This window comes from Dasypus novemcinctus, chromosome 14, assembly GCF_030445035.2.
Source record: "Dasypus novemcinctus isolate mDasNov1 chromosome 14, mDasNov1.1.hap2, whole genome shotgun sequence".
NCBI lineage: Eukaryota > Metazoa > Chordata > Mammalia > Cingulata > Dasypodidae > Dasypus > Dasypus novemcinctus.
Genome location: NC_080686.1, coordinates 84,896,897 through 85,041,075, shown reverse-complemented (window position 1 = coordinate 85,041,075; position 144,179 = coordinate 84,896,897). Strand labels below are relative to the sequence as shown.

General features: G+C 38.4%; 1 long non-coding RNA gene, 1 other non-coding gene and 1 pseudogene across 2 annotated transcripts; 2 read left to right on the top strand and 1 right to left on the bottom strand.

Moving 5' to 3' along the window:
• The first annotated feature begins 24,882 nt into the window (after window positions 1-24,882).
• On the top strand, window positions 24,883-24,983 carry LOC111761203 (small nucleolar RNA U13). The gene has a single exon (XR_002794629.1). It is a non-coding gene; the product is annotated as a small nucleolar RNA U13 (small nucleolar RNA).
• Window positions 24,984-34,388: 9,405 nt separating this feature from the next.
• On the top strand, window positions 34,389-36,399 carry LOC101443101 (DNA polymerase lambda pseudogene; annotated as a pseudogene).
• Window positions 36,400-41,689: 5,290 nt separating this feature from the next.
• On the bottom strand, window positions 41,690-139,601 carry LOC101439048 (uncharacterized). The gene is made up of 6 exons (XR_011645593.1): window positions 139,384-139,601; window positions 138,261-138,311; window positions 136,891-137,010; window positions 132,362-132,434; window positions 43,994-44,044; window positions 41,690-43,444 (listed from the first exon to the last, which is right to left on the bottom strand). It is a non-coding gene; the product is annotated as an uncharacterized lncRNA (long non-coding RNA).
• Between the last annotated feature and the right edge of the window lie 4,578 nt (window positions 139,602-144,179).

Below are 144,179 nucleotides of genomic sequence, written 5' to 3'. Positions count from 1 at the left end.
CTAAAGTTAGTTTTGAAAAAAAAAACAAATTTAAAACCAGATCTTTGAATTTCTGTACCATAATTTGTAAAACGAATATTTCATAAAATGTTTAGCTTATGAAATTACTAAATTAATCAAAATACATTAATAATAATACATATTATTATGGAAAAAAACAGTGCTAAGTTTTCATATCATAGCCTTTTCCTGGACCATAGAAAGACTCCATTTCCCAGCCTAACTTGCATTAAGAACAGGGTCATTTGACCAATGAAATATAGTTAAGAGTTGTGCACTGCTTCTGAGCCTGGCCCTTAAAACTTCCTGTGCAATCTTTCAGATTTCATTTCCCTTTTTTCATATGACCATAGAGGCCATATGTTGCAGCATCACAAGATGGACTCAGCCTGAAGTTATATGAGAGAAAATTACCAATGAAAGCACAACCCATAATGGACTTGATTTAAGAAATAAACATTTATTGAGATAAGCCAATGAGAATTCAGTGTTGTTATTGTAGGGCCACCAATCCTACATAAACTAATTCAATTATTAATAATGTTTTAATGAGAGTAAATTGTTTTTATACCATTATTAGAAATAATAAAAGTATTTACATAGTGTTGTTTATATTTTTTTTCACACTTTTGAAATTTCTATTCTTGTGTATGTCTTCTAATATACATAATACATTTCCATAGTAGTACAAATATACATATGTTTGGTAGCATCTTAAAGATACATTTTGTTAGGAAATTTGTTGCTCAACAATTTAGGATTAAAAGAGGTTGGAAGAGTGGATTTTGTAATATTTTTAAACTTTTGTAATATTTTTAAACTTTTAAGCTCTCAGGGACCTCATGGCCCAATAAATCTCCTCAGCATGCTCTTGCCTACATCTCACTGGAAGCTTGTACCCTATCATCCAATCAGAAGTTTGGCCTTTTAAGTCACTTTGTGAGAATTCTGAATATTAGTTTTAAAAAGGCGGGACAAAATTTCAATATAACTAAAGTTTTAAGAATGTGAATAAGTGATGCCTCCCTTTCAGCTTCAAGGGATCCCCTACTCCCAAGTGGTGCCTTCAGTTCATTATTTCTCAGAACAATGGTGATTAAACAACCAACCAGTCTTAATATTGTGAGCTACTTTGATATGAATTGATGTCATACAAACAACCCAATTAAAAAATGAGCAAAAGACTTGAATAGACATTTGTCCAAAGGGAAAATTTGAATGGATAAAAACACATGAAATGCTCAATATAATTAGCTACTAGGGAAATGCTCAATATCATTAGCTATTAGGGAAATGCAAGACAAAACCACATTGAGATATCATTTCACACCTTCTAAATGACCACTACTGAAAAAAGCAGAAAACTATAAGTGTTAGAGAGATTGTGGAGAAATAGGCATAATCATTCTTTGCTGGTAGGAATGTAAAATGGTGAAGCCACTGTAGAAGACAGTTTGACAGTTCCTTAGGAAGCTAAGTAAAGAATTACCAATGATCCGCTACTAGATACCAATTTTGTTACTAGATATATACCCAAAAGAACTGAAAGTAGGGACTTAAACATGTATTTGCATGCCAGTGTTCATAGCAGCATTATTCACAATGCCAAAAGATGGAAGCAACCCAAGTGTTCATCAATTGGTGGATCATCAAAATGTGGTATATACAGATGTGGAATAAGCACTAAATAAGTGTTTGTTTTTACCGCTATAAGCAGTAAAAAGGAATGAAGTTCTGATGCATGTGACAACATAGAAGAACCTTGATGATATCATGTTAAGTGAAATAAACCAGACACAAAAGGACAAGTACTGTATGATTTCACTGCTATGATCTAATTATAATAAGCCTTAGAGTTAGAATCTAGAATATAGGTTAACAGGAGATAGCTTGGGGTTAGAGAATGGGGTCTTGATGCTCGACATCCACAGAATTTCTATTTAAGCTGATGGTAAAAGTTTGGGAATGGATGGTGGTGATGGTAGCACATTATTGTGAGTGTAATCAACAGCACTGAAATATGTAGGTGAATGTGGTTAGAAGAAAAATACTTTAGGATATATATATTACTAGAATAAAAATTAAAAGTTAAAACATAGGAATATACAACACAGTGAACCCTATTGTAGATGATGGACTCCAGTTAATAATACAATGAGAAGAATGTTCTTTCATGAATTATAGCAAATGAATGATACTAATACTAGTGGTAATAATAGGGAAATTATTCCCTATATAATAGGGAAAAAATATGCTTAATGTAAATAATGGATGACAGAGCTTCTTTAATAATCTTTCAGGGAAACGGACTTTGGCCCAGTGGTTAGGGCGTCCATCTACCATATGGGAGGTCCACGGTTCAAACCCCGGGCCTCCTTGACCCGTGTGGAGCTGGCCTTGCGCAGCGCTGATGCGCGCAAGGAGTGCCGTGCCACGCAAGGGTGTCCCCCGCGTGGGGAAGCCCCACGCGCAAGGAGTGCGCCCATGAGGAAAGCCGCCCAGCGTGAAAAGAAAGAGCAACCTGCCCAGGAATGGTGCCGCCCACACTTCCCATGCCGCTGACAACAACAGAAGCGGACAAAGAAACAAGACGCAGCAAATAGACACCAAGAACAGACAACCAGGGGAGGGGGGGGGGAAATTAAATAAATAAATCTTTAAAAAAAAAATAATAATAATAATCTTTCATCATTTGTAACAAAAATAACCACTGTTAAAAAACAATAGTACGATTATGTTAAAAGTGCTATCCTCAATTGTAACAAATGTTCCACACCAATGCAATATGTTGGTAGTTGGTGGTATATGCAAATCCTGTATTTTAGGCATGATTGTTTTGTAAATTCGTAACTTCTCTAATAAAAAAAATTGATGTCATAAATTTCCTAACTTGATAGCACAGTGTTAGTAAATCAATTTTGCAGCTCTCTGCCATTTTTACTTCTTATAACTAACTCAGTCTATATCAATAGTTGTGGTGAGGTGAACCACAAACCTCTTATCTCTCTTGGCCTGTGGAATTGCTATTGATTAGAGAGATGACATTTTGTAGGGAAGGGAGGATGTCAGGCATTATTAATCATTGTGGAAATCTTTGTAATGTGTAATATAACTCAGGGCAGGGTAGCAACAAATGCTCTCTTAGCATAATAAGGTCATGGTTATTCATTTATAAAAATTAGCACCAAAATTTTCACAGTAGAGTACATCTGAATTTTACATGTCCCTGAGTTATCTGGGAGGATGTATGCTGCTTCAGAAGGAAATTAACCTTCGAAGAGGCACAATGTGTTTGATTTTAGGTACTCTCTAAAATATCAGTTATTGCCCCAGGTGCATGTTCCCTTTCTCGTACCCATAGAAGGGAAGCAAGAGCCAGAAGCCACCGCGACTCAAGTTCATCCCTTGCCCTCGTGAACAGCTGTAATAAGACCAGGGAAGGAGAGCCAAGAAAGCCACTGACAGTTAAGCCTGCAGCATTCTCAAGTTACCAAAATGAGCTAGCATTGACTGAGATTTGATTATTTGTATTAAAAAAGAACGGAGCCTGAAGGTTTGTCTACCCATCCACAATGTTACAATGAAGGTGGAGTTAAAGGGAGCGAGCACTTCTAAGCATTAGATAGACTGGGGCAGGCATGTGCCCAAGAAGTATGCCTGCCCCAACCCCCAGATTCTCTAGAGGAGAGCTGGAGACTGTTATCAGAGGCACAGGAAGAGAAGGGACACCCACAGGTATACTTAGTTGCAATTTCTCTTCCTATATTATGAATCTGATTGCATAAAAACGACTGATAGGAGATTTTATATTTTACAAACCAAGACTCTATGGAATAAAAAAGTAGGGCAGCAAATGAAACTAGGGCTTAAGTTATTGCAAATAAATGTATCCCTTTAGGTTTAGACTTAATTCTGAATTTCCCAACAGCAAAGGCAAAGAGGTGGAAACCATCAGTTATAGAACCCACAGTATCAATAAATTAAAATCTTGTTCGCTACTCAGGGAAAACAAAGCTTTTCTTTGTTTCAGCTACAGCCAGCAAGATATTTCCCTCATTTCTTTTCATGTAAAGTTCTCCTTTAAACAATGCATTCCATTATTTCTTTAGAGTTAAAACAGAAGCCAGTTTAATAAAATTGTCTTACTGTATCCCCAGTGCAAGCTAGAGAATAAAAGCAAAACAAACAGTAAAAGCCAGTCTATGAAAGGTACAAGCATTGCAGGCCCAGTGCATGGCTATTTGGTGACATTTTTCATCAGCTCAGTAATGTTCAGTAATTGTTATTTATATACCTAAAATAAGCAAGAAAATGCAGTGTAAAATTACTTTCCATTTTCTGACTTTTGCTTACCTGAAAGGTACACCACTGTGCCCATTTTAACAAAAAGAAAAATAAAAATTCCCAATTAAATGAAAAGGCATTTTCCTGTGTCTGGTGTCCATCCCAGTGCTCAATGTTATTTTTATTTTCCAAGTTTAGGAGGGTACCTGGAGGACTTCAGAGCAACTTGCAACTTTCATCAATTGTATCTGGAATTCTTACAGTTGTGTAAAAGAGTGAAGCAGTAGATATATGGATAAAATAATTTATCACAAAAGAACTTCAGCATGAGAGGGACGATCACATGGCCTAAGCAGCCCTGTTCATAAATTAGAAGTTGCTGAACTTTAGGACAGTTTCTAAAAAGGAAATGGCCATTTCTCTTGTTTATTTAATAAACCCCAGATTAAAACATAATGTAAATTATCATGTGCACTTGGAACTTCAGCACCCAAGGGCTACTGTTCTAAATAATGATATTAGACACAAAACAGGTTTCTGGATATAACCCAAGGGATGTCTGGAGGCGCTCTCCCGGGGAAACATTACCCACCTGTCTTTCAAATGGGCTAGGCTTTTCTACCTCCTCATCAACAGGGGAAAATAAGAGTTGGGGGCACTGGCCCCAAGAAGCAAAATTAAAATATATGTTATTTTTATCAGCGAGTAAGTGCTTCCTGGCTTTTTTATTCTGTCTGTATTTATCCACTTATTTTTAAAAACCACCTTAAATTGCAGAGCAAACCTGGACCGTAAGATAGGCAATGGAAAATGTTCAGAGTACACGTTTCTTTGGGTAGCAAGAGGCTCTGATCAGAAAATAGTCGTGAGGGGATATTCCAGGCCCTCCTGTGTCCAGTCCCAACTGACTCTTCCATGTTCTCTCCTAAGTGAAATAAAGGTAAGGAGTTAGACTGTTCAACTTATCACCTTCAGAGCGTTTCTACAGTAAGAATTTTTCTGTGAATTTTTTTTTTACTGTTTTCTTTTTTTTCTTCTTTTTTTTAGGAGGTACCAGGTATGGAACCCAGGACCTTGTACATGTGAAGCAGGTGCTCAGCCACCGAACTACACCGGTTCTGCTTTCTGTGAAATATTGATGCTGAAGATACTTTTGCTGCCTTGTCACATTTTGAGGTGTTTCAGTATTTTATTGTTACTTAATCAATGTGTTTACATCTTGTCTCCTGCTCAAGAATAGAACTACTTCAGAGCTGTCAACTATCTCCTACTTTAAACTTGTTGTAAAGACCAGAAACAATGTCCTGCACCTAGAAAAGCAGCTCAGCAGAGAGGAAAAGGCTGTGGCGTAGGGTAGATTCTCATCCTCAGTCTGCTGGTCCATTCACTAGCTATGTGATTTCTGGCCACTTCCTTAACCCCTCCAAGGTAGAGTTATTATTCTAAGTACTTGCTGGCATGTGTGGGAGAGTGGAGCCAGCTGACCAGGTACCAGCGCACAACAGGTTCAAGAGCAAACTGCTGATGCCATTTATGATGGTTTGAGGTTTCAGTGTTCTCGGCCTTGTTTGCAGAAATCTTTGTTCGGATATGTTCAGCTTTAAATACCTTTAAGAAAAGGCATTGAAAAGATCAAGGAAAGGATTACTCTTAAGCTGAGTACAAAACCCAAAGCTCACTTAGCTATCCCTGGCTTATTCCACTACTAGATGGACTTACGTTCTTGGGCAAAGACAACTGTTTTTCCTGGCTCTTCCCCTTCAACTATGCAGACAAATCCTCCATGGCAGCAGCAGTTAGAGAAGATTTTATAGCCTACTCTGTTAAAAAGGAAGTCAGTAATTTGAATCCTATTTACTGATGCCAAATTGCACAGTTGGTCCAATATTAGGAAAAAAAGTCAAGCATTCACAGGTTGCTATTGATCACTGTGACTGGCTTTACTTTTTTTTGAATTGAAGTTGTTTGTTATAAATATTAGGTTAAGATTCTTGTACAATAATTTTAAGAAAAAAGAGAATTTCTTTTTCTGTGAAAAGAGGTACTGAAGGGGCTGCTGGAAATGGTGCAAGATATTAAAAAGAAAAAAAAAGGAGTAAAATGGCATATTTTATAACTGAACCGGTACAACTAACTGATTATTCATGACTACTCTGTGAAAAAAAATCTTGATTTGTATCTTTTGGGGCCAGCCTTGTTCTTCTAGCCTTTGCCTTGTAAATCCTCCCCTCCTGCATCATCCTTTTGGCTATTGTCACCCATTTTTTCTGTGAGGGCTCTGCAATACTAGGTTAATTATTTTATGGTAACTTAAGATTGGATTTCTTTCTGTAACTATTAGGTTGTCATGGCAAAAGTCTTGTGTAAGATGAGAACCATAATTCCCATTTCACAAAGAGAATAATGGTTCTTCAGGCTGACTTGAACTCAACAGATTAAATGAATAGGAAAGAAGCTGTACTTGTGTATCCTTCATATAAACTTGATTTGTATACTTTTAAAGAGGTATGAGTAAGTGGTCATTAATCAATGTCCTATGTTATAGCAGGCTCCCATCTATCCCAGCCTTTGTAATGGAAGCATTTGTTCATTATTTCATACCACGTTTTGTTTTGTTTTGTTTTTTAAAACATGGAGATAGCATCATTAAATAGTTCAGAAGTTTTACTATGATTCCTAGAAAAACATATTCCTTTATGCCCTGGCTTTGAAATGTCTTACTGAATCTGAATCTTTGGAGTTTCCAAAGCCTAGGCAATTGTTGTAAAAGAAATTTACTACATTCCTTAATACCCAACCTGCTTTGCTAGCTAACTGGAAGAAGGAAAATTAATATCTTTCATGACAAATTATTCTTTGAAATTTATGTATATTTTCACCAAAATACTGACTACAAGTGTAAAACAAAATAAAGAAAAAATGCTCTTGTTAAGCACAAGATGACATGGTTGAAATGAATTTTTGTCTCTCCTTTGGGGTGCACAGACTGAGAACTATATATATATATGTATGTGTATACACATACACACATATACACATACATATATATATATATACACATACACACAAACACACATACATACATATATATATATATATAACGAGAATTTATTATTCCCACAATTCTGTCAGTTACTGGTCTTACTGGGATCACTCGGTCAGCTGGATGGGCTGAGTCAGAAGGTCCAAGACGGCTTCCTGACATGTCTGGTAGTTGGTGATGTTGGCTGTCAGGTGGGGTACCTCGGTTTTCTTCATTTGGACCCAATCAGAAGGACCTCACAGGCCAGGTTTCCCTCTGATTGCCCATGCTTCCCACTTCTTTGGTTCCTATGTTATTTTGGGTTCCCATATTATTCAGGGTTCCTGAAATTTTAAAAAATTTCTCTAGCCCATTTTTCATCTGAAGGATTGGATACCTATTGTCAAGTCACTCCTTTCTTCTCACACTAGGCTAAATCCATGCTGGTTTCTTAGCTTCCTCCCCACCCCTAATTTTACAACTTCTGTCACCTTTGTGACCAGTTGGTATTTTTGGTCTGTGTCTTTGATAGGGCATATTCTCCATAACAAAGTATTTAATTTGCATAGTCCTGAATTGCCCTCTGAGATTATTTGCAAAGGATTCTCCCACTGCTGTTCCCTTTAAAGAATTCTCATTTCTTTTCGTGTTGGGGTTTTTTTTTTTTCAATATCAAATATATCTCTATTTTATTTTCAATTATGCACTTTTTTAAAAAAAACATCTGACAGTTTTGCTTTCTTATTTTTTCTACCTCGATAGAAAAATAAGGTCTCAAAGAGCCAGACTGGACACAAGTAAACCCTGCCTCATTAAAGCTGTTGTCATTGAGTCACACCCTTTTGCCTCTGGTCAAATAAGTACTTTAGCCCAGATCTCAGAATTTTGTCACAAGTACCTGCTCTGTGATCCACTCTACTTCTGGGAGTCTACAAATGGTATCCAGGATTGAATGTAATGGCTATATCTACCATTATGACAACCAAGTTACTACTGACGTTAGCTTAGGAAGAGCAAGAGGTGCAAAAGCTTTTTAAAACAGATATTTCTGAACAGCAAATATCACGGACACCCCAGATCATCAAATAATAAATAGGATAGTAAATAAAGAGGACACTGAACAAAAGTTCTCTTATTTTAAGTGATATTATCTTTAATCACAACTGAAGACCATAGATGAATGATTACCTCTTTGAGTTAGCTGTCCTGGGATGGGACTTAGATAATTTTAACTTGAACGTTGTTGTTGCTGTTTATTTCTTAATTCTCACTGAACGAAATCTGTCCATTATATCTTGAATAAAATTTATTTCTCAATTCTCCTCAATGCAAAATTAGGATTGCCTTAATTTATGATTAAAAAGTCATGGGGAATTAATTATATTTCCTTCCCTCCAAGATCAGAATAAACTGAAGAGGAGTAAAAAAGACAAATTGAGAAACTTCACTTCATTCTGAGCCAGTACCTGGAAACAGCAAAAGGTTTGGGGAACTTATTATATACTTATTAATATTTATGTGTGAATTTTTCCAAGAAGTGCTCAAGGATCTTATAATAATTTTCATATTTTCTAAGCATCCCAAATTCAATATTTTAGAAAAATGAAATAGAGATTAAGAGTAAAGGAGAAAAAATGAATCCAAACACAAAGAACACAAATAAGAGAGTTGGGAACTCGTTGAATAGTCATTTAAGTTGGACATTGCCCTGTGGGGATGGCCGAGGTGCTAAGAGGGAACTGCCCCTCCAGATGTCAGTCTCCAGTGGGATAGAGACACTGGGCCACACGGAGGCCTGGAATTTACATGACACTTCCATCCTAAGCGCTGGCACACTTCTGAAGTCCAGGGCTTTCTCTGGGACCCTGAGATTGGTGGGTGGTTGGTATTCTTTTCCAGGGCGAGGAGCAGAAGCTCTAAAGGAGTTATGCAACTTGCAAAAGGTCAAGCAATACTTCACAGGGTTGATCCCATATCGTGGGGCAATTCTCCTTACCCAGATATTCTTGAGAAAAAGTGATGTTTTTTCAAGAAGCTAATTTTCTGTGGAAATAGGAATCAAAGAGCTACTCTCTACCTTCATGAGGGGTTACTACACAGAGCAATGATAACTTGCAAATAATTTCCCTAATTTAAAACATGTTGGAATTTCACATTTTAAACAATTAATGTTGGGTTTTTTTTCCCCCTAATTTTTTAAAGTTCTTGAGAAATGATACTGTTATGTAAGGATTTACCTTTGACAAATGTCATTTCTGTGACATTGCCTCTGGCTTAGGGAGTGGAGTGTTAAGGAGAAAACACACTACTTATCCTGCAAGAAAATGCAAAGTTGTTAGCTTTGAGCTGTAATATTTCCAGATGGGTGAAATCGAAAGCAGACTTCCTCTCTGCCTGTTCAGCCAAAGTTTTACGCAGCAGTAAATAAACACTTATTTGCTTGTGTTGCATTTTATTGCAGAGTACACAAGGACTGAGGCAAACAATTTCTCAGGGAAGGATTCTCTTTATTAGTGCACTTCGAAGGCTGGGTATTCCTTCCTTCTTAAAATAAGAACCCATAGCTTACAATTTTAACTTCAAAAATACTATATAATTCTGTCTGTCTCTGGTTTATTGCCTTCTCAATGAGACATTTCTAAAACTTGCAGAAAAAGTTCTCAATTTCTGTGTTCACAGATTGTGGTGGAAAAGCACAAAGATGTTGTTTCTCCTTAAGCTTTCAATATTAATCGGCATTCGTGTAAGTAAAAACTTACATTAATTTTTATTGCATATACAACAACTAATCTCTGGGTAATTTTAGGAACTGTAACATCCTTGGAAGCCCAGATTAGGCTTTAGTATGCTGATTTTTTTTTTCCATGGGAATGTGACCTTAAAGGAAACAAAACTGACAAATGGGTTTGGAAATTGGTTTTAGTTTCCAAAAACCTAACTTCAGCTTATTTTCTTACCATATTTCCTATTTTCCCATTTGTTGGTAGAAGCTATATTTCAGTCATGATTTTTACTGGATATTGTTTCTGGGCCTTTACTAATATATTCAGCAGGGAATATACCCTCTTGAACAGGAGTTTAAGAGACTCACCTTGTTAGATATCTGTTAATACACTATTTGAATTCTGGTTCTAAAATGTCACAAAACATAATAAAATTGTTGTGTTATATTCTTCTACCCCCACCTCCAGCTTATTATCTAGGAAAGAAGATAGAATGTAATCTGATGGCAGAATCATCTTAATGCTTTCTTTTACTCCTATGCCTGCTAAAGGTAAATAATTATTTCCCTAATTGCCAAGTGTATGAATCACAGGTATAATTAGGGCCATAAGTTTCTTCCAAACTGCAAGTAGGAAGTGCATGATCTAGGGTGAAACAAGAACTCGGCAAGTGAACGGTAAGAGTCATTGGATGAAATATTGGTTATACATACTAAGATGTAACTATAAACTTCCTCCTCTGGCAGGCAGGTGGGAGGGAAATGACGGAGGGACCACAAGCTTGGGCAGAGAGGATGAAATGTGCTAAATTCCCCGCTGCATCTGTTTTTGCACACATTTGCTCAGTGTCAGTGATATACTAGGCACTGCCTTTGGCATGTCTATTCAATGATGAAAAGGACAGAATACTTGATCAAGGATTGAATGCCAATGTGGTATGCTTTTTTTTTTTAAGATTTATTTATTTATTTTCCCCCCTTCCCCTCCTTCTGCCCTGTTGTTTTTGCTGCCTGTGTTGTCTTCTCTTCTCATTTTCTCTCTCTAGGATTCACCGGGATTCGATCCTGGAGACTTCTGATGGGGAGAGAGGCTCCTGTCAATTGTGCCACCTCAGTCCCTGGTTTCTACTGCTTCACTTTAACTCTACCCTTGTGTCTCTTTTGATGCATCACCATCTTGCTGCGTGACTCATTTATGCAGGGCACTGGCTCACCACGTGGGCACTTGTGTGGGCACTCGTGCAGGCACTGGCTCACCACGTGGGCACTTGTGTGGGCACTCGTGCAGGCACTGGTTCACCACGTGGGCACTTGTGCAGCTCTGGCAGGCATGCTTTCTCCTTTTTCACCAGGAGGCCCCAGGGATCGAACCCAGCTCCTCCCATATGGTAGGTGGAAGCTCTATCACTTGAGCCACATCTACTTCCCATGGTATGCTTTTAATTCATCTGAAGTGGTGGAAGAGCACCGTTCTAGAGGAAATGATTCTTTAAAGGTGCATAGGAGCCAGGGCATAAAGGGTTGAAAGGAGGTCAGGCAAAGGGGACAATCCGAATTATGGCCCAGAACCATGACATCATGGTGTGGGCAGAAGAGACTATGGGCAATTTTGAATACTGAAACATAAAAACTGAAGGCAAAGAATATGAAGAAAAGTATCTGGAGAGGGAGGTAGGGGCCAGGTCCCTAAGAGGCTTAGATATAACCCTGTAGTTGATGAGGGGACATGGAAGAATTATAAGTAAGAGAATTAAGTGAGCAAATGTGCTTTTGGATAGATCAAGCTTGTGTTTAGTGAAGGGTGGATTAGAATGGAGCAATACTCGAGGCAGGTAGACAAGTTGGGAGGCTGTTATAGAAGTCTAGGCAAGAGATGATAATGGCATTTGCCTTCATAACACTGGTCACAGTCATAAATAATTATACTCTTTGTTCTGTGTTCAGTGTTCTCTTCTTGTGAGAAAAGCAGTACCATTTTGGCAGGGAATATGTTTTGTTCACTGTGCTACACCAAAGTTTAACAAATGCCTGCTAATTAGTTATTAATGAATAATTATTTAGCGATGAATGAGTGAATTATATGAATTAAAGCAGTGGGGATAAGTATAAATCAAGGGATAGATTTGAAAAATATTCTGGAGGAAAAAAATGCTAGTACTTGCCAACCAAAGTTAATTAGGATGTCAGGGTGCTGAGATAAATTAGAACAGAGGAAGTACCAGGACTAGGCATAGCTTAGTAAGAATGGTTTACCTATGAGCTCAAGCACAAAATGGGAATGAATCTTGTACCTGTCTCATCACATGGTTTTGAGAATGATAGAGTTAATTTTTGCAGAGCACGGAGAACAAAGCTTGGTCGGCAGCAAATACTCAATGCAAATTTCAGATTAAATACTCATTAAATCATTCGTCACTTGTGACTGTTTCATTATAGGGAGGTGACTTTGCTTTTAAATCTCAGCCATACTTGTTCATTTGATCTTCCTCCCTCCCTGAAAGGTGTTACTGTCTTTATTCAACAAATGGTGAGTGAGGAGCCCCAGATTAAGTGATGTGCTAAAGTTCACGCAGATAGTCCGGGTCAGAAGTATTCTCAGAGCAAGGGTGCTTTGATCCTCCAATAGCACTTCCTACAGCTCCTCTCCAAGGGGAAACTTACTGCTGGTTGCGAGGAGCTTATAAGTCAACTTTTAACTATTTATATAAGATTTATCTTATGTATATAAGATATATATAAGATCTGGCAAATAATGTCAGACCCAAGACCTTCCCTGCGAGTGCAGCCATTCCTCTTCCTACCTGATGCTCCCACTCAAAGCTTTAGGGAAGTTATTTGAACATGTGGGGTTTTTTTTGGTTAAAGAGCACTAAAAAATCTATCTTCCATAAATTTAGCTAAAACATTCTCATGCCTAAAATGAATTTTCTTTAGTCATGAGTTTCTTTACTTACATTCTAATGAAAAGTAGTTTGCATCTGTTTAAATTTTCCTCCACTGGGAGATTTTGGTGTTCATCTTGTACTCATTTTTAAGTTAATTCTCTTGAGCAGCATCAGCAAAAATGAAAATAAAGCACTGGTAAGGGGAAAAAATGGAGGTAAAGAGAGTGGGAGAGGAGGAGCAGGATTTTTGCAAGTCAGCTTTAGGAGAAATAAAAGAAATTACATTAAAATAACCCCGAGCCTTAGAAATGCTCTTCAGGGATGGGCCTAGGTGATGAGAACAGTCAAAATTGGTAAAAGGCATTTCCCAGCTCAGCTATGCTCTTAGATTAAATCACCCAAATTTTTTTCCATCACAATTTACTTTGCATTTTTAAGGCCAGTAAAAGAAGGATTTCAATAGGATCCCAAAGATCAGGGTCAAAATGTCATAAAAATATCTGAAAGGAATTGAATATATGGATAAGGAAACAAGCCATAGAAAACAAATATAATTCCTGGGAGAGCACTTTTCTATTGTGGTCAGTGGATGAGGACTGATCCATGAAGGTTTGTATCCATCTGCTGGAAATAAGAATAGACATTGAGTGTAAGGTTTCAGAAACTCACACAGCAGCTTGAAAGCATTTTATGTCTGTTTCATCTAATCATTACAAATATGGGCATAATTTGTTTTTGTTTTTTCCTATTAATTCTTTTTCTTTTCTTTTTTTTAAGATTTATTTTATTTCTTTCCCCTTCCTCCCCCCTCTCCACTCTGTTTTTCTGTGTCCACTTATATTCTTGGTGGCACTGGGAATCTGTGTCTCTTTTTGTTGCATCATCTTGCTGCATCAGCTCTCCATGTGTGTGGCAACACTCCTGGGTGGGCTGCGCTTTTTTGGCATGGGGCAGCTCTACCTGCGGGGCGCACTCCTTGCTCATGGGGCTCCCCTATGCAGGGGACACCCCTGCGTGGCACAGCACTCTTGCAAACATCAGCACTGTGTGTGAGCCTGCTCACCACATGGGTCAAGAGGCCCAAGCTGTGAAGTGCAGTCAGGGTGTATTGTAGGCTCAGGACCTGCCCAAGAGATCTCCAAAGGTGAGGACTAATCCAGGGGGTGGGAAAAAGATCCCTGACACGAGAGTAGGCAAAGAGCTACTTGGACAACTGGCAAAGATCAAAAAGTTTCATATACCAGGATTGGGAGGATGGGTGAAGTCACGCCTTCTCAAGCATTGCTGGTGGACTACACATGGCTGCGACCTCTCTTAAGGGACACTGGCAATACCAGTCAAGATTTTAAATTTACATCTACATTGAAGACTTTATCCCACAGGTATATGCTCAACAATGTACAAAAAAAATGTCTCTTTCTTCATTGATTTATTTATTCCAAAATTATTGAGTAGTTACTATGTTCCACACACAGTTTTAGGTGCCAGGAATATATCAGTGAACAGAAAAATAAAGTACTTAAGAAGATTGCAGTTTAGTAGGGAAAACAGAGTACATATAAATAAATTTAAAAATAAAGATTATAATTACATAATTGATAATAATTTAAAAGGAAAAAAGCAGTTTGAGGGGCTAAAGAAAGTTTAGAAAAGACTTTAAACAGAGACATTATATTTATATATACACATGAATACACACAAACATATATATTCATGAAAACATTGCTAGCAATAGCAAAAACAAACCAAGAAACAACTAAAATTCTCAGTAATATGGATTGGTTGAATGAAGTAGGTAACAGCTAGGTAAATAAGGGTTTATCATCTGCTGTTAAAAAAGAATGAGTAGGGAAGTGGATTTGGCTCAACTGATAGAGTATCCATCTACCATATGGGAGATCCAGCGTTCAAACCCAGCACCTCCTGACCCATGCGGTGGGCTGGTCCAGGCACAGTGCTGATGTGTGCAAGGAGTGCCGTGCTACACAGGGGTGCCCCCTCCATAGGGGAGCCCCAGGTGCAAGGAGTGCGCCCCGTAAGGAGAGCCGCCCCACATGAAAAAAGCACAGCCTGCCCAGGAGTGGCACTGCACACACAGAGAGCTGATGCAGCAAGATGATGCAACAAAAAGAGACACAGATTCCTGGTGCCACTGACACGAATGCAAGCGAACACAGAAGAACACACAGTGAATGGACACAGAGAGCAGACAATTGGGAGGGGGAAGGGTAGAAAAATAAATAAAAAATAAATCTTAAAAAAAAAAAGAATGAGTCGAGTTTTCTGCATACGCTGATAAGATTATATCTCCAATACAAAGTACAAACTATATAAAATATTATGCATTGTGCATAATAGTATTCATTTATTTACAATAATATACAAGATTATATAGTTTAGTTTCCTAGGCTACCTAAGCAAATATGATGAAATGGGCTGACTTAAACAATGAGAATTTACCAGCTTACAGTTTTGAGCCTAAAAGAAAGTCCAAGTCAAGGCAGGATCAAGGCGGTGCTTTCTCCCAGAAGACTGTCCTGTTCTGGAACTGACTGCTAGCAATGCTTGGCTCCTCAGTCACAAGGCAAGGTGCGTGAAGGAATCTCCTGGTCTCTCCCTTCTCTTCCAGGTTTCATTGAATTCAGCTTCTTACTTCCTCTGGCTTTCTCTCCTCTTACTTCCTGTGGCTTTCTCTGTGTGTGTGTCTGACGTGCATTCTCTTACAAAGGACTCCAGTAATAGAATTAAGATCCATCCTGATTGAGGTGGGCCACACCTTAGCAGAAGTCACCTCACCAAAAGGTCCCACTTACAATGGGTTCACACCCACTGGAATGGATTAAATTTAGGAACATGTTTTTCCAGGATACATTCAGCTTCAAACCATCACTATATATATATATTTTTCACACATGTGTACACCCACAAATACTTATGCTTGCAACTCTGCACAGAAAATTTCTAGACAGCCAGGACAGGAAGAGTTAATAGGGTTAAGTTGGCCAAACAGAGTATCAAGTATGCTATTCATTAAAACCCTTTTGTCCTGCTTGAACTTTTTACCATAAGCATTAATTTCTTTTTTTTTTAAATTTTAATCAAATGGTTGTTTTAAAGTCCCAGATTGGGTTAAAAAGGAAGTGGTGAAGCATGGATCCAGGGCAGTGGAACTCCAACTGGGGCATGAGGTACAGCTGCAAAAAAATAATAAAATGGTCACTACAGATGAGGAAGTGTGAGTGAGGGAGAGAAATCCCAGGTGGTTGACATAGATGAAACTCAGTGGAAACATTTCCAGAGATACAGCTGAAGTGGAGAGAGGGAGCTGAAGTGGGAAGAAGCAGCTGAGCTAGTTTTAAAATAGGGCTATTTGTCCTAGGATTTAATGTTTTTGTTTTTTTTTTAATCATCCAAGATTTCAGGTTGGGAAGGCAGGACAACCACAGTGAGAGACTATGGCCCAGTGATGAGAAGGTCTAGCAGGTTCAAAAGCCATTCCTGTTGCCTACTCAACAAGCTCTGAGAACACAAGAATTGAACCTAAGTCCTGCTTCTCAGGTCTTGGGCTCGGCTGGGTGAGGCAGCAGGGAGGGCAGTGGTCCATGGGAGAGGGAGAAGAGTGCCCAGAGTCCTCCTGCAGCCATAGACAGAGGCCACCATGTAGAGGAAGCCTCTGGGAAGAGATCTGCGAAAAGGAAAGGTGCAGGTACCTCCAGAAGGAACGCAGGATGTCTGGGCAGAGACCCAAGTTCAGAGTGGAGTATTGACGGCAGACCTGGGGTGCTGGGAATTAGACCTTTGCTCTTCAAAACAGAATGAGATGCTGGGAATTAGACCTTTGCTCCCTGGAACAGAATGAGCTATACAAGCCCTTTGCAGATACAGACAAGGGCACGGGTGAGGATGCCATGATTCAGGACCAGCAAAGGAGCCTAAGGTACTTTTCCCTTCTTGAGACTCTTGATTCTTCCCCTCTATCTGGGCCTCAGCTGGATCTTAGGATCAGGTGAAAAGCTGAACAGGTCCTGGACCCTTACAGAGGATTCAGGGCAACTGCCCAAGGAGAAAATAGAGCATTTGATGAAGAATATGGACTCTGAAATCAGACTTCTAGGGGACAAATATGACTTTCTAGTTTGAGACCATGGACAAGCTATTTAATTTTTCTGATCCTCAGTTTTCTCATCTGTAAAATGGGGATGATAATACAACCTAGTTCATAGGATGGTGTTGTGAGCAAAGAGTAACATAACCTACACAAAGTACCTGGCATATGGTTAATGTTCAATAAATGTGACGGTGATGATGATGATACAGAAGCATCGCACAGGCCAGACAATGTACATATGATATTACTGAATTTGACTTCAGCATCAAGATGAAGTCAATCAGCCTCTATCCATCAGTGATCCTGCAGGAACAGATAGTGCTAGAAGTGTGGGTGATGGGCGAGAGAATGAAGCCAGCTGGAGTTCTTGCAATCTAGCCATCTAGCCAGTGGAAATGAGCCATAGAATTATTATTCTTAACTCTTCCTACACCATCCCACCCTCCATGCTTCTTTGCCTCCAGGCAGGGAGCCACCTGTTACAAAATAATTCTCATGAATGTGGGGAATTATCTGTAGTTTTATGCATGTTATCCTTATTATCCACAGCTATACAGAGCAGAAAACTAGCTATGGGTTTTATCATGATTATTTTTACTAATTAAGTTTTCTACCTCCTCTTGTTTCCTGCTTTCCATCCTTTCAGACCTGACATTGGGAATTTTATACCAGGAAGTTGCAGCTGTATTCACATGCCATAAAGTTTCAGTTACAGAGGAGACTCCCATAGCCCCATGATTTTGGTAATCTAACTTCCAGTGTACATTAATCCTTACTTTGTCCTGGAGTTAACTCAAATTTTCTGCCAATCCAGATGTTCAGTAAGTGTTCTCTTTCCTATGGTGGTGAAGGTTCTGGGGTTGGGTGTTTGCTCATGGTACCATAGTCAGAACAAATTTCCTAGGGAGTGTCAATTAAATTGTGTATTAGCTGTCTATTGCTGCTGTAACAAATCACCACACAATGTCAGTCTGAGATCAACATAAATTTATTAACTCTACATTTCTGCTGGCCCAAAGTCTAGGTACAGCATGGGTCAAGGTGGTTCTCTGCTTAGGGCCTCAAAAAGCTGGTGTCAAGGTATCAGCAGACTAGTTCCTTTCTGGAGACTCTGGGGATGCATCCAAGTTCATTCAGGCTGTTGGCCAAATTTGGATTTTGTAGGACTGAGGCCCCCATTTCCTTGGTGACTGCAGCCAGGGGTCATTCTTGGCTCTGGAAGGCTGCCCACATTCCTTCTTTCATGGCCCTCTACTTCAATCTTCAAAGCCAGTAACGGTGATTCAAGTCAACCTCCAAATCTCCCTGACCACCTCCTCTACCTTCTCTCCAGCCTTCTTCTTCTACCATTTCTCTCTGCCTGGGCCTTAGTTTTACAGCTCCAAAATCTCAATATTGGCAGTTCTCAGTATAATCAAGGCTCAGCAAATTAACAAGATTAAAACAGGTATACACCAAGGTTTCAACTCCAACTAAATGCCAGTGGCTGCCTGACATTCTATGTACAGAAGAATAATGAGGCTATAAAGAAGTATAGCAAGACCAAATCCATAGGGAATACTTAGTGATGCCTTCTAGGGGTGCCTGGGTAGAGCTAGCGGTGTTGAGTGGAAAAAGAGGTTTCAGAAACTGTGTCATACAATTGCATCATAGCACTTAATATGCAATTCAAAATATGCACAAATTTCTCTGTAAACTGACCTGAACGTTTGTGCCCATAGATCTCTGAGTTATCTTCTAGAGGGAAGTTCTTAGAAAATTAATAATATTAAGAAGGTTGCTCTGGTGATGCTGAGCAACTACAGCTGTTCTCTTGTGTGTGTGGTTAGATCAGCTGTCTAGGTTGACCCTTTCTTCCTTTATCATCATTTATGCTATGACTCTGGAATGCTACCACAACCAACTGGCCAAAGCCACATTCTGACATCTTGATTGGAACTTCCACATTCCCAGCCTCTATTCTCAGAGAACTGTTAGTCACACCTGCATTTCATCTTCTCCTGTTTTTCCCACCTACTCAACGAAAAGACCACTCCCAGTTTTCACACTAGGAGTTTTCTGGCTTTCTAGTTATGTTGTTCAGTGGGGTATAAGGCCCTTCACATGCCTCCACAGGTTAAAAGGCAATCTACATTCCTTCAAGAACCCATCTTAAATATCACCTCTCCCAGAAAGCTTACTGCAAATTCAAATAGTAATATATCTTAGATGAAAACTAGGCCAGGTGTTATTACCTTTCCATGCGCCATAGAGTTTAATTCTTCTGACAAGTCTACGAGATATTTTCTACCAATTTTAAAGGTGAAGAAATAGACTTGAAGCAGTTAATTAATTTCCTTAACTAAATCCAATCACTAAAAGCAAAGCCAGGATGCAAACCCACATGGGTTCAATCTCAAGTTTCTGGTTGTTAATGTTGTGATGCTGAAATTCTCTCTGCTGTGTTGGCTTATGTTTAAGTGCGGTCATTCCTTCAGGACCTATCTCAATACTACTTCCTCGCACAAACCGGTCCTAGTTACCCTGAGTACATTGCACCTATCTCTGAAACCTCCTTGTCTCTTATTTTCACCACTCCTGAGAGCCTTGTCATTCCTCTCCTATTTTTCCCCCTTACTCTCTCCCTTACCTGGTGAGTTGTTTGTGCCTTCCCTAAGGACTGGGACCCCACCTCGCTCATTCTGTCTTGTTAAAAAGAACCAGAATTCTAATTGCCTGATTTTAAAAAAATGATCTTCACTTCTCTGTGTGGATTTTTAAGGAGGCTGATATATGAATGGCTCATTTATTTCAAGGGAGTGTAAGGAAAGATGATTTAAGTCATGCTTAAGTTGTCTTTAATGCCCCTAATTGAGGCCTTAGCTTTGAAGCTCAATTCCAGAATGACTGCACATGCCTCACTGACTTCACACGCTATCCCACATTTCCCCAGTGCTCCCCCACGGGGAGTATTAACCCCCTGATGGTTAATGTTGAGATTTGAGGAGGGAGTACCACCAGCAATTAGTGGTACCAGAGATCCAGGCCTTGGGGAACTGCACAAAACAACCCGCCCTCTTTTTCACACAATGATGTCACCACTTGTTAATCAGTCAACAACTGGCCTCTGCAGCAGAACTTCTCTTCTGGAGTTAGAGAGCTCATGAAGGCAGAAAAGAACCATCAGTGGACTTTTTCTTTACTAAGCACCACCGATTTCCATGTAAGTGTTTAGCTTTAGGGATTATTGCAGCCTAAAGATGGGGAGGTGGGATTATGACACAATTTCCTTTCAATTATTTGAGACAAGATTGAGAAACAATAGGCTTCCATATGTTATTTCAAAAATCTTCTGTGAACTAGGCATAATTATAAACATATATACATCACTTATTCAATGTTATGGAAAACATTTGTAATAATCCTTTTTATATATGCATAGTAATTTGTGAAATATTCCCAAACTTTCTCCAAAAAAAAGAAGACCCAGTTAAAAGTGACTCAAACAGTAAAAAAAAAAAAAAAAAGTTTATCTCGTGTAACAAGGTGGTCAATATGCAGGGCCAGTTAATTCAATGGTGCAATGTCTTCATCAAGAACCCCGGTTCTTTCCATCTCTTTGTTCTCCATTCTTAGCATGAGGGACTTTGTCCTCAGGCTTGTCCACCCATGATCACAAAGTAGATTCCGCAACTCCTGGATTCATGTCATCACATAATCATGTCAGAATGGAGAAGAGGGCATGGCCTATTTACATACTCCTTTATAAGGGCAATTAATATTTTCTACAAATATGCAGAAGTCCCTCACTACTTGTTACCATGATTGGAAGATTAATTAAGATTCACTTTCAGAAGCAAAAGAGGCTTCCAGTCTCCCCTGAAGCAGATGCCTGCTGAACACCTGAATAAATCCTGCTTATGTTAACAAGGAAAAGGGGTGGGCTGCTATGTGTGCCACATATGTTATTTACCTTGCACCCCCACAGTGGTTCAGGAAGGAGGGCTAGTGTAGTAGACATTGGTGATCCTCATCAGTGTGTATGGTTCTCTCCTCTCCACAGAAAGGGATTGCAATTCCATGTCCCTTGAGGTTAGCACATGTGACATCTTTTGATCAACAAAATTGAAGTATGCATGACATGTTTACTTGTGAGCAGAGGACATTCAATTGCTAATTCCTTTCTTCCCCTTCCTTGGAAATTGTGGTAGCTGGTATTGAAATTGAGGTGCAAACCTGAGCCATGTTATGGAAGATGGTTTCCTTGGAGAGTCTTCCTGATAGACAGCGGAATATGAGTGAGTAGGAAATCAAATTTTACTGTTTTAAGCCACTGAGATTGAGTTTTTGACAGCATATTAGCTAATTATGATGGCTACAGTTAGCCAAGTGGTATTATCCCCATTTTTTCTCTGCTGCAGATGACTACAGAGATTACATAATTTATTTAATTCTCCATCCCCATTCCAACCTTTGCCTTATTAGCTTTCTTTTCAGAATATTAGAAGTTATCTTAACTATTTAAAGGGAGTAATCAGCTAAATGGCATGCTCTGAAGACATGAGATTCAACAAATATTTATTAAACACTTATTATATGCCATAGATATTATCTTTCAATATGTTGTTACACTCTCATCTCACAAAAAATCTTTAGATGGGAGAGTGTCAGGTATGTGGTTAAAACTATAATGTTGAGAAAACCCTTAGAAAATATAGTAAGGAAGGGTCACTTGGTTGTGTTTGATGGGGGGCATCTGGCACAGGGTGCACCTAGGGCAGGCTTCTAGGGAGTGTGTGAGTGCTCATCATGTCATACTGTGTTGTATCAGTGGGTGAAGACACATACAATGAATGGAGTGGGAAAGTGTTGTACCCCCACCCTGGGGCAGACTGATGTTCTCAAACAGAGGAGCGGGTGTCTATTGAGAGCATGGGTGGGTCCCAGTGGAGGAGGACAGATTAGAGTGTCAAGCCCTCAGCATTGTTTTAAGTATCTATGAATCTTGTCCTTTAAGCAGTAAAGTTTGGTTGTCACTGTTGACCCTCAGAGGAGGGGGAGAGAAGAATAGAATGGATGGAAGTGGGGGCAACTGGGGGGCAATGGAAGTGTTCTACAAGTGCATGCAATGATGGATATAAGCCATGTTAAATTTGTCACCAATAATTTATAAAAAAAAGTGTATAATCTAAAATGTAAACCATAATGTAACCATGGTTGGTAGCTATGTTTCAATATCTGTACATCAGCTGTAGTGAATATAACATCCACATGTAAAAAGATCATTGCTAGGGAAGTGGGAGAAGGGTTTGATGTTGGTTATATGGGAGTTCCCTATATTGTATATCTGACTTTACTGTGATCTAAAACTTTTTGGAAGACAAAATTAAAAATTAAAAAAAAAAAGGATGTAGATACTGAGGAAGGAATGGAGGAGACTGCCTTGCCATTGTACATGCAGGGCAACACCTATTACTGTGATGAAAGGCAAAACATCAAAAACAAAGTTTTATGATATTTTTTAATACTCCAATTTATTTTTTACTTTTTTTAGTTTTTCTAAATTATTATGTATTCTATTTCTAATCTTTAAACCTGTCAATACTATTTCATTGTCATACTAATAAAATTTGGCAATATATTAGGTTTCATTTTTGAAGAAGTTTTGGATCACAGAGGGGCTCAACTCTGTCAGGGGAGGAGCACTGGTATGGGGTGTCATTGATGGGGGATGCATGGGTGGGAGGGAGTTCTCCAGGGCATGCATATAGGGTATATAGATATGTTCAGATGTTCATTGGGTATTGTCATAGTGGATAGAGTCACACATGACAACTGAGGGAGTGCTGAGTTCCCATCCTGGGGAACTCTGTTGCATTCACCAACGGAACAGTAACAATCCCCCAAGTGCAAGGACAAAGACCAGTGAAGAAGGATGGTCCAATGATGGGCCCTTGATACTGATGACTATGCTTATGATCCTGTGTGCTTGAAATTTCAACTAGGCCTAGAACTGCAGAGTGCCTAAGAGTTACCCCCTGAGACCCTCCATGTTACTCAAGTGAGACCTTGAATAAAAGGGGGAGATGGTAAAGACAAATGAGTTTATATGGCTAAGAGACTTTAAAATGAGTCAGGAGGTCATCAGAGGGGTTGTGCTTATGCATGCCTCAACAGGATCCCAGAGATAGCCAAAGTAGACCGAAAACCAGGTACTGGTACTGCTGAGGGCTACAGAGACACACAGGTTCTATGGTCATGACAGATGGCTCTGGAGTTCATTGCCTTGCCCGTGGGCCGTACTATGGAATTTATGCTCCTGAGTGTGATGGAGTTGGACTCAGATGTGATCTCTCTACACTTGCCTCTTTTGTCACTTATACTGAACCTGTGATTGGTGCTGGGGTTTGTGTATGCTCAGGAGACTTGAATCTCTGGACTGTCCATGTGCCAGTTGGGCCCTGAGCCTCAGCAGAGTTGCAGAGTTGCAACACCTACTTTCCAGTTCATTGGATGTACCAAAGTCAGCTGTCGGGGAGGTGAAAATGGTCAAATACCACACCAGGGAACCAAGAGTGACTACAACTGCAAGCAGGAGAATTGCATCCATCAGCCATGTTGGATCTAAGCCCCCTCTCAATTTAGAGGTGGAGTGGACATCGCCATCCCAGGGTCCACGAGATGGAGGAATATAATATGGATTGGAGTGGACTTGCTGGTATTCTACTATGGAACTGTTGTGACTCCAGGAATGGAAGAAATTGTATCATTAGTATGGAGACAGTGGCCACAGGAATTGCTGAAGGCAGAGAGAGGGAGGAAAAGGTGTGGTATGGGGCAGTTTTGGGACTTGGAGTTGTCCTGAATGATATTGCAGTGACAGAAGCAGGACATTGTGTACCTGCCATAACCCACTGGATGGACTGGAGGAGAATGTGAACTACAATGTAAACTATGGTCCATGTGGTGTGTCAGTGCTCCAGGGTGTATTCACCAAGTGCAACGATGTGCCTCACTGATGAAAGAAGATACTGATGTGGGAGGAGCAGGGGGTGTGGACGGGTATATGGGACTTCTTATGTTTTTTAATGCAACATTTTGTGTGATCTATTTATCTTTTTTTAAAAGACAATTAAAAAATACATGAAATTAAAAAAAGATACTGGAGCACAAGCCTCTTATAAGGAGTATTAAAACATCTGAATAATAAAAATCACTTAAAGGAAAAAAAAATCTTTAGGGAGGGTATTTTGCTTTGCTACAGGTTGCCAACCAGAAATGGGTTGGCTTTTATAATGGAAATTTGCTAGGGTAATTTCTTACAGTTGCGAGGTTGTGAAAATATCCAAATTAAGGCATCATCAGGGGTGCTGTCTCACCAAAGATCAGCTGCTGGTGATCCTGGACTCTTGCTTCAGGACAAAGGCAAAATGGCACTGCTCTGCACCTTGACCTCCAGGCTGACTTCCTTCCCGAGCTCAGCTGTGGGTGATCAGGCACATGGATCTTCTCTCTCCAAGCCTCGTCTCTTCAGCTTCGTGCTACTCCACTGATTCCAGCCTCCAGCCTCTCTCTCAGCCTCTCGGGGTTTCTCTGACTTTCTGTGGCTGTGGGCAGTCCTTGAGTCCTCTCTCACATGGGATGGTAAAAACTTACAGTTCTCTTTGTCTTTCTGCTTTCAGGTCAAAGTTTATATAAGATTCCAGTGAAAGGATTTAGACTTATCTTGGGTCCTGCAATCTAATCAAAGGCCTTGACTAAAGTGATCTAATCAAAAGTGATCTAATTTTAAAAAGTTCCTTAATTGAATCTAACCCAAAAATCCCACATACAACAGGTTTATGTGCACAGGAATGGGCTAGTTTAAGAACATAATTTTCCAATCCTTTCATGGTTCATAAATATGATGAATGAGTATTCACACATTTGTGTGAGATGTGTCTCCCTCAAACCTTGTTATGTCAGCACATTACCCATGTGACATGAAAAAAAAAAAAAAGGACATAATTTTCCAGTGTCCACAAAAGATTCAAACGAGGACAGAGGGGAGATATTGATATACCATTTTACAGATGGAAAAACTAAACTATGCTGAGTGCATCATAATTAAACTTCTGAAAACTAGACAAATTCTGGAAAGCAGCCTTCCAAAATGGGAAAAATAATTCAAAGGATAGTTCATTTCTCATCAGAAAACATGAGGGTTAGAAGTAAGAGGCACAATATTTTTCAACTGATATACCCAGTGATATACCCTTCAGGAATGAAGAGGAAAGCAAAACATTCTTCGATGAAGGAAAACTAAGAGAACTTGTCACCAGCAGACCTACTCTAAAAGAACAGTTAAAGGAAATTTTCTGAACAGAAAGGAAATGATAAAGAAGAAACCATGGAGTATCAGAAAGGAAGACCAAAGTAAGAAAAAGCATGCAAATACAAAGGCTTTCATTTCCTTTTGAGTTTTTAATATTGTTTTGTAAATTATGCTAATTAAAGCCAATATTATAACACTGCCTGACATGGTCCCAAATGTACATAGAGGAAATATTATAGAAAATTGTATGATAGATAGGGAAAAGTAAAAGAATGTAAAGTGTGGTAAGGATTCTCTATTAGACATAAACTGGATAAAAGATATCAGCTGTCTACTGGGATAACTGATATATATATAATATAATACCTAGATGCAACTACTAAGAAAGCCACACATTTCTGAGTACAAAAGATATATTCAGACACAGTATACATAAATCAAAATGGAATTCTAAAATACGTTTTTTTTTCTAGAAACAGCACATTTTTCTGGAAACAACACATTTCATCTAAAGAGATGAATAATCATTTATTCACTAAGAAAAAAAAGCACTTCAAGTGTGCATGTGTGTGAATAGCAAAGTTGAATTTATGGTTTAGATTGGATTGCAGGCCTTTTTACATAAGCTAATTGCTACTACTCTCAGACACATATAGTAACAGATTAACCACTAAATCTGCCAGATGTGGTCAAGCCAGATTTACACTGTAGATAGATGGGATTGTGGTTACTGTATTATCTTGTGTATAGCTTGCTATTAAGGATGTGAAATATGTGCTTTTTCAAAACTTTGTGCTTGAAATTATCTTGATGTTATTCCATGTTTAGAAAATTCTTTTCACAGATAAATATAAAGGTAAATTTTTACTTGCTTTTATTCAAATGATCACAGATGTGGAATGTATGATCTGGCTTACTGATATTTATTGTATTTTTCTAAGAACTTCGTGATGTCTTAGGGAAACAAAATCAATGTATTACTTTTTATATTTTTGAAACATAAAGTAAGATATTAACACACTGAAAATTTTAGTTATCTGAACTTGTAAAGAACAACTTTGATAATTTTTAACAAGAGGGGTGTTATAATTCGGGAATAAAAATGTCACACAATACCATATTCTGACAATTTCATATCCCCTTACTTCTGGGAACAATGGTCTATTTCATATTTCATTCTAATGCCAATTTCAGAAGAATGAAAGGCCATATCCGTGGGAAATGACATTTCAAAACTCGAAAAAGGGAGAGCATATTTATGAGGAAGAATGATTCCTTTTAGAGGCATAGTTCTCCCTAATTTACAATTAATCAGAGTTAAGCATGTAGTTCATTTCAATAAATATTTATTGAGAACCTACTATGTGCCAAGCTCTGTTTATAATAAAAGGTATTTTGGTGAACAGCTGAGAAAAAGCTCCTCCTGTCACAGGGTTTGCACTTTGTTGGAAATTTTTAAATAAAATTAACGGTTAAAAGAAATAATACACAGTGATTACACTGAGAACTGTGTTATAAAAGTGTTTAGGGGTAAATGATCAACAATGTAAAGGCAAAACAAATGCAATCCTGCTTGGTATCTGAATATATCTCTGAACCTAAAAAGGATTCACTTAATTGTTCCATTTGATACCCATCATAATTTTGTGAGATTATTTTTTCTATTTTACAGACACAACTATTGAAATGATAGAGACATAGAGATGTAAGACAGGAGAAGTAGAATCAAAAAGACCTTCTCTAGAATCCTGGCTCAGAATATCCTATTATATTCTACTTATGTGCCTTTGAGCAAGGTATTAAAACAAACAAAAAACCTTCAGCCTAGTATGTTTGACTTTGTGTACTGTTCTTTCTACTACACCACATCCATCATTCCAACACAGGGTTGACTACCTGATCTCTTTTTCAGTTCTAAATGTCAATGGTTTGTGTGCTTCATCCTTTGATCCAAATGGTAACAACAAAAATCCTATCTATAGAAATTGCAGAAGTTGGCTTCTTTCTTTACCTATACTGAGTAAGATTCTGCATTTATCTTGACGTTAGCAGCCTAAGCCTTCCATTACTCATTTCTTCACTTTATCTGCAAACCAGATTATAGGCTTCAATCAATAGTCTTTAAAAATGTGTGTGCATACACATGTGGGTTTTATTTTGGTCTTTAAAAAAGTAGGGTCTTTAAGGATTGACTCAAGTGGTACTAGCTTTGTTTCCTGACATTGCATCACTATCTTCAAATGAGCCTCAACAGATATAAGAAAAGGTATCTACATTCCTTTTCTAAGAAAAGGTATCCACATTCCTTTACATTTTATGATGACCTTATTTAAATGAATCTCCAGTTCCTCGCTCTAGGAATGATGGTGGTGTTTTGCCTTTTACCAGTGACTCTTAACCATGTTTGTTGATTATAGATCTTTCTGAGAATTAAAGGTCATGCACCCTCTATTACTTTCAGCATACTGTTTTTTTTTTTTTAACAGACCAAGTAATAGTACATTATAAAATCAGATTACCTTGGAACCTGTAGAAAAAGCAATTTACCATGTATGTTTGAGTCTATTTCTGTTCCTTTCTATTTTGTTCCATTAAGTTCAAACTCCACACTGTCTTGATTTTTATAGCTTTATATTAAGTCTTGGAATCAGGTAGTGTAAATCCTCCAACTTTGTTCTTTTACAAAAATTTTTTTTTTGTTATTATTCTATAGCTGTTCTTTTCTATTTAAACTCTAAAATCAGCTTGTCAATTTCTAAGAACCTATCTTGGGATTTTCATTGGTACTGAATTGAATCTGAGGAGCTCTATCTGAAAAGAAATGGCATCTCCCTAAGAGTTGATCAGTCAATAAACATTTATTTCAGTGTTTTAAAATTTTTCTCACCATTCTGAAATTATTTTCAGGGTACTGGCATTACATGTATTTTTAAAATTTTATATCTAGGAATTTTTTACTTTTTGATACAGTTGTGAAGGGCATTTACAATCTCAACATTTCAACCTTATGGGGAAAACATTTGGTATTTTCCCATTAAGTATGATGTTAATGTAAGATTTATTTTGTACATTCCCTTTAGGAGACTGATAAAACTTTACTTTATTGCTCTTTGCTGACACATTTTATCATGGGCAGGGGTTGATGTTTTTGAAATGCTTTTTCTTTATCCATTGAGATCAATCATCTGATCTTCATTTTTTCAAGTTATTTGGAGATTGACATTAATTGAATTTTTTTAAAAAAGATTTATTTATTTCTCCCTCCCTGCCCCTTGTTCACTCCTCTCTATGTCCATTCGCTGTGTGTTCTTCTGCATCCGTTTGCTTTATCTGGCAGCACTAGGAAACTGTGTCTCTTTTTTTGTTGCATCATCTTGCTGTGTGAGCTCTCCATGTGTATGGCGCCACTCCTGAGCAGGCTGTACTTTTTTTCACGTGGTGTGGCTCTCCTTGCAGGGTGTACTCCTTGTGTGTGTGGCACCCCTACATGGGGTGCCCCTGCATGGCACAGCACTTCTTGCACAGGCAGTACTGTGTGTGGGCCAGCTTACCACATGGGTCAGGAGGCCCTGAGGATTGAACCCTGGACCCTCCATATGGTAAACGGAGGCTCCATCAGTTAAGCCATGTACACTTTCCTACAGTAATTGATTTTTATCTTTTCACCCAACCTTGAATCCCTGGGCAATCTCAACTTATTTGTGATATATTATCCTTTAAAATTGTTGCTGGATTTTATATGTTAATTAGTTTGCATTTATGTTCATGTGAAACATTATTCTGTAGTTGCCTTGATTTGCAATATCCTTTTCAGATCTGTGTATTGGGATTTTGCTGGACTCAAAATGAGTTGAAAAATTTTTTCTACTGCTCTGTGTTTTGAAAGAACTTATCTAGAATTGGTATTAAATGTTTAATAGGAAAAATAGTGAAACTATCTGGGACAGGAGGTTTGTTTTGGGGAAAAGGTTTTACTTGAAAATTCAATAAATGTTATCATATATACTACTATCCTGTTTCATCTTTCTTTTGGCGTCAGTTTCAGTAACTTGTATTTTTCAAAGAATTTATTGTATGTAAGTTGTTAAATTTATTGGCACAAAGTTGTTTATAACAGTCTCTTATCTTTTTTAATGTCTTTAGAATCTATAATTGTTAACTGTTAACATTGGAAATTTGTATCTCCTATTTATCCTGATTAGTCTTATACAGTAAATGTTTATTTTTAATTTTATTAATCTTTTTAAAAGTTAACTTTGACTTCTAAATTTTCCCCTATTTTTTAAAACTTTTTTTGGTCAATTTCTGCTTTTTAAAAAATAGCCTTATTTCTCTCTTTTATTAAATTTTATATGTTTGTCACTGTGCCTTTAAGTCAAATAGTCTTTTCATTCAGTATCAATCTGCTATAAACTCATTCAGTGAATTTTTCAGTTTTGATATTTTGCATTTTATTTTTAGAGTTTCCACTTGATTCTTGTTTATAGTTTCTATTTCTTTGCTAAGATTTTCCATCTGTTTTCCCATTATATACATTGTTTCCTTCAGGTCTTGGAACACATATATAAAAGATGTTTTAGAGTCATTTTCTGTGAATTCTGCTAATTCATTTTCCTTCTTTATATATTTAGGACATTTTTATTATTGGCTTGCCTTTGAACACATTGTAGGGAGTCTGAATTTTTCTGCCTTTCAATGGTGTTAAATTTTATTCTGGCGATCCTTCCATCCCAAGAGAGCTGGTGTATACAGGTGGCTCACCATCAGTTATTTCCCTACATTCAAGGATTTCAGTCCTGTGCCGCTCTTTATATAATCCTTGAAAGCCATTGCCTTTTATTTTGTCCGTGTTTGTAGTTGCTTTTGTGGGAAGGAAAGTCTGAATAGAAATAGAAGTCCAGGAGTAACATTGCACATTGTATTTCCCAAAGTTCTTTCAGATACATTCTCTCATTCAATTACCTTTGCAAACCTGCTTCCACAGTTTCCTGCTTCTAAAGTTGACTTTTTTTCCTTCTTACAATATCACAGCTAGTAATAAGCATGATGGGCTGGAATCTAAATCTCCTTATCTCTTCTCTCTCCTCTTTTTCCAGCTACAACACAGCTAAGGACAGAATAAAATGCATATGTTGTCCAAGAGAGCTAGAAGATAGATCATGTTTATTTAAGCCAGAGTTTGAAATTCTGCCTGCTCTCATCCACATATATTAGACATAAAACAAAACAAACTTCTTTATTAGTATCAGAGATCCACTTTTATACAAGATTCAGGAAAGAGGGGGAGAAATAGCATTTTACCATACTCAAACACTTTAAGGGTTGCATATACGTCAAAATATACTAAAAGGTGGGAAACTGAATAATTGTTAAAAAGACCAAATGAAACAAAAGGATCACACAGGTTGTTTAGAAAGTCCTGAGGCAGTGGATTTTTACAAACATCTGTTTCCAATATGAGACAGCTTAAGAAATCACACACATCAGCACCAAGATATTCTTTAACTTCATAAAAAAAAATCATATATTACCCTACACATATAATAAACAGTACAAGTCAACAAGACCTCAACATAGAGGCTATTTATTAAATAGATGATTGTTCTTAGTACAGGTTACAAATGAATAATGAAAACGAAATTTATTTACTTTATACTTAGTGGAACTCACACTTGATTCCATGTAAGAATCATCTGAAGGTTCCTTGCCCCCACCACCATAGAGTGTGGTTCAGTGGTTTTAGGAGGAGGACAGAAGTACTTACTTTTAATTTAGCCCTTCAGGTTATTGTGAATTAGGGGTCCGAAAACCCACATTGGGCCAAGAGTAATCAATACCAGCTCTCACTATATAATCCAAAAATCCTATTAGATCAGCAATAACATCTTGAATTTAACAAGTCAAATGAGGCTAAAGCTATTAAATTTTTAAAAAATGATGTGAGTCCAATCCTGTTTTTTCTTCAGTGCCTGTGCTCTTAAAATGAACCCTACACCTTGTAGTTTGGCCTGCATATATCGTAGCTATATCCTCTTGATTTACCTTGAAGTCTTAACCCCCAAACCAACTTAGACCTCTTTACATACTCCCATTCCCAAAAATACAATACTTGAAGATTCATTTAAACCACAGGTTCTTAACAAGGGGTCCGTGAGCTTTAATTTAATGTCAAAAAAACATTATTCTTGTGGGGATGAGTTGATCCGAGCATGATATATTTATTAAGTAATACACAGTGTAGTATGGGCTTAGTAAGGGATCCATGGGAACCAAAAAAGTTAAGAACCCCTGATTTTAAACCATCCTTGACAACTCGTTTCTCCCATTCCCCCACATTCAATTCCATTATCATGTGGAAATTTTGATTTTACATCCTAAATATATCTTTTATTTCTTTTAAGATTTGTTTCTCTCCTCTTCCTCGCCACCCACCCCACCCAGTTGTGTGCTTTCTGTGTCCATTCGCTATATGATCTTCTGTGTCCGCTTGTATTCTTGTCAGTGGCACCCGGAATCTGCATCTCTTTTTTCTTGCGTCATCTTGCTGTGTTAGCTCTCCATGTGTGTGGTGCCACTCCTGGGCAGGCTGCACTTTATTTGTGTGGGGTGGCTCTCCTTATGGGGTGCACTCCTTGTACTTGGGGCTCCCCTACACAGGGGACAACCCTGCATGGCAGGGCACTCCTTGCGCGCATCAGCACTGCACGTGGGCCAGCTCATCACGTGGGTCAGGAGGACCTGGGTTTGAACCTTGGACCTCCCATGTGGTAGGCGGACACCCTATCCATTGGGCCAAGTGTGCTTCCCCCTAAATGTATCTTGAGTTTCTATACTTCTCTCCACCTGCAACACCATCACCTGGAGGCAAGCCACCATTATCTCTCTTTACTACTGGCCACTGACATCCACTTTTGTGCCATTCCAGTTTACTATTCACATTGCAGTTAGAGTGATCCCTTCAAGGTGCAAATCTGACCACACATGAAACAATTCAGTGTTTTCCCCTTGCTTGGGGTAATAAAGAACAAAATTCTTACCATGACCAAGATAACCTGCATAATTCGGTCTCTACCTATTTCTCTAAGTCTCATTTGTACCAAGATTCCTCTCTCTCTAGATATGCTGGTACTTACAGCAATCTGAGCTATGCCTTTGTACATGGTGTCCCCAAACACTGAAATATTCTTCACTCGATCATCATCTCATCATCTTCTCATTTTGGGAGTCTCAACTCAGTCATTGCCTCCTTCTGGGAAATTACCCTATTGTAAGTTTACATAGCAGCCTATACCTATTTTTCTTAAAGTTGTCATTTTCTATTTATATCTGCTCTTTGGAGTAATGGATGTCTCCCTAATTAGACTGTAAACTAGGTAAGGACAGAAAATGAAATGCTTGGGATAGCTCTCCATCTTTAGCACCTAGTCCAGTGTTTTAGAACACAGGAGATATTCAATAAATATTTCATGAATAACTACACAAGTTACTTAAGTAATTGAATAGGAGTTTCTTGGCAAGAAGAGTAAGGTTGTTAAAGGGATATAGGCCTTGAAAATATCTGTTTCGAAAAGAAATTTTAAATAGTGCTTAGAAAAGCAATATTATAAAACTTTTTGATCTCAAGCTTAATTTTTTTCTATGGGAAATCACAGCTAAGTTAGAACAATAGAATGGTGATTAGGAAGTAGAAAATATTTGTGTTAATAATAGTTAGTCTTAAAATGCAACATACAGGTGCAACTCATCCTGCAGTAAGCCCATTGTCCATGCCTCAGACCGCGTACTTTCCTTGTTTCTTACTCCCTTGCCTGTGTTTTTTTTTTAAAAGTAATGTATATATTTTACAAAAGGTTTACATGGTATAAAACCATCTCCAACAGAATTCTTATTATTTCCTAGAAAATATTATGGTCAGTCAAGGGGCTTAGATGGAAACCAAACAAAATCATCTTTCTGTGATTCAGTATTGGATGGGTTATTGGAATCTGTGACTAAAACACATCTGTGGACACAAAGACAAGCTTAGCCTTATTTTCTTTGAGCCAGCTGAGCATTGCATATAAATCACCCAGAAGCAGCAATAATGGGGTATGTCTTTTCTGAGGACCCACTGTTCATCATGAATTTTCTTAGTTAGTCCTTAAAACATCTAGAGGCAGATTCCTGTCTTTTTCTATTTTAAGAATGAGGGAACTCCCATTTTATTTATGCTGAAATAGGTACACAGCCCAAATGAGCTACATAAACTACCATTTCCCAAAATGTCTTCTGCTAAACACAAGTAACAAGGTGAGAGTTAACTGGGATATTTCCAAAACAAAAACCAAAAAGAAAAGGAAAGTTGTAATCCTTGGTCAAATAAGGAAAAAAAATGTTGGGTTAAAAAGGATAAAGCAGTTTTTTCAGTTGTTATTTTTTTTAATTTGTGGGACTTCTCAGAGATGAATTTAAAGTCTTAATATGCACTGTGATGATCCAAAAGAAGTTAATAGGGCATAGAATTTTCTATATTTTTTTGGCTTCTTGAAATACTAATATTTTAAGAAACTCTCATGGTTTGTGGAATACAGTTTTGGGGAAAGGTGATTTCATGATGTATGTAGCTTTAAATCATATACACCAAGTATTAGCATTTTGTTTACCTTAAGTGTTACCCCCTTCAAGCATGTTTGGAAAAAGTGTTGGGAGAGAAGAGATTGTTTAAATTCTGAGTTTTCAAATTGCCTGTGGACATGTTGAATTCTACACTTTTCTCAACTGTTGTCAAAATAATTTTCCCTATTTAAAGCGTAAGAAGTTAGAAAACTGTGAGCTCAAGGTACACACAATTTGGAACCAAAAAGGTTTGTCTGACTCCAAATAAGGTGTTCTTTCCACTAATGCTTAGTTCTGCTCATGTCACTGTCTTTTTCACTCGGAGGCAATTCCACATAATGGTTGAGGATATGGGTCTTGGGGTGAATGCTCCAGAATAGAGCTCCAATCAGATGTTGGCTCTATTTGTAAGCTTGTGGTTTGCATAACCTTAGTTATATTGTCTTCATCTGCACAAAGAGAAAAATAGTAAGATCGCCATGACAATTAAACAAGATGATGAGCATAAAGAGATAGTACCCCCAAATTGTCACCATGATTATTATGCATATTGGCTGTAGTTGGAGAAATTGTCTTATAAAGACAACTTTTTATAAATAAAATATGGCGCTTTTAGAATAATATAAATCTTTATTCCAAAAATTCAGGCAACATTGAAATAATTAGAAAAATCATGTGACACACACTTTGACAAATTCACTGATGAAAAAATTCACTATATTTGAGGTATTGATCATTAGGGGCATAAAAAAGCTTTCTTGAGCTAGGTGATGGTTACATGAGTGTATTCATTTGAAAAAGCCAAGCATTAAAAAATTGCAATAGAGTATGTTAAGGGCTAAGAATTGTGCAATAAATAATAGCTTTTTTAAACTCTAGGAACATAAGGATTAGACAGGAAGTCCTCTATCACCCAAGAGCACTTGGGTTAAACCCTTATTTGTAGTCAGTCCTCAACAAATAATGACAAAATGGCTGGTGCACTGCTTTCTGGTGTTATAAGTGAGGTTAAAATAATAAGAAATAACTGATTTAATTTAGTTGGTGAAAGAAAGCATATTAGGGTTGGAAGATGAGTAAATTGCTTTCCTTGATTGTTTTTACAATAAAAGTGCAATAGATTATTTTTACAGCATGCACTATTTAATTTTAAGTCAAAGTACTCACAACATTTGAAATAAAAGCTCTAAAGTTGTAAAAGAAAAATTGATATGAATTACATGAATGAAGGTAAAAAGGAAAATCTGTGTGAAAACATAGACTATAGACTGGGAGAAAAGCCATCTATATAGCATTATCACTTTGGGGATACTATGATCCAATTAACAATGTCACTCCTGGGTGGGAGGACAGATACCATAGGAGCTGGAATTTCATTCCAGGTTGGGAACTGATTAAATAGAGCAAGACAAAGTTCAGTGGAGAAACAGATAAAGGAAGCCTCAACTGTTGGATATTTACATCTAACACCTTTGCTTTAAATGAGTGTGAATAGCAGGTGACCTTTACCCAAGAATAATATAGTAAAAACCTTGATAATGACACTGTTTATAAATACTTAAGTATTTATACTTCACAGAGAAGCTGGAAGTGCCGGTCAAAGCCTACAGTGTTAAGGAGACGAATGGAATGTCCTCAAGAGCTTCCACAAGCCTGTCACCTCCTACCAGGAGGCCTGCAGTATCCCTGGGATTGGGAAGTGGATGGCTGAGAAGATTGTAGAGATCCTGGAGAGCAGGCACCTGCAGAAGCTGGACCACATCAGTGAGAGTGGTCCTGTTTTGAAGGTCTTCTCCAACATCTGGGGAGCTGGACTCAAGACTGCCCAAATGTACCAGCAGGGCTTCCGGAGCCTGGAAGACATCCACAGCCAGCCCTTCCTGACCCCTCCGCAGGCCTTCAGCCTGAAGCATCATGATGACTTCCCGGAACGCGTGCCCAGGGAGGAGGTGATGGAGATTGAGCCAGGAATTGGCCCAGGTCCTCAACCCCAGGCTTCTGTGTGTGGCATGTGGGTCGAACTGATGGGGAAAAGCAACCTGTGGGTATGTGGATATGCTGGTCACTTACTCAGATGGCTGGTCCCACCAGGGCATGTTAAATCACCTCCTCGACAGCCTTTGGCAATGAGGGTCCTGACAGACAATTTGGTGAGCCAGGACGAGAATGGCCAGCAGCAGAAGTACCTGGGAGCGTGCCAGCTTCCAGGGCCAGGGCGGTGGCACCGGCAGCCTGACATCATCCTTGTGCCCTGCTGCGAATTTGCCTGTGCCCTGCTCTACTTCACCGGCTCTGCCCACTTCAAACGTTCCATGTGGGCTCTGGCCAAGACCAAGGGCATGAGCTTGTCGGAGCACGCCCTCAGGACGGCTGTGGTCTGGAGCACCCAGGGCCAAGGCAGGGCCTGGCCAGGTTCTGCCCACTCCCACTGGGAAGGATGTCTTCAGGCTCTTAGGCCTACCCTACCGAGAACCAGCTGGATGGGAGTGATGACCCATGGCTGGGGTCCCCGAGGCCTGGACCAGCTGGCTACCTGGCTGTCTAACACTCCCCTCTGGCCTCAGTTGGCTGAACCTCACTACTTCAACCACGAGCAGCCCTCGGCGAGCCTGGGCCCTGGGCTTGCAGGAAGCAAGCAGGCTGCTGTCCCCTCTTCCTCACCACTGCCCTGATAGATTTTGCACTTAGGGAGATATACAAATAAAATTTTTATAAAAAACAGGATACATGCACATGCACACATATATAACTGAAAAAAATAGGGACAAAGAAGAAAAGGGAAAATGCACCTATAATCTCACTGATAACCATTGTTGATCTATTTCCTTCTGATTTTTTAAAACATATTTTGTATTACTGTGAGCTATCGTAAATGAATAAACAAAGGAAATGGACTCAGGTTGTGACTTATTCCTTTTGCCCCAAAGTTTGCAAAGTGAAGAAAGAGGTTCTAATTAGTGAAAGTTAAAAAAATTCTACAGAACCAGACAGCAAATTTTCTTAAATATAGTAAAGGGAAGTAAATCTGTTGAAATGTGTATTAGTGAGCCAAAGGGGTGCTGATGCAAAATACCAGAAGCCTTTTATAAAGGGTATTTATTTGGGGTAGGAGCTGACAGATACCAGGCAATAAAGCATAGGGTACTTCCCTCACCAATGTCTATTTCCACGTGTTGGAGCAAGATGGCTGCCAATATCCACCAGGGTTCAGGCTTCCTGGGTTCCTCTCTTTCTGGGCTCAGGGTTCCTGTCTTCCTGGGGCTTGCTTCTCTTTCCTCTGGGTGCTTCTTTCCCTGGACTCCAGCTTTGGAATCAAACTCCAAATCAAAACTCCAACATCAAAATCTCCAACTCTGTCCTTGGCCATGTCTTTTATCTGACCCTAGTGACATGGCCCAATCAAAGCCTAACCATAATTTAATCATGCCCAGGTACAGATTAGTTTACAAACATAATCCAATATCTATTTTTGGAATTCATAACTATATCAAACTGATACAAATGGATATCACTATTATTTCCTGGAAGAATTAATTTACTTGTTATTATGGCATTTTCAATGTTTCAATATTCAGTTCATTTATAACCCCCTCTAGAAAGCTCCATATCCCCTCTTTTCTACCAGGTAGAATTTACTCACCTTTCTTTGCACCTCTGTGGTATCTTAAGAATGCTATAATAAATTCTGTGATCCTCTATTGTCCTTTTTCATTCTTCATGTCATTCCTCCAGGAAAACTTCCTAGACCCCTATGATGAGTTTGGGTCTCTAGTGTATGTTCCTGTAACTCCAGAGACTTTTCTTTCATAATGGTTATCACTGATGTATTTATGTATATAATTGTTTATTAAAATATTCTTTTCGAGACAATCCATAAGCTATCAAGCTTACTGTTTATAGCTTTGTTCCCTTGAACTGAGCCCAGTGCCTGTCACATAAAGCATATTCAAAAAATGCTTAAAGAGGGAAAAATGGGAGGAAGAAAGGGAGGGAGGGTGGCAAGTAGGGGAGGGGACGGCAGAGGATGGCAGGAAACCAGAGGGGAGGAATGGAGGGAGAAAGGACCTGAATGGAGTTTTCTACCAAAGAAATTAGGTTGAGTGCTCTGGGGAAAAACAAAGCAAAAGGGACCAAGGTCTTGCATATTATCTCCAGATAGAAAGAACAAACAGCAGAAACAAGTAGTGAGATTATCAAAGGTAGAAATAATCTCCTCGTCTCTCCCATTCAAAAAATATTAATAAAAGCATGTGGCTGCTTCTTAAAGTCATGTATAGCACTTACATCCATCTCCTGCTGACTTTGGCCGTTTTTTTCCCCACGCATCTCAATCCGTCTTTGTGCAAAATGTTCGTTCTTTTTTTTTTCAGAATAGGTCATTCATGTTTACAAAAATTGGCCACGCTTTTTTTTTAATTTTTAAAAAAAATTTAATGTCTGGGATCCAATCTGCTTACTTGCACATCTCTGAGGGCCTGGGCTGTGGGCAGACCCAGCTAAACAATATGTGTTAGGATTTTTAAGCCCACAGGCAAGGAAGTGAGGCAGCTGGGGAAGGCGACATAGATTGCCATTTACTTAAGGAAACAACTGCAATATTAGTGTTTCTTTTTCCTGGTAAAATGGAGAATAAAAAGTTGGTGAAAAATAGTTTTACCAGTCTATCTTCCAATGGGTAGTTAGGAGGCTGGTAGGAATTTTCAAACATAATATAACGAAATCAAGAAACAAAAAGGTTCCTCTTCATCTGCACAGAAGCTCTGTTGAAGCTGAAATACTTGTGGGATATTAGGAATGAAAAATGTCAGCATGCACTCTGCCCAGGCTTGTCTGGGTTATGGCTCCCACCTCGTGGCCATCATTACCGCCCAGTAAAAGGACCTCTTTGTCCCAGGAGTATTGCTTTTCAGAGACAAAAAACATCCACAAGCCGCCTCTCATTTTGACACACGGGGCACGGCATTCAGGGAATAATGCGAGGAATCACCGAATGCCAGTTACGGAATCATTGGAAGATGAAGCTCTTTAGTACGGGTTTAACTGAGTCTTTTTCTCTTATGAATTTCCTTCCTGAATGAAAAGTCACTTTGCAAGTGAAAACAACCTGGATTCTACAGTGGCTTGAAATGCAGGGCTTATAAACAAATAAAAGGAAAAGGACGGGAAAAAGAGAAAATAGGGAGATACTGGAGACAGAGAAGAGGACATGCCATTCTAAATTCTTAGCCTAAAGTAAATATTAGTCACCGTGTATGTGTGTGTGTGTGTGTGTGTGTGTGTGTGTGTGTTTGCTAAGCCTGCTAACTTGGACCTGAAATGATCGAGGCCCTGAATGAGCACATTTCCTGATGTCTGTTTTGGTAGACTGAGGGGGTCCATGGAAAATGAGCACCCATTAATTTTCACCCCAGCTCCAAGGGAAAGGCAAGATTGTTACGGACATTCTGCCCTCTGCCAGGAATCTCCCTGTATCTCCAGCGTCAGGTCAGAGCTTTGGGAGGAAAGATGAGCTTCTGGCATAGTTTTGGAACACAGTGACTGATTTCTTAGAGGTGAGGATGCTGTAACCACAGCTCTTTCAACCAAATCACTTTTAAGTCCAACTTAGAGGTTTGCGTTTGTTAAAATTGTGGCACTGAAGAAAGAGAGTAACTTCTTTTCCTGATCATCTGATGCGAATGCCAGGCAAACCATTTTGCTGAAGCCGGCTATAATCTGTCCTCCTGTACATCTGGTATCTAAAACAACCTGAAAGTAAGAAAAGCAGATAATTTTGCTTGAGGTCAAGCCATGATTCAATAGCACGATGGACCCTGTGATGGCATGGATATGTAAGAGCACAGAGGACATGGTCTATAAAACCTGAGAACTTCAGATTAAATGAAAGAGCCAATAGACAGTGTTAGGATAAACGAGTAGACCCTCAACACAAACACTGAACAGCACTGGATTTTGTTTTATCCTGAGTACCATTAGATAAGTATTTAACTTCTCTCTGACTGAGCTTATATGCCTTACATTTCTGGCTTCTTTTCTACTAGGAAACAGAGGCCAGAGCTTAGATTTCTGTCTCTTATCATCATGCTAACAAACATCAAGTGCCAACCACTGCTCTAAATACACACGCACATGTATATAAATTTATATTTATTTATGTATGTTGTATATATTGATTTAGTCATCCCCCAAACCTTATAAGGTGAAGAAATCTTTGTTATCTCCATGTAACAAGTTCACATGAATTTTAAATGGCAGAGCAAGAATTCAAACCAAGGCACTCTTGTCTTCACAGCTGACCCTGAATAGTAAGCCATAATGAAGCACGCCATTCTCTCTTTTTTATTTTCCCTTACTCACGTCATTAAACTCCTGGAACTGCATCTTGCCTTCATATATAGGCAAAGGGTGTGGGTGTTGCTATGCTTTAAGCCACACTTCCACCTCTTGCCCTAAATTTGAAAAGAATGTATTTATTTGGTTTTCTTTGGTTTGCGTGCTTGCTTATTAATAACTACGGTCAATGTATTTTTGTGAAGGAGGTGTTACTTACAGGCTTTCCAACTTCAGGTGTTATGTACTCAGGAAGGGGGTGAAAGATAACTGGATTATGCTTACATGAAAACTGTACTAAATGAATTTTGTTCCCTGAATGGAGGAGAGGTCTGGGTTGGTGGGTCTAAGCTGGTCTAATACATCCTGGGTTTACGTGGGTTTGGATGTAAGACATAATGTCTCTAACATGGATGAGTCTCCCAAGCAGTGGCTTCCGAAGACCCACAGAGGATGGGGAGAAAGATGACTATGGGTGGAGAAAGGTCACTTTAATTTTCTCTGTCCCACAGGCAGGGGAAGGGTGATTTCTGGCTCTTAGAAATACTCTCCTCCAGCAAAGCAGGGCAGAATGGGGTAGCTGGAGCTCTTTCCATTTTCTTGGAAGATGGAGACATTTCCCCCATGAAAAGCTTAGTACACTGTATGCTTAGAGATATACCCTGCTCTATTTCTCAATTAATTATTTTCCCTTACCCTCATTGCTTACTGATCTCACAGGCTATTTTTTTCCAGATATCATCTCATCCTTCAGTCTATCTTGGCCCATTTCCTTCCAATCTCAGTAATCTTCTGAGATCGGGCTTTCCTCTTTCTTAGCCCCATATTTTTGCCAGCACCCTCCTGGCCATACTCTCTGGCTCAATCTTAGCCACAGGATCTCTCCTTCCCCATCTAGTCCAGTTCTTCACAGGTGGCACCCAGGCAGGAAAAACTTGGTCTGAGGTAAGCTCTCTGAAACATATTTAATTCCAAATGATGCTCCTTATTTATAAAATTCAAAATTTCTGGCGGCGGACTTGGCCCAGTGGTTAGGGCATCCGTCTACCACATGGGAGGTCTGCGGTTCAAACCCTGGGCCTTCTTGACCCATGTGGAGCTGGCCCATGCACAGTGCTGATGCGCACAAGGAGTGCCCTGCCTCGCAGGGGTGTCCCCCGCATAGGGGAGCCCCATGCACAAGGAGTGCGCCCAATAAGGAGAGCCATCCAGCGTGAAAGAAAGTGCAGCCTGCCCAGGAATGGTTCCGCACACACAGAGAACTGATGCAACAAGATGATGCAACAAAAAGAAACACAGATTCCCGTGCCGCTGACAACAACAGAAGCAAACAAAGAAGACACAGCAAATAGACACAGAGAAGACACAACCGGGGTGGGGGGGGAAGGGGAGAGAAACAAATAAATAAATCTTTAAAAAAATTTTTTTTCTTAAAAATTCATAAAGGCAGTTTCTCTCTTACACATTTATTCAACAAATTCAATAAATATTATACAACTACTATGCAAGTCCCAAGAAATATAATATTGAAGAGGTAGGTGCTGAACAAGTTATGGACAGCTTTTAGACAAAAGCATGTGGTCACTAGCATTATCTGTTTACTAGTAACACTTTTAAACAATTTTTAAAGGTTTTACTAAGGACTGATCAAGTATAAATAACAACAAATTTAACTGTGACAAAACTGATTGGCAGCTTTTATATTTTCTAGTCATTGTAGAGCTCTTGCATGTAAAGCTCTTGCATGTCCTAGGATTCTCAAACCAACACAACTATCTCCTTTACCAAACATATTGATGTCCTGCATTAAACTGTTTTTTAAATGCCTAATTAAAAATGTTTCTTTTTATACTGGGTTTAGTAAAGTTTAATTTTAACAAAATCTAATTCTACAACCCAAACTGAACATTAAGTGGTTATTTTAGATATATAATTTTATTCCTAGCAAACAATTTAGCTATGCTATTGACTAAACTAACATGAAAAACAGAAACTTAGCCTAGATTTGCCTTGCGAAGTACCTGTTTTACCTTGCATAATTTTTTGAAAAGAAATGTACTGACAAAATATGCCATGAGATGTAAAAATTTCATTCTTTAACATTAGAGGTATTTTCCAATTGTGGAGGAATCTATAGTTATCATATAGGTTTAATGGGAACTTTGTTATATTTCTTAGATATTCCCAATTAATCAAGTTTTTCCTACTATGGAGAGGTATGGGACATGCTGGGTGTCAACAAATTCTTCATCGCTTTTCCCCCAATATGGAACAGGTGACCACACATGTAGTAGGATATTAAATGCCATCTCTGGTTAAAGCAGAAACGGGGATGTTACCATCTTCATCTAACATAATAGTGCATTAAGCATATTACACTGATATTGATTCTTTTGGGTTTCTAAATTTCTCTTTCCTTCATTTCCTTTATTCTGCTTCTCCCTTTGCTGTTGCCATATTTTGACAGTACCAGAGTAACAAAGGAACTGATGAATATCACAAGGAACCCTTTCTTTCTAAGCCTTGGACTTGAAAATTGGAATGGGGGCATAGTAAGGGGAGAAAAGGACAAAGAGAAATCATTAAGAAGAGAGGTTCAGTCATTTCCTCACTCCTCTTTTCTGAGTTCTAGAGGAGAAAATTTCAGGCTCATTTTGATATGAATGAAATAATTTTCCTCTGAGAGCCTTGAACTTCAGTTATGGACTCTATTATCTCTTCTTGACTTCTCCCAAACTCTTTCTCCACATTCCTAATTCAGCACTCTGCTTCTACCTAAACTTAACCCTGGAATTTGTTTCCAATTGAAATGGAAGGTGTTTTCACCTGCGATTTTTACAGCAATGCCAAAAGAACAATTACTCAATGCTCAGTAGCTTTAACCTGAATGATTCTTCAAGAATTATGGTTCCCAGAGAAAATTTACATCGTATGGTTCCATCTTTCCTCATTTCCACATTGTTTTGGAAAAAATATGTCCTATAGGAGAGATAAAGGGGAAGACTGAGTTCAAATTTGCTTCTGTACTTAGTTTGGTGGGGGAAGCCTAGGCAAATCACCTAATAGTTTCTAGCATTGGTTCCTCAATAATGCTGCTTTATTGTGTTCCAAGATAAAATTATAAGAGTTAATGACAATAGATGGCAGTAGTACTCAAAGTGTGGTCTGGGCATCCATCTGTGTACCTGAGACACTTTCATGGAGTCTGCAAAGACAAAACCATTTTTTTAGTACGATTAAGACACTATTTCCCTAATCACTTTCATTCCCTTGTGAGCATATCATGTACAAAAAGTTCATTAATATTGTTTCATATTCAACATTAAAATTAACCTTCAAGAAAATAACACTAGTAGAGTTTTCATGTAGTACCCAAGAAGTTCATCCACAATTATTTGAATTCAAATACTCTTCCTTTTCCCCAACTGTACATCTGTATGGAGCCATATTTTTATCTATATACTTCAACCAAAACAACACTTTGCAACAGATTGAATGCAGAAACAAATGAGACTCCAGCTGTATCCAATTAAGCCAGTAATTGAAGAGATTTACAAATATGTGAAACAAAGCAAACCTTTTCACTAAATGTTTCTTTGTTTTGGAAAATATTCTTATTATTCAAAAAACTATGTGATTTATGTTCACATTTAATAGAGTTATTATTGTTATTTTTAAGTGCACTAATAAATATTTTTTAATCTGTTTTTTTTTTACATTTTGAATACAACAAATATCAATAAATATAACTCACATTAACAAAAGAGGTTTGGTGTCCTTGGAACTTTTTAAGTCTGCAAGAGTCCTGGAAAAAAGTAATGAGAATCACTGATACATGGAATGATGCTACATAATTTATATCATCTTTACATACTTATTAAACAAATGTGGAAAACCTGTTTTAATATTTTTCATTGGACAGCAAAAGGAAAATTATTTTTTTCTAATATCTTCTCCACTATCAACTGCCTTTATTTAATCAAAAATTATATAAATTCAAACAAACATTATAGGATTTTGCCTTCTTTAAATCCTTATATATACAAAAAGAAATCAAGTCCAAAGAATCCAGTTTTACTGACAATGGTAGGTCATTCTATTTAAGAAGGAATTATGGACAATTCGGGATCCTATAGATTTATAAATCAGATATATGATACATAATATCACTGAGACATTAGTAAGATAAAATTATAAAACATCTGGAGGAGCAGGAAAGACTACCCACTATTGCTTTTTAAGGGCAATACTCATATGACAAATTTGGTGGGTCAGGGAGGAAAGAATAAAATAGAAGGAATAAGATTAGGGCATATTCTATTTCTCTTCTTTAATTTCTAAGAAGGATATGAAATATCACCATACATTTGTATTAACAGGTATTCAGAAAAGGGGGACTTCAAAGAGAGGAGACTTAAAAAAACACCATGTTTTAGTTTGCCAGGCTGCTATGGAGATACAACCCAATGAGTTGGTTTCAACATTAGAAATTTATTGCTTCATAGTTTTGAGGCTGGGAGAAGTCCACAGTCTTGGCATCAGCAAGGCGATGCTTTCTCCCCAAAATCTGTAATGTTCTGATGCTGGCAGCTGGAGATCCTTGGGGTTCCTTGGCTTACAAGCCTTTCTCAGGTCACACTGTGATGTTCTCTCTTTTCTCTTCAGGAGTCTGGTGACTTCCAGCTCCTCCCTGTTGCTTTCTATCTATAAAACCTTCAGTAATCCAGATTAAAGCCCACTCTCATTCAACTGGGCCACACCTTAAGTAAAAATAGTATCTTCAAGAGGTCCCATTTACAATGGGCTCACAGTCTCAGGAGTGTGGGTTAAGATGAAGAACATGTCTAAATTAAGGTACATAACTCAATTTACTACGCACTGCAGTTATAGTAGAGGAAAAGTACAGAATTATAAAAGCAGTCAATAAAACCTTTTGAGAAGTCCAATCTGTTAGAGAAACAAAGTGAAGTAAGTGTAGTGAGCAACCCACAGAGGATCAGTTATCATATCTAGATTATTGTTTTTACATGCACACAACACATCCAAAAATTCCTAAATTCTCACAGCTTGTTTAGGATTCATTTGAATACTTTCCCTCTAAAAATATTTGAGGAACTTGATATGTTCAATACAACACAACACAGGACAAATAAAATAGATCAAAGACCCCAAGGGGGAACCAAAGGAAATAGAAGTTACCAGGATCCCATGGCAGTAGGTCATTCCTGTACCTTATGATAATACTGAGCCATCAGTATGTGGCAGATACTTTACACATGCTACCTTTCTCCATCCTTACAGCAGACTTAAGTGTCAGGCTCAATTGTTCCCATTTCACAAATGAGGAAACTAAGGTACAGAGAGCTTACACAGCATGCTCAAGGTCACATAGTAAGAAGTGGACTTGAGCACTTAGCTACTACACTACATTTTATGATCAAGGGTCTGTAGCAGGAGCTGGGGTATGGTAGCGACCTGGACCCTGACCTCAAGAACTTTACCATTTCATACACTAACAAATTAACTAAATAATTTAAGTAAGACTGTAATAAGTCCTATAATCAAAATATAAATAATGAACATAAAACAGAGTAAGGAACCCTTTCAATCAGATACAACGTTTTTATCCATGTAGCTTCAGTATCCAATATAAATGCTAATGAGATGACAAGGCTACTGGGGGAATATTCACAGAAGCAGGCTTTTGAATTTGTTTTTTATGAATGAGTACCATTTCCCCATTTAGAGAATGGGAGAGAAAATTTCATTTGGACAGTAGGTAATATTAATAAAAATTCACATCACTATTATTAATATTAATAACCAAAACATAGTATTCATTGAGTTCATGCTATGTACCAGGCAGTTTATTTGGATTTTCTCACTTAATACAGTGAATCAGATACCATCATCACCCCTCATCCATAGAGAGGAAAACTGAGGCTTGGTTACTTGCCAAATTTGTGTCAAAGCTAATCATGAATTGCTCACAGCCCAGGCTGTCTGAACATGGCATCCATGCTTTAGGATGATGCTACTCATTCTCTTAAGAATGCCCCGTTTTCCCCTGGGGTACTCAATGCCAGGTCCCACCATTGGTAGAGGGAATCTTGGCATGTGGCATCCAAGGAAGAACTAGTGCCCTTCCTTGCTCATTGCTCTCTGTTTTTACATGTTAGTTCTAATTTCAGCTCAGGTCCCTATAGCCCTCCCACAGAAGGCATGAGAATGGAGGCAAAAATAGGGGAACCCCATTGATGGCAGGAGCAGAGCTGTCTTGTAACTGGAAGGCAAACAAGTCACTTAGCTTTGAAGGCACAAGAAAGGCTGCATTTAGATATCAAGCACAAAAGATCAAAGCTGAGGAGTACAAACATGCCTGTTGTCTGTGGCAGGCAGCAAGTCACCAGAAGGGAGCCCCACATCCTTTATTGCAAAGCAGATGCAATACATCTGAGAGGTTGCCATAAACCAAATAAATACTGCCACAGGACCTTCCCTTGAAGTCGCATGGAAACAAAGGCATGGGGCTTTCACCTGAAACAGAGAGGGGCTGCTCTCCCTGCAGCTGCCATGTGGCCTTCTGCCCCAGGCTGCTGAGACTGTCTTAGATGAAAACTGAATATCCACTAATAAAATCCCCCAAAAGCACAAAACTGCTTTATATATCTGTTCTGAAAGAAAATAAAAGATTTTGTTTAAAATATTCTCTGGGAGGCGACATAGAAGACGTCTTTGCAAATCACAAAGATTCCAAGTTGACAGTGGATAATTAAGAGAAATACTTTTCTAATCTATGTCTCTTGTGAATGAACAAAGTGAAGGAAAGGATGCTTTTCATTACTCTACTTGGGAAACTTCCTGTATAAAAAGGGAAATGTAAATGCATTGGGTACCTACTACATGGAAAATATGATCTTAGCTGTTCTATATACATTATTGTATTGATTGTTATCCTATTCCTGGAATTTGGAATTATCAGGTCTACCATTATAGATGGGAAAACCCAATGAGTTTTTTCCTCAAGGTGATATAGTAGGTGTCAGAACCAGAGGTGAATGAACTCCCTCCTTCAAAAGAGAAAAGAAAAACTAGATCTCATCCAAAGCTGACTTCATAAAGAATTCCACCGGCTGGGAAACTGAAACCACAATTAGGGAATGCTGTGAAAATTTAAGAAGGTGACACAAGAGCAATTAACTGTAGCGCTAAAATATTTCACCTGTTAAAGTTTGAAAGAAAAAGAGAGATAGGTTTAGGACCTTAATAGCCAAGGATAAGTAACAAAGTCAGCAAATGGAACTAAAAGGCTTTAATCCTTGAACTTCATTTTAAAACACATTTTTATGGACAACCTAGAGTGTCTTGGCCTGCCCAGGTTCCTCCTGTTGGTAAAACCAATAGCCCCATTTCTCAGAAATCCTCTCAGACCTGGGGAAACCAGGCCGATTGGTCACCCTAGCACTTACTCGATGTCAGATCTTGGTTTTGTGCTGGAGATACATGGTAAGCAGGAATCCGTGTTCATCTGCACTCAGGAGTCTCCTGCATAATTCAAGGGAAGGGAAAAGTAAATTAAATGAAAGCCAACAGTGATGAGAGTTAGGAAGCAAGTTATGTGTGTGCATTAACAAGGGGCTTGAAGTTGTCTTGGGAGTTTAAGAACAGCTCCTTGTGGAAGCGTCGTATGAGTGGAAATCTGTAGGATGAATAGATGTTAGCCAGATAAAGAAGGAGTAGAGGAAGGAGATCCCATACAGAGAGAGAAGTGCCCCCAAAGACCCAATGGCAGAAAGGAAGGGACCTTGGTATGTAGGAGCAATAGGGAAAAAGAAGAGAGATACAGAAGAACATTGTGAAGAAGAGTGAAGTGCCAGTGACACTCACAGGAAGGCAGGGCAGACAGTTCAAAGGCTTGTAAATCACAGTAAAGATTCTGGTCTTTATCCTAAGGACAAGAGAAGCCTAAAAGGCAGGGATGGTGAGAAGGGATGGGGATGGAGTTGACACGTTCACATTTCTGGGGTGAAAAAAGTCAGTACACCAAGAACAGATGATTGCTGCAGACCAGAAAAGAGGTAACAGCAGCTGGGAACAGGTGCTCATAGCAGAGACTGAAGGAAAGGGATGAGTTATACAAACACTTAAAGAGAGAAATCAGCAGCACTTGGTGATAAATTCCACGTTGAATGCAAAGGAGAGGAAAGTGCCAAAGAGTGCCTGTTTTTCTGAGTCCTGCAAATGCATGGGTTGTAGGAACTAGTGATATGGATTAGTTTTATTATCTAATAACTTCTATGTTTGTTGTTTTGGCAAAAATAGTCTTGTTTTTGTAGCAATATTGGAAAGACTCCTTTCCCCTAACAAAGATGTCCTCTGCAAAAATAGTCTTGTTTTTGTAGCAATATTGGAAAGACTCCTTTCCCCTAACAAAGATGTCCGTGTGCCTTCATGGAGGAGAGATGACTTAGGAAGTGGGGGGCCTTGCAGAAAAGCATAAATTAAAGCACATAGTACACAGGAGTGAGATAAGTGATCAATAAGGGGACAATTAATTTCAAAGTTTCTTCCAGTGGGAGATGAGTCAAGAGACTGACTGATATGAGTAAAAAGAAAATTGGAACTAATTCATTTTAATCAGTCTTCATGGCTTTATGAGTAAGAGGAAGTAGAGAAGCACAGGGATTTCTTGTTTTGTTTTTCTGTTTTAATATTACTCCTTGAAGCAGTTTTCACGAGATCCATGATTCTCCAATTTTTCTACTCATTATATTCTGCTACCCATGAGTAAAATCATTATCCTCATCCAGGAGGATATTATGCTCACCTTCTAGGTTTTTCTAACAATAGAAAAAAAATAATTAAAAAAAAAAATCCATGGAACCACACTACACAAACAGTGAACCCTAAGTTAAACCATGGACTTCAGTTACCAGTACAATGATCAAAATGTGCTATCATCAATTGTAAAAAATGTTCCACACCAACTGAAGGTGTTGCTAATGAGATGGTATATGGGTATTCTGTATTTTATGCATGAGAGTGTTCTGTAAACCTGCAACTTCTCTAATAAAAAATTTTTTTTTTTTAGTAAAAATAAAGACTACTTTAAAATTTGTTTCTCATGGTCTCATGATCTGATCTCTGAAACACTTAGTTTATAAAAATATCAAACACTACTACTAATAATGATGATAACAGTCATAACATATATCATACTTGTGCATATATAATAAATACTATACAATATATTATACATATAGCAGTGCATAATATATGGTATAGGGTATATTGCAGAGCAAATATATAATAACTATATATGGTATGCTTTAATATATTAGTAATACTTCTAATAATAAGCTATATCTTATAGTTTAAAAAGTGATTTTACATATACTCTGAGTCTTCACTGTGATGTATCACTGTGCCCGTCTAACAGAAGAGGAAAATGAAATGGCTCAATAATTTTCCCACGTTTGCTCAGTTAAATTTTGGGCAGGTTTGGGCCTAACAACCAGTTCTTTAAAATGCAATTTCAGGACTTGGTCCACTACATCACAGCTGCCTCAGATAACTAACTTATTCTTTGTAGTTTTTAACCAGCTCCTAGCTGGCAGTTAGTTACAGCAACATGCATGGCAGTATCTGATTAGAAATGAGTAAACGAATAACATCCACAAATAACCAAGAGCTCACTGAACGTGGCTCACAGGCGGGGTTCTGAACTGGGATAATAAGAAGTCCAGTAAGTGTTGGTGGGAGGTGTTTCCTTGGCAAGGGCCAGGCTCAGAGGGCCGAACTGTATCATGTGCAAGTGGTTTTTGCCATTCTTTCCCTTTTGAGTAATGCAGTGAGCAGCCCTGCATGCTCAGCTCTCAGAATGGGACTGTCTTTGCAGATGGGAAGTGAGGGGGCAAGTGCCCTGACCTGACAGCCAGGCAGAGGATACTCTGCTGGAAGCAAAGGTCATCAAGGCCTAATGACCTCCAACGGGCCCACCCACTCAGAAGAACAAAGACACAGGAGAGCAGAGGAGTGGTCGAGGTGGCTGTGCGATTCCTGGGGCAAGGGGTGACAGCATTCCCTGACTTCAGAGTTTGCGCATAATTCACCCCCAGAAAGCTAAGAGGTAGGTTAAAACAGAAAGGTCATTCATGGAAAGGGCAGGAAAAAAATCAAATGTTTAACTGTTCCTTGCTTTCCCCCATCCAGTGCTCCTAACAGTGCCAGGAAACAGGAACAAAGCAAAACAGAACAAGATATATATCTATTACATACTATATCTACCTAGTATATGTAAAAATATAATATATATTTAGTTTTATTTAGGGCAGAATAAAGGGTAAGCAATTCATTCTGCCTGTCTAATTTTTATCTGCTTTTTTATGTACTATTTCATGTAACTTCCCATTGAGTTTCCCACTAAGTCACATTTCACATGTGATGATACCCAGACTCGGAGAAGATAAAAAAACTGCACATGGTTTCATATTGAGCGGGTGTTTTGTCTGGCCCCAACGCCATCAAATGATACTTCCCTCTCTCATGCAATCGTTAAGGCCTGATACTTCTCCGCAGTTACAAAACAGCTGTAGTGGGAAGCAGAAGATGCTTTGGTTTGAAAAATTTATTTTGTCAGCAATATGTTTTGCTTTATTTCTAAAGAAGTTTCCCTGTTGGGAAAGAGCAAAGATTAGCTTTTTAAAAAGGTTATTGAGAGGATGGAATAAAAATATTACATAAAATGAGAAATTATACTTAATTACGGTCCTGCCTCCAGCCCCGGGTTCAATCCGTCTTTTACTCTAGTAGTTCTCAGGGCACAGTCCTGGGACAAGCAGCTGTAGCATCACCTGGGAACTGTTATGGATGTAGATTCCTGAGTCTCACCCCAGATGTGCTCAGAAGCCCAGCGATCTATGTTTTAACCAGCTCTCCAGACGCACGTTCAATTTTGAGATCTGCTGAACTGTACTCCATCTTCTGCGGGGTATTTCTAAAATACATATATCTATACTGCTTTGTTTCCTTGTTCAAAATTTGGTTTTGGCTACCCATTACCTACAGGAAAGAATCTGAACTCTTTCCATGGCCTCTCTTCTTTATCAGGCAGTATCCCTCCCGCATAACCCCCTTGAAATTGTATAAAACTACTAGGTATCTTGGGTTTTTGAAAAGTCAAATTCTTCTGTTCAGAATTCCTTTCATTTCTGTATTTGTCAGCTAGAAAACTTCTACTTTGAGCTAACATGAGAACTTGAGTGTCACCACCCCTGTGAAGACTACCCTGATTTCACTAAGCAAACTAAAATGCTACTAAGTTACTATTTGCATTCCTCCAGTATAGTTCTTATTAGTTTGGTAGTTTTTAAGAGGTTCTTCTCTTCACTGCTTGAGCTCTTTGAGGGCAGAGAGCAGCATAAATATCTTTATATTCCCAGAGTATTTCACTGTCCTGAGCACTTAGTAGGTAATCAATAAGTTCTGTTGCATAAATCATGGATAATTGAGTCCATGCCAAGTACAACCCACTAAACATTGTGCTAGGTAACTGATGGCTTTAGGGACGTTAAGTGGGTGACTAATGCAAATATTGAAGGCTTTATTTCCACTAAGGATTTTAACTCCTTTCTCTTTTTTATCTCTAATTTTCTCAATTCTTTCTATTCCTACTTTTTTTTATAACTCCCCTTTCCAGGTATACCTTGGACTTGCCAGACACACACAAAAGATAAGATGACACCCATATGGAGAGGTTATTTCTCTGAAGTAACCATAGCCCTTCCCAAATAAAACATTCCTATTTGTATCCTCTCCCCAGTTATGTTTCTTTGTAGTCTTCTACCTCCAAGGTGGGACCACGAGACTAATTACCTAAAGGAAGGGAAAGAAAAGTACCTCTGGAACAAAGGTTCCTTCATCAGCTTTGAGTCTCGAATTATCTTGACTCTGAGCTGCATGGAAACAGAGACTTTGAGCTTTATTTACTGATTTCTCTCAGCAAGCAGAAGATGCCCAACACATACTATGCACTTAATAAATATTTATTGAACGAATGAATTGATGAATGAATGAATGATTGAAAGCTGATATTGCTTAACTCTTTAGTAAGGCAAAAGTAATGACTGCATATCATTAAGTAAGAAAGAATTTTCTAACATTTCTTCAACTTTCTTTTAAACTTATCAAAAGTCAGGCTCACAACTGGATCACAGTGCTAGTGTAAGGAGAAATATATTATGACATACAGGAATAGAGGTCAAAGCCCACCCTTTCTGGCTCCAATAAATTGTGTGAAGAAGATGAAGAAAAAGAAGAGAGGCAGGTGACTAGAAATGTCCCAGGTTTCCTTGTGCAGGTCAAATATAAGATAGAGGAAATAAGATAGGTTGGTGCTCATGTCAAAGGCATAAGAACTTCTGCTCAACTTCTTTTGGGGCATTGGAAGGATATCTCCTGGCAAGCTATCCTCACACTAACCCCAAAGTATATAATCGTGTTTGTGATTCACTGTGATTAGCCAAGGAGAGGATTTGAGTTTAGTAATACAGAGCTGCTCTCTAGGGTTGTCAAGTTCAAAGCTGCTCTCTAGAATTGTCAAGTCCATACGCGACTTGAGCTTTGAATAAATGAGTGTTGTGATATTTTTATCAATATGTTCCATGCAATATTGGTAATATGCTTGCACTAAAAAAAAATAAAAGATCACATTCAAATTTGACATGGTATCCTGTGCTTTACATGTTAACTTGATTGCTCTCAATTCTCAGGTGTAATATTTTCGGGCATTCCCATGATCCCCATGAAGGTATGTGAAAGTTGAGCTCATTCTCTGGGGATCTTGCCAGAAGGTGTCATAACAATATGGTGTGTGAGGGAGTCACATTTAGATTTCAAAGATACTTGTAGCATACTGAGAGCCAAGTTGGGGTCAAGTTCCCAGGGAAGATCAATAAGCTCTTATCAAGACAAAGGATAAAAGACACCAAGTTGCAAGTCTCACTGAGAGAAAACAGCAGACTCCCTAGGGATGTCACAAGTTGCCCCTCAGCAGTGTCATCAGTTAAGAGAGGAGACAGCAAAAGCAGGGACCAAGGTATTAAAAACAAACAAACAAAAAACTACCCAAGAATCCAAACAACCTATTGTAGCCATGGAAGTGCATGGTATGGAGTGAAGTTAGCTGACAGTTTCCATAAACGCCTTCAAAATTCCTTGCCTTTTGAGCCAAGAGCATGCACTCCCAGGGCCGTCTTTTGCAATGAACGCATACAGCAGGGGTACTAGGACTGGTCCCTTCTGCCTGATGTAGGACCTCTCTAATGGTCAATCTTTCCCTGAAAGTTTGCTGTGGCCCTCCTGGCCAATACTGCTTTCTCCCATCTTTCCTTTCACTGGTATTGTCTTAGTTCACCAGGGCTTCAATAACAAATACCACACAATGGATTAGCTTAACAACAAAAATTTGTTGGCTCATGGTTTTGGGAGGCTAGAAAGTCAAAATCAAGATGTGAGCAAGGTTATGCTTTCTCTCCAAAGTCTATAGAGTTCTGGTGCTGGCTTCCCACAGTCTTTGGGGTTCCTTGCCTTGCATCTCTGCCTCCCATTACATCAGGGTTCTTAACAAGGAGTTAATGAGCTTGAATTGAAATTCAAGAAAATATTCTTGTGGGGATGTGTTGGTGCAGGTGAGATATTTTTATTAAATAATACACAGTATAGTGTGGACTTAGTAAGGGGTCCGTGGTTTTCACCTGACTGGCAAAAGAGTCCATGGAACAAAAAAGGTTAAGCTCCCTGAATTACATGGTAATCTCTCCCTCCTTGTGTCTGTTTTTCTGGTTTCCTTTTATTTCTGTTTGTTGTTGTTGTTGCTGTTTTTCTTGTGTCTTTCTCTGAAGTCTGGTTTCTCTTTATGAGGCCTCCAGTAATAAATATGGATTAAGGCCGACCCTGATTCAGTGTGGTCACACCTAAAGATGATTTTAGAGGATCCTATTCACAAATGAGTCCATTCTTTGATAATACATCTTCAAAGGCTCCCACTTACAAATGTGTTAACACTCACAGGAACACAGATTAAGATTAAGAGCAGGTTTTTTCTTGGAGTAGATTATGCAATCACGTTTTGAAGGCTTACCCTGCCCAACCCTGCTTCATCTCCCTTTTAGCATTCACTGCGGATGATGCTTCACCATAAACAGCTTACACGCCTACTCTCTTTCAGTATCTGCTTCCCAAAGGTTCCAACTCACACCAACTCCATCTCCTGCCTATTGATCTGACAGCACCAAAATGTTTTTCCTCCCACAATCTCAATTGTTGTCTTGAAGAGAAAGTAAGGAAGAGACAAGAACCCTGACTAATTGCATATTACATGGGCCACCCCAGTGGAAAGATTATTTATGCTATTAAATCAGACTGAAAATACATGGCTGGAATAAAACTAGTTTATCCCTTCAAGTCAACTGAAAGAGATCAGACTAGTTACAGAGAAATACAGAAGCCACCTTTCCTTTGCATATTTGATTGCATGAATGAACAATTTGCAAGTTGGTCACATCTAGATAAGAGAGAACCAAAAAAGATTAATAGGTAGGGAAAAAAGATTAGGGAGAAGTGAAGGAAGGAAATAGATTGCAGAAAGGAGAAGTAGGGGAACTTCGTAATCACTTGAAATTTCAGTGTCTTTCAGGGGAGGATGTCTTGGACTTCTACCCTCTGATCCTTCTTTCAGCTCAATACTAGTTCTCTATCCTAGGAAAACACCGACCAAGTTAACTTCAAAATCTGAGCTCTTTCACTTGCACTTCAGGGCACTTCATAAGCTCAACTAACCCATCCTTTTTCCCAAAAGTTGTTTAAAATCATCTCCTGCATAGATTCTATTAAGCCCTGTCTAAATCTCAAGAATATGACAGAAATGCTTCAATATTTTTGTCTTCCATGGACATATTAGTCAAAGATTTATCCTTCTCTCTGAATCAGTATTTATTTTCTCACCATTTGGTTTTTTTTCACTGATTATACACCTCCTTATCTTTTGTATGAAATTATTCTGAATAAATATTCCATCTTACAAAAAAATATATAAAAAATTTAAGGATAGGAATATGTATGTTTCTTCTAGAGTAAATGACTTCTAACAAAAGTTTCAAATGAGTTGTCAGCTGTTACTGAAAGTCCTCTTGACACAAAATCAAGTCATTGCAGGAAAATCACAGATTTGAATGATTTAACTGGGGTCAAAGTTAAATAATGTCATTTTGTGGTATATAGTGTGCCCAACACTATATACCAACAAGCTATTATTCTTGAGACGAAGAAATTTAGAGCAGTAAGGGACAATGGAAAATAAATGCGAACCAATTCGTCACCAACAACTATTTGGTCTCTATTAGTGACTACCAATGAATTTTAAGGTGAGGTACAGCTAGCTCTTCTAACTATAACCAGGCTACAAGTTACAATGAAACCAGGTTCAGGGTAAATTTTTCCACACACACAAGCAAAATACATACAAATCAATCCTTAGAAAACAAGAACAAAATTATTCATACAATCTCTTCTGTTGGCTCAAGGAAGTCTCATTTCATTGTTCTTTTAGGTACCATTATTACAAATTGCAAAAAAATAAAAATAAATTAAAAATAAAGTACACAACTATATTCCAGAAGCAGAAACAATGACATTCCATAGGCAGAATTCTGTCACCATTCTAGTTGAATCAGACAACTAGAATTCTCCAGAATCTAAGGTTGGACACAGCAGTCTAGGGATTTAGCTTAAGACATCTTTTCCAAGGGTGTAGGCCACAAATCCTTCTTGCAATCTTGTTCTCATGCATGTGTGGGAAGTTTCTTCTAAATATTTTAGTCAATGCACATATGCTGAATTTTTTAATTGCCCTGAGTCCATTTTAGTATTTATCACTGTTAACAGTTCATTATTTTTGTAAATAAATACTCCATTTCTGATATCATTACCAAAGTAGCAGTTACTGATCCAGATACAAATGGTCCACCAGTTGAAGCAGCTGCTTCTGCTGGAAAGGGTATCGGAGACCAGTCCTGGCCTGCGCATTCTTGATTAGCACATTCACTGATGACCTTGGGATTGCACAGTCTTAATTAACCATTACAAGCATTGAGTTACCAAGCTAAACTAAATAATACATGTGTTTCTCACCATTGTAACTGAGGTCAATAAGTATTTTAAAATAATAAAACCTTAGAGGGCATCTCTGGTGTGTTTTTTCTAACATGGTTCTCAAAGCCCTAGTTTAGGCTCCCCACTCTATCCTCTCAGGAGCTAGCAATTGTACTCTTAAAACAACTTAAAAAATAAACTCTTTTCATTGGGATCTAAATGTAATAGTTCACTTGAAGGATAGAAATGTTTACTGAAAAAAAGGGTTGGAACAAATTATTCTACTACTTTCTCACTTTATCTTGATAGAAACTTCTACTCAGAAGATGGGAAGCAGACTTAGCCCAGTGGATAGGGCATATGTCTACTACATGGGAGGTCCGTGGTTCAAACCCTGGGCCTCCCTTGACCCATGTGGAGCTGGCCCATGTGCAGTGCTGATGCGAGCAAGGAGTGCCCTGCCATGCAGGGGTGCCCCCTGTGTAGGGGAGCCACACATGCAAGGAGTGCACCCTGTAAGGAGAGCTGCCCAGCGCGAAAAAAACTGCAGCCTGCCCAGAAATGGCGATGCACATACGGAGAGTTGATGCAGCAAGATGATGCAACAAAAAGAGACACAGATTCCCATGCTGCTGACAACAACAGAAATGGACAAAACAGAAGAACATGCAGCAAATAGACACAAAGAACAGACAACTGGGTCGGGGGGGAGAAGGGGAGAGAAATAAATAAAATAAATCTTTTTAAAAAAATCCTGTTTATCAAAAATATGTTAAAAAAATAAAAAAGAAATAAAAAAGAAACTTCTACTCAGAAGACAGAGTTAAAATTTCAGGTCAATTATTTAGTGGCAAAGGTAGATCCAGGAGAGCATTTTTTTAGTAGGAAAAATAATATATAAAGACATATTTATATGAAAGACCAGTAAAGTAAACGTTTTGCTAGATTAAAATCTGTCAGTTCAGATGGTGCTACAATGAGAAAGAGGGACAGAAGGGCCAATTGGGGTATACCCCTGCTGTCTTGACACACAGTAGGTTATGCTTCTATCTAGCATCAATTCAGTAAGTGTAACTAACCTGGCTGATCATCTCAGTTCAATTTTGTGTTCAGAAGAGTGAATTCTATGTTACATATAGAATAAAACTGTGCTCCAAGCAGGCCAGGCTAAGGTTCTCTGGAAAGAAAGATTTGGTGCATAATTAAGATTATCTTAATGATGCCATTGCAGGTCAGACTTGACTGAATTGAGTTTTTGCCATTTTGAGAGACTAGGGGAGCATGATCTGCTGATAATGATTCTGGGGGCTTCGGCTTCTGGCAGTGCTTTTCTCTCTCAGGCCAGTGGCCAGAAACCTTGGTGGAAGCCTGTGAAAGGGAGACAGTTCTGTAGTGGGGACTACTGATTCCTTCTCAAGCTTTTTTGTGTCCTGCAGAGTTTTCATGGAGAGATGAAAAAAAAAAAAAAAAGCCACAGACACAGTATACATGTGTTCACTCGATGTAGCTGGTTTCCTTTGCCTTTTCTTCTGCTTTACCCCACCCTCCCCACTTACACTCCTCCATCAGCAGGTACTTCATCCACGGCTTGTGAGGTGAGGGACACAGAAATCATAGCTGACAGGCTAGTGGCTAACTTTTTACCTAAAGCAGGAGTTATTAACTTTTGCTAAATTATAAATGTTTCTGAGGACTAGTAAAATCCTGGACCATTTTCCCAGGGCAGTGTTTATGTTTTCCAAATGTTACGAACTATTCAGGGCGACTACGGCCTCTCCAAAGACCATTCACAGCTCATACCCCCTCCCTTGGGTGACCTCAATCAAGAGAGAAGGTGGCCTGAGGTTATATGTTCCCTGAGGAATTCTGAAGCTGTAGGTGTTAGTCAACTCATTATATGGATTAAAATTAAAAGTGTTCCTTGAACAAAAAATGAAGAAAATATGATGGTTAGCCCACTGAGTAGTCTCTATTAGGAGATTTCCTTTCCCATTTCTTAATGCATTCCTCTATAATACTGCAAAGACTAAAAATATGCCCTATTATACCTCAGTTATTTTCTTGAACTAGACACTCAGGCACATTTTGACTTAAATTAAGAGATTCTGATAGTATAAAATAAACCAAGTGCAAACAAAGTCATAGAGCTATTTGATTCACACAAATGAAATTATTTCCTTATGGATTTCTTTTTGAATATACTTTTGGCTTTCTCAAATTATTTAAAAATGCTTTCCTAAAAATGATTATAGTATTATAATAAAATACCAAAAGGATCATAGTGCTTTTTTGCTTTGTTTTGTTTTTAAGATTTGTTTATTTATTTCTCACCGCCCCCCTCCAACCTCATTGTCTGCTCTCTCTATCCATCCACTGTGTGTTCTGTGTCCGTTTGTATTCTCATCAGGCAGCACTGGGAATCTGTGTTTCTTTTTGTTGCATCATCTTGCTGCGTCAGCTCTCCATGTGTGTGGAACCACTCCTGAGGCAGGCTGTGGTTTTGCGCAGGGCGGCTCTCCTTGCACAGGAGCCACTCTTTGTGCAAGGGGCTCCCTTTCACAGGGGCATCCCTGCATGGACCAGCACTCCTTGCACGCAGCAGCGCTCACATGGGCCAGCTTACCACACGAACCCTTGGACCGCCTATATGGTAGGCAGATGTTCTAGCTGTTGAGCTACATCCGCTTCCCATAAGGATCATAATTTTTTGTATTACCATGTGACAATGTTAAATTTTAGGAAACTTTGTCAGCACATTTTTAGTTTGCCAAATTAGATTTTTAAAAGAATACTTAGTGTATGTTTTTTTCAGCTGTCTAACACATAACTGACTTATTGTTTAATATAATTCCACCTCTATGATGAAATGAATGCACAAAAGAGGAGGTGAAAGTAGGAAAGGTCATGGAAGTAATCCTGAATCCATCTCACCATCAAATTATTTCCACGGCTTAGGAAGCCTTGTGCTAATGGATTGTGTTTCCTCTGAGCTACAAAAAATAAACAAACAGAAATGTTTTTCAAAGAGAACGAAAACAATTGTCAAGCTGTACACATTCAATTGTAGCACAATAACACAAGTTAATTTGCATCAAGTCAAACACACATTTTAGTGATTAAAAAAAGAAAAGAAAAGCAACCTGGGAAATCACCCAAAGCTTCTATCTGAAGAAAGTATTCTACTGAAGTCCAAACTGTACAGACACACCCCATGATTGTCACCAACTGGGAACAGTGGACGACCTTTAATGCCAAAGCATGAGGAGGCATTTTAGCATCACACGCCATTTACATGTTCCAAGCTATTTCACAAATTCAAAAAGGTCAATTTACAAAAAGGATAGTGTATACAGTGCTTTTCTCATAAAAAACCTACTCCTCCAAATATTTCTCTGAGCTCAAACCACATGATTAGCCTACCGTGACCCTTGGGTATAGCAGAAACAGTTAAAGAACAGGCCAAGATGCTGCTCACCTTGCCAGGGACAGAAGCATCCTTTGCTTCCTGAAGCCATCACGTAGTCGGTTTCACCATCATATTCCTTATAAGTGCAATTCATTTAAGTGATTTCAACAACTTTTTAAAAATTCAGTATAACTCCAGGTCTCCAAAACCTGCCTTAGCTAACACCTCGTTTCGGTCGGGAACATCCTATATACCATTGGCCTTCCTCTGTTAAATGAGGACCCATCATCATAATGGCTATTCTTTACAAGAATAGATAAGGAAATGACTTCTCAATTCTCATAAGAAAATACACTGGCCATATATCAGGAAGCCTGCCTATGCCTGTAACTAAGATGAGAATATTGCAAACTTGAGAACCTCAAACTGATCTGATTTTACTGAACTGTCCTCATAATTAAGCTCAAGTATTACTGATTTCTAGAGACTAAGTTAGATAACTGTCCTATCCTTGGATTCATCAGGTCATCATCAGCCTGGTTTGAATGAAACGAGAAACTGTTCTCATGATCTATATACAAGTCTGACTGCTTGTCTAATCTTGAATTTTTTCTTTGGCTATCATGATTTTTTTCTTTTGTGATTAGATAACATACTCTTAAGGACTTGAGAGTCTCTCTTTTTTTTTTTTTTTCATGGAGGAAGACTATGAAGACCAGAAAGGTTAAACCAATTATCCAAGGCTACACAGTAAAACAGTGGAACAGTGAGGTCAGGATTTCGGGCTCCTGCTTCCCAGTCCAGAATTCTTTTTATACATCCAGATAATAACTTATTCTTATATCCTTAATGATGTAATCTTTCCATTACATAAAAATATCAAAGACATGACCACGTTCAACAACATTATCACACAGAGAAAAAAATTTTCCTTACATACTGACATTCTTTCATCTCTGCAAATTAAATACCAGTCAAGTAAAAACATCACTGTGGCAGATGTAAACATCGCATGAGATTGTCTAAACACCTACTTCATTAGATTAGGGCTACAAAGGCGAAATTGAGGCATATGCACATTGAAGGAAGAAAAAAAGTAATTTTCTTTCCACAAGTCCCAAGCTAGCAGAGTCTAATGACTGGAGTGGTAAAACTTTGGGTGCCTGGGAGGGACTCGTGAGCGAAAGGACAGCTCATTTCCTAATCACATTCTCCTGCACGCAAATAGATGACTGCAGTCAATGAAGAACATCCATCTGCAGTTACTGCTTTGTGTAATGTTTTTCCCCCAATAAACATTACAGTACTTATTTCAAGCATTTTTTCCTGTTGGCCTAAATCCTCCCTTCTATTTTCATATGACCACTGTGATGAGTAGATGGAGAGCAGAGTCTCTTCCAAAGGGGCATTGATAAATCTATAACCAGAGACATTCTAAGAGGTTCTGTTGCCCACATCCTAGCCTTTCTCTCTCTCTTTTTTAGGTGGTACCAGAGATTAAACCCTGGAACCCTAAACCTTGCATATGGGAGGCAGGCACTCAACCACCAAGCTATATCCACTCCCCATTACCCTTTTCTTTTTCCCAAGAAAAGAAAGGAGATTAGTCAGGGCCCAGCTTGTTTTATAAAATGCGGTTTCATAAAATTGGCCTTTCCATAACAATTTGGGCTGTTCTTTCATCCTGTAAAAATGTCTCATATTAGACAGCTGTTTTGCTTTTGCTGAGCTTTGGGATTGGGGGCATGGATTTTACACTGTTCCTTATTATAAGCTAAATAGGCTCACACCCTGGAAACAGTTATTGCTTAATGAAAGTAATAGGCTTTAACCAAGATTATATTAAAGTCTGACAAGAAGACCTTCTTTGTACTAAAATGTGCCTGTTCTAATAAAAGTAGATGAACATTTAAATCTATTTCTCTGGGTTTTTCTCATAGGCAGAATATATAACAATGCTTTTCTGTATGCGTTTTATTTTAATTCAATATCAAAGGATCTGATGATCTTTGAAAATGTTACCAGTTTGGTAGGATCCTTAATCCAGGATGTTAAGGACAGATAGACCTGGGTGAGGATTTGAACTGTGCCACTTAGTTGCTGTATCTTTTTGTAAAAATTACTTAATTTCTGTTGGACTTGGTTTTCTCATCTCATAAATGAAACAAAAATATACACCCATCAAACTCTGATGAGACTTCAGAATGCTACCAAACTGTACAATAACCCCAAAAAATAGGCATTCAAAGTGGCATCATTGTTGAAAGAATAGGTTTGGGAGTCACTCTGAGTTCAAAGCCTTGTTCCACCACTTTTGTGCTTAAGTCTTTGCTCTTGTAAAATAAGCGTGATAGTAATATCCATTGGATAGGTGTTTTCAGAAGGACAAAATAAGAAAATATATGTATAGAACTTAGGAGAGGGTTTGGCACATAATAAATACCCCATTCATTAACTCTACAAGTATTTTTTGAGAACCTACAAGTATTTGCCAAATATTTTAAGACAGGGGTTCTTAACCATTTTTGTTCTACGAACCCCTTTGCCAGTCAGATGAAAATGATGGACCCCTTACTAAGTCCACACTATACTGAGTATTATTTAATAAATGTATCACACCCACACCAACACGTCCCCACAAGAAAAATGTTTTTTTTAAAATTTCAATTCAAGTTCATGGACCCCTTGTTAAGAACCCTGCTTTAAGACTCAAAGTTGGGAATAGAGCAGTGAGACAAACACACAGATATCCTGATCATCATTAGCTTAATAATTTCCTAGAGAGAAGAACATTGAACAAGATAAACAAGTAATATCAGTATCATTCTAAATAATGGTTACCACTAAGGAGAGTTTTAAAAAGGAGAGAAGAAGTGGAGAGTGAAGGCAGGGTTGCTATTTTAGGGTAGTCAAGAAGTACTCACTAAAACTATGTCATGTTATTAAAGACCTAAATGTTAACAGTTATTATTAGTATTACTATTATTTTCCTTCCCCCTTTTCTTACTCAGTAATCTATGATAGAATTCAATAAGCAGGAGGAGAAGAAGGAAAATATATCAGGTAGGAATTCATGAAGAAAATAGGAATCACTCAAGCTAGAAGGAATTTAATTCAGGGAATTGGGCTATTAAAAAAAAAAATCATTGGAGGGGGGTGGATTTGGCTCAAGCAGTTGAGTGCTCCCTCTTACACAGGAAGCCCTGGGTTTGGTTCCCAGGGCCTCCTGAGAAAAACAAAATCAAACAACAAACAAAACAAAACAAAAAAACCAGCTCAAGGAAGATTGTGTGGCTCAGTGGTTGAGCGCTAGTTTCCCACATAAGAGGTTCCTGGTTCAATCCCTGTCCCGTGGTACCTCAAAAAAAAAAAAAAAAAAAAAAAAAAAGGGAGAACTGGAGAAATGAAGTTTAAGAGTTTGGTAGCTTACCTACTACTAAAGTCTATGCACCTGCATGGCCCTGGGGAGAGAAGTTAAATGAACTTATATTTCTCTTCTGCCTTCAAAATCTTTTACAAAGGATTCTCATTGAAGGAATATAAAGCAGAAGACAGATGGCAAGGGGTTCTAGGAAATGTAGTTCCCAGACCTCCAGCCTCTGTGATAAGAGGTCAGAAGTGAGTCTGGTTAGGAACCTATCAAAGAGAAAAGGAGAAAGAGAAGGGAGGGGAGGCTGTTTACTATGTATCAGGCACTGTGCCAAGTTCTTTGTACTAATTTAGTCCTCACAAGAACCTTTATTGTTGGTAATACATTATCTTCCCCATTTTATAGATGAGGGAAATGGGGCTTGGATTAATTAATTTTTCCAAAGTCACATACCAAGTAAGTTGCAGTGCTAGGTTTCATTCTGAGGAGGTATGATTCCAGGCCCTGCATTTATAACTGCTCTGCTTTTATTTACCTATGTTCTTTATCCCTGGAGAAAGTGATAAAAAGTAAGGCTGATTATATAATAATCTAGACTATCTTAACTGAATTTACTCGTAGTATTTCTAGAAAGGGAATCAGGAGAGTGGCAATTTGAAAGGTGTAAGAGCTGGTTTTAGGTGCCACTAAGGAAAAGGCAGAGTTCAGTAAATACTGCAAAGGTGAAGAATGAAGACATCCCCAAGAATGCCTTGCTGCAGTATTTCCACAAATTCTGGACCTTTTTTTTTTTTTCACACAGGCTCCCTTTTCCAAGGTCCCCACAGATCTAGAAGGAATTTTAAGAAATCAATTCACCCCAGGTAGAGATAGGAGACGGCCGAGAGCACCAAAGAGACTTGTTCAAGTTCACATACAGGCAGAAGCAGATTAGAATGCAGAGCTCTTGACTCCAAGTCAAGAACTTCTTCTAGACCCCGTTTTGGTTTGCTGTTTTAATCTTGTAATATCTTTGAATTTTCGTGTGCCTGGTGGTTAAAACAGTAAAGCAGAAATCGTGTTTGCTATTCTTGGCTCATGTGCACACTTGCTGGCAGCCATATCATGTCTCATTCATTTTATCCAAGGTTTCCAGAAACCTTGGATACTATATGCTGAGTGAGAGCTTTGTTCATCCTCATTCAAAAATTTAAAGAGGCTGGACTGTGAGTTAATTTGTATAAAGCGCTTTGAGATTCCGATATAAATTCCGTTTTATAAGCAAAGAAAAAGAGTTTATCTCCGTTTTCTGAATCATCAACCAAAATTTTGAAGAATAGAGGACTCTAGATTCAAAAAGAAATATAAATGCTCCTCTCTGAAATCTTACAATTTTCGAACTATTTCAATATCTGTGAAATTTCAAAAGTAATCGTAATGTGAGCTTCTCTCTCAATTCTTCTTGAGAAAAAGTGGAAAGCATTTTAAAATTACTTTTGAGATACTTCTATCCTGAGGAAACAGCTGGCTGTATTTAACTACAAATTCCCACGCCATCTTTGAAAACTAAATACTATTATTTGCTTTAGTCACATTGTATTAATATTTATTATTTAAAGAAAAACAAATAACCACTAAATATCCTCCCCTCTTTAAGAATCACAGTATTCCTTAAGAGTTATGGATGGGAATCTTTTTGTTTATGTTTTGTTTACTAATTTTTGTCCATATCCAGTGACTGAATATATTTATTATGTTGGAATAAATTCAACACTGCTGGTTGTACTTCAGAATTAAATAATTTATTTTAGTTAGAAAACACCACTGATCCTATCCCCAGTAGAAGAAAACCACCATTTCTCTTCCTTTTTTCCCTACTCAGAGGCCTAGAAACAAAAGTTTTATGAAATGGCTACACGGAAATGCACAGTAAAATTCTTAACAGATAACCTCTCACTGGGTTGTATTATGGGAAAATAGTCAAAGGACTAAAATCACCTAATTTTAATTAATTGTAAATTATAAAGCAATGACATTTGCCGCCAAATGCAAATGGCATTCCCTAGCCTCTCCCACAACATAGAGATTCAGCTTATTATAATTAAATCTGAAAAAAAAATCCATATGAATTAACCGAAGGATTCCCTCCCAGCCAATGGCGCTTCCTAGTTCTCAGCATCTTGCTGTCTGGGTTCTAATCCTATTGTATCACTTCAACTGATCTTGTTGGCAAGGTCATCAACAACCTCTGGACTCTTAATTCCTCTGCTTCCTTAACCGTTTTTGCATTACTTGCAGCTGCTAATGGACTATTTTCTTTTTGAAATGAATTTCTTCCTTGATGTTTCTAAAGATTCCATCCTAGACCTCTTCTCAGTTTATATTTCCTCTGTGGATGATTTCATCTATTCTTTAACCCAGTTATGCTTATGACTTGTAAGAAATGTTTCTAGTCCAGATATCTCTCCTGAACATGAAAGCTTTATGTTCATATGACATATTTCCATTTGGATATGAGAAGAATCTCTTTTTCAACATATTTCAAACTGAACCTCTATATATACTCACCTCCTATAACACATCTTTATCTGTGCTCCCTCAGTGAGTGTCATCTATCAATCTCTCAAAGCTTATGCCATAAACCTCTCAGTTCTCATTGCATTATTGCCTTTCTCTCATTTAGCAGCAACCTACAATTACTAAGTCCTCTTGATTCTGTCTTCTAAAGATTTTTGTGATCCATTCATGATTCTTGCTACTCCTATTATCTAAATCACAATTCTTTCTTGTTTGCATTATTACAAAGTATCGGCATAATACTTTCTGTCCTCATTCTTAATCTTCCTCTAATTCATTCTTCATAGGAAACTAAAATGCAAATATGGCAACATCATTTTCCTGCTTGAAAGTTTCATACTTATTGCCTTCAATGTAAACTAAATTGTTTAATATGTTCAATTGTTAAATATGGCATACACCCATTCAAAAAGTATAGACAAACTGAATTACCTTTTGATAATAGATTAAGATATGATCTATAATCCTCCTTTCTCCTCTAAATATTGGTAGACAGCCTTGATATTCTGCATATATGAAAGACACTTAAAGAGTACAGAAGGAAAAAGGAAGATGGGATTGGAAAGAAAGAGGAAATAAATTCATTCTCTGTAGGCCTCCACCCCACCCCACCCACCCTTTGCTTCTGCCAACGGATACAGAATTAAAAAAAAAAAAAAAAGCCATACTAAACATTTTCAGCCCATGCAGAAAATCATTTTAAAATGTCGCTTGGGTCATTAAAAAAAAAAACAAACAAAGAGTGACTAGCACTCCAAAAAGGTATCATGAGAATGAAAAGAAACCAACGCTTAGCTAGTCCAATAATTCATGTTAATACAAAACCGCTGCTCTGAGCTTTTTTTTTTTTTTAAGGTTAGCTGGCCTCAAACTGTGACATTTCAACTGCAAGGAAGGAGGCCAATGTAAGGTTTTAGCTTTCCAATAAGTCAGGGGTACCTTAAAGAAACTGAGAATAAGTAAGCTAATTGAGTGAGGTCCCTTTACCAATTTGATTTGCTACCAAAGGTATCATGTTCCCTCTCAGGCAGGCTGAACAGGAAGAGGAGGAAAATATCAAGACAGGCTGCGACGCTTAGTTCACGCATGTGGAGAAACGCGATTTACACTTTTTTACCCCTCAAACATTGTGAGCATTAAATAAAAATCAAAGATAAACCCTAGATTTATATTTCCATAAATGAAATCACAATGTCCAATTTGGCTGGGGACATCACTTTGGGGTGGCAAGCCATGCCATCCTTTTTTAATGGCTTCCTTTCCCTTTTCCCACTGTAGTTCTTGGTCTAATGCAGAAAACCAGATGTGCAGAAACTCACAAGCAATGTGAGGCAAGAGTTCGTCTTTTTCTTAAAATGCTAAACACATTTCAAAGACATTTTCAGTTAGGCCAGACCCACTGGAAACCACTCTCCTTAAAAATGATTAACTTTTCTTTGTATTTAATTTTTTCCCCCTAGACTCAATGTGCTTCACATTGAGCTCTCTGGGCACTTGAAACTCAAAGCAACAAACAAGCAAACAAATACAAACAAGGTTCAAACTGAGAGAAAATAGTTATTTTCGTTCTGGAAAAGTTAACACCATTTACTCCAATATTTGATATCCTTTTATGTCCTTTGCTTTCCTCTCCACAATGTATTTCAGGACAGATGAGCACTAACTGCTCTTTTTCAAAAATAACTTTCAAACTTCTGATTATAGACTCCATGGGGAACATTTTAAAGATTCTTAAATAAAAATTATTCATAATCCCACTAGCTAGAAATAACCTCATTCTTGACTATTTTCTCCACATGTTTGAATGTGGTTAATATATAAAACTCTCTATTTAATGTTCCTTCTAATGATTTTACCCAGAGAATTAACATATCATTAAAACATCTTTAGACATTATTTGTTTGTTTCACCTTTCAAATTTGATGAGACAAATAGAACACCCATATTATTCTAATTTGCATTTCTTATCCCACACTTGTTGAACTACTCATATGCTTATTAGCCATTTGTGTTTTTTGCAACTGTTCTCTTTAATTGTCTGGTTTTAAATTAAGGAATACTCTCCTTTTTTCTATCACTTTATATACGCTCCTAACTAATTAAAATATCAATGGTTTTTCTGTAATAGTCATAGCCCAAGGTTTTTTTTTTAACATAAAAGTATCTTTAAAATGATTACTTAGAAATTTTATACGTGTATACATGCGCACACCCACATATGGAATCCTAAGTAGATGTGTGTTTGTGTGCACTCACATTCCCCAGAGTCTACCAACTTGCACACATACTTGTCTATGCCCCTTTTGTGGTAATTTTATTTATCTTACTGGGACTACCCCTAGGGTTTATAGTTCTGTAAAGGTACTCACAACATCCAACTGCCCAATTTGTTTGGGGCCTGCACTCTGGGATAAACCCAAGCTAAATGTTCCAGAAAAATGCTTCACCAAGAATCAGATTTCCCAACATGATTCAATGCAAACAGATCTATTTAGTTTACCTCTTTTCAGATATGAGTAGCATTAACTCCGAATTTGGCCTAAAAAGCTACCCCATGCATTATAGAGCCATTGAAGGAGAAAGCCTGAGTTTATTAAGGAGGGCAGCTGATGCCATGAGACTGCATGAGATCATTCTCTTTTCCTCTCCACCTTTTGGATCAGTTTACTTGGTTCCACTGAGGGGCATTAGAATAAGGGATGGGAGCATCCCGAAAGCCTTTGTTGTATAGCCACATGCCCGGTGTTTATTACTAAACATGAGAGCAGAAAGCCATATAGACTGACCTGGGGGTGATTTTTTAGAGAGTTAACAATATCAGTCATACAAAGGCACAAAATCTGGGACCCTTAATAACTTGATATTGATTTGGACACAGCTACATTTCACAATATACCATGAGGCACCACAGAAGCCAAAAGTGTTTTAAAATAACAAAAGACATGGCATCTTGAAACAAACACCACCAACCAAAAAAGCCCCAACAGCTTTCAAGAGATTCTTCCAAAGACACAGCTGCCCCAACTCAATAATACTGGAGACATTAAGTATTACATTGCCAGCTCCTGCCCATGCTAATCTAATACCTCTTCCTTACAAGGGTAACATGTCTTAACCTAACATTGGAAATGTCTAACCCTTTCCCAGCTGCAGGTACTCTGCGGCACCTTCCTTCCCTTTTGCTTGTTATAAATGTTCAGTCCCATTTCTCATACCTCAAGGAAGGAGTCCCACCTTCCAGCCATCCACCACAGGAGCAAGATTAAAACACAACAAAAGCTCCTTCCAAAAACATTACTGAGTTCTGTATTCTAACCTACAGTACCATTCTCAATACCAGTGGCAAGTGTCCATCCACTTATTTTTCATTAGATAGCTAAAATAGACACTTCATTTAATTTTATTTAATCTTATTAGGCATTTGATAAGCATTATGACAAGCACTTTTTAAGAGGTATAAATATATACTCACTACCTATAAGGTACATGCTATTCTTATTACGATTATTACTAGTTACCATTTATTTGCACACCTTCTTTGTGCCACTGGGTTGAGTGTGTTAGAATAACAATAGTATTAATCATCGCAACAACTCTAAATGACAGGTATTAAGATCATTTTGTAAATAATGAAACTGAGATTCAAAGAGATCATACAACATATATGAAGAACTTACTATAATGATTGACACCTAGAAAATTCCTGGTAATGTTATCTATTTTATTATTAATATGTCTTTACTATTGATGCTAATTTTGCTAAGTCACTAGGCATGTTCTTTGGAAGAGATTTGACTTGGAAAGGCACATTACATACAAAAAAATAGAGTTTGTATGTACCTTTGTGTACTATTTTATCAATTATATTAATACTATTAATAAGAAATATTAACAATGCCAATACTATTAACATTACTGCTATTAATACTGTAAATTATGCTATATAGTACATTAGTATTAGAAACTATATTATATTAATATTATATTAAAATACTACTGTCATTAATTTTATATACTATAATAATATGGATGCTATTAATAAAATAGTTCAGCATTATTGAGTACCTACTGTGTGCCAGGCACTGGACTGAGACCTTATCAAGAATTATTTTAATCTTTCAAAATCTCTGTGCCTCTGATTCTGCTGTTATTTCCTGATTTCCAGATGAATAAATCAAAGATGAGAGAGATTCATTTGTCCAGTTTCACAGCTAGTTCGAAGAGAGCCAGCATCTGAATTTGGGCCATCTGACTTAAAAGCCCAAGTTGTTAATCACTGTGAATTCGAAAACTGGAAGGAACTTACAAATCATTTTGCATTTAACAACTTTTACATATTAGGAAACTGAGACCCAATAAGATAAATAAATTGTTCATGATCACACAGCATTTATTGACCCAACCTGAAGTTTGATAATAGTAATAACAGACAAGACCTATTTATTGCCTGCTTACCGTGCACAACTACCATGAAAAACATTATTTTATTTAAAACCCCAACATCCATTACGATCCTCCTTTCACATCAAAGGAAACAAATTCAGAGAAGTAACTTGTTCAAGGTCACCAAAGAACAGGGCTTTGGACACAGGCAACCGGAGCCCTGATCCTTTCATTTTAATCATTATTCACTCCCTGGATCAGCCATCCCTCAGTCCAGTGCCCCTTCCTGTGACCGAGCTGACTTCCGTTTGTTTCTTCCCCAGGGGCCGTAGTGAGCCATCTTGCAAGGCTCAGATGTTAAATAGTCGGGAATTTTGCAAGCAGGTGGTCAAATGCAGCCATTATTAAAATTCAAATGGCATAAATTATATAAAAAACAAAGGCAATAAACCCTTTCGTGTCTTTACATCCCATTTTATTAATAATATTAATCATATTTGTGCATATAGCATTAATATTAAAAATAAACATTACTAACAATACCAGCACTATTACTATTATTATTAATACTATACCCTTGGCTATACACCATACCATTTTACTATCTTTCCAAATCCTAATATTACGTTTTACTATTACCTAGGCTATTGAGGTTAAGTATCTACTATATATATAAGGTGGAAATACTGTACACTGATGTGCTACTTCTTATCTCTTCCCACTCTGCCTTCAATGATATCAGCTTGGTAGCTTGAAATCAGTCATAGCAGGACAATTTCCACCACAGAAACTGGCAAATGCTACGAATAGGACTTTTGTCCCCCACAGTCAGTTGCTATATATTTACCAGCACACCACTGCCAAAGTCATGAGTATTAGAGTAGAAGTCACTGAGAAAAATTCCTAAGTAATTTAGTTTATAGAAGTTTTTTGAGGAAGTTTATGTGCCATTCATTCAAAGGATATAATATAATTTCACTGGATCAAAAATATTAATAGACTTGGTGATACTAGTCTCCATGTGAGTGCAAACACTTTAAAGTGACAGTTCCAAGGGAATTTTAACAGCTCTTCAGACTAATAGACTTTTAAAGATCTCTATGAAACCTGTGTCCCTATCTCTTTATCGCACATAACTAATTTATTGTCAGACAAAGGCTGGGAGGAAGATAATAGGCTCTAAGTTCATATAGTACACTACAGCATGGACCACTTGTTTCACCTGATGATTTGGTTCTCAGTGATAAATCCGCCCTAAAGTGGGAAAAAATAGTTAAAGGCAATGCCGACCTCATTGGGAAAAGGAAAAAAACACAACAATTAAATGTGATCATTGTCATTAGTAGCACATAGCCCTAGAGCTGGAAAACCAGTCTACATGATCCCGGTCTCTGCTTGGCTGGATAACATGATGCAAGAGTTTTGCTTTGTGGGTCCTGGTTCAACCTGACTTACACTGAAAGTGGATGGAAGTACTTGGCAGCAGAAGGTGATCTAATGCTCTGAATGAAATGAGTCAATCATCTCAGCTCAATTCTGCATGAGGCAATGTTGCTTCCCCTTTTAGTTTGCACTCATTAGTAGCCTCATTGACAGCCTCTGCATAAAGGCACAAATCACAATATTCTCAAAGATGAGAATTACACCCTATCTTCACGGTTCCTCCAAAACAAAGCTGGTAAGGTAAGACATCTTACTTTGCCCTTTGGTCCCATTAGAAAATTTGAATTTCCATGGGTATATCTCTTTCTCAAACACTCTGGAGTCAAGAGTTCAAAGGAGCACTAGAGGGAAATATACAAAAAAAAAAAAAATGTTTGTAAAATCTCTTTGCTCTGTCATTTCCCTTTCGATTTTAGATAGGAAAATGCAACATTTCTAAGGTCACAGTCTTAAATCAAATTCTCTGGAGGATATTTCCAGTAGAGGAAAATTTTGAACAGCTGAATCCTGTTTGAATTTGTAGGACCTATTTCGAAATCATTAAGTTGGAAAGACAATAAATCATAGCATGGAATTTTAGAAGACCTCATATGGTAGGAAAGTGTAGCTGAGTGAAGTGACCCCTCCCAAACATTTTAAATATTTAATCCCAGGATGAAAGACCAGATCAGTATCATAGAATCAGTTTGGGAACCAAAGAGATAGCAGTCCAAGAGTCTAAGAGTCTAAAATATTTGACCTTTAGTTTCAATTATACCATTAAGCAGCCCTGTAAGTTTCAAAAAAAAAAAAAAAAAACAGGAATATTGAACTAGACAGACTTCAATCTCTAACATCCTGTAGTCCAGATCTTTCCTTTAAGCAGATAATATACTCTGACTCCCATTTTACCAATGAAGTATCTAAAAGTGTTAATATGTGTAAGAACTTAAGAGACTGCTTGGAACATAACAAGCACTACAAACATTTGCTCTCATATTATTTTTATAACTATTATTTTTACAAAAGCTAAGTAAATAATGCAAAGTAGCAAATCACAGAAAGAAAACTAACACTCTGGCTCTGAACATGATTTTTCTTAAATCAAAATTTAGAAAGGTGAGGTGTCATATGCAATAGATCAGCATTTCCCAAACTGGCATTCTTCAGAAAAATAAAATTCACCTTCATAAAATTGCTCCTTGAATGAATATAAAGTTGGAGGCAATGGGATAATTACAAGATAATTCAGTGAGAGAAAGAATAATCTCTTAGACATGTTGAGAAAATGGATATTCTACAAATAGTGTTGGGAAAAATGGATATCCACATGAAAAAGAGTGAAGGTGGAACCCTACTTTACACCATATATAAAAACTAACTCAAAATGGATTAAGTACCCAAACATAAAAGCTGAAACCATGTAACTCTTAGAAGAAAGCATGGGGAAACATTCATTACTTCGGATTTAGCAATGACTTCTTAGATATGACCCCAAAAGTCTGACCAGTAAAAGAAAATATAGATAAATCTGACTTATCAAAATGAAAGAATTTTTGTGCGTCAAAGGACATTATCAACAAAGGGAAAAGAGAACCTACAGAATGGTAGAAAATAGTTGCAAATCATATACCAGATTAGGGCTTAATACTTAGAATATATAAAGAACTTCCATAGTGCAATGACAAAAAGACAAACCAATTTAGCAATGGGCAGAGGACTTAAAGAGACATTATTCCAAAGAATATATAAAATAACCAATAAGCACATGAAAAGATGCTTATCATCATTGGTCATCAGGAAAATGCAAATCAAAACCACAATGTGATACCACTTCATACCTAGTGGGATGGCTATTATTAAGAAAAAAAAGGAAAATAAGTATTGGTGAGGATATGGAGAAACTGAAACCCTCATGCACTCCTTGTAGGATTGTAAATGGTCCAGCCTCTACGAAAAACAGCACGGTAAGATCTTAAAAAGTTAAATATAGGACTACCATTTTGCCTGGCAATTCCACTTCTAGGTATATACCACAAAGTATTGAAACCAGGTACTCAAACAGATTCTTATAAACCAATATTCATAGAATCATTATTCACAAAAGCAAAAAAGGTGGAGACAAACAAAGTGTCTGTCAATAGATGAATGGATAAACAAAATGTGGCTTATACCTGCAATGGACTATTTTTCAGTCATAAAAAGGAATGAAGTTCTGATAAACACTACAGCATTAATGAACCTTGAAAGCATTATGATGAGTGAAATTAACCAGTTGCAAAAGAATACATATTATATGATTTTTCCTATATAAAATATATAAAATATGCAAATTAGTGGGCAGAAATGACTAGGGGCTGGGGCAGGGATGGAATGGGGAATTATTGCTTAATTGGCACTGAGTTTCCGTTTGGGGTCATGAAAAAGTCTTGGTAATGGAGGTAATGGTAGCACAACATTACATTTGTAATTAATTCCACAAAAAGATACACTTAAAAATGGTTAAGATGGGAAATTTTGTGCTATATATATAAATCCTACCAGAATTTTTAAAAATGTATTGTAATCCATGTAAAGCACTTTCAGCAGTGTATGATGGATAATAAACACACAATAGAAGTTAATTACTAGTGTTATTATTTTTAAAAAATTAAATAAAAGGAGGGCATGTTGCTTACTATATCCCTTCTTAGAAAGTGACAATGCACATTAGCTTATTAACCACTCTGAGCAGTCCCACAGGAAAGAAATCACTGCAATTTGACTTCATTTAGTTTTCGCAAACTTCTTTGACTACAAAATCTCATTAGTACGTACAGTATCTACATGAGTCTTCAATGGAACCACATAGTGCTCTTTTACAACTGTGTAGGAATTAAAGTCTTGGTCTCAGCATTTGACTGTGCCCATTACTTTAGACCAAGCACTTCCTAGGTGCCAGAGCCTGGGCAAAATACTTTACAGCCATTATCCATTTAATCCTTAAAATAGCTCCGGAAGTAGGTGCTGTCATCATCTCCACTGTGAAGATCAGAATGGCGAAGCTCACAGATATTTAGTAACTTGTACAAAATTACAGAGCCAGGGTTTGAATATAGGGTTATCAGGCCCCAAGGTACTAAGCATTTAATTCTAGGCCACTCCAAATGACTGTGAAGGAAAGGATGAAAGAATAAGTGCTTCTGTCTGAGGCTCTAATGAGGGCTGAGCCCAGAGCCCAGGTCTAAGTACCTCCAGAGGGTGGAGCTAAGAAAGTTTTCTTGTAGTGGATAAGAGGGAAACCAGGACACAGATTCCCTTTGTCACAGTAAGAACCAATTAGAGAGAGGAAAGACTGCCCGGGGATGGACAGACCTCTCTATTTTGGGAGTTGTATAAGCCTCAGCTGGAGACGCCTTTACTTTCCTACCTTTGTCTCCATCTCTTTGCAAATGTATTCTACGTATGTTTGTTAAAATACAAAGATAGATCCCACTGGCTCTTATTCAAGAGGCTATCTTTATTTTTAGCTAATGGAACACTTGCTATAATAAGGCTACTACCCGTATTAGCAAAGCCTGAGTTCCCCCTTGAGCAGTCTTGCTAGAAGTTCAGGTCTTGCAGATATGGGCTTCTTGCCAAAGGTGTCATTGCCCAGCATGTGACCTTCGGTTTGCAGCCAAGATAAAAAATTCAAAGTTTCCTTCTTTGAGGGGAATATTAAGAGACACGGGCTTGAGCTCTGAAGTCACTGACACCTCAACTTTCAGTTTCTTTGCGGGGTCGAACTTAAAGACATTTAACGTGTTACATACATTGACAAACGGTCACTTATTCATCATGAATCCCATCACGCAGTATAATTGCTCCTCTAACTGTTAACCATGAAGCACAAAGTGGTGAGGTTAGCTGCCGGGTTTCAGGAGCAGATTCCCAAACAATTCCTAGTTATGGCCATAAGTTACCATACAAGAAAATGAATCCGTTGTTTCCAGATACTCTGAATTTTTCAAGAATAATCAGAATTTGCTTTCCAAATATTGTCAATTAATTTTAACTTTATACCAGTCTTCTGCAGGAGAAACAAGGCAGCCTATGGGCTGCATCTGGCTCTCAGCAACTAGACAGCAACGTTAGCTATACACAGTTTTCTTCATTTGTGTATGGAGTTACTTACAACAAATCTGTTTGTAGTCGTTATGAGGTTTTAAGTAAAAGAACTACACAGGTAGCTTAGATAATGAAATTGTGAACCATAGTGGCTTGAAGAAATGAGATGGAGGCAGAATCAGGCAAGGAATACCAGCGGAACCTATTTTTCTTTATAAAACTTATTTTTGTTTGGGCACATTTCACATTACTCTTGGCCAAGTTATTTAACATCTGAAACGCCTCATTTATACATTGGAAAACTTGGACTATAAGACACTTTGATCTAGCATTACATGCTATTTGAAATCTGTCCACAAACTGAGAATATATTATAAGTTATGGGAGAATTTTAGATAAATTACTTCATGATGACAGATTCTCTAAATAATAGAGATTCTACAGAGTACAAAAGTATAAAAAAGTAGATGGGGATTTCATTCTGGTTCCTTTGTTGTTGTTTGCTCTTTTGCATAAGAGGAACACACTTTGCTTTTAATTTCAGAAATTGAGGTTTTTTAAATTTTTAATTAATACATAAAAGAGGGATCTGTTTAAAATACAGAAGCATCTAAAGTAAATTATTTGCTTCCACCTTTTTCCAAGCCCATCTCCCTGCGAGTCATTACTAAGAATTTTACGTCATTCCACAGTGTGTATACACACAGCTTTGTAGGAAAGGCTGGTTTGTTTTTTATATCAAAATGGGATCATATTGTCTTTTTAAATTTCCTTTTAAATTATATTTGATTATATTTGACACCCTTCTTACATTTATATGCAGTGACTTTTATACATATTTTGAGCTACCTCATTCTTTTTGATAACTGATTCACATTATTCCCTAATTTGTATGAATTAAATTTATTCCAAAATTTACACACAATTTGGAAGCACTAAATTATTCGACCATTTTTCTCTTTGTGGACACTTAAATGGTTTTCAATGTTCTGAAAAAAATATATGCTGTAACTATTTTTAGAACTCGGTAAACTGATTCTGAAGTCTATGTGGAAGTAAAAATAAGCAAGAGCCACCTAAAAGTCTGAAAACACAATGATGATGATGTGGTGAGTGGCTTTATTTCTGATTGAAACTTTATATGAAGCTACAATAATAAAGTACTTGCTCAGGTATATATAATTAAACCAAAGAACTGAATTAAAAAAACAGAAAAAAATCATATATATATATATGAACTAAATTTAAAAAACAGATAAAAACCATATATATATATATATATGAAACTTAATAGATGAAACAAATCACTGATTTACCAGTAACTGTTAATAGGATAATGCTTATTTATTAGAAGAAAATAAATGTAACCCCAATTGCATGACTATAGGCAACAATAAACTCAAGTGAAAGACTCTAAACACAAAAAAAAAGTATTAAAAGAAAAATATTATGTATATAACCTTGGAGTGAGGAATATTTAGTAAGGAAGATGGAAAAAAAAAGATATAAAGAGAAAAAAGTCTGACAAAATTATAAAATAATATAACAAAAGCTTTTGTATCGGAAAAGGTATCTTAAGCAACCTAAAAGGAAAAATGATAGGCTGGGAGAAAATATTTATTACACAAATAAAAAATACTTTCCTTTTGATGGTTCTGTATTTCTCTACCAGAAAACTATAGGAGAAAAATGTCAAGATGTTAGAGCCTTTGCCTCCTTACGCAGTGGAAATGCTAGTGAAAAAGAGGAAAACGTGAACAAGGACAAATAAAAGACTAGAGGTCTCAGGAAGGATGCTAAAGTTTTGCAGTTCAAAAAGGATTCTGGAATCTTGGACTGAGCCAGGTGGTGAAGGGGAAACCAATCAGTAAGGCAATGTTGCCCTCCACATTTCGCAATTGAATGGGGGAGGAAACACAAATGCAGACATTGAGCAAGGTACAAACAGAATATTATAACAGTTTAATGGAAGCGCAGTCACAGGCCAAATATAAGCAAATCCCAAGGTCAATTTCCAAACAGTTTAATTTTCCAGTAAACTCTTGGTATGTAAAAAAAAAAGCCAATCCACTTTTTTGTCTCCATTATGTATAACCAGAAAAATAATGTCACAACGGTTGATCACATATCATTTTATGGGGATCCCATATATTAATTCAATCTAAAGCTAAAAAGGTAAAAAATAAAACAAAATAAAAACAAAAATTAAAAACCCATTTCAATAAACCAAATTGCCCAATGGCTATTGAACAAAGAAATAGTACTAACTGTATGGTGGAGAGCTTGAATGAATGCAGTTGATCAAGTACTTATTGTATAACTTCTATGTGCCATGCATTTTGCTAGCTATTAAGACAGAAAGATGAATAAAGATATGGCACATTTACCACAAGAGAATCAACAAATTTTATTATGAAAGAAAAATACTAAAACGTATTCATATACCATATCTAATGATGTTTATTACAGAAGGAAGGGATAGGACTGGGGCTCAGAGTTTAAAAAAAAAAAAAGACTGAAAAATATATCTCCTTATTACCATATGTCTGATTTGGGACTTTTGTGCTCTATATTTTCCTAGATGTGCAAAAGAGATAGTGTCACATGCTTCATCGATAGGTCCAAAACATGTCAGGCCCATCTTCTACAGTTTTCCTCAGTCTTTTCCATGTTTTACAGGTCACAAATAATGATAACAAAACAACTGATCTTCACTGAATTTTACTTGGTTTCAGATACTGTGCCACGCATTTTACCTAAGTAGCTTCTTCTAATTTTCACAACAAGCCTGTGAGGTAGGCATTTTCTATATACTATATTAATAGATTAGGGAAATCTAGAAACTCAAAATTATTAATAACTTGGAAAGACTCTTACCACATTACTTGGTGGAGATAGTCCTTGAACTCAAATCTGTTGAACTCTAAAACCTATGTGCTTAAACACTCGGTTATTCTGCCGCCTAAAGAGATAGGTTATTATGGTATATAGATCGTTATGATTTTTATCACAAAGCTCACTTTGCCACTAAATGACATTTTGGCATAACTTTTTTCCTTGCAACCAGGTCAAGGTTAATTTGCATGACAATTTAATTCAGGAGGTAATAAATTAAATATTCTCTTGTGCTCTTTGCTTAAACACTATTAGAGGTACAGAAATGAAAAATAAAAAACAATTAAAAGCTGGTAAGTTGCAGGTCCTTTTTTAAGGAAAGGTTTGATTTACCTTAATTTCTATTTCTGCAAAAGGAAGAATCAGGACACAGAATGCCTAGACCGATTTTGATATCTGTTGGATGAATTTCTCCAGAGAAACTTGGAAAATCTCTGATATTTATATAGAGGCAATCATATCCCCAACACTTAGCAATGGCCAAAAGGAGATTAGATAAAAGACTCTTAAGAGCTTAGTATAATATAACCCAGACTTCGACGCATCTGTTCTCTGTTGGCCTTCGAAGTCAAGTCCTAAATGTCATTTTTCATAGTAAATTCAAGGGGCAAATTTAGGATCATATATTATGATTTTTCCCACATTTAGTTGATTTTAATACTACAGTCTCAGTGCATAGATCTTCTTTGCCATGAAATATTTAAACACTTGTTTATCATTTTTATGAAAATCCAGAATATAAAGCTTCTTATGGGCCTGTATCTTAACTTGCTTTTTTTTTTTAACAGTTTGCATTTTTCCTCATTTTAAAAAAAATTTCTCTCCCCTTCCACCCCCACCCCTCCTCACCCCACCCTACCCCTCGTTGTCTGTTCTCTGTGTCATTCGCTGTGTGTTCTTCTGTGTCCACTTATATTCTTGTCAGTGGCACCAGGAATCTTTGTCTCTTTTTGTTGTGTCATCTTGCTGCATCAGCTCTCCATGTGTGTGATGCCACTCCTGGGCAGGCTGAGCTTTCTTTCGTGCTGGGCAGCTCTCCTTACAGAGCGCATTCCTTGTGCGTGGGGCTTCCTATGTGGGGGACACCCCTGTGTGGCAGGGCACTCCTTACATACATCAGCACTGCATGTGGGCCAGCTCCACACAGGTCAAGGAGGCCTTGGGTTTGAACCATGGACCTCACATGTGGTAGGCGGACACTCTATCCATTGAGTCAAGTCCACTTCCTTTAACTTGCTTTTTAAAGGAAGGGGAAAAAAGATTAATGAGTCCCTTTTCTTAATCCCCAGACTCCAACTAATTTTTCTAGAACACTCAATTTCTCTTCAACCTATTCCATTTAGCTTCAATTCTCAGCAATTGGAACAAAAGGATGCCTGGTGACTGGTTAAAAGTGTTGGAATAAAAGGCAAGCTTTTTCATGACGCATTGATCATTTTTACAGATTTCCCAATGTTCTTTTTAAAAAACATTATATTTCTTAAAAGCTTGAGAGTGATTGCATATATTAATCCTAATACATATCTAGGTATATTGTCCTCCTGGACCCTTTCTACATTTGAAATTGATTGCACATTGACTCTTACCATGCCCCCTTCTTGCTCTCTCACTTCCTCATATATCCACCAACACACATACACACTGTTTTTGGTGCATCCCATCAAAACAGGGAGACAGTTCTTAACCACTACCACCTTTCCTACTGTCAAAACAATTGAATTGCCCTCCACAGGGTTTTATTATACAGATTCTATACATATACCTTGTTTCCAACCAGTTTATCTTATATAATATTTTAGTTTGAAGTCCAGTTCATTATAATCTCAATACATATAGAACTGCTGATCTGAAACAATATCTTGGATGAAACATTTGATATGAGTTCTAAAACTTAGTAACAGTATAATCATATTACTTATTCTTTGATATAGCCCACCTCCTTTTCTTCATTTTCATTTTATTTGGTATTTTATTATAAATCAAAGAAGGTAAAATTACTAAAAGAAATGTAAAATTACTAAAAAGACATTATTCTGAAAATTCTTCAGTCTCTATATACCACCCACAAACCCCACCACCACATACCAATCTCAGAATTTTTCTTTGAAGGATAAAGACTGGTAATAATATTTGAATCATCAAATTTCTTTTATCTTCAAAGTCCATTTCAATGATTGGCTTGAATTTCTTTTGAAATCAAAGTTGTATTAATTATGTACTTGGAAATGTCTAGTGCAGAGGTGCAGTACACTAAGCAAAGTATTGTTATCCAGTGTTTTTACATGATCTTTCTCTTAAGTTTCTTGCCCATAAAGTCCAAGGCCACACTGGGAATATTTTTGGAAGAAAATGGGTTACAGAATGTTACCTCTAGTCCTGATATTTAATATAATGTCATATAACTTTATTGTGAAGATTATAGTTTCATTTTTTTTCTCTAGCCAGAGAAAACTGATAGTATTCTTTTCAAGACCAGTAATTAACTTACTAATATGATCCTGTTTGAACAAGCATGCTGGACAGGTATATCACATACTTTCAGTAGCCTTCTAACGTCACTATCAGTTTTGGATGACTTTTCCTTACAGATCTTCTATGCTTTCTGCATTCCTAATTAAGACAAAAGAAGAGATTAATGTGCTTGCAATTCTAGTGGATGGAAGAATCACTTAGGCAAAAATCTAGGAAGTTAGAACAAAAAAATTCCATGATCTGAGTTGAGTGAGAAAGGGAGTTTATTTATTTACTAGCTTCTCTGAAGAACCAACTATGTGTTAAATGTCAGCTCAATATAAAGTTAACTTGATGGAATAAGGGCACATTGATTTAAAGAAAACCACATAGTATCTATTCAATTTACATATTTATATATCTTCAGGATTCTTCTTTTAATTCAGGAAGAACACATTAATTTTTTGCCTTTGAACCAAAAGCTGCTTGAGTTGTCATTCTGAAGTTAACTAAGGTTAGATTCCATATTCTCCATGATATCACGTCAGAGTTATCCTTTCAAGAATTCTGAATTTTAGGTTAATTTGGCCACAAGAGTAGGCTCTCCTAACAAAATCTCATTATCTAGAGTACGCGTAGGCCTTAATTATTTTGTTTGCTCAAAGGAAAATAAAGTATGGCCATAACATTGTATAGCACTCACTCCAGTTTTGAAATGCAGAAAGAACAAAACACCAGAAATGGATCACAGAGAAGAAAAAGAAGGTCAACATAGGAACAGGACTGGAGAAGGACCATACTACAAGGAAAAATGATGATATTGTGTTCTGGTGCATTTATATTCCTGAGAATAATTGATCTGATAAAATATTACATTAATATTTTAATTAATATTGTGCTAAGGACAAAAATCATAATCAAGGAACAATCAAATATTTATGTTCTTAGTTGGAAACCATATGAAGAATTAATTGGCCAAGTAACTCAGGTTTTGTCTACTGAATTAGAGTGTAAGCTCCTCTAGGTCAAAAATTACAGTAATTTTTCTGCACACCTCATTTCAAAGGTACCCAAAAGATGTTATCTGCCTTAGAGACCCATAAACTGACTCCACCTGAATCTTCTTTATTTAAGTCCCTAGACAAATTTCTGATTGGGGGCAGAGGGCAAATGGGACATCAAACAGTTGCCAAAGACTCTTCTGCTGTGGAAGGCAGAGGAGCTCCTGATAATTCTTTGATCTCTGCTTCAATCCACCCACACTGCCCCACATATCTCAGAGTCAGTTTTTTCTTCCAGGCCCCACTCTGTGTCCCTGCCCTCTTCAGTTTCCCTCACAGAAGACCCCTGACATCTTGCTCTACTTTAAGGGACAAAAACCAAACAAGAGTGCAAACAATCAACCTTTTAATCCAGACAAGCTGCTATCATAGCCCATGGTTCCCTTATCTGAATAGAGAAAACAGTTGATGAGACTTTTAAAACTCAGTAAAAAAAAAATTTAAAAAAAACAAAAAAACGCATCAAAAGCAGTATTTTCCTTTCCATTTATTTTAGAACCCAGATTATCTTTCCATATCTGAACTCCTGCTCACCTGCAGAAGAACCAAGAGGGAAATTTTCTGAGGAAGCAAAAATGAAACTTATATCCCCCAAGCTATATAATTCTTAAAAACCAAATTTTACAAATTAAAAAGTGCAGTCTTTCAGTAACTTCCAGTTAAAAGCAGATGGATGGTTTCTATTTGAGACCAAACTGTAAAGCTTATGGTCAAAAAGTACCTAAAAGCTAGAATATCTTACGTAGTCAAACACTCAAAAAGAGCAGTTGAAAATGAACTACAAAAATTGGTTAGTAGTAATATTTTGACAGTGTTCTTTAATCATTAGTTAAAAAGATTTATCAACAATGCAAATTACTGGTGTAGGGTGAGTTTGGAGAGTCCTGTATGATGTTATAAGTTTGTTTTGTAAGTTCACAACTATTATTATACACTTTTTGTTTATGTATGAGTGATATACTTCAATAAATTAATTTTTTAAAAAAGGTTTCGTTCAAGATAAACTATCATCTTGAATGTGTAAGATGTTTTAGAACCTACTCTAATGAAAGAGGATAGATAATCACTAGCTTTGATGTTTTAGATTTCGACTGCCTGGAGGTAGGGAACTGAACCTAATGACCTTTTGGGGACTCAACTCTGTGTGGGAAGGTCATTGGGGTCCTGGACTCAGCAGATGGTGCACACACTAGACTGAGCCCCTAAGTCAAAGCTGGAGCATCACATCACTCAAATATCCTCTGCTAAAGGATAGTCATTAGCCTGTATCATCAATATATATCCCCAAAGATTTGGCATTAATTAGTTCAATTTTAATCCGATCATCATGGTCTCAGAACCTTCTATGTGTCAAGTTCTAAGACTGTTGTACTTCTAGATAAAGCAAGAGTAGAGCAAAATTTTAAAATCTGATTGCCAACTTCGTTTTATTTACATCTGCAGTTTCATCCTCTGACTTTTTCTATTAGGTGAAAATAAAAAGGTTCACATAAGGCAACAAGCTCTTCCTGCTAAACTGGCAAGAAACCAGAAGATCCCTAAAGGAGTTTAAAATACCTGGACCTAATTTCTGGACAGATAGTTTTTTTAAATCAGATAAAAAATAACCTATTCATCTCTAAATGAGTATAAAACTTTCTCTTTTGTCCCTCCTTGTTTTATTTTGCTAAAAGCTGTTAGGAGCAATATACCAGAAATGTGTTGGCTTTTATAATGGGTATTTATTAGATTAAAAGCTTACAGTTCTGAGGCCACGAAAGTATCTAAATCAAGGTATCATCAGAGATGCTGTCTCACTGAAGATCAGCTACTGGTGATCCTGGACTCCTTCCATGTGCAAGGCACATGAAGGCATTTGCTTGTCTGGGTCTCTGTCTTCTCCTCTGGGCTTATTTAGTCCCCAGCTCAGCTGTGGCAATCAGGCATATGGCTCAGCTCTACCTCTCTTCTTGGACTTGCTCTCTTTGAGCCTCATCGGGGTTTCTCTGTCTCTGCTGCCTTTTTCTGTGTGTCTCTGTATGTTTCTTCCATATATAAAGGACTCCAGCAAGAGGGCCAAGACCCACTCTGGGTCATGCCTCACTGAAGGAATCCAATCAAAGGCCCCCAACTGAATCCAATCCAATCAAAGGGTCCCACCCCCACAGGAATGGATTCACTTTATTTATATGATCTTTTCTGGGATCCCCCAAAAGCCCCAAACTGTTGCACTCAACTATTTTCCCATCTTTCAGCCATTAAATATAGGTATTTCTCCAAAATCCTCATCCTTCAGGCAGAATAGAGATGCTCCTTTCTTTAGTGATGGCATTCACTCATTCCTTAGCTACCATCATCTTGAAGCAAATGACATCTAATATCTCTCCTGCCCAGATTATATCAACTCCTCTACCTTGCTCAATTCAAATATCACTTTAACGTAATGCCTACCCTAATTACCCCATTTAAAATTGCAACCTCTTTCCTGTCACTGGCCACTGCATCCTGATCCTCTTTACTTATCACATTCTAATATGCTAAATAATTATTCATTTATGTTTTACATTCTTCCCTCCCTCCACTCATTAGAATGTAAGCTCCAGGAGAGCAGGGTTTTTCTCCATTTTGTTCTCTGACATATTTCAAATATCTAGAAAAATTCCTGGCACATAGTAAGCTCCCTGAAAATATTCTTTGAATATATGAACAAATCAACTCTAACTCCTGAATCAATTATTTCTGTTGTATTGTATTTGCCTATTAGGTTCAATTTTGGGTTTCATATCTGACTCCTTTTTCACTTTTCTCCACATATCTTCTGAGTCAACAGGCATTGATCATGCTTCAATAATGATTACTACCATATCTTTCCTTTGAATTCTGTTCATATGTAAAGGTTCTATCATTTCTTGTCTGGATGAACACAACAGCCTCCTAACTGCATTCCTTTTCTTTCGTACTTTCTTTTTGTTATTCATTTTATACACTGCTGCTTTCCTAAAACATATCTTTGATCACATCATGCCATTTCATTGGTTCCTTCATCAAGCATTTATTAAGAGTTGCCAGGTAAGGCTGATAAGACAGAAAAATCCCTTCCTTTATGGAGCTTATATTCTTTCTTCATTATTCTTCTATAGTTCCCATTGTCTACAAAGTCAAGTCCAGACTACAAGGTTGACATTAAGACTCTCAACAATCTGACCTCATCAGACTGTCCAGTCTTTGCTCCCATTATATCCCTCTACGAACTCACACACTACTGGCATGCAATAAATATTTGTTGAATGGATAAAACAAGTTAAATAAATCTAAGTCCATATGTGATCGTTTCTTTTCTGTATCTCTGAGTCCACACTGGTTTCTATCTGTGTAACAGATTCTACCTCTTTCTTATCCTATCAGAATCCCAATCACATTCATATTTCATGCCACTATATCCTTGAAGCCATCTCTGATTTGCCACATTACATTGGAAATGATCCCTTCACCTTTAAAAAATGTTTTTGGGTGGCTTTAGGCTTTGCTGAAATTGGAACTGGATCCAAGATGATGCCACCTGGCCCAAGAGAACTCACCAACCAAAGTGGATTATATAAAATGTTAGAGGAAAAGATAAAGCAATCTGGTGCTGAGTCCAGGGGTGGCCGATTGGCAGAGGAGCAGTCAGCGATGGAGTAGCCCCCTTCATGGCTCTTTCTAATAAGTACGAGTACTGCCACATGTGAGTATCAGGATGAGTTTACCATGATTTAGCTCCTGCACAAATGTCATCTCTTGCCTGTCCCACTTCTATACATGGAAATTGCCTCCTTCAAATGTCACAGTACGATTTACTTTCCTGTCACCTGCTGTTGTCTCATCAAACTATACACTTACCTTGATGCTGATCTCCATGTTCTTGAAGGTGCTCTGTACTTTTGTGTTGATGCTGTCCCCATTTTTCCAATGATTGTGGTAGTCTTGGTCATGGCAGCCACCTGCCCAGTAGCAAAATCTATACCCAGAGACTTCATTTAGTTCTTGCTGTCCACTATCTTTTTGGTGCCCAGGAAGGCTTCCACCATGGTAAGGCTGGATTAAGTGGGGAGAAAAGAGGTGGGAAGAGACCCTGCCTCACTCTTGTCTGCCTTTGTGTAACACCTGCTACAATTTCTTGCACTTTGGCATGCAATAAATACTTGTTGAATGGGTAAAACAAAGGATAACTTGTATCTCCTACTTTCTTTGTTATACTCATTTTTTACTCAACCTGAGTAATAACCCTTCACTTTGGAGTAAATATCACAATATCCAAATTCATTTATCCTGGAAGACAATATGATCGAGTAGTTAAGAATTCAAGTTTGCAAGTTAAAAAAAAACTTCAGGGGAAGTGGATGTGGCTTAAGTAATAAGGTCTCCACCTACCATGTGGGAGGACCCAGGTTCAATCCCTGGGGCCTCCTGGTGAAAAAGAAGAGAAAATGTGCCTGCACAACAAGCCAGTGCTCACATGGCAAGCCGAGTTCCCACACGGTGAGCCAAGTGCCCATGTGGGTGCCCGCATAGCCAGTCGAATGCCTGTGTGGGGAGCGAAGTGTCTGCATGGTGAGTCAAGTGCCCACGTGAGTGCCAGCATGGTGAGCCAGTGCCCATGCAGCAAGCCAGTGGCCGTGTAGAGAGCCAAGTGCCCATCCAGCAAGCTGAATGCCCTCGCAGCAAGCCAAGTGCCCACACAAGTGAGTCATGCAACAAGATGATGACACAACAAAATAGAGATGAAGGGGAGAGTCAAGGTGAAGCTCAGCAGAGACCAGGAACTAAGGCAGTGCAATTGACAGGGGACCTCTCTTCACATCAGAGGTCCCCAGGATCAAATCCCAGTGAATCCTAGAGGAGAAAGACAAGAAGACAAAAAGAGAAATAGATACAGAAGATCACACAGCAAATGGATACAGACAGCAAAAACAGCAGGGTGGAGGAGGGGCAGGGGAAGGAAAACATTTTTTAAAAGCAAAAAAACTTCAGATTTATTATGACTTCATCACTTACTAAACAACCTGAACAAGTTATTTTACCTCTGAGTGCCACATTCTCTTCATTAATAAAGATGGTTTAATACCTGTCAGGGTTATTTAATGATAGAGCCATTTAATGAAAGACCTCAACACTTGTATATCTTGGGATAATAATGTGGTTTGATTCATTAATGTGATAATGAATAGAAGAAATTTAACACAGTGCCTGACAATTAATGATAGCTATTACTATTAGAATATCAGTTACCTTTCATTCATCTTCCACCTCCTGTCTGACATTATTCTTACTCTTGACTCTATAATTCCATCATGTACTATCCTATTCCTGTTCTTCAACCAATAAAAAACAAAAAACAAAAACCTTTCTTTTGCCCCATTCAAAACATATGCATCTAGCAGAAGACAATTCATGAAACTATCTTGGCTTCTTCAGCCTATATTGAGCTTTCTCTTCTGTGAACCATCTTAATACTTAGGAGACTATAATCATACATTCCAGTTCTTTCTATATACACTCTGTTATTAATTTTCTTTTTGACCTATTCTTTTATTATTTTTACAAACACTCTATATCCATCAAGCAACAGCTCCCCCTTCCCGTTCCCTCATCCCTTGGTAATTACTAATCTACTTTCTGTCTCTGTGAATTTGCTGTTGTTACATTGCATATATGATATCATATAATATTTATCCTTATGGGCCTTGCTTATTTCACCGAGAATAATGTTTTCAAGGTTCATCAATGTTGCAGGTTGTCTCAGAACTTCATTCCTTCTTATGATCAAATAATATTCCATTTTGTGTGCTTCACATTTTGTTTATCCATTCGTTTGTTGATGGACACTTGGGTTGTTTCTACCTTTTGGCTGTTGTGAATGGTGTTACAATATTTGTGAATTGGTGTTCATATCTGTTTGAGACATTGCTTTCAATTTCTTTGAGTATATACCCAGAAGTGTAATTGTAGGGTCATATGGTAATTCTACCATCTTACATTCCCATTAACAATACACTAGGTTCAATTTCTCTGCATCCTCTCCAATGTTTATTATTTTCCATTTTCCTTATAATAGTCAACTTTGTGGGTATGAATTAGGACTTTGGTGTGATGTTGATTTGCATTTCCCTAATGGCTAATTATGATGGGCATATTTTCATGTGCTTATTGACCATTTGTATTATCCTCTTTGGAAACATATCTGCTCAAGTCCTTTGCCTTTTTTTTTTTTTTCAGATTGTTTGATTTTTGGTGGTTTAACTGTAAAAGTTCTTTATAGATTTTGGGTATTAAGCCTTCATCCAATATATGGTTTACAACTAATTTCTCCAAATCTTTCAGTTGTCTTTTCACTTTTTTGATAATATCCTTAGTTTCAGAAAGTTACTCATTTTGACAAAATCAAATTTATCTATTTTTGTATCGCTACTTGTGCTTTTAGCATCATATCTATGAAGTCATTGCTGAATCACATGTCATGAAGATTTGCCCAGATGTTATCTTCTAAGCGTTTTATGATTTTAGCAATTATATTTAGATGCTTGATCTTCTTTGAGTTAATTTTTGTATATGATGTGAGATAGGGGTCAACATCATTCTTTTTCATGTGGATATTCAGTTTTCCCAGCACCATTTATTGATGAACTCTCCTTTCCCCCATTGTATGTACTTGGCACCCTTGTCAAGTATCAGCTGACCAGAGATGTATGGTTCTATTTCTGGACTTTCAATTTGATTTCATTGGCTTGTTTGCCTGTCTTCATGGCAAAAGCACATTGTGTCCCTCCATCTCTCAATAGATGCTAATTGGATGCTGGAAGCTACTGTCCAGGCTGAAACCAAGGCCAGCTTCCCTGGTACCCTACCCAATCTCCCTCCCCACCCCCCCCCCACCCCCCAGATCTGCCAGATCAGAAAACACACAACGAAAAAAAAAGACAGAGAAAACCAACCAAAAAAGGCACACTGGCTTTTATGCCCTGGTACATACTGATGTGAAACCATAAACCACTTTTTTTTTGGTCTTTTTTTTTTTAAAGATACTTAGATTACATAAATGTTAGAGAGAATATATGGGGGATTCCCATATGCCCCGCTCCTTTCACTTCCAACATTTCCCCACAGTAGCAACATCTTTCATTAGTATGGCACATTCATTGCAAGTGATAAACACGTTTCAGAGGATTGCCGCTAACATGGATTATAGTTTACATTGTAGTTCGTTTACACTGTCTCCCACTCAATTCTGTAAGTTATGGCAAGATATATAATGGCCTGTATCTGTTGTTGTAATGTCATCCATTGGCCATATGGGATCGAATCCCATCCTCAATTAAAGGTGGAGTGGGCATCACTATCCCAGAATCCTCAGGATTGGGGAATGAACTATGAACTAAAGTAGACTTGCTAGTGTTCTACTATAGACTTATTGTGATTCTAGCAATGGAAGAAATTTCACTGATGTAAAGGCATTGGCCAACTGGAGATTCTGAGAGTAGGGAGAGGGAAAAACAGATGTAACATGGGGCATTTTTGAGACTTGAGAGTCGTCCTAAACGTAAACCACTCTTTGCTAAGAGGAGCCAAATCAAAACAGAGGCTAGCATCCACTCCTGGCCATCAGGATTCCCTCAAAACCCCACACACAACAGGAAAAACAAAGCGACCAAAGAAAGGAGCTCTGGGTCAATATGGCCAGGTAGATTCTAGTGGGAGGCCAGAAGCCATTGTTGCCCAGTGGACTAGAATTGAGGCTTGTCTCCAGAGCGGCCCTTCATGGATCCTCAAGACTGACCTACGCCTCCAACGCCACTATTGGAGATGAGGTTTCCTCTGCCTGCCCTGGCTTGAGCTGACCACTCCCAGAATCTGGGCCGTGTTTCCACAGCTGCCCTGTTTCTGTAGCTGTGTCTGCAGGGTTGAGGATTGGAGGATGGTCACTGGTTCCTGCTAGACGTCACTTACAAAGCTGGAATCTCGGCAGCCTCTCCCTTTGTCCAGCACTCTGTGGGTTATTCTCAATGTCCAGTATGCTTCCAGTATTACTGCTTTGTTCATCCCAGTCTCTTTTAAAGCTCATTCATATTTCTTGTGGAGTGAGTGATCTATACAACTTCGTACTCCATTTTGCATCTTGACGTATTTATTTTTGTCTCCTCAAATTCACTGCAAGACACTTGAGAACAAGAATCATGTGTATATTTATCTGGAACTCTCCATGATATCTAGTACAATGTTTTAGTCATAATAGGAAGTATGCATGGGACTTGGTAACATGGGATTTTGAGTGCAAATACATGGGTTTAAAACCTGACTCATTTTTTTTAAAAATAAGTGCTCTTAAACAAGCTGCTCGACCTTTTTGAACTTCACATTTCTTCCCCTGAACTATATTATTATTATCGAATATATGCTATGATTGAGGTAGATGATGCATGTAAGGACCTAACCCCATGTCCAAAATCCAGAAGACACGTCATAAAGGAGAAGCTGTGATTATCGCTGCCATTGCTATTACCAGTAGGTAGATAGATTCCTAGACAAAATGGCATGAAAGAGCTCAACCCACGAAGCCAGGCTTCATAACCTCATTTTATCTGAATACAACTAAATTGTAGTGTATATAAAAGAAAAAATATTATTTACATCTTTCCTTCTCTTCATGTTTTTGAATACATCCATTTAGTCATGCTTTGTAATCAACACAAAAACAAAGATTGAGAAAAAAAGGAAACGTGTTACCTATGTCTGGTCTTAATTTTTAAATTATTTTGTCAAACTGGAAGTATTCAGAAGGACAAAGTCATATTTTCCCATCAATAGGGTGCAGTGAAGCTGTCCTGAGAAATGAAATCTTTTAAATGAGAATTTCTAAAGGTGCCCTAAAGTACATTATTGATTTAGAATCATTTTGCTATGTTGACTCAGAATCTTTGAGACAGGACTCAAAGACTGTTTAATGCCCAGATCTTATGTAGAACAATAGTAGCATCTTAGCCTGTAAAATGCAACATTGTTGGTTTTACACTGTCGGATTGAATGAATGGTAAAACGGTTTTTACTTGGCTTGTATATGACTAAAGCAGACCAAAGAGGATATTGAAGAAAGAAACTGGTGTCCTCAATTTTCAAAGGTTGGCTCATTAAGAATGCAGTCATGAATTTGCTCTGTTCAAAAATTCTTGAAGCTCACATCCATGGCTGTTTCATCACTGAAAACTGGAGAGAGACCAGTTCAAATACCTCTCTTGAAGGATCTCGTGGTTTTTTACATTTATTCAGTAAGACCTAGCAAGTATCAGTATGGAGCTTAAAGTATCCCTTGATTGCTAGGTGCAGAAAAGTTATCTGGTTTGAGATATATTATAAATTTTGTCATATTTCCTTCCATGGCACTCTATTGATCACAAACTTTCAAATTCTCCCATTCAGTGATAATTTCCATTATTTTTATATAACTCTCATTTAGTAAAAATATTGGCTTCTTTCTATATAAATATATAGATAGATACCCTTATCTGGCACCCATACACAGCAGTAAATATTTACAATTAAAATTGGATCATGAAAACCATTCTGATTACTGTCAGTTTAGAAGATTTGGGTAGATTTCCATTTCTAAATCCTAGCAGGTTCTTAATGACTCATCAGAATTTCAGTTTGTGCCAGAAGAGTAGGAAGATGATAGTTTTCATCAATTTCTATTACTTGAGTAGGTCCAAAGAGAGACTGAAAACATCTAAAAAAAGCAGGACAGACTTGGAAGCTTGGAGTATATAAGGCTATTACACAGCTGAGTAACAATCCAAAGTATAGTCCTCAAAACACAAAGTAAATTCTAATTGCTATCAGCAAGTTTATAAAGTATATTTGTGCATTTGTGTGTGTAATGAACCTTCAAAATAACCTTAGGAGATGTAATTTTTAAGGTGAAGAAATGAAGGAAAATATTTTGTTTTCCCTCTGATTATAAAAACTTTGCTCAAAGCAGAAAGTTTGAAAACACAGACAAGCAGAAAGGAAAAACGTTAAAAATTAGCCATAATCTCACTCTAAATAATCTGTGACATTATTCTCTATTTTTGTGTCTAGAACAATACATAGACTCACATCACTTACATGCATATACACACATATTTTATATATGCATAAGTACATATATTCATAGTTAAAAATCACACTCTGAATGATATAACCTCTTATACTATTATTTGACATCATACCCCAAGTCATTCTTTAAAAAAAAAAAAATCTATAAACATTCATTCTATGCCAGGTGTTAAATGAGGTACTGACTTGAGCCCAGTCAAGGAGTCCAGAAGTGACAGATCCAAGAAATGGAAATAAATTTATGTGGCACATTCTGGAAACCTTTTAAAAAAATACATGGCACTCACCCATGCTCCTTCTTTGTTCTGTCCTCTCCTGCTGACTAAAGTGCAGATGCAAGGGCTGGAGCTCTGATCACTATTTAGGACCATGACAAAGAGAAAAACATCCCAGGAATGGTGACAGTGACCTGGAATCAGCTGGGCTACGTGGTATTTTGCAGAGGAGAACCATCATATCTGCCCCGGATTCTCCACCTCCAGACTATTAAGTGAGAAGGGAAAATAAATTAACCATATTTAAGCTCTACTTACTTTGACTCATTGATACTCACAGCTCTGTCTAATTCTGATTGATTTAAGGACACTAAAATGGCATACATTGATTAAAAATCACTTTAGGTCCATGAATTTACAAGGCAGTGTTTTCTGAAGACTAGCTCTCACTTGCTGCCTCAGATTCAACTAATAATTTCTATCTCCTGTGGCATTCAAACTGGCTCCTCAGAAGGCATTATTATAGGAATATAAAGTAATGTAGTTAGGTTTTCTTATATAGTTACACTTAAATATTTCTAAGGCACGTAGAGAAAAATAGAAGCACGTATGCTGCTGGTGAGGATGGAGAGGAATGGGGAACAGGCAAAAGGAGGTTCTGAGTACAGATAAGAGAACAGAAGATAAAAATGCTGGGCAGCTGTGTCATGTCAACATTTCCTTCAAATGAGATAAGTCATTTAAAGTAAGAGCTACCTATAAATTCTCTCCAATGCACAGCTATTTCTAAGAGTGTGAATTAATTTTTTTAAGTATCAAAGAACAATTACATAAAATATGAAACCTTGAAAAAGATCTAAATATCACCCATAATCACCAACCTAAATAAAATAGCGATGACCATTTTTGTGTATTCCCTTTTACTCTTTTTCATTAAAAAGCTACATTCATTTTGCATAACCTAAGAAATATGAACTTGCAATGTTCCCATTCTCTCCATATCTATTTTAAAGTCACAAATATTCACTGTTGGGGGACAGGTGACGGGGTCAGTTGACAATATTTTTGTATCCAAAAGACACCCTAAAAGGCCACAGAATGAGATGCACTGGGTGGAGGACTAGAGAGATTGTTATTTGTTTAACTTCCCCACAGAACATCAGGTTATAGCTGTGGGCCTAAAAATAAGAATATCTCCCCACCTTCTAAAACCATCCCTGCCATTTGCCTTTCTCCTTTTCTCTGGGTCAAAATAGGAGTAAAGAATTCTTTCACCTGAGTTGAATTGTGGTCTTCAGTAATTATAAAGAACTATCAAGGATGGAATAAGTCCTGAAATGTAGTGGCACAGACTTGGCTTTGAATCTTAATTTAGACAAGAAAATCTTAACATATTTTTTCTTTTTTCAGCAAGTATGTTTAGCAGCCCTTTTAATATTATGTCAATGAAATTTGACCATGGTTAAAAACAGGATGAATTTAGCTTTCATCATTAAAAGTCTGGAGTCTTTGCTATTTATATATTGTTCAAAAATAGTCATTGGGTAAACTTGATCTTCATAAACGTATGTTCTACCTGTTTTGTGCCATATGACTTTGGGAAAGTTGCTTAACCTCACTGTTCTTAGGTTTGTTGGTCCATAAAATGGGATAATAATATTACCTAGTTCATAGGAATTGTGTGAGGATTAAATAAAATAATGCATATATTATAAATACAATATATATTCTACGTGTGTATATATATATTTATGAAACTTTAGCACTACATATGGCACAAAATCAGCACTGTAAAATTATTAGTAAATATTTCGCTGTCACTGTTATCATTATCATCCCTTTCATTTACCAATACCCTTTTATTGACCTTTTTTTAAAATTTCTCCCCCCTTCCCCCCTGCCCCATTGTCTGCTCTCTGTGTCCATTTACTGTGTGTTCTTGTATCCACTTGCATTCTTGTCTGTGGCACCAGGAATCTGTGTTTCTTTTTGTTGCATCATCTTGCTGCGTCAGCTCTCTGTGTGTGCAGCGCCACTCCTAGACAGGCTGCACTTTTTTCGTGCTGGGCGACTTTCCTTACAGGGTGCACTCCTTGCGCATGGGGCTCCCCTATGTGAGGGACACCCCTGCGTGGCACAGCACTCCTTGCACGCATCAGTACTATGCGTGGGCCAGCTTCACAAGGGTCAAGGAGGCCTGGGGTTTGAACCCTGGGCCTTCCATATTGTAGGTGGACGCTCTATCAGTTGAACCAAATCAGTTTCCCTCATTGATCTTTTTTGAAAATTTATTTAACTCCCCCACTGCCCAAGATGGCTCCCTTGTCTGTCTGCTCATTGTCTGCTTGCTGTGCCTACTCACTGTGCTTGCTCACTGTGCCTGCTCATCTTCTCTAGGAGGTACCAGGAACCAAATCCAGGACCTCCCATGTGGGAGGCGAGTGCCCAACTGTCTGAGCCACATCCACTCCCCGCTGATTGCAGCGTCTGCTGGTTGTGGTGTTTGCTGGTTGCAGCATCTGCTCATCTTCTTTAGGAGGCACCGGGAACTGAACCTGGGACTTCCCATGTGGGAGGCTGGTGCCCAACTTGTTGAGCCACATTCACTCCCCTCATTCATCTATCTTTTTTATCCTAAAATAATATAAATGAGATTCGCAACACTCTTGAGGAGTACCCCAGTGACTTTCAGCATCAGCAGCCATTTTTTTCAATTGGGGTATAAATTCCTTTGCAAGACTACCCAGACCAGAGGTTCTCTGAGGTGACAGTCCCATTGGTTGCCAAACAGCTTTTCAGCAGCCTTCTTCCTTGCTTGCCCAAAGCCAGTGTTGATTGGACAGCTATTCCTCCTGGTACTCAGGGAAGGTGACCCTTCCTTGTCCCAGGGGTTGAATCATGATTGTTCCAATATAAACATGGTTAATTCCATTGACTAGATCAGTGATGGTTTGGGGAATGCCATGTGCCCCAACACTGGTCAATGAACCTGAGGAGAAATCTATTGGGAGTGTAAATGTTTTCATCCATAATAAAAAGATATCATGGGAGAAACTTCCTCTTCAACACTTGCTTCCATGGTGAGGCCTCTCAAAAACAAGGAAGGAAGTAGAGAAGCAATTTCACTGACCCTATAGGGTTGGCATGCCCTCGTCTGAGACTCAAGAACCCAAATTCTACCTTTTGGAGAGTCTCTTATGTCAAAAACATTTGGCTGAGCATTACATTTTCTATAGTATGAAGTGTATAGTATATATATATATATCACAAAAAACACTACATTCATGTGCTTTTTCAAACTACATCTGCCCTCTACAGGGCAACCTGCGTAACTTCCACCCCAGATTCACTCTGACTCTAGGAATCTACCGCTCTAGGATTATCTTCCAATGTGTCTTAGCCTCCTGTTATCATTCTTATCTGTCCTTATCACGCTTCAGCATTTTATGCATTCAACAAATGTTCGTTGCTAGAGACAGAGCGAGGCAGAAAAAAATGAGTCCCCTGCCTTTATGAAACTCTCTTAACCCCTGGGATGAGTTACGTGCTGTTTGTGCTTCTTGGCCTTTTGTTCATATCTCTAAGTTAGCTCTTAATATATACAATAGAAGTTTTCTTCCTTTGAAGTTTATCTCACCCACTCTACCCCACACTCTTTGAACGAAGGAAGGGGAGCATTCATCTTGGTGACACCACCCTAGATTCCCCCCTTCCCAATGCCCAATTGAGTAGCTGATGCTCAAGTCGCCTGACATCCTCTTCGAGGTCTTTCAGTATCTAGCAGTACAGATAACTTCCTCTTCTGTTACCTTATAGCCTCTTCATATTTGAGCAGTAGGACACCAAAGTGGATAAAGTGATGGCTCTGGAATCAAACTGCCTGCATTTAAATATAGATTCTGCCAATTTTCTTTCCCTGTCTGTACCTCAATTTCCTAGTCTGCAAAATCAGAGTACTTCTACCACCTATCTTTTAGGGTTTATTTAAGGATTCAGTGAGTTGCCCTTTGTAAAGCATTTTAAATAGCATCTGACATATATAAATGCTTAATAAACTCTTTCTATTATTTTATTATTACACAAATAATATAATAAAATTTATAAAATAATAAAATTTATTATAATAAATGTAATGGAATGATCATTTATACATCTATTTTCCCTACTATATTTTGATGGTAACATGAGCCGGGATTCTGCACTTTATTTCCCCATTGGCCAGTAGAGAAACTGGCACATAGTAGGTGCTCTCTGGAAGTTTCCTTAAATGAAAGAAGAAAAGAGGGAAAAAGGAAATGAAGGAAAGAAAACATTTGTTTTGCATGTTTTCTTCTGGGGTAATGGGAAAGAATTTAATGATCTATAAAGTTCAATCCAGTTTCCTAATTCCACCCTGTGTCCAGAATTCAAAATCTGCCCTGAGCCCGCAAAGCCACCTACTGAAAACGCTTAGTTACGAAGGCCCATCCTTTCTTGGCTGTACAAATGATGCTCTCGGCGGAACACAATCAACTCTTATGTTGGATTGTGCAAAGCCCGCGGCCATAGCGAGCGACGGAGCATCTGACATCTCAGCTGTGGGGGTCCCACACCACAAGCTGGAGCCTCAGAGGAACTGCTTATACTGAAGAGACTGATCTCCCACACAGGGGACAACTCCCCCTGCCCCACAAAACGATCACGTTCTCGGGGTCCACACAGTCTTACCTGTTTGGGGGTGTGTGAGTTCACCCCATACCTGGATGCTTACACATTTGGTTTAGCCTCTTAGACCCTTCAGAACAGAAACTTGAGGTCAGCCAGACTCCTTTCAAAGGAAGTAATTAGAAAAGACCTGCCAACCTATCAAGACAGTGAGAATGGATCCAGCGTGGTAGATTGGAGCAAGTGCTCCTGTCTTTGGAGATTGCTCAAAATTGGAAGGAGTTGAAGTGAGATTCCAGTGCAGAAGCCTCTTTGGGGGATGAAAGCAAAGCCATAAGCAGTCTATCACTTAGTTTAGAAGTCTTAATCCTGTCTCCCTGATGGGAACTGGTAGGAACAGGAGCTTCTTTGTTGTGCAAGGTTTAATGTCTTCGCACAAAACTGAGAGAACAATTACACCTTCAAAGAAGCAGCTCAGATTTTTGCAAAGCATTTGCAGTAATGTTATCACCCTTTGTTGCTGTCTACATTCTTCCCCTCGCCCCACCCCTACCTGCTTAACTCCAGCCCTCTCTGATCCCCAGTCTAAGTTTAATGTCTCTTTTAATCTTCTTCATATCATTCTGTTCTGTTCCTACAATGTACTAAGCACAATTTGTAGTTACAATTCGTAAGCTCTCAGTCTGGATGTTTAAAGTCTCTCTCTCCCAGTACTGCTCTGAGGAACCATCCCTCCCCTATATAAAGATCACCTGGAAGATTTATTAAAATGTACATTCCTGGACACCATCCCAGACTTTGAGAATCATAATATCTGGGGGCTGGCCCCAGGTAGTTTTTATTGGCGCTGAAGTTTGAGAACAATTTTACTAAAGTTTATGCTTTCTGGGGGCAGAAGTCATGTCAGCTGTACTGACCTCTGTAATTACAGTAATGGACCTTGTGCCTGGGATATCAAGGCATCACATCCCTTTTAAAGAAATAAAATTTTAAAATGTGACTATCAAAGTACATTTGTTGCAAAGAGCTTAAGTATATTTCCATTCCACAGGTATGCAATTAAACTGGAAAACAGAGAAGTCTTGTTGTAGACAGTCTTTTACCACACGCTAAAGGACTTAAAACTTCTAAAAGGGAATGCCTGCATTTTGCCCAAGAAGATGATACAGTGGGAAGAAATAAAGCTTGTAACCTTGTAGACCTGACTCTGGCACTCACTAGCTCTGTGACTTTTGCCAACTTTAACCCTCTGAGTTCCAGTTTTGTCACATATAAAGAGCTACACTAAACATGATAGTAAGCAAAGAAATAAGAAGTTGTACACAGAACTTGTACTATCCTCAGCCTTAAAAGGCAGTCAATGAATGACAGTTCCTCTTTGCCCGATCCCTTGTCCAAGGTATTTGTTGTTTGTTAAATTCATTTTTTTTATTTTTAAAGAAGCTTTAGATTATATAAATGTTACATAAAAAACATAAGGGGTTCCCATATGCTCCGCCTCTGTCCCTCTCCCACACTTTCCCATATTAGCAGCATCTTTCATTAGTATGATACATTTGTTACAATTGATGAAACATATATTGAAGCACTGCTACCAACATGGACTACAGTTTACATTATAGTTTACACTCTGTCCCACATAATTTTGTATGTTATCACAAAATATACAATGGCCTGTATTTGTCACTGCAATATCATGCAGGACAATGCCAATGTCCCCAAAATGCCCCCATATTACACCTATTCTTTCCTCTCCCATTCCTCTGGTGACCACTGCCTTTATCAATGATATTGATTACTAGAATAATAATAAGTTTACTTTAATCCATCATACTGCCTAGGAGTTACCTTTCAAAAGCTTCCTTGTTTCTCAAATGTGGCTTCTAAGCCAAACACAGCATATAAACACACTACCTTTCCCTCACCCCTCATGTGGGACATGACTCCCTGGAATGAGCATCCCTGGTACTGAGGGATTATTACCAAGCACCAACTAGCAATGCATCTGGAAAAAGACTCTTGATCAAAAGGGGGAAATGGTAAATACAAAGGAGTTTTTATGGCTAAGAGATTTCAAAGTGAGTAGGGAGGTCATTCCAGAGGTTACGTTTATGCAAGTCTCTGTAGGATCTCACTGACTGCCACAGTAATCGGAGCCTCAAATAGAAGGGCTCCTGGGGGCTCTAGAGACATCCAGAAAGTATAAACAGGGATGACAGCTCAGGAATTCAGCACCCAGTCAGGTGGAATTTGTGCTCCCCAGCATAACAGAGTTAGACTCATTTATAAGTTCTCTACACATAGCTCTTCTGCCCCCTTTATTTGAACCTATAATTAGCACAATACTTGATAAATATGTTTCCCAGAGACTTAAATCTTTGGTCTGTCCATGTGCCAGTTGAGCCCTGAATTTCAGCAAAGTTGCAACATCTACTCTTTAGTTCGCTGGACTCACCTAGGACAACTAACAAGGAGATGATGATGGGTAATGCCCTTCCCAAGAAAGAAAGAGTACCTGCAACTGCAAGACAGTTCCATTCATCTGCCCATGGGATCTACGCCCCCTCAATTAGAAGGAGATTGGGCATCGCTATCACAAATTGCTTGAAAAACAATCAAGACACAATTTGGCAAGCAGTCAGCACCACCTGTCCTTCTACCCTGTTTTTAGTAAACTTTAGGGACCCTCCAGTTCTTAATTGGAATTTAAAAAGATAATGAGTCCAGCCCTGAACTTGAATTGGCAGAATGTGTTTTCTTTTTTTTTGTTGTTGTTAGAAGAAATATTTATCATTGAAAAGATTACTGTAGAAAAACAATTTGCCAAAGTAAATATCAAAAGTGTAAGACATTCATATGAATATAATCAATGATTGTAAAATCACATTATCATTATTTTCATCTACTTAAAATGCAAACCATTGTATGTAATTTTCTAATTACAAGTGGATTTTACATATATAGTAATAAAATACTATTTTTAACATCTTTTTTATTTTATTTTAATTTTTTATCTTTTTTTTTGAAAGATACATAGATCACACAAAATGTTACATTAAAAAATATGAGGTTCCTATGGACCCTACTCCCCACCCCCCCCCTCCTCCCACATCAACAACCTCTTTCATCAGTATGGCACATTCATTGTATTTGGTGAATGCATTTTGAAGCACTGCTACACCGCATGGATTATAGTTTACATTGTAGTTTACACTCTCCCCCATTCCATTCAATGGGTTATGGCAGGATATATAATGTCCTCCATCTGTCCCTGCAACATCATTCAGGAACAACTCAAGGTCACAAAAATGACCCCATATCACAACCTGTTTTTCGCTCTCCCTGCTTTCAGCATCTTTCATGGTCACTGTCTTCACGTCAATGATATAATTTCTTCTATTGCTAGAGTCACAATGATTCTATAGTAGAATACCATTATGTCTACTCTAATCCAAAATGTGTTTCTAGATCATCTTCATTTTAGTACTCCGATTGGCTTAGGACCAATCAATGTGTAAGAGATCTGATTTGGAAAATGAACTGGCGCTGGTAAGATTCAACCAAAGAGAGAGTTTTTGAGTAGGAATCGTGAACCCTGGCTAATTTGCGATGATGCACATTTGAAAACCAGAAGACAATTAATTACCATAAAAAAGAACAACCAAAAGGCAAAGTCAGGTCTGCTAGGAACTACTAATAATATTTTTTCTATATTTCAATAGTGGCACAAATATGGCTAATTCCTAAACAGGACAAAGGAACAGAGGGAAAAGATTTTTCCCCCTCACTTACATCCTTAGAGAAGCCATTCTAATTGTTTTAGCTCTTTTACTGGAAAAAAAAAAAAAAAAAGATGAAACTTGAAAAGCTTAGAAAAGCTTTGGCAACTCCATCCTTTCCAGCTGTGTTAACAAACTTCTGTGAAACAGATGGGTTGCTGGCTAAAACACTCGGAAATGCAAACTCTCTTAATCAGTTGACACTTTCCAGTGCTATGATATCTGTAAAAAAATTAACCCTCCCATCACTGCTGCAGGACCATCTGGGGTTTGTTATGTCTTTTCACTTTCACTCGAACCATTAAAAAGGAGACAGTAGACCTTACCCTTTCTTGGTGAAATTTTCTCTTTTCTTTGTAGATACTGATAACTAAGTAGGTTCCAGAACTTTTCTTCAACCACCAATCACTGTCACATTGGAAATGGATGATTTTTAGCATCAACATATATTTTGGATGTTAAATAAAGCCTAGTTTACTATAGGTACTCACTAAATAACAAGAAACCTCCTTCTTCAGTGATACTCATGATAATGTTTATATGAGCTTATTAGATGATTTTATACACCATAACTTCTTTGAATATATAGGCATAAAAATTTTCATGAATATTCAGTTATAAGTGGACTGCAGTAACAACTCCATATTTTTCATTTGGTGGTACAGTATTGTCTTTCTAAACTAGTACCAGTGCATGGTGGGAATGGGGGATGGATTATGGGCAGTTTCACACACTGTGGCTTAGTTCCTAGTTATGGTTCTACGTGCTACACTGCACACCGTGGAAGAGACCTTTGTGTGAAGGAACTTAAAATGGAACCTGAGTAACAAATAGGATGAAGAGCTCATCATGGTTTTCTCAGGACTGTCCCAGTTTTAAAACTGAAGATTCAGCATCCCCGGCTCTCCCTTAATCTTTGGCAAAACAGAGCAGTTGGCCACTCAAATCCACTGTCCATAGCATCATCTTAATTTCATAAAACACAAAAGACTGAAGGTTACTTTAATGTTTTGAGTATTTGCCCCCAAGAAGCAACAGAAAATTAAATGTAGAATGAATGCCCACATAAATAATTATCAAGTTCATTTCAGGATTGGTTCCTAATGAGAAAGTAAATTTTCCTTGATTATTCTACTGGGAAATGCCGGTGAATCCTCATAAATATGCCTTTTTTATTTTCCTGTTGTGCTCTTAATCTGAGAACCTGTGATATAAATGTCCAGGCATTAAAAAGTGACACCACAAATATGTCACTACTGACAAAGTGACTAAGTAAAAAAAAATCATTGGAGTTAAATGTTGTCAAAAGGAATACTATTTTGCCCTCAGTAAAGAAGATTCTACTAAGGAAGGGCATTTCATTGGCTATATTTAAGTGAATTCACATAATCTCACTTCGCAGACTTTTATCTAGAACCAATAACAGTACTTAGTATCTTTTTCTAGTACCTAGTATTGTATATTTAGTAAGTTTACCTAGTATTAGTAATAATTAGTTATCTTCTATTTTAAAAACTAACCGAACCATACCCAGGACTCCTAGAAAAAACTTTAGAGATATACATTAACAAATAGTCGACAAACTCTTATGCTTGTAACATATTTAGAAATAAATTATTAATCCAATTTTGTAGGTAAGAAAATTGAAGATCTACGAGTGATTTGCTAGTGAAAACAAACAGCCAGTGAGGGTCAGAGATGGAATTTGAACTCTGGTCTGTTTGATTACATTAATACTAAAAAGTCTTTCGTTGATTCTGAGGTTGTCTCAGAAAACAGATCATTTGCATCATCAAAAGGTCTTTTATCATAGAATTGCCCCTTCCTTCCTTCCCAGCCATACCTTAGGTGTCAGACTTGAAGAGAATTCAAGGTGAAGAAGAGCCAAAAGATCATTTTGGCTTTGTGATTTTAAATGGTTTAGAAATGTTGTAATGAAATCCTTCAAAGGGGTTTCTGATATTCTTAAAAGTTGACGAAAGAACTCCTCATACTCATATATATCAGCTCACTCACCCCTAAATCTTGTTTTGTAATGGTGTAGGCTAGTTTGTAGGTGAAATTAGCTGTCCCTTGTTAGCATCTCACCCACATTCTTCCTCCTAACTCAGTAGTCTGCAGGTCTGGCTCTTCATTAGCACAATCCATGGAGATTCAAGAAAAAAAAGAAAGGAACCCTATTGAGTGTAGAGGCAGCAGTTACTTTTTTTCCAAAGAATCACTGGTAATTCTGATGCACAGTTAAAGTTAAGGACTGATGCATGATTCATGCAACACAAGGTTCTTGTTGGAATAAGAATCTTGAACTCCATGCTATATTTAGTTGATTGAGTTGAGACTGTGATTAGAGGCCATTTGGCCCTATTGACACATGTCAACATCAACTGATGACCTCATTTAGTTATCATTCATTTTCATTCCTCTGCATCATCTTAAAATATCCTGGATGTTCTTTTATAACCAAAAGGTGTTAGCTCATTCTTGAAATAGGACTCAACAGCTTCTTTCCATCTCACCAAAGAAACCAGGGAGATTGTCTTCAGTAAATAAATGAAAGAGTAGTGTAGTGGGTGGTGAGAATGTGCAGGAGGCAGCAATTCTGGGTCTTTGCTCGGCTGTGAGGGCTGGAACTCAATCAGGAAGGAAATTTACTGAATTCCAGATATGATATAGAGAACTTGCGTGGGCAGGGATATCCCAATTTTAATACCATTTCTTTCTTTGCACGCTGCCTTAAAACACAGTATTCACCAGAGAAAGCCCATTTGAAGATTTGAATTAAGAACAGGAGTTTAACTCTTGAATAAAAGCAGAAATTTAGATAAGTTGTCATCATGCTCCATCTATGGGCTAGAGAAATGTCTTTTGATGCTATGTAGATATCAGCCATTCAATCAATCAAATCAGTGTACATACCACTAACCCAAGGGCAACATTCAGATAATGTTAAAGTGAAATGGGAAAAATAATATTCAGCAAGTCCTTACTATGTGGTTTACTGCACGTTTTATGTTCTATCAATCCCTTTCATTACCATATGAAGCATTATCATTATTCCATTTCACACATAAGGATTATGAGAGTCGGAGAGTTCAAGACACTCACCTAAGGTCACACAGCAGGGAAGAGTCAGAGACATGATTCAAACACAAATCTATTGGACTTAGTTGGTAACTATTTTTTTCACTTACTTCCAAAAGATTATGTGTTTATTAATCCGGGCTATCCGGGAAATAGCTCAGGATCTTGTTGCTATAATAAGAGAGCATTTTTTACTAAAAAATGGCCCCTAGAACTTACCCAAGGAAGACCTATTACTGAATCCTCAGAAACACCTCGCCACTGGCCACTCTGAAGTGAGTACACCAAAGAAAACATGATAGCTAGAGTCTAATAGGTTATTAAACTATCAGTTATTTTAGTCCATTTTTAAATGTGCTTCTACATTAAGGAAACATCTTCCTCATAGCCTGTTCTTCAGTTTGAGAGGCGATAGCCTCTCACATTGAAGGGGAGTATGTTTTTAAAGTCAGCTTTTTATGTCTGTGTGAGGTTACTTGAATCATTTCAGTTCTCTAATAAACATAATTAATAGTATTGGGATAAGCTTCTAACAAATTCCAAATATTCTGCTCTTCTGCACTATAATTCTTCTATGACAGCTCACGAAGATGGTGCATTAAATGGTTTCATAAATTTGTGTAATGGTAAACAAATGACTAATAAATGTCTGGATGTTCCATGAAAACACTGAATGAACATACTGCAGAAATAAATAAATGGCCATTAAAAGCTTAAAAGCTACTGCCACATATATTAACCTATAGAAAGGGAAAATATGATGGTTCAGGAAAATGTACAAATGGACAAGTTATTCATGGTTGTGCTTTTAAAAATGGATGTTTATTCGGCAAGATAAATAAGACCTGAATCCAAAGAGGAAGTCTCACAGCTTCTGGCAATAGCTATCGTAACCTCTATACTAATCAAATAATGGAATCACAAAGCTCCAGGGAATTTTAGGAAGCTGTCTCTTCTGTCCCTTTAATTTCCCCAGGCTACTATCTTTCAAATGGATCTCTATCTGTAGGCAAATCAATTAAAGGTCTTCCATTGATAAATTTCACTGCCCTGGAAGTTTGGTAAACATTATATATTGAATAATAATATGCCCCTCCACCTTGCCCTTATGTAATCAGTTTCCCATATGTGGTGGTTTGAAGCTGTATGTACCCCAGAAAAGCATGTTCTTAAAGTCAGTCCATTCCAGTGGGTGTGGACCCATTATTTGATAAGGCTACTTCAGTTAAGGTGCGACCCCCTCAATCAGGATGGGCCTTAAGCCTCTTATTAGAGTCCTTTATATAAATGGGATTGAGAGAGAGTGAGAGAGAGCGCCATGGAAGCGAGAAACTTAAAGCAACAAAATCGAGAAGAGAAGGCAGAGACCAGCAGAAGCCACCTGGCAGAGGAGTCCAGGATTGCCAGCAGAGTTCAGAAAAAAGCATCAGCTGAATGATGCCTTGAATTGACCATTTTTCTCAGCCTCAAAACTATGAGTTAATAAATTCTCATTATTAAAAGTCAACCCATTTAGGGGATCTGCTTTCAGCAACCTAGGAAACACCATCTTAAATTTTTTCTGGGCGGCGGACTTGGCCCAGTGGTTAGGGCGTCCGTCTCCCACACGGGAGGTCCATGGTTCAAACCCCGGGCCTCCTTGACCCATGTGGAGCTGGCCCATGCGCAGTGCTGATGCGCTCAAGGAGTGTCCTGCCATGCAGGGGTGTCCCCCGCATAGGGGAGCCCCACGCGCAAGGAGTGCACCCTGTAAGGAGAGCCGCCCAGTGTGAAAGAAAGTGCAGCCTGCCCAGGAATGGTGCCGCACACATGGAGAGCTGACACAACAAGATGACGCAACAAAAAGAAACACAGATTCCCGTGCCGCTGGCCACAACAGAAGCAGATAAAGAAGACACAGCAAATAGACACAGAGAACAGACAACCGGGGTAGGGGGGAAGGGGAGAGAAATAAATAAATAGATAAATAAATCTTTAAAAAAAAAAATTCTTTCTGTGGTCATTTATGAGTGAATGCTATCCAATATCCCAGATTAGTGACCCATCCCTCCTCACCCAGGAACATGCGATAGTCTCCGAACTGACATACTCCCTTCTTGAATCTTTCTCCTTAATCCCTCTCCATGTTATACATTCTTTTTTTTTTTAAGAGTTATTTATTTATTTATTTGCCTCCCTCCCCTCTCTCCCACCCCTGTTGTGTATTCTCTTTGCTGTGCGTTCTTCTGTGTCTGCCTGTCTTCTCTTTAGGTGGCACCTGGAACCGATCCTGGGACCTTCCGGAGTGGAAGAGAGGTGCTTGATTTCTTGTGCCTCTTCAGCAGCTTGGTCTGCTGGGTCTCTTATTGCCTCTCCTCTGTGTCTCTTTTTGTTGTGTCATCTTGCTGCTCCAGCTCTCTACTCAGGCCAGCTTGCTGCATGGGCCAGCACTCCTTCGTGGGCCAGCACTCCACTTGGGCCAGCACTTTGCACAGGCCAGCCAGCTTTCCGATCGGGCTGGTTTGTCATGCAGGCCAACTTGCCTTCACCAGAAGGCCCCAGGGATTGAACCCTGGACCTCCCATATGGTAGAGAGAACCTCAATTGCTTGAGCCACATCAGCTTGCCATCTCCATGTTATACATTCTTGATCAAGGAAGGCTTTAATTCATGCTCAAAAAGCTGCAAGTACTACAGACAGATTAAAATCTTAAACTCTTAGACTGAAGTATCTTCATAATTCAAGTTGGAACAATCTTTATGTGGAAATTAGGAGTCTTTAAGTTGCAAGTAACAGACCTAACTCAAAGTGGCTTAAGATAGGGAAAAAAGAACAGGGAGTTAATTTATCAGCTCATATTACTTCAATGTTGGCCTCAGCCACAGCTAGATCATGTGCTTCAATGATATCACTGGATTTTCACCTTCATTTAGCTCAGTTTCATTTGGGTTGGTTTATTTGCCGGGAGGCTCTCCAAAAGAGGAAAAAGAGGCTATCAGTAGCTCTGGCCTTAGACCCCATCAGTCCAGCAACCCCAAGGGAAACATTGCCGCCTTTGAAATCATGCCAACAAAAGCCAAGGCTGGTAGCTTAGATTATGTGCCTTTTCCTCAATCACTGTTGCAAGGCAGAAAAAATAGACTGGACAATTAGACCTGTATCACTTGGCCATAGACAGGATTGGATTAGCCCCAACCTGATCAAATGGACTGGGGTGGGGGATAGGGGGTAGTCTTCAAATAACTACTGTTGATATTATGAAATCAAAGAGATATGGATTTTGGTCATCTGAAAGCAAAGATATCCGGAATATCTTTTTATGCTTCTCTCACCCAGATTTACCTTATACTTATTCTGGGGTATAGCCAAACAGAACTATCCACTATTCCTCTTTGCTTTCTACCAGTGTTTCTTTGCTTCATGCTGTTTTCTCAAAAACCCTATCAGTTTCTCAATGGTAAAGTGGAGCTAAAAAAAATTCAAATGCTAACATGCTCTGGGATTCCCTAATAAGAATGCCAAAATACAAGATTCCCAGTTAAGTCAGAATTTCAGCTAAACAACAAATAATTTTGGTGAAAATATATCCCATTTATCTGAAATTCAAACTTAAGTGAGCATCCTATATTTTTACTTGCTAAATATGACAATACTACTCTTTAGTTTTTCCTAATTTATTTGAATTTTTTTTTTCCCAAAAAGCATCTTTCATGGGTGTTGTATATAATTTCCTTCAGGAGAAGATACATTAGCCCATGTTTCAATAATTTTTTAAAAATTGGCACTCCATTCCATGCAGTCCATGTGCAGTTTTGGCAGTCACTGCCTTTTGGAGTCAAACCATTTTCACTGAAGAAAGAGCCTAAAGGAAGGAAGGGAGGAAGGAGGAGAAGAAGGAAGGAGATACTTGATATATAAAAGACCTTATTACTTAGAAAACAGAAATAGACAACTTGTGAGCAATATAAACAAAAGTTGGGGGTTAGTTTGCTTCTTTGATGCTGACCTGGTAAGGATGACTAAGACTGATAAAAGAAATAATACTTTCAAGTCACAGGGACATTTATAGTCTTAGAAAATGATACCTACTAAGTAAAGAAAACATTCATACCTCTTCACTTTGTTCCAACATTGAGACAGAGATCCACGAGCCACCTCTTAGCACATGGTCTATCAGGACAAAAAGATTCACTACAGACTATTTGCCCACATAATTCAGGCCACCTATAAACTAAAAGTGTGTGTGTGTGTGTGTGTGTGTGTGTGTGTGTGTGTGTGTGAATGCATATGAAAAACTATGAGATGTTTTTCCAAAATTTTAACTGAGAAAGATACTTGTTTAAAAGAATGCTCATATGTCACAGTATTCTTTCTTTGATATTTTTCTCTACGTAATTGACTCTACCTAATATCACATCTGGAAATGTTAATGTCTGAAAGAAATTTCATTCATTGCAGAGGGCAAGAAGCAGAAATCTGAGATAAATATGCCTCTGTCAAACGGAAGCAGGCAAAATTAGTGAAGGAAAGAAACCAGACATCCCCCGGTGCATTTTCAGATAATAACTTATTAATGCCAAAGTTATCATCAAATAAATAATAAAATAGACACTTAATCCTGTTATGCATGCAGAAATTAAATGCAAAAGGAAAACTGAGGAAATAATACAATTAGAAGTGAAATCATGTTCTTTAATGTTTCATTCCCTATTTTGTTTGCTAAACTTTCCATGGTAGACAAATGTTGAGTTTATCCCTGGGGTTCCTACATACTCTAGAAGTCCTCTGACACTAAGATAAAAATCACATACATGGTTGGATTTATTCATGTGATGGGGGCTTGGAAAGGGGCAGTGGGTAGAATTGCCTGTGACAAGGACTTTAAATTCTAGAAGATTCTGTTCCCTCAACTTTCTTCTTTGCCCTTGTAGGCTCTATACTCTATGTCACCTGCTCCTACCTTGTCCTTTGATTTCCTGCCTTTGGTCCCTTGAGGTCCACTTGTTGATGGGGTTCTTTCTATGTGAATACAAATGAAGACCACTTATAACGAGTCTTTCATGAATGAGGTTTTTCTTTGGAAAGACATTCTAATAAATTCATATTTTAATATTCCTCTACTACTACAGAATGCTTTACTACTTGATCCAACGTTTTATTAATGACCATTTGCAAGAATAATAAAGTTCTTTGAGAAAGCGCAATCTTGTGTACAGGAACAATTACATTTTTGCAAAGAGGTTTCAAAGTTGGAGATCTAAGGGACTACTCTACCAAGAGTCATAGAGAAGGAAGTCTTCTGGCCTTCATTAATTTTGTACTTTGTGTAATTCATGTCTGTTTTCCCCAAAAAAACAATAAGGTCTATGAAGGTATGATAGTTTGAAGTTCTTTTATGAATCACAAAAAGAAAAAGATTATGTTCCTGAACTAATCCATTCCTATGTGGATGTGGGGTGTGGGGCCCTTTTGATTGGACTACATCAGTGTGGCATGAACCAAGTTGGGTCTCTATCCTTTTACTGCAGCTTTATATAAACGGAGACACACAGAGAGGCACATGGAGAAGGAAAGCTGCCATTTTTGATCCTGCCGTGAGAGAGAGGAGTCAAGGATCACTAGGATTCAAGCTTAAGCACAAAACCCCCAAGAGGCTGGGCCCCCAGAGCAGCTCAAGGCTGAAGAGATGAGACATATACCTGATAACCCATAGCCAAACTCGGGAAGAAAGCAGAGCATCCAAGACTGAGAGACAAGCTCTATGCCTGGTTGCCCACAGCTGAGCTCTGGGAGACTGTACATTCTGGAGGGGAAGGAAGGGAAGGAAGGGACATTGGCAGATTGGCTGCCATCTTCACCATGTGGCAGGACATCAGGAATCACCAGTAGCTGACTTTTGTGGGAAAGACTCTCTGACAGTGGTTTGATTTGGACATTTCATGGCCTCAAAACTGTAAGCTTCTATCCCAAATAAAAGTTTCATTATAAAAGCCAAACCATTTGTGGTATTTTGCCTCGGCAGCCCTGTGGCAAACTAAGACAGAAGGCAGGGATTATGCCTGCATTGATCACTATTAGAACTGACTTTGTACATGGGTGAGTGAGTGAGTGAATGAATTACATGGAAACTGGATAGATTTCTTATGACAAAATAGATTTAAAGAAATTGGTTCTGTAAAGTAGTAGTTTTAAGATATTCAAGTAACTATTAACTGGATGGGTTATCTGGGTTGTGAACAAGGAATCCTTATATTTTATTTTCTCTCTCTTATGTTCCCAACTCCCATCTACTTCTAGTTAGCATTTCTAACAGAGACAATACAAAGCTATAATAACCTCTGCTAATATTTTAGAATCTTCCACCTATCCTGTTGCCCTGAAAATTTTTCCTGGAATACTTAAAGCAAATAGTTATTCCCATTTTTCAAATATAACCCCACAGGTTACCATAATTATCTTTATTATTTTAAATAAATGAAAGCTAACATGCTCATTTTAAATAAATGAAAGCAAACATGCTCCTATTTGTATTTAATATTGTGTATTTTTTTTTTGTAGTACTAGTCAAATAATGCAGTGATCAAATCAATGCAATTGTTAATTGTGACTTTGGCTCATGCAAGTCACTAGTCATTGTATCCATTTTATTTTATTTTTTTATTTTATTTTTTTAAAGATTTATTTCATTTCTTTTTCTCCCCTTCCCCCCCATTGTCTTGCTCTCTGTGTCCATTTGTTGTGTGTTCTTCTGTGTCTGCTTGCATTCTTGTCATGCAGCACCAGGAAACTGTGTCGCTTTTCTTTGTTGCATCATCTTGCTGCATCAGCTCTCTGTGTGCGCGGAGTCAATGCACAGGCTGCACTTTTTTCACACAGGGTGGCTCTCCTTGCGGGGCGCACTCCTTGCATGGGGGGCACCCCTATGTGGGGGGCACCCCTGTGCAGCACGGCACTCCTTGTGCACATCAGCACTGCATGTGGGCCAGCTCACCACACGGGTCAGGAGGCCTTGGGTATCGAAGGCTGGGCCTTCCATATGGTAGGCAGATGCTCTATCAGTTGAGCCACAACTGCTTCCCTGTATCCTTTTTAAACATATCACATTTGGTTTAAAAAAATCATCATTAAAGTAGCACTTTTTTCAAGGGATTTCATTGTATAAATCTGAGTTGAAATACTGAGTTCACGAGAAAATAATTTGTTATGCCCTATGAAAATCAATAATATTTATTAATATAAGGAGATTTTAATGCTATTTCTAAAACATTGTAAATTGCAGCTGGTTATGCCAACAGTATTTTAGAGATCTTGAGTGACAATCAAAGTAAAACATTGGGTTGCTGAGAAAGCAACTCTCTAAAATACAAATTTTCATTCTGGTGTATTTGATAACAAGGTTTATCTTTAAAAAAAAAACCACTCAAATAACAATTGGAATATATTATTTATCATATTTTTTATTTTAAAATAAGTTCTCTGTCTGGTATAGACCCTCAATTACATAAAGCATGGAAATCATGGACTGCCCAGAACATGATTTCACACTTCTTTTCAGTAAAGAAAACAATCCACAAAAGTCTCAAGTTTTTAAAACTCCAAGTTTGCTTAATGGAGGCTACTAAATATGAGGCATCAAAAAACCAATTGCATGCAATTTTATAACAAGCAACATAATCAGAGATACCTAGAGTCTGACAGACCTGGATTAAATTGCTGCTTTCCTGGTTATAATTGTATAGGAATGAGTAAATCACTTTTCTCTCTAGGATTGTTTCCTCATCTATAAAATGGAAATGTGAATGTCTATTTTACAGCAAGCATGAATATTGAATTGAATAACAAATTTAAAGTATCTGGCTTTGAGATACCTCCTCCCATTCTGCCTCTCCAGGTCTTACAGATTTAATTTTCAGAATGCCCCTTTTATTGAAATGTATAACAGATAGAAGAAAACATATCCTCAAACAAAAACATTATACCAAATAATATTATGTGTGAACATTATAGTAAAAAAAGGTTCATACACTATTCATAATAACTAAAAAGTAGGAAAAACCCAAGTGTCCAAATGTCCATCAACTGATCAACTGATGAATAGACAAATAAAATGTGATACATCCATACAACAGAACATTATTCAGCACTGAATAGAAATGAAATACTGAAGTATGCTACAACATGGATGAATCTTGAAAACTTTAAGTGAAGGAAGCAAGACACAAAAGGCCATATATTGTTTGACTCCATATATGAACTGTCCATAATAGGCAAATCTGTAGAGATAGAAAGTAGATTAATGGTTACCAGGGCTGCTCACCTCCTATTCATCCCATTGGTAAAGGAGGGAACCCTGAACCTAGATATTATAAGACGACTGAACACCTTAACACCTGACACTGGACAGATGAGATTGACAGCATGTGTCAGTCACACATACTCACAGACTGGGTATAAGGACATCTTGTACCATGCAGTATCCCCCTGGGGGTTGTAATTGGGAATAGAGTGAACCTACAGAGGCTGTGAGAGGCAGGCTTTGTAGTGACAAGAGGATGAGGTGGCCCCTCATTCCTGCAGGAGGATGTGATTGGCTTTTTTGAATAATTTTGCAGGCTGGCAGGGAAGTGAAATAAATCCATTATGTTGAGAATCAACTGGAGTGCAAATAGTACAGCTGGTAGGGGAACTAGGCAGTGGGAATCTTGGGAAAGCAAGAAAACTCAGAAGTAGGCCTTTGGGGCCCTGTGAGACTCAAAGATGTCCAGGCAGCACATAAACGCTTAGGTTTTACAATACAGTTGACCCCTTGAGCCTTAACAGCGAGCATCTTTCCTGGTGATGACTGATACTTTAAGACACTAAGAGAGAAGGTTCTCGAGACAAGGTAATAAGCAATTGAGGGTATATGAGAGGGTTAGTAAGGTCGCAATCATGAGTAATAAAGCTTGGAAGCCTCTGCGGCCGTTGTCCCCACTTATTTAGGGGGAAGGAGGAAAAGAGATCTGAGGCCTCTGGCACCATAGACATGCTTTTAAATATTCAGGTAACAGGTATCAATCCTACATTGGTTTGCATTCTCTCTAATGTGGTTGATCTGAAGAGTTGTTGGAACTACCCAGAACTATTAATTACATGCAACTAGTGGCTCCCTCTGTGGGACATGTCCCTCCTTAGGCAGCCAGTAAATAACCCTGGGAAGGTGGAGGGTTAGATGGTTGTCAAAAATGAACTTTTTAAAAATATTTTGTACATTTAATAGTTGAAAATATAAATGATTAAAAACTAAAAAGAAAACACAGTTGAATAAAAAACATACGTTTTCTCAGTTAAATGTACTGGATACATATAAATTTTTTTGTACCATATAATATATTACACGGTATATTTGGTTCATAGTAAAGCAATCATACAGTATTTGTTCTTTTGTGTCTGGCTTGCTTTGCTCAACATAATGTCCTCCAGGTTCATCCATGCTTTATGACTTCATTTCTTCTTACAGGTGCATATTACTCCATCATGTGAATACACCACAGTTTGTTTATCCATTCATCTGTTAATGAACACCTGGGTTGTTTGAACTTCTGGCAATTGTGAATAATACTGTTATGACCATCAGTGTACAGAAATCTATTTGTGTCACTGCTCTCAGTTCTTCTGGGTGTATACCCAGTAGTGGCATTGCAGGGTCTTGTGGCAAGTCTATATTCAACTTCATTAGGAACTGCCAGACATCCCTCCACAGTGGCTGTACCATTCTGCATTCCCACCAATAGTGAATAAGTATTCCTATCTCTGCAATCCTCTCCAACACTTGTGAGTCTCCGTCTTTTAAATAGTGGCCATTCTGATAGGTATGAAATGATATCTCTGTGTAGCTTTGATGTGCATTTCCCTAATCATTAGTGATGTTGAGCATTTCTTCATGTATTTTTTTGCCATGTGTATTTCTTCTTTGGACAAGTATCTATTCAAGTCTTTTGCCCATTTTGTAATTTCTATTGTTGAGTTATAACATCTCTTTATATATCCTGGATATTAAACCCTTATTGGATATGTGATTTCCAGATAGTTTCTCCCACTGAGTTGGCTGCCTTTTCACCCTTTTGACAAAGTCCTGTATGATGCAAAAGTGTTCAGGTTTGAGGATGTCCCATTTATCCATTTTTTTCTTATGTTGCACGTGCTTTGGGTGTAAGATCCAAGATATCACCACTTACTGCAAGGTCTTGAACATATTTCCCTACATTTTCTTCTAGTAGTTTTATGGTCCCGGCTTTTATTTTTAGGTCTTTGATCCATTTTGAGTTGATTCTTGTATAGGGAGTGAGATAGGGGTCCTCTTTTATTCTTTTAGTTATAGATACCTAGTTGTTCCAGCACCATTTGTTGAAGAGACTGTATTGTCCCATTAAAATTAACTTGGTAGGTTTTTCAAAAACCGATTGACTGAAAAGGTGAGGGTTTACTTCTGGATTCTTAATTCTATTCCACTGATCCATGTGTCTATCTTTATGCCAGTACCATGTTGCTTTGACCACTGTAGCTCTGTACTATGTTTCAAGGTCAGGCAGTGAAACGCCTCCCACATTGCTCTTCTTTTTTAGAATGCTTTTGGCTATTTGGGTGCACTTTATCTTCCAAATGAATTTGGTAATTGCCTTTTCTAATTCTGTAAAGTAAGCTGTTGGGATTCTAATTGGTATTGCACTGAATCTATAAATCAGTTTGGGTAAGATTGAAATCTTCACAATATTTACTCTTCTAATCCATGAACACAGAATGTCTTTCCATTTGTTTAGGTCTTTTAAATTTTCTTTTAACATTGTATTGTAGTTTTCTACCCATAGGTCCTATAGTTCTTTAGTTAAATTAATTCTTAGGTAACAAATGAACTTTAAAAAAAAAGAAGGGGAAAAAACCACATGAACTTTAGAGGTGTCCCCTTTTGTGACAATAAAGGCAGTTGAGGGAACTGTGTCACATTGGTCTAGGAAGTATGTGTCCCCTGGGGGTGTGACTTTAGATTAATGAATATCTGTGCCAATAGGCATACCCAGCCGGGATCCATATGCCACTCTGTAACATAAATTCCCATTAGGGTTCTCAATTAACCACCTGCCCGGGGGTCTATGAAGAAAGTAGAAGTTCCATCGACTGCCTTCTCCAAGAAGCCAGCACTGTGTACTATTAGAAGTGACATGAGTGATGCGTTTACCTTCTGTAATGTCTGGAACTCCAACGAGGCCCTGTATTGTAGCCTTAGTATATGTAGAAGACAACTATCACCTAGACTTATTTTTTTAATAACTGCGAGGCAAGAGATTCCCAGAGATCATTATGGCAAAAGGGGCAACCTTGGACAAGGAATTGTTGCTGGCACTGGCCAGCCAAGACAACCAGACCATTGACAGAGACCCAAGGGTTTATAAAAATGTACAGATGGGGCTGTTTATTGGCCAAATCATCCAGTGCTAAGATGATGGCCTGAGGTTTGATCAATTGTTCCAAACCTTGCGTCCTACCCTTTATTAGGGACATGATGGTTAAGGGATGGAAAATAGCAAAGTTTCACTGAGTTCCATCTCTCATGTTAGTGACAATACTGTTTGTAATGTGTACAAACTTGCATTGCAATTCACTCAGTTGATCCCAAGGGGCTTCCCAGATAGTTAAGGGATCTGGGAGAGGGGTATCCTCTTCCAGTACGATGCCATCTTGCAATGGACTAAGTACAGGGAAGCGCTCCCTCCTGCAAGAGAAATATGCCTTAAGGCCCAGATTTGGTTCCATTCTGTACAAGGATGCCTTGGTAACCATGCTGAGCTTGCAGGATGCTGCTTTCATGACCCAGGTATAATGGAGAGCTGGGTATGAAGGGCTACAGGTTCAAGGTATGTGACAGCCTCTATTTCCAAAAGAGCCCAGAATATGGCCATAATTGCCACTCTGATGATATTTGGTACAGGTCCATAAAGGGCAGTTTCTTGCATCAGAAGTCCATGGACAACTTATGGCCATTATGAGTCATGAGAGGCAGTTGTTAAGGCCTCCACAACAAAAGAGTCTCTGAAAGCACTAATGGGAATGCCTGTTGATTTCAATTTGGACAAATTCTAGAGTCTCTTGTTGGAAGGGGTTACATTCAAAGTGGGACAATTTGCAACAGCACCAGTGAGATTAAATAAAACTTGTAAATGAGGAACATGTTGTCTCCAGATAAGCCTAAAAGTTGCTGTGGGTGCTGAAAAGCTGAAGAGTAGTTTATTTTACAGTGTGAGGGATGGAGTGGCCTTTGGTTTATGTATATGTTTTAGGACTTTAAACAAGGTGGCGGGGCCATGCACTATGTGTGGGGTTTATTCTCTTTTTGTGAGTTCCTTTGGAAGTGTCCTGAATGAGTGTGTCAAAGGAATGTCCTCACAAGAAGAGGTCATAAATTTACATCACTCATGGGAAAAAGGGGATCCAGGTAAGACCTTGCTGGCAAAGATTGTGTGAAATCACAAGGCTTCTGAAGTATCCCTTGGTTAACTGGGAAAGGTGTGTGGTGTCCATTTAGAAGTGAAAGCAAACAGACTGAGAGGCTGTTGAAATAGGTGCTGAACAGAGTAAGTTAACTAAATCTAGTCTACAATAGCAAAGCAAATACTGATTGCAGATTGGATGGTACTTTCGTTTCCTAGATGCTAAACAAATACCATACAATGGTTTGTCTTAACAACAGGAATTTATTGTCTCCCAGTTTCCAAGGTTGGAAGGCTTGCTTTCCTCCAGGGCTGGTATTTTCTGGTTGGCTGGCAAGCCATGGGGTTCCTTGACTTTTCTGTCATATGGTAATGCACATAGCTACATCTTCATATTTCTCTTCCAGGTTCTGTTGACTTCAACTTCTGGCTATTCCCTGTGGCTTCTTTTTCCATGTCTGATTTCCTTTGCTTCTAAGGACTTCAGCCATATTGGATTAAGGTCCACCCTCATTCAGTTTGGGAACACTTTAACAAATGACACTTTCAAAGATCCTATTTACAAATGATTCACACCCATAGGACAGGGGTTGGAAACTTTTGTGAGGGTCATGATTCAATCTCCAACAGATAGAACCAGTAATTTCAATAATATTGACTATGGAAGCCTTAATGAATGGACCACAGCATTAAGGCTGCAGTATCCATTATGAGGCAATATTCATTCTTTCCAGGCTTAAAAGCAGTCAAAATTGGGCTGTCAAATGGAGAGGCAGAGGGATAATCAACCCTTCACTAATTAGAGATTATTAATAAGCTTTAATTCTTAAACGTCCTATAATAATTTTAATGAGCCATAGTAACTATTTTACCTGGGCATCCAATTTTATCAAGGCAATCTGTAAGTGCCAGAAGCTGAAATTAATTCTAATTTATTACACACTGGGTTAGAGGATCATGCTCAGTATGGAATATTTTAGAGCAATGAGTGCTATGACAAAAAGGAATTTTAAGCAAGACATGATTAAGGTGAGGCACACTATTTGTCCTCTATTTTGTGTTCAGTAAACCTAAGATTATAGGGAATATCATGTTTAAATCTAGTGGAATCTTCCAGTAAAACTGTAATTTGAGCCCCAATATTAAGTTCCATGAAGACTTGCCAATTGTTCAATTTCAACAAATACAAAAGTTAATTCATAACTTATACTGAAGAGGTACAAAAGCCAACCAGTGTCTTTGCTTTATAAAGTAATTTAGAAAATTTGGGGTGTCTAATTGAGTCAAATTGTACACCTATGTTTCAATTTAAATTTTCCGTTTGTTTCTTCCACTGTACCCTAGAGTCTTTCTTTCATCATATCCCTTCTTTTTCCTTTTCCTTTTTTTTTTTTTTTTTTTTGTCACTAGCTATATTTCAAGGGGGTGGGATTTCAGTTTGCCCTGCTCATATTTATAGATGTCTTCTTCTAGAGAGCCTCAAATCAATATCTTCAAAGTTAGGGACCCATGGGCAAGGGTTTTTTGGTTTAAGGGTCTTGGGCTTAAATCTGGTATAAATAAATCCCTTCAGAGTTCCATAGGGGTACCATGGGTGTTCTCCCCTAAAATGTTGAGGGTTAGATGCACTGTTACCACAGAGGTGTAAGTGGCAGAGTGGTGCAGCAGAAGAATACCAGGTCCACAACCTAAAGGTATGTAAATTAAAACTTCTTGGGATTCCCACTCCTGGTCTCCCCCCAAGACCTCATGATATTCCTGATTCCAGTAAAAAATAAGTATGCAAAATAAAAAACAAAAACAAACAAAACACACCAACAAATTCTGTGCAGTAAGGGAGCTATGAAGCCTGAATTGGAGAGACCTCTGCCCCTCAGCTGGATTCAGAGACATGGAACAGACACGGGGCCATGCCTCAGGAAGGAGGAATGAACCCCCTATGGGCTCTCAGATCCTAAGCTCCTCCTTCGCAAGGTTGTCCTGGGTCTTACTAGAGTGAAAGAGAAGGAAGGCAGGAAGACAGGGCCCATCAAATAAACCATGAATCATTCCAGGGCCAACGCTCCCCCTCCCTCAGCGGGTCCTTGTGGCGTCTGTCAGTGTTGGGACTGAGGCAGGGGTATCTTGTTGGCATTTCTTGCTTCTTATTCTCTTCAGAGGGTGCCGGGATGGCTGGGTTACCTCCTGCTTCTTACCTCGTGATGCCACTGCTTTAGATACTCAATAGCTGGGAAAGGATCCTCAAGGATTGCCTGGCAGAATAGGGTATCACGCTGTTTTCTTCTTTCAGGCACCAGAGGTAGGAAATGGGTAAAGGGCATAAAACTGGGAAGCACACAGGACACCTTGAGCAGTTCTCCCACTGATCTGCATGCTGAAATCATCTGAAGAGCTTTACAATTGTAAGGATGCCTGGGTTCCATGCCCCCAGGTTCTGATTTAATTGATCTTACATGTGGCCTGGCCAGCAGGGATTTTTTTAGAGCTCCCCAGGTGACACTCCTGCTCCTGTGCAGTCAAGGTTGAGAATCCCTGATCTACAGTGAAGATTAAGGTAAATGAAAACCTGTGGTAGACGCAACCTGAACTTTGTTAAATAGTCACAAGATTTAGGCAGAAAGAAATGCTCAAGAAAGCTGGAGTGAGGGTTGGGGTGGGCAGTGCCTGCAAATTGATGCAGGAGAAATTAAGGTTTGTGAAAAGAAACTGTAGCTGCCTGGAAATTCAGTGATTGTATTATCACAAATCATGCTCTTTATATTTTAAATAGCCACAATGATTGGTTTACATATGCAAGTTCTAAAACATTATCTACCACCTCCTACTTTTTTGGTAAGAAAAAGCATTGAGTACAATACATTTTTTTAACACATTTATATGACAAACAGAATAACAGATCCCCAAAGATGCTCATGTCTGCATCCCCAGAAACAGAAAATGGCAAAAGGGACTTTGCCAGTGTGAGAGGTGTGTGAAATGGGAGGATTAGCCTAGATTATCTGGTGAGTTCGATGTAATCACAAGGATATTTATAAGAGGGAGGCAAGTGGGTCAAAGGTAGGAAAAGGAGATTTGATGATGGAGCAGAGGCGGGAGCGATGTACTTTGAAGATCAAGCAAGGGGCCAGAAGTGAAGGAAGAAATACAAATGGACTCTAGAAGCCAGAAAAGTCAAGGAAACTGATTCTCTGCTGGAACCTTCAGAAATATGACAGCCCTGCCAGCACCTTGATTTTAGCCTCTTTAGACTCATTTTGGTACTCTCGTGATAAATTTGTGTTATTGTAAGCCACTAATTTTATGGTAATTTCTTACAGTGACAATAAGAAACTAACATACCATGCCTTCAGAATGTCTAACCCTTCAGCCACAAAGCTCACTCCATTCTTCAAAAGAAAGAATCATCAGCAAGTGGATGTGGCTCAAGCGATTGGGCTTCTGCTTACCATAAGCGAGGACCCTGGTTCAATCCCTGGTGCCTCCTGGTAAAGGCGGGCTTGAGTGGCAAGCCAGTGCCCATGCAAGTGAGTCACACAGGAAGATGATGATGTGTCAAGAGACAGGGGAAAGTGAAGGCAAGGTGCAAGAGAAACCAGAAACCTGAGGTGGCACAAGTGACAAGGAACCTCTCTCCACATCAGAGGTCCCCAGGATTGAATCCGGGTGAATCCCAGAGGAGAAAAACAAGAAGCCAAAAAAGAGAAAAAGACACAGAAGATCACATAGCGAATGTACACAGACAGCAAAAACAGCAGGACAGTGGGGAGAGGGGGGAAAAAAAAGAAAGCACTCATCTATATTGTAGTTACTGAATTGCAGGCATAATATTCAGGAGGTAGCAGACAATGGAGTACTGGCTTAATCAGTCTAAAATGCTGGAAAAAGTCCCAACATCCCAGGCATGGCAGAAGAGACCAGGACTCGGATCCAATGCAGCTATTTTGGATAAAATGTACTGGAAAACAAATGTGTCTTTAGAGTTAGTTCCCCAACCCATGTCAAATCTCCTGCAGGTATTCAGACCATACCTGGAGAGCTCTATAGCAGTCTCTCAAAGTGACAATTTTAGACACCTTGAATCTGAAACTCTGGGGCTAGACCCCACGATCTCTGATTTAACAAGCCCTCTGTAGTAGTGGTTCTCAACTTCAAGTGCCTATTAATCAGCTGGGTGGCCCTATGGCAGTTATTTTATTATCCCCCGTTTTTCAGAAGAATAAACAATAATGCAGAGAGATGAAGCAACTTGCCCAAGGTCACACAGCCAATTCATTGCCTGTCTCTGCTGTCAATCCTTTTAACCTCTACGCCATGCTGTCTTATGCAATGTAGAGAAGAATCCCGGTGTGTATTTCACAAGCACAGGATTTCTCTTAGCAGCAGCAACCAACCCTCAAAAAAAGTAACTACTCTGTAAGGATATTTTTGATGTGCCTTTCTATTCAAATGTTTATATAAGCTGTATTGAATTATCTTTTAATCAATTTTTTAAGACGCCAAAGTTAAATTATCATATATTTCTTAAGGGTATGTTTACTTCATAAATAATTAATGGAGCTGTCATTCAGCAGTTCTCAGAATATCCAAATCATTGCTCACATTGGATACATGCTAACAATAATTCTGAATGTTTTTATTATTATTCTGTGACAGTTGATGGGTAGTTTCCTTTTGCTGATGGGACATAAGAGACCATATCAACAGAGACTCAAACAGCTTCTCCTTGAGATGAGTGTGAACATCCTGTCTTTTAAGGAGTTTCCTTCAATTGTATTGAATGGTCAATCTTTTTATTGAAAGGACCCAGGGAGAAAAACAGGCTAAGGAATGTTATTTTCTCTGTATTTGAAGATTATGGAATTTAGTATTTCAAGGACACTTCTGTGAAATGAACTGAGTAGCTCTTTAGATTAAAGTTTGTAACAGAACCTCCATGTGGTGAGAATGTTTTCATTTCCCCCAAACGATTAGAAATTCAAGCTGCAAACTACAATAACAGCTGTAAAGAGTCACTCGAGAGCATCTTTGGGCTTACCAGAGATAATGTGTCTCTGTGATGATCCTGCCTGTTTTGTCCAAGAGTTAAAGAAGTTTTAAATGCTGTTAAAAATGAGTATACCATGGGGGATTCATTGGGGGGCTGGGGGGGGAGAATTGCATTTAATTACGTATTAGCTAGCTAAGCCTCTCACACAGTAAAAATGGTTTTTGGAAGTGATAACAGCCCAACCAATAACTGTAGTTGTAAACTAAATGAAGTTCAAGTGCTTTTGGAAAGAAGAGAGCATTAAGCCCTCAGTTGTTGAGTGCCACTCCAAATAAGATGCATAAAGTGAACAGCACAGGTGAGTATCACTACACTAGACAAACAGGCAGTCAAGATGAGATGGGAGAAGGAAAACAGAACTTCTGTCCCTTGGATTTACTTTTTTTCTACTAGTTCTTAGAGGCAGACAATAGAAGCACAGACTGGATAAACTGAAGTGCTGTCTAAGTACTTGCAAAGTCTTAGAGCCTTCTAAAACATGGATTTTAAATCATATTTAGAGGCAGGGATACCAGCTTTGCAATGAACTATGTAACTGAACTCAGAAACAAGATTTAATGAATAAGCACTTTCATCTTTGGTTTCCTGTTTTTCACAATTTTAAAAATATGTTCTGATTTTCATGGTCTATAGAAAATCCACACTTTATAAATACCATATCACTTACCACTTGGCAGTCTTTTTTTTTTTTTCCTTCTTGGCTATTGGTATTACCTTCATGGTCAATCAAAGTTTGCACAAATTTTCTATAAGACCAGAAAGACTATTTGATTTCTTCTCAAAAGCAAAAAGGCAGACCTTTGGTACTTAGCTAACTTCATCCTAATACAAATCAGAGAGTTTCACAATATTGAATTTTCACAATCCCATGCAAGAAAGGACAAAGATTATGTCTGCATTCTTGTGTGTCTTCCGCACTCACTCCTCTTAGCTTTTTCCTTTGGTTATGCTTTCTTAGTATGGTAGGAACTAGCACTCCACATTTTCCTGACACCTAGCTACTGTGACCATTAGCTATCATAAGTCAAATTGACTAAAAGCTTTAAATCATGTCTGATTTTCTAGTTGGTGAAATAATACAAACGACAAAGTGCATGAATCAGTGCATTATTATCAAAAGAGGTATATAAACACTAAAAAATACATTACAGTAACAAAACATTTTGGTTGATTCTATCTGTAGGGTGCCTGTGCTAGATAGTCCAGTGCAGGTTCTCAAACTAGTGTGCATCAGAATCATCCAGAGGGCTTGGTAAACCACAGATTGCTTGGCCACACTGCTAGAGTTCCTGATTCAGTAGGTCAGGGGTAGGACCTGAGAATTTGCATTGCTAACAGTTTTCCAGATGGCGCTGATGCTACTGTATCTGGGTACCAGATTCTGAGAACCACGGCTCTACTATCAATACTGTAGTGTTCCAAATCCATTCTTCAAGGCCAATGCACTAATACTCCAGCTGCTGGGAATATTGGCTTCTGACCAGTCACAGCTGTGACCCTTGGTGGAACTTGTGCTTAGCCTCAGGGACTTGCTCTTCCAAGTCTAAGACTTTTTCCATCGCTTGCAATGTCATGAATTACCACTTGAAGAAGGGATATAAAGGCTTCACCACCTTGCTTCAAATTGAGAAAATTTAAAGGGTCAGCCCAGTTACAGAGCTTAGCATAGTATGAGCTGAGGCCTCAGTTTCAACTGCACTGTGGGTTAGCTTTACACTCTGCTTATTCCTACCTCCCTTACTTCCTGATAGGTGTATCTTGAGGCCACTCCATAAACTTCCTGTCTCCCGTGTATTTCAGTGGAATCCACTATAAGACAGGGTCAAGTAATATTTTGCACAAAAATACCTGAATTGTTGCTCTAGCTGTACACGGCCTAAGTGTCCCAGCAGGCACACTGACCTCTACTGTGTTCTACCATCCTGGAAAATGATGGATTTCACCAGGCGTTCTGAGAAACATATTATTCAACTCTATCTCTCCTGTTTTACCAAGTCCTGTCCTACACCTTGGGATTCTTTTTACACATTATGAAAAAGACTTTTCCATATAAAAATAAAACCTACCATAGAGTTTGCAGTATTTAAAAGCACAGCTTTCCCTCCTCCAACTAGTCTTCCTGCTAATGATAAGTTGATGATTAAAGAGCATTATAGCTTGAAATTTCCTACATGTTAACTCAGGATTCAAACCCACACTAAATGTTGGCCAAAAAACCTGAATATACTATTTAAAGACACAAAGCTCCTTATTAGTCCTTTGCTGGTCTTTCTATTTCTCCTAACACTATGAAATGTCTTTTATAGTAACAAAATATTTTATATATGTAAATAGACATGATGAGGAGGAAAGCTTGCTAAGATTATAGAGAAAAGATAAACTCCCTCTCTTCACAATTGGTCTAGAGCTTTGGTCCAAGTTCTCTTTTGAAAACTGCCTAATGGGAACTCCCTGGTTTGCCAAGGAATACATGAGAGGGTAAGAAGGTACCATTTGTGTGTTCAAGGGTCTTCCACAATAGAGACGTTCTCTGATCTAAAGACACAACAAGAATCAGGGGATTTATTCAGAGAAGGAAACAAATTGACTAATAGAAGCAGTGCAGGCACAAAAGTTGCAAGTCAATGAAACCCCTAAGAAAAAGGAGAGGACCTCACCATGTAATGGATAAGCTAAGAAAAAATCAAAATACTGTAGAAAATAAGAGAGTCAGTAAGCAGGCACTTGAGGTTAAACAGTTACTCTGACTTACCCTGTTTACTTTTGTAGGGGCTTATATTAAATAACTACAGGTCAAGTGGTATCTCTTGTGAACTAAATATCAGCAAGGACTCACAAGAACCTGATGTGCTAGGATGTGGGACCCTCTCCTTTCATCACTGCTCTGGGTGAAAGTACTTTATCAAATGGACATACTAGGAGGGAGGGGCAAGAACATGGCAGAATTTCAAATGTGATGCAATGTCATTTCAGACAAGTGAAGTGCTTTCTTTCATGCCTTTGGGCAGGCCTCCATCTCAACATGCCCTTTGCCATGATCGGGTATTTCACAACAGCCAACCGCTCCATAGGAAGGTTCATCAATGCTAATGCAAGCCAGCCAGATGCTCTGTAAAATTCAGAGAGCACAACTCTGAAGCAAACACTGGCCTGTGTCCTGCCTAGTAAGCCTGTTATTATGTGTTAAATTGTGTTCCCCCAAAAGGTAAGTTGAAGTCCAAATCTCCAGTACCACAGAATGTGACCTTATATGGAAATAGACATTACAGATGGAATTAGGCAAGTTAAAATGAGGTCACACTGGAGGAGGGTGGGCCCTTAATCCAATATGGCTGGGTGTCCTTATAAGAAAGGGAGAGAAGACACACAGAGAGAAGATGGCCATGTAGTAATGGAGAGAGACTGGGCTGAGCCACAAGCGAAGGACCAAGCAGCACCTGCCATTGTTAGAAGCCTGGAAAATGTCATGGAATACATTCTTCACTACCAACCTCAGAGGGAGCATGGTGTTTCTAACACCTTGATTTCAAACTTCTGGCCTCCTGATCTGTGCAACAATAAATTTCTGTTGTTTTAAGCCACCTAGATTGTGGAGCTTTCAACTAGTGAACTAAGACACCATTATTATCACCCCACTGCTGGCACTGGCTGACCATGGGAAGTCTGTCAAGGACAGAGTGATATAGAACAGATGTCCACCATCATCATAAGTGTCATATGCATGACCACAATTTCTCTCCCTGTCCATGCTAGTTCAAGAGGCAAAGCACTTGTGACCCACTAAAGTGTCATTAAAACTGACAGTAGAGGTCATGTCTCAAATAAAGAGATGATATGTGACTGGCATTGAATTATGTACCAGGAAATTGGAATTAGTATTTTCTCCCACCTGGACAAAGTACAATCTTATTAATTGTTTGCTGGATTTGTGCTATATCACCCATAATTATGATAATATACCTAAGTTGGAATGAGTTATCCTGCAACTATTTTTTTTGGAAATTCCCTAAAACTCCTCTTGTGATTGGGTAGCAGTAAATTTTTAGTAGATATCCATAATTTCTGTTCCTCAGATAATTAGGTCATAATATATAAAATGAATGATCTTCACAAAACTGAGAGACAGAGGCCAATAACAATAACAGGTAGCATATTCACTCTTTGTGCCAAATTTGGTGGTAGATGACAATTTCTTTAATTTTCACAGCTTCTCTTTGTGTTAAGAATCATTGTCTGCATTTCCCATCAAAGCTGACACTCAGAGAAATTAAATAACCTGCAAAGATTCACACAGAAAGAAGGTGGAATACAACCTAGCTCTGACTGGTTCTTTGGCAAGCTGATGTCTCATGCCCCATAGTGTTTGGTTTCTGCTACAGCAGTCCTTCTTCCGTGCCCTTCACCAGGAATTTAGTGATTTCTAGCCCTCTGAACTCAATTCACATACAACTGGTACTGGCTTAGTCCACTGCTTTTGCCTGCCAATGGCCCTCTGAGGGATTTAGGTATAAAAAATGGGAAATTTAGCTGTACAGATGATATTCAAAATACTGAATGGTGAAACCCCTGGCCAACAGAAAACAGCCTGGAAAATCAGAATAGATATGAACAATAAACAACTAGTGTGGCTATACTGGTGTATATACCAGCTGAATATCAGCCATTTCTGGTAGATGCTTATATCAAAGTTTTCACAGTCACCCCACTTTGCCTACTTCAGAGAACCATCATGAACTATCACAGGCCTCATGCTGCCTATGTACTTGTACTGTGTACATTTACTTTGTGGATGTTTTGGTTTGGAGGGTATAATTCATTTTTAATATGCCTGTCTTTATTATTTTTTTAAAGATTTATTTTATTTATTCCCCATCCCCACCCCCCACTGTCTGCTCTCTGTGTCCCTTCACTGTGTGTTCTTCTGTGTCTGCTTGTATTTTCATTAGGCAGCTCCAGGAACTGATCCTGGGACCTTCCAGAGTGGGAGAGAGGCAATTACTCTCTTGCACCACTGCAGCTCCTGTTCTGCTATGTCTTCTTATTTTCTCTCCTCTTTGTCTCTTGTTGCATCATCTTGATGCTTCAGCTCTCTGCATCGGCTGGCGCTCCTGCATGGGATAGCTTTCCCGTGCCAGGTGGTATTCCCACGCAGGGTGGCACTCCTGCATGGGGCTGCATCTCCGTGTGAGTCAGCACTCCACATGGGCCAGCTTACCACGTGGGCCAACTTGCCCTTACCAGGAGGCCCTGGGCATCGAACCCTAAACCTCCTATATAGTAGATGGGAGCCCAATTGGTTGAGCCACATTCGTTTCCCAATACACCTGTCTTTAAATGGGCTACTCTACCTATTGGTGTGCAAACATTGCTCCAGAAATATAAACATATGTGAGCTGCAAATAAATAGCAGGGCAAACAATTCATTAAACTGCTAGAAACAATGGGTGCCCATCATTTAAAACAAATAAAGTCTCAGGTTTGACACCACACTGTATAACAAAGTAGCTGGGTGACACAGTTTTCGATACTTTAGTTTGTTCATCATGCCAAAAAAAATTTATGCGAAGTATTGTTAAGGGTTGAAATCAGCAGGTGGGACATTTTGGTCAGAAAGGTTATTATATACTGTTAGTATACCATGTGCCTGCCACTACACTAAGAAATTCTAATTAAACTCCACCAAAATGCAAGGAGGTAATTGCCATTACAATCATTTCTCTGATGAAGAAACTGAGGCACTGAGAGATAGGATTTAAAGACCAGGGTTTTTTTCCTCTAAAGCTTATATTTTTCACCACAATATTTTATTACCTTCCATCATATAGAGGCTAAGAACTCATAGTATATGTGGTTTCAAAATGGAAACTCTGCTAAAAATTCTTTAATGGCTCCCTATTACAAGAGAAAGAAAATTACCTCCTACCTTAAGTGAAAGACTCTTTAATATCTAGTGCATGGCCATTTGTCCAGTCTCATTTTCAGGCATTATCCTGCCTTGCTTTTTAGGTTCCACCTATTTTAAATAAGCCATGGCTTCTTGTACCTAAATTCATTGTAGGTGTTGGCCCTTCTTCCTGGACTGCCTTTACCTGCCTTGTTTCTTTCCAGATCTTACCTTAGAAGTACCATCTTCCCCACAAAGTGCCCTGTCTGCCTCCATCACCCACCAAAAAGGCATATTTAGGGTTCTTTCCTCCATGTTCCCAATATACATATATATATTTGCCCGAATATATATTTACCATGTTATACATTTATTTTCCATTTACATGTCTGCCTTTCCAGTATGCTCTGCCTTCCCTGAAGGAGAGGACTACTTCTGTCTTCATGCCTTGCATATATAAACACTAGTATTTATAGAATGACTGAAATGATCTATTAATCAATTCATTATATTAGTAAGCGTTTTTTCTGTCAAAAAAACAAACAAACCAGAAAACCAAACTCAAACTGGATTAAACAATAAACAAAATGTTTCAGCCCATATAAAAGGAGTATAGCAGAAGACTAGCCTTTAGTTTCATCCAGGAGCTTGCTGATGTCACCAGTTTCTTCCCTGCTCTTTTCTCTTCCTTGGGTGCTGCAACCTCTATCCTAAGGCTTACCGTGCCAAGTAGTCACAATACAGAGGTCAAAAGCTTCAGAGCAATATTCATGATTTTCTATGTCCAGAAAAAGACACAGGATCTGTCTTCAACCCAAGGAACAATCCTGATCTTCATCCTGATTGGAGTGATCTAGGTTTGGCCTGTAGGATACCTGGTCCTGAAGACTGGTTATCTGAAGACTGGGTGAAAAGCCCGTTCCAGACCCAAGCATTGTCACAAAGGTGAGAAAATTATCTTGTGCATTAAAGCCCATCCCTATGACTGTGGGAGAGTCCATTCTATCCCAACCATATATGCAGCTACTATACAATGAGGGAGGTGGAGTGGATGGTGGGAGCCATCAACAAAGTCCACGACATGTTTCAATGAATCAGTGGGTGTTTCCTCGCTGAACAATCACATATGCCCATTTTTAGAAATGTACTAGCATCACATTCTTCTGCCAGCATGTCAAAACAGTCTACTAGAAAATGATCACTGACAGGCAACCCTCTGCTTTCTTGCCATGTTACTACCAGGTCTTCTGCAGTTCAGTAAACTACAGCAAGTTTCCATAGTCTCCACTTCACTGACAAGTAATCTCCTCCCAGCAGCCTTAGCAAGTGACCCTAGAATTTCCCCCCACCCAAGTCTGAATAGATCCAAATTTCCCAGGGGGTGTCTGGGACAGAAAGGAAGTTGTTATTAGCCAAATGACTCACAAGCTGAATCACAAAACAAGAACCATTTGGGGAAAGGTCGCCCCTCAGCCATAACTGCAAAGTGTGTTTCCAGTTAAGCAGACACCAGAGGTCCCTTCGGGAAGAAACCAAAGCTGGCCAACATCATCACAGTAGCATCACTGATGGCTGGTATCATCCAGATCTCCCACAATCCAGAGATCCCTGCCTTCTTAGTTGTGTGCCCTTGAAGTCAGGGGACATCATCCGGGAAATCCCAGACAGAGGCTAGGGAGTTTTCTGTGTGCCAGGAAGCCAAACTGTCAATGGAAGTTTCAAGGAAAGGCCAGCAATTCTCTACAGGAATGGATTTAGAAAACCACTCCCAGAAACTGGACTTCCAATTATTTCATTTCCTTTCTCTGCCCTAATAAGTTACACATGAATTTTTACTATCTTAAAGAAGGATATTCATTTATGCTTTGAGTTAAATATTCTGATGTCTAGAGTAATAAGAAAAATTTTAGCTAACTGAAATATAAAACATGGGAGATCAAGCTATAATTAAAGGCTGATTATGAATGTTTTGATCTAGATTTGGCATGTTGTATTATACAATAAGTATTCAATATTTTTCCATTTTACACATTACCAATAATTCTCAGTGTTTCACCTACTTCATTATTTCATCCACCATCCATCCATCAATCTTTATTTTCATTCAATGAGCATGTATTTATTGAATGTCCTCTATGTGTCACATACTGGCCCATCCTCAGGGGGTCCAATGAACCAAAGGACTTCTTTTACAACCTAGTATCTAAAGACCTCCTCATACTCCCAGTTATTTTGTGAGGAAGTCCTTCCTTCATTTAATATGAGAAGGGGGCCTGGTAGAGAGAAGCGACCTGATTGTGCATTAGGAATCTATGATGTTGCCACAACAACCTCAATTTTTCTTGGGTCAGGTTCAGTTCTCAGACGATAAAAATGCCATTTTTGAAAAAATAATATATATGTATTTTAAAAGAAGCTTTAGATTACATATATGTTACATAAAAAATACAGAGCATTCCCATATACCCTACCTCCTCCCCCAGTTAAAACTCCTTTAACTGAATAGCTCAAGCAACAGCCATCTTAATACTTGCATCCAGCAGATACATCTAATAGGTATGTAGGAAATGGTAAGCACAACTAAGGAAATCAAGGCAGAGCCAATGATGTTAACTCTGTTTAATTTATATCCCTGGCCAGGGCTCTTTCTAATGGCTTAGAGCACTCTCCTGCACACTGCTCTGTCTTGACACATACTCAGTTATGTCACAGGCATTGACAATGTTAGTCTTAAATCTATTTCAGACTTCACTTAAAGGAATATTTTTAGGAAGGCAAATTATTTAACTATATTCTACTCCCCTCAAACATTGACCTTTGAACCCCAAAGAGAGGTGACTGTTTCTTTTCCAGTTCTTCTCTGCCCCTAATGATTAATCACTGTGAGTGTCTATTAACCTGATGCAGACAGGTTCAGGCTACATTTGAAGAGTCAGCTGACTCGCGGAAAGAGGAACAGGCTAGGGAAAGGCAGAGGAGAAAAGAGGGCCCTCTCTTGCTCGCTCTGTCGCTCTCCACAGAGCAGGGACCTTTACAATGCACCCCAGTGTGTGAACAGAGCTACAGAGCTACGTGCTGTGATGCCATTTAGCAATAATGGATGACTTGTGCTGCCCAGACTTAACAGGCCAGGGAGCAACATCGGACTGCAGATGGAGTGCTCTGGGGCTGCCATGCATTAAAGAAGGATGCAAAATAAAATTGTCTATGGCTATTGTCGACATATTTATCCCTTGTTTAGGGGTTCCCATGGCAACAAAAAGCTCTTGCGGGCTAATGGAGGTGGGCACAAATCTGCGCTAGTAAAGCCCAGGAACTGAACCCTATCTGCATGCAACTACTCCCTCTAGTGACGACTTGGTGAATGGCAGGGCTTTCCATAATTTTCCTTTGGCATCAGGTGCTCACCGCCATATGTTATGGCTCTTGACTCTGAAAGCATAATATTGTCATATTAAATTAGCGTGACTTATTTTTTAGGAAACTTCTAAAACATCATTGTTGTAAGTTGTTTAATTCTTGCTTTCCAAGGTTTGGTTTTGTTTCCATATTTTAAAGTAAACCTAGAAAATATCCTAGTTGCTGGCTTGAGCCAAACACTTCTCCATGACCTTGCCTTCGCCGTGTTTGGAGGACCAGATAAGGACGAAAAACAACTGACTTAGGAGGAGGCTGCTGGTCTTTCCTGGTACTACGGGTGGCAGGAAGAAGGGTGTACAGTTGTAATCTCAGGGCCGTCTCTGTTGCTGTTGTTTCTAGCAACAACCTCCCCAGCTCACTCCAGCTGTCACCTCTGACAATATCCAGGCAAAGAGCTCATATGCAGACCACCCAGAAAGTTCACTATGTTTCAGGGGCAGGAACCTCTATGCAGAATGTGCACACCCAAGGGGCCTCAGTAGGGTTAAAACAATCTCTATCTTCACACCTAAACCCCTCCATAGCCCTGCAGTTTCCATGAAAGACCCTACTCTTTGAGGAATACACAACTCAAGTCCCATCCTCCCATTTATGAAGGATTTTTCTCCCTTTATTGAAATTTAATAGCCCCTTTCTCTTTGTGCTGCTCTTATTTCGGGTATCATTAATTGCCTTGTGTTAATAATATTATGTATGTGTGAATTTGTCAAATACAACAGGAACACAGACCTTGGTTTGAATGTCTTTGAGTTCTTTGGTTAGTTCTGATTATCCAGTCGACTGGACTTTTTGTTCCCACTCATAACTTGCTTTGATAATATTTGCAAAGAGAAACATTAGGCCTTGGGAAATACATAATCCTACTGTGATCCAGGTTCTTGGGGGACCAGACCAGCACTTGAGAGACACATGAAACTAAGCCAGAGAGAGGGTACTAGCACTTTTATTGAACTAGCATTGTCTAAGTATATTATAAGAGAATTCACTGCATCATAGATTCCTACTATATCCCTACGTGGGAGACATTATCCTCACTTCACTGAAAAAAAAAAAATGAGTTTGAGAAAGATCAAGTCAGATGTCACAGACCTACCAATTGATGCTAACAAGATTCAAGCAAAAGTCTTTCTATTTTATCTTTCTGACTTTACTTCATCTTAGCCAAAAGGTCAAGAAGTGATCATATTGACTTTAAAAGAGAAGTTCTCATACTTTCACTAAGAAGCTACTTTGGATATTTCTGGTCTAGATCCTAGGGGAAGAAGCAGGGAGTTTTTAGTGAGCAAGTTACTAATGTTTGAGAAGGGTAACAGCCATTCTTCTCTTCCCACTGGACATCAACCCCAAAGAGAAGCACAGAAGAGAGGCAGCAGTTGATATCTATCGAGGCAAGATTTGAAGATCAGTTGATAGTTCAAGGTCTTCCTTTTGTGGAATCTTGATCAAAAACAGTTTCACATTATACATTTCTCAAAACACTAGTATCATGGGTCTTTCCCTGAAGGAAGACTCTAGGATAAAATGTATTTGGGAAATAATGCATTTGAAGATTCACAATGAGTTCTGAGAACTTCTGCAATTTAACAATTAAGAAAACATTTAAAGACTGTTTAGCTTTGCTGACCCTTGTGTTTTGGAAACATAAATAATCATAGCTTCCATGGATTTGCTAAAATCCTACCAAACTATATCTGTGGAACTAAATTTGGTAAGACTGACCTTGAGTCAAGTACATGGATGTTCAAAGCAAGCAGAGAATTCCTTCAGAAACTGGGTTTTGAAGCTTTGGACTCTAAAACAAGGAGATAATATTAATATAAAGGAAATAAGACATGATCACCACCACAGGCTCAGATACATCTAAATCATTCACATTAGGATCCGCATGGTTAGAGAATCCTAGGTTTTCTCTTATAAAGTGTACTAAGGAAAAGACAGAACTTAAGGATCAGTTGGTTTTGCTGACTAGATTTTGTTTAAGTGGGAGAAGGTTTTTTTTAATCATTTGTTCTCAAAGTCAAGAGTACATGTCACAAAATTCAGCTTTGGTAATCCCCTTACTATTTGGATTCAGGGAAGTTTCCATGATTGGTTCAAACATGATAGGACCATTTTTGTTTTGCCATCCTTTGCCTTCTTCCCCACAATGTCCCCCACACATAATTTTAATACCTTCTGCCTAGAAGAGGCTTGATTTTTTTCTAAATACTCATTTTTAATTTCTCTACTCCTTTCCATTCTCTCTACATTTTTCATGGTCTTTTCTTCCTGCAAAATTTCCTATTTTGGTGGTTGTGGCAACCTTGACAAAATTTTCGTCCTATCAAAAAATTCTTGAGTTCCATCTCCAATAATTACGAGGTACAAGACCCTGAGCAAGTGACTTAATATCTATCTTTGATTCTCAGTTCTTTCCTCTGTAAAATGGGCTTAATAAAGGTCTTTTTAGGAGCACATTATCTTAATGTTCATTATATATATATATGTATATTTGTGTGTGTGTGTGTGTGTGTATATATGTATATGTATGTGTGTGTATATATATATATATATATATATGTAATTAAAAAGTTGGAAGCACTGTGCCTGGTACATATTATGTGCTCAGTTAATATTAATTCTCTTTAAAATATAAGACAATTATTTGGCATACTAAAATATTTTGCTATTTAGTTATAGCCACACACTCAAAGAGGTTCAAGAAAATGGAAGATATATTCAATGAGGCAGGACACTTTTTAAAATCCATCTAGAAGAAATATAGCCAAGAAGAGATGTGAAAACAAAAAGTTAGCCATCAGTTGGTTATCTTTTCTGTGTCTATATATTACAGTTTCAGGTCAGAATATGTTGCATAAAATACTCTGCCTTTAGTTTAGTTCTCTTCTTTGGATGAAGTCTGTTGAGAGTCACCAAAACATAAACCTGAACAAGTTATTTATACAAAATCCTGGTCCCTTTTTACCACAATCAGCCAATAAACTAGAGAAATTATTTTGGCGGCATTTTATGAGAGATTTCAGTCTACGAAAGGGAGGGAAACTCGCGGGCTGTAAGTGAACATTTCTTTGGGGCAAGGCAAATGATAGATTTCATAGAAGAAATAAGATATTTCTATATCACCTTTTCTTCAAGAAAATGTAAAGATCTTTCTACACTTTTGAAACACTCTGGGGATTTTGATTTCCACGGGGATTGCCATTGTTGAGAGAGTCTGAATAAGGGTGTCTTTGTAACAAAAATAAGCATTACAAAATCTGCAGACATGCAACTTTTGTCTATCACTAAAGAAGGATATAGTGTTGAAGAATAAAAGCAGGGTAATCAGAAGAAAAGCATATTCGAAGATGAACTGATTATTATCAAGCAGTAAATCTTCTTTCTCCCTTAACCCTTTCACCCCATGACCCCTCCACCATGCTTTCTTGTTATGGTCCAGAAAGCATAGTTAACAAGGACATAGGAGCAGTGATCCAGTTAACTGAAGTTCACCTATTCTTTTATTTTAATCCTTGCTCAGCCATTCAATTCTGAGATGACCTCTGGCATTTTTGGAAAGGAATTATAGTGCTGATGCATTAAAGAACTGCTAATTCCTCTTTACAAAAAACTTTGAAACTACAGGGGAAGATAAGCACTTGGCTGTAATAGGCTTGATTCTCATTTATCTTTCACATATTGACATTCACTAACTACTTTGATAAGGTGTAAAATTAGAGAAATGCAAAATTATAATGTCAGATTTCATTTCACCTATTCATCTATTCATCCAGCATCTACTGAACATCTACGTATATGCAGGCACTACTTTAAGCTTTGGCTACAAAAAGATGGATTTACAGAAATTGAGCTATGAAGTTACTCAGGATCTGGTAAAAAGCTTCAGGCCAGTAAATAAATAACTGTACTGTGGTAAGGGCCATAAAGGTAAAACTGGTAGGGTACAGAGAACACACAGAAAGCATCTGGGGAAAAGGAGGGAAGATAAAGCCCATCTCAGGAAGAAGAACTTAGATCTGGAAAACAAATAAAACTTTCCCAGAACGAGGTATTGAGCTAGGGTAGTGGGAAGGGAATGCCCATGTCTTCGGGTCTCCCAGGGGAAAGAAGAGCACATTTGAAGAAACTGCCATGGAAGAAAAGGCATGGCTGAAATCTTAGGTGTACTTGAGAGAGTGGCAGATTATGAAGACAGATATTGGATAGATTATAAAAGGCCTTACAAGTCATCCTTTGGAGGATGAATTGAGAGCAAAGGCTAGCTGAGAGAAAGGAATCAGTACAGAGTGGTGTGTTAACACTTAGAGCTTCCCAAAGCAGTGTGAGAAGAGGAGGGAGGAGTATGAGAGAAGGGAGACTATATCATTTTGGGGGATAAAGACATTTCTTCAAGAACTTCATCAAGCTGAAGTTGTTGCCTTAGAGCCTCTAGATTACCTGTGGAGAGCTTCTGCACTGGGAAGGATCCTTGGCTGAAAGTATCCCTGTAATTTTCTCTCTTTTTTTTGAAATTGCGTTTTAAATTTTACACCATGTTAGATAGATAAATAATTCCCTCTCAACCGTCTCCAGTGAGTCATCCCTTCAATAGAAATATGGATTTACTATTAATTGCCTTGCTCTAGAATGGAGAAATTGGCAATCATTCTACTAAATAAGATTGGTATGTTAATAAGTTTGGCAAAAAGCAAATATGATTTCTTCTTCATCCATTGTTTTTCTATTTTGAAAAGCATGAAGGTCAAATCTGAGAGTGAGAGATTTTAAAATTGCTTCACCTCATGGTTGAGTGTTGCTAACAGAAGGTGGTGCAGGAAGAAAGGCTTACGCTTGTGCCATAATAGATCTGCGTCAAATCTGTCTTTGAAGATTGAAAGGAAAAAAAAAAAAAAGAGTCCCTAAAGCCTTCACCATTTTATCAGTAAAGCTTTCTCTCTAATTCTCACAAATGTAACTGTGATAAGAGATGCTTTCTCAGTGGGGCACATCAGAACCATGCTTTCTGGTCAGTTTTTCCTGAGGTGGAAATATCTCAGATATACTGTCCAGATTCCTCATTTCTATTTCTTATGTGGAAAAAAGAAGGCCTATATCTCAAATAAAATTTCAAGTAATTGTCTTTTTTCTTTGCAACTGTCCGTTGATTAACACTCATCCTTTCTCAAGGAAAAAAAAAAGGAATTTTATATTCTGACACTTGGTCCAATAAGTCATCCATTGAAAAATTAATAGTTTGGGAGGGGAGTGAGGTGAGAAAGAAGAATTAAGTTGTGTAAAGATAGAATATCCTTAAATAAAACAGCACATGAGGATGCTCAAGTTCAAATAACACAATTCAGACTCTTGTATTTGTTTTCCATAGCTGTCATAACAAATCACTCTACGCTAAGTGGCTTTAAACAACACATTCATTTTCTTAGATTTCTGGAGGTTGAAATTCAGATATGTCTCTCACTAGGTTAAAACCAAGATGTCAGCAAGGCTGTGGTGTTTTTTTTTTGTTTGTTTGTTTGTTTTGAAAGCTCTAGGAATAAATCTGATTCCTGGAGATTTCTGGAGGCTACCCACATTCCTTGGCTCATGGACCCCTTCTCCATCTTCAAAGCCAAAAACATTGCATCTCTCCTCCTGACTCTATTCTTCTGCCACCCTCTCCTATTTTTGAGGACCATTCTGATTATATTGGGCACACCAGATTACCCAGGATGATCTCCCTGGGTAGAGTAATCTTAATTCAGCTGCAAATTTAATTACCTTTTTCCATGCATTCATAGGTTCTGGGGATTGGGACATGGACATCTTTAGGAGGCCATTATTCTGTCTACCACACCTTCCCTTCTACAGTTCACAAAACCACACATGGGATTACTTTTTAACTGTCTGTGTACCTCTGGGTATTTTAATATGAGGACTATAATAGTATACTTCTACCAGTATTGACACCCTAGGTGGTTCTGGTAGATTTATCATGCATCCCATGTATTCTAGGGTTTCTGGAAGGAACAACAGAACAGCATGTTTTCTGAAGGCCATTTCCTTCCCCAGGACAGAAAACCCTCTCAAATAAGTCTATTCAGATTGCTTTTGCAGTTTAATAATTCCTATGCCACCACTGTCATCCTAAGCTTCTGTTCTAAATCTTGAATTGCTTTGTACGACATAAGACTATGATGGGGACAAATAGGAAAACAAAAGTAGGGATTTCCAGTTAACTGTCTGCTAAAGAATTATCTGTTTGCTTTACTTACCCCCTTTGGAGCGTGATCATCATCAGTGGTGAAGATACGTATTTACATAATCCAAGAGATACTAAATTGACCCACATGATAGAAATGCCGTGGAGTTTCTAGAGAAGGAGGATGAGCAGGCTAAAGTTTGGGGAAAAGAAGGGTGAAGAAAAAAAGAGCAGTTATCATAAAGTAAAGATCTTGGAAAAATAACTTCCAGACAAAGTAAATTCTTGGCTTTGCAGGGCTTCAGGGCAACCTCCCTATTTTAATGTCCCTAATGTCAATTTAATCTGTACAATTCCTTTACCCATGTACCATAACACATTCACAGGTTCCAGGGATTAGGGCATGGACAGATTTGGGAGGCCATTCTACCTACCACATGGCATTTAAAATTGATCACTTCCAGTTCAAAGTACTATGAAAATGAGTATATTACTTAGGATACAGGTTTAGCCAGTAGAACAAAGGAACCCCAAAATACAACATCTTAAATAAGATGGACGTCTCCTAAGAGTCTAGAAGCAGGACAGCACAAGGCTGGAGGACAAGTGCTAACTTTGTCTTGTTTTCCTGCTATCACTTAGGGATCCTGTTTTTGCCTGCATGGCTGTAGCTAAGTTTCCACCGCCACTGTTCACATTCCAGCTCAAGGTGAGAAGCAAACAGAGATGTCATGGAGAGCAAACAATCTCCCTTTCAGTACATGATATGGAAGCTGCATCCATTGCTTCCACTGATAGGGAAGAACACAGGAAAACGTAGTCTTAAGCTTTGATATTTTGCATCTAGTTAAAATCTATAACTATAGAAGTAAAGCTTTTATTTCAGGGACTTCTAAAAATCTGCCACAACATGGAACTCAAACCAAATCTTAGGAGAAAAAAGAGGAAATAAGAGGAAAAGGAAATATGGGGAAGGATGAAATAGTTCGGGCAGAAGTACTGCAGTGGGTATGGATGGAATATGTTCGAAAACAGTTAATGTAATATGTGGTTGGAGCACAGGGCTCATGGGCAAAATTAGTGACGGGCAAGTTTGGAGAGGATCAGAATCCTCTCTGAGGGCACAGATCACGAGGCTTGCTCACCATGTTGTCCCCGGACTTGCCAACACCCTGGCACATAGCAGGTACTTATTCAAACAGTTTTACTGAATTCTTCTATGGCAGGAAGAGGAAGTGCCCACAAATGCCAGGATAACTGTGTTGGCCATTAGGAACATACAATGGGACAGGGACAAAACACACTCCTGCCCTTTAGAGCCTATGGTCTGGCCAGGGATTGTCAGACAATCATCAAGTGACAATATAAACAAATTCATAATTGCAAACTCTGAATAGTGCCATGAAGAAAAAGTAGAGGAGAATATGAGGGGTGTAGCGGTACCTGGCAAGTCTGGAGAAGAGGGAAATCTTCCTTAGGAGAGGAGACTTTGAGCTGAAATATAAAAGGGGAGGAGGGGTTCCTTGAATGATGGCTACGTAAGGGGAGGATAAGAAAAGGAGGGATGGAAGTCTGAATAAGCAGTCCAGCACTTTCTACTGCTTGTGGAAACACTGCCTGGTGTTTTTGTTTCGCTTTTGTTTGTTTTTTTGTGTTTTTTTTTTGAGGTACTAGAGCCAGGGATTGAACCCTGGACCTCGAAAGTGGAAGGAGCTCAACCACTGAGTCACATCAGTTCCCCTGAGTTGGTTTTTTCATTTGTTTGCTTGTGGCTTTGTTTGTTCGTTTTTAGGAAGCACTGGGGACCAAATCTGGGACCTCGCGTGTAGGAAGCTGGTGCTCAACGGCTTGAGCCACATCTGCTCCCCTGGTGATTTTTAATTTACTTATTTGTGTGTCATTTTCCCCTCCTCCAACTAGGAACTGAGCACCATGGCAGTGCGGAATAAGTAACATAAAATGGATAGTTTTGCTGCATTAATTAAAGATTCTAAGGGACATCAATGATATGATGCTACGTGTTCTTTATGCAGATTTTCAGGAGAAATTTCTCTGAGTTTTTACTACTCCTTTTCAAGACGATGTGTTTTCTGTTTAGCAACTCGCTTCTTCCTTTGTTTTGTTTTTTGTTTGTTTGCGTTTAACTTGCAGACCCTATTAAGGCGGATGACCTCATGAGCATGTGATCTTCGCAGTTACGCACAGGGCCCCTTCTTTGGCGTTTAAGGCTCAGCAGTCGCCATGCTAAAATTCTTAAAGTTATCTTTAAACTGTACTTTGACAGCGAAGCATGACGGGAAGTGGAGCATGCACTGGGGGGCTTACAGCCTCCCTCCCGGGGACGGGTTCCTGGCCGCCCATTCCTTCACCTTCTGCGCCGCGTGCCCCGCCCACGTCCCCTCGCAGCCACCGCTCTAAGGCTCCCCCGCCCCGTTGCGCTCAGGACCCTCCGCCGCGTCTCTCCCTCCCAGCTCAGGGACGGTTGCCACCTTCTGTACCCCAGGGGTTGGTGCACGGGCGCGGGCAGCGGCAGGGTCCGGGTCGGGCTGCGCGCGCCCCTTGGTACCTGCGGGCGGGGCGGGCGGGCAGAGCTCTTGTGGTCTCCGCAGCCCGGGGCTGGCAGCAGCACGTGCGTCCGTGGGTGACTCCGCGCGGACAGGCCTCTTGCCCGTCCCCCAATCCTGGGAACGCGCAGGTCCAGGCACCAAGTTTGGAACCCACACTAAGCGGCGGGTAGGGTCGCAGGCCCTTAGGACGGGGAGACGGGCTGCTTCTCCCGCTCCAAGCACAGGGTGCAGGCGTGTGTGGCTGGAGGCAAGGAGGAGCCTGTCGCAGCAGGGGGGCCGCGGGCGCCAGGTCACCGGGGCTGCACTCACCCTCCAGGTTTCCCCAGGCGTGAGAGAGAGCAGCATTAAATACGAAAAACAAACCACCACCACCAAAACAGGACACGTCGAAAGTGAGAGCCTGGAAGAAAGGGGAAAGGTTCATGTTTTATTACATTTAGTGGCATTTTTCCTTCTTCTGGAATAAGGGGCCCCATATTTTCATTTTGCACAGGGGCTGACAAATTATGTCGTTGACCCTGCGTATAAATCACCTGCTAAATAACATTTTACTCATTACAGTGGCTGCTAGGAAAATTAGAGATAACTTATAACCCAACTTGGGGAAAATATCAAAGAATATATATATTTTGACTAGTGAAATACTATTATGCCTGTCTTTTTTCTCATTTTTCTTGGTTTTATTCCTTTGTTTCTTTATGTACCTATGGGGAGGGGTCTTGTTATTTTGCATTTATCTTTGACAACTGTAATTCTTTAATTTTTCTCATCTAGAGCATAGTCACTAACCAAATAAGCCAGTCAAGTACTGAACACATATTTACCGAACTCAGTTGAAGTTTATGGCTTATGATCATTTCTATTTCCTTTCTGTGAGAGTTTACTATCATTACAGATGAAACTTTTAAAATAGTTAACTAGTCCTTGAAAATCTGTAATTATCAAATTAGTAAAAATACTTGTTAAAAACCTGATCACTGAAATCAGAGTGCATAAGCTTAAAATTTGCTTCTGTCATTTACTAGCTATTTTATCTTGAGCAAGTTACTCAAACTTTCTAAACCTCTGTTTTCAAAAATGGTAACATTAATAGCTAGTGTGCATAGTGGTTTGAGAAGTAAGTGACATAATCCACATGAAGCATGTCTCTAATAAATATTAGACGCATATTAACCACTATTGCTGTCTTAGTGTTCTATTTGAATATTGGGACTTCTGTCTCAAATGCATGTAGGATAGCAAAAGGAACACTGCACTGAAATTAAGAAAACCTGGATTATTTTTCTTCATATTACTGCTAGTTAACTTTGCTAAACAGTGCAAATGTTTAATCTCTCAGCACCTCAACTATCTCATATATGATGAAATGGGAATAATGATACTTTCCTACCTATTATGGGATGGGACAAGGCAGCAAAAAGCAAACTCCCCCTCAGAATATTTGCATATGACATCATTGCTTCCCCTCTTACAACACACATCAGATTTGTGAAATATCTGACTTTTCCACTGAATGGCACGTTTAATGTTTCTATAGTAAATGGAATCTGTCACATCCCATGCTTTATTCCAGCATCTTGCAGAGTGCATGGATCAGAGCAGGCAATTTATAAACAATGTCTTCATAGAATTAGATGGCTACTCACTTTATATGAGTAAAAGTGAGTGCTGAGTTTCCTGACCAGATCCTATGTCCTTATAAACAAGTATGAGGATATTTACTGCTCATTACGGGGACTGGTTTCTGGTCACTTACTCCTGCAAAGGGGATACTGCCTTCAACATTCGTACTGCCAATTAGAGTTAGCCATCAATCAGCAAGTTTTATTGATCATCTACTCTATGTCAGGTTTTCTTAGGCATTAGGGAAACAGCCATGCATGACTCAGAAGTCATCCCAATCTGCAAAGGATTTCAGACTTGGCAGGAGAGAAGCATAATAAACAAGTAATAAGATACATAAACAATACATTGCAGGTCATGGTATGGTATAAAAAAAATAAACATGGTTCTCTATTACAGGCAAAAGTGGGAAGGATGGGGAGCCTTCTTTACATAGAATGACTGAGGAAAGCCTTTCTAAAGAAGTGATATTTCAGTTAGAACCTTAAGGATTCATGGAGGAGCCAGTCACATGATGTGTTACAGCAAGAGAGTCTTGGTTGACAGGGAGAAATGCAAGAAAAGAAAGGAGCAAAAATGGCTAAAGCAAAACAAGAAAGGTAGAGATTGGTACACAATACCCTTGGACAATCAGCCAGGAACCAGCTAAATACTGTCCTGCTGCCACCCTCAGTCATTTAAACAGTTCCATCTGTTTCTCATACAATATTCTGGTACAATGAAGTCACATCATATGGAAGGAATCTGTATCAGACACCAAGAAAACAACATTAGCCAGGTGGGGAGGGAGGAAGAGAGGCGAGAAGAGGTAAAACATGCCTAACATAGGTCACCAAGTGTCGTAAGAAGGAGAAGCAGAACAAAGATAAAACTTACTACTACTGACAAGGGTCCCAAAGCATGGATGTTTTATCCAGCTCCTTCATTACCCAAATCATTAATGTGATCAGTACTCACCCTCTGACAAGCAACAGCCTGATCCCTGGTTATGAAGAGGCTTTAGGATTAAAGCTTTTAAGTTGAAAACAACCCAGGTGTCCATCAACTGATGAATGGATAAGCAGGTGGTATTGTATATACATGATGAAATAATATGCAGCAGTAAGAAGAAATGAAGTAGTGAAACAATGACAACATGGATGAACCTGGAGGATATTATGTTAAGTAAAGCAAGTAAGACACAAAAGGACAAATACTGTATGATTACCCTATTATGAACTAAATATATTATGTGAAATATGAATATAGGTAAAATTGCATATATAAAACCATTTTTCTTTGAAGCTGAACAAATGTAGGTTAATACTACAAAATGTTAATATCAGACCAAAAAAATTATACTAAGTGAAGGAGACCAAGAACAGAGTACTATACATTGTATGATTCCATTTATATAAAATGTAAATATAAATCAATTTATAAATTAGATTAATGGTTATGTAGGGCTGAGGAATAAATGCTAAGAGGTACAGACTTTCTTTCTAGAGTAATGAAATTGTTCTAAAATTTTTGAGATGATGAATGCACAACATTGTGATTATACTAAAATCCATTGATTATACACTTTGGCTAGAAAATATGGTACGTGAATATATCTCACTGAAACTACTTAATAAACAACTAAATAATTGTGCAAGAATAGACAGAAATAGCAGGTATGTACATCAAGGGAAACAGATTGAGAGGTGAGGAAATTCCTCATCTGTTTTTTTTTGTTGTTTATACTATTGAAATAATGAAAATGCTTTAATAATGACTGAAGTGATGAATGCACAACTCTGTGATTATATCAAACACCATTGATTGTACACTTTGGATAAATTGTATGCTTTATTACTATGTATAAATAATTGAAAAAATAAAAAAATAAAAAATAAAAAAGATTGAGGGTTTTATTTTCCCTTTTCTACCCTATCAGAATTTCTCCAGAAAGGAGTCAGAACATGTAGGTTTAAATAGCCCTTAGCCAACTCAACTTAGAAGACTCAAAATGCTTCTTCTATTGTCATACCTCAGCTTCCCCACTAAGGTATCTCTCTGCCTGGTAGCCCTTAAATAATTTCATCTTGAACACTCCCTGCAAGGCATAGTCATGGTGACTAAATGTGATCATTATTTTTCTTAAAAGGTGTTTTTACACTCTAAAACAATGAATAAATGTTAGGCATATGATGAAAATCATCCTGATCATGACAATATTTGTATAATTCTACTCCTTTATCCAAGTGATGGTTCCTTGAAAAACACACCTGACTTTTTACCAGCAAAAGTATTTTGCAAGGACACTTCCTATGAACAAGAATGTTTATTGCAGGAAGAGAAGGTTTCCATTGATTGCAGTAGGTGCTTAGCTTTGGGAGTGAATATCACCACATCCTTGCCTTAATTTAACCCCATTAAGTCAAAGAAAACCATGTGAGATCCTTTCATAGGGGATGGGTGGGGGAGGGGACTCACTGAATGCCTTGTTTAACTCAGTGGAGCCTTCTGGGGACTCAGACCACTCCAGGTTGCAAGGGTCTCAAGGACCCAGCCATGGTTTGACATTAGCCCAAGTTTTGAATGATTTGGAGGGGAGGAAAGGAGAGGAGAGGGGTATATTTTGGGGTCAGATAAATCAAAGCACATTTGGCCAGACACTGCCCCCCTTCATTTCCAAACACATGTGAATTTCCAGGGAAATTGAATCCATGTGTTCCTGATTCATTTACATTTAACTCTTCAAAATGCTTTGTAAGCCCTCCAAGGGGCCTTCAGTGGACTGAGTCAGGAGGTTGGGCTTTGTTTTCCATGCAGGCATCTAAAAGGCTGAATGAAAGGAACTAGGTTTTAAACACAGAACTAGAAGGGCAAATGATTTGAAATTTTGACCCAACATATTCTCCCTTAATTCTGAGTCCCATCCAACTCCCTTTGGTAAAATGTACACAAGAATAAACATTCCCCTCCGTGGTTGTCAAGCTGAGAACGGCTGGCCTCAACACCCACTTCCACCCAAACCCAAGTCTTTGATGGCCAGAGATGGAATGACCTTCATTTGCTGAGAGCCTTGAGTTTCCCAATGTTAGTTTTCTTTTCCTGTGCTCTACTTACTTCCTTCTCTTAAGTTGAAAGGCTGCTGCCGTCACCCCTGAATCCTTGATAAGAATTGATGAGACCCAGGAGAGTGTGG